Raw genomic sequence first — 142,874 nt, 5'->3', positions numbered from 1 at the left:
ACCTCGGACTTCAAACACGCCACTCCAAACTGCCACCTTCAGAAGTTCTCCGATAACTCTGCGATTGTTGGCCTCATTACAGAGGGCTACGATCGGGAGTACTGGGTACTGACGAAGGACTTTGTGGACTGGTGCCAGCAGAATCTCCTCCAGATCAACCCTAGGAAAACTAAGAAGTTGGTTATGGATTTCTGCAGGAAACAGTCCTCACCAGCACCGATGAACATCCAGGGTATGGACATAGAGAGGGTGACCTCCTACAAGTACCTTGGTGTTCTTCTGAACGACAAACTGGACTGGTCTACAAACACGGACACCCTGATTAGGAAAGGACAAAGCCGACTCCTCCTACTCAGGAAACTGAGGTCTTTTGGGGTTCAGGGTCGCTCCTTAAGACTTTCTATAACTCGGTGGTGGCCTCGGCCATCCATTATGGTATTGTCTGCAGGTCAGGCAGCGTCTCAGCCCGGGACAGAAAGAGACTGGAGCGACTGGTCAGGAAGTGGGCTGCTCCTGGGCTGCTCCCTTGACACTCAGAAGGATGCTAACTAAACTAAAAGCTATGATGGACTGTCCCTCCCACCCTCTCCAGCCCGCACTGACAGCACTAGGTAGCTCCTTCAGCCAGAGACTGTTACACCCGCACTGCAAGAAGGAGTGATACCCACGCTCGTTCCTACCGACTGCTGTCAGGCTGCTGAATAAAAATAACAACAATAATAATAATTAAATCATGTGAAAGACAATTGTAAATAGCAGAGTGATTTATCCATTTTGTATTTATATTGCACTTAATTGAACGGTGTTTGTTGTTTTTTTCTTCTTTTTTCTTTCTACCTACATTCTTGCTGCTGGAGGCTGTAAATTTCCCCAGTGTGGGACAAATAAAGGATATCTTATTTTATCTTAGTAGTGACTGTGTAGCTTGTTTTACAATCTTGTTAGTGATGATTATGTTGTTCGCATATTGATGTTCAGCTATAGTAGCAAAGACTGTGTTGGAGGTAGTTTGCTGTCCAGTAGTCTTAGTAGTGATTGTGCTGAAGTTAGATTAGTGTGTCAGATATATGTGATTGTATGGTGGAACTTTTGGAGGACCAAGTGGTAAATCTCCCGAAGTCTTACTGGACATGAACAAGAGTTGACTTGCCCTGTCGAGAATCATCGCTAAAGGCATCCGCTCCTAGCTTAAGCCGCGCTAGCTATGTTGTCGTCGTTAGCAGCATTGATGCTATCTGCGTCGGCGCTGACGGCTAAGGGACATTCGAGAGCGCATAAACACGTTTGTCCTTGGCGCTCAGGAATAAACAAACAATGCTTTTGTATTCAAGCAGACTCGCACACTCAGGCTACCACATGCTAATGCTGTGGGGCTAAGCTGTCAAAGGCTATTGGATACAATCTCTCTCTCTCTCTCTCTCTCTCTCTCTCTCTCTCTCTCTCTCTCTCTCTCTCTCTCTCTCTCTCTCTCTCTCTCTCTCTCTCTCTCTCTCTCTCTCTCTCTCTCTCTCTCTCTCTCTCTCTCTCTCTCTCTCTCTCTCTCTCTCTCTCTCTCGAGCAGTCTGTTAAGTGTATGCCAAAACCAGGTGGAGCTAAAGCCATTGAAAAATGGATTGAGCTGTATGGTATCATGCTCACAGCCGTGAAGTCACTTTCATACTATTTCATTCAAGACAGAAAAATGACACTTGTAACAATGTTTTTTTTTCAAATTTTTAAATTATATATTGTATATATTTTTTAAAACTTTTTTTACTTTTAAGAAGTGAATACACCACCGGTAAAATGGGTTTTGGTTCCCCCAATTCTTTAAAAATAAAATAAATAGTAATCATTTTTTTGTTATTGGCAATAAAAGGCATTGATGGACATGTCACGATCAATGGCTAGACCACCACTAGTAAAAACCATGCGAGATGCAAATTCTCCTTGTGTTAACCTTGAAACTCTAAATGATCCCAGGTACTCATTGATCCCATTACACTCTTGTCTTACTTTTATTATAACTGTAAATACATGGAGTTAGTGGTGCACTTATTGTTTGATGACTCGACAACTAATTTCGAGACCTTGTTTAGTTTAAAATTGTCCACAAACTCTGAATTTCAGCCTTTGGTGTATTGCATCATCAACATGAGGCTCCCTCCAGTGGCAACAACGCTCAAGATGGCTTGAGCGTCATTTGTAAAAGAAACAAAATAAAATCTCTGAAGACACTAACTTGCATTTTTTTGCATTTTTGCAATTGGAAAAAAATCATCCAAAATTTTCAGATCGCTAGAAAGCTGCCAATCACTCAAGTAATCACCTCAGGATGTCAATATGAATGGATTTTCAAAATCTAATTCTATAGGTTATGTCTTACTGACTGTTATTGATCAACTTGTGTGAAATTCATGATTTGATGTCGTTGCAAATAAACACAAATTACATTTGGTATGAGTATTTCTAAAATATGCTGCCATGTTTTCCTAAAAGCCACATGGGGACATATTAGCATGCTAACTTGGGATTGGTGTCAATGTTATGATGTCATGCTATATTAGCATGCCGACTTAAGAAGTAGCCTTAACAAACATATCAGCACCGTTTTGCTGGACCTGCGTGTGTGTAATTTTGTGTGTGCGTGTGATACACGCGGGTGGACGGACAGTCCGGGGTGCAGGGTCAGCACGGTGAGCCAGGAGCCATGATGGATGGATCCGGGTCTTGACAGGAAATTGAAAAAAGATCAGCATCCAGCTCACCTCCACACTCTCTGCACTTTGTCACGTGTGTGTATGTGTGTGTCCGCATTTGTGTGTGTGTGTGTGTGTGTGCGTGTGTGTGTTTGTGTGTGCTGATTTTAAGATTATCCCCGCCGGTAGACTATGATGGAATGTTCTATAATCAAGTGTGCATGTGTGTGTGTGTGTGTGTGTGTGTGTGTAAAGTCACATTCTTCCATTTTATTGAAGAGGTGTAAAAAAGTGAATGTATTCCCACTGCTTGACTTTTTCCACATTTCGTTGTTATTCCAAAGTACAATTTATGTCAAGGTCGAGATAAATGCGAACATTTCCATATTGCAGTAAGCTTTAGCACAAAATGGTAAAAATATGGCAGGAAAGCCTACTAGAAAAGCTGAACTTTACTCAGGGTTAATTCAAGGCACTTTAAATGGTGGCAAATGCATTTAACATGAATTTGAATGTTTTTGGTTCTTTTTGAACACAGCCACATGCCCAACAATAAAAGGGTGTTCACACATGCAACCTCTTTTATATTTTTACTTTACCTCTCCCAAAAATATTTTTCAACATTAATTTAGTTCAAAAGATCACGTAGATCAGGTCACACTAATAGTGGAAAGACTTTTGAAATTATTTAAAAAGGGCTGCATCTCAGGATTATTTTAAAGACTGATTAATTGATTTATCAGTTTAAAAACAAATAACTTCCGCTCGCGTGGGGGATGACAGAAATTGGGGAATATTTGTTATTGAGTGGGTAAAATTCAGAGGATTCGGGCAACTTCAATTTGAACAAGTTATCCAGAAATATAGACAAATTACTCATTTATCGTTGCACCTCTAGTTTTATCTTCGTCTTTGAGCAGGGGTGTGTGGGCTTTTGATATCCAGTGTATGCCAGGTACCTTGTATTTAGGTGTATTTAGTTTTGGTTTTAATACAAAGTTTTGAAGCTTGTTTGGTATCAAGAGAAATGAAAACCAAATGAAACACACTACTTGACAACAATCCTCCCTCACCACATTGATTCTATGAATATCGGATAGTTGCAACCCTTGATTGAACCCTTGAACTTCCAGATCCAGACTGACAAGATGGTAATGGCGAACCAACCAGATATCGTGATCATAGATAAAGGGCAGAGGAAAGCCGTTGTAGTGGATGTAGCGGTCCCAAATGATGGAAACATCAGAAAGAAGGAACACGAGAAACTCGAGAAATACCAAGGGCTCAGAGAGGAGCTGGAGAGAGCCTGGAAGGTAAAGGTGACAGTCGTGCCTGTGGTGGTCGGAGCACTCGGGGCAGTGACCCCCAAACTAGATGAGTGGTTGCAACAGATCCCGGGAACAACATCGGACATTTCAGTCCAGAAAAGCGCAGTGCTGGGAACAGCAAGGATACTGCGCAGAACCCTCAAGCTTCCTGGCCTCTGGTAGAGGACCCGAGCTGAATGAGGGACGGACACCACCCGAGGGGTGAGATGAGGATTTTTTAAATTATATATATATATATATATATATATATATATATATATATATAATTTTTTTAAGGCCATATCGCCCAGTCCAAGTCAAAGAACAAAGTTTAGTTTCAAGACAAACTTAAAAGTGGCTTAGAGCTAATACATGCAGGTATGCGCGCCCGCACACACACACACACACACACACACACACACACGCACACACACACACACACACACACACACACACCTACACACGTCCCCTCAAACCCTGCTGATGTGTTTCCTTCTGTCACTACAGTTTTATTTAGGTGATAAGTACTTAGTGAGAGTGTGTTTGTGTGTGTGTGTGTGTGTGCGCGCGCTTGTACCTGTAATGTGCAGTGACAGAGTGGCCTGGCAGCATGTTGGGTGTCACGTAAGCGAGGCGGAAGGAGGGAAGAGGCGCCAACTTGGCGTGCACGCGCATCACGTGCACACCCTTCGCCTCCTCCATTGTCACTTTGCTTTGGCGGCAAACGCGTCAGCCCCAAGGACACGCACTCTCACACACACACAGCCACCCACAGATGCACACATATGCACAAACACAGCGAAGCAGTGCGGAAGGTCATAAAAGTGACGAGTCCTGCAGGGCAGCAGCACCCATGTGTGACCTGCGGCAGCACGACGGAAAAGTCACATGATCGTGCTCACGTATCCAAGTGCTGCTATCCACGTTGAAATCAATGGAAAGGACATTAATCCGTTCCAGCTCCCATTCCTCAAGAAAAAGTACCACCATTTTTGTTGCATGTAGTTGGAGAAAAACAGCGCAATAATGTCAAACATCATGAAAAACATTTATTAATAAGAGAACGTAAAGAAATAAACACTTTGTAAAGTGTGGTTAATCCAAAAGTCATCTCCAGTCTATTTGATTTTAAATCCGTTTAGTCTCAAATTTAAAAATATATTTAAAAATAATTTAAATGAAGCAGCTATTTTTTTATTGATTTCTGTCTTTTCCCTTTTCAAATGTTACATGGAAGGTATATTTACTCAAAATATCTGATCAAAGTTACATCTCACCTTAAAAAAAAACTCTGTAAATGTTCCTTTTTTTTTGTTGGTATTGTTTTTTTTTATTCATTTCATTTCCTTTTAGCCTTAATCCACTTTTTTGTTTCAAAATGTAATGGCATAAGAAATACATTTGAATTCAAATTCATTTTGAATTTCTGAAATTCTGAAAAAAGGCAGCTCAGCGGGCAATGGGTTAGCATGCCGGCCTCACGGTGCAAAGGTGGGGGTTCGATTGCGGCGCCGGCTTTCCTATGTGTAGTTTGCATGATCTCCCCGTGCTTGCCTGGGTTTTCTCCGGGTACTCTGGTCTCCTCCCACATTCCAAAAACATGCACCGTAAGTTAATTAAACACTCCAAATTGTCCCTAGGTGTGATTGTGAGCATGGATAGTTGTTCGTCAATGTGTTCCTGTTAGGGTGGTTCTGTTTGTGACCAACAGGTGGCACTGTAGGTCTCCCCCTGCAGTGGCACACCTGTTGGCCATTGTTTCATTAGTGTGTGGTTAAAAGTTCTCCCTGCCCGAACAGTCAGTTTCGGATCATTGTGTGTCTCTGTGCACGTCATGTTTTGTTTTCAGTCTTATCAGCCAATGGGTCAATCCGTGGGTTCCCAAATCTGAGTATGTGGCGGTCCACTGTTCTTAATTTGAACATAGACATCAGTTTCACGTGACTAAAATGTTGTAAATTGCCATTATTTTTTGAGTCCAAGAAGGGAATATTAGAAAGACAAATGTCACTTGACCACAATTTAATGATGTGCAACCAATGCACAGAACAAATGGGAAAAAAAGCGATTGCTTTGTTGTCATCTCAAAGCTCATTTTTCTTTTAAAATGTGCCCTTATTAGTTTTGTCATCATCATCATTCTATATTTTAGAGAGGGCCTCACTAATGGCAACATTACTTCCATCCGCAAGACTAAAATTCCTTCAGGAATTGCTGTAAAATTGTGGCCCATATTTCACATTTACTCGCTGTCTGCAGGGCATGTTTGTCAGTTCCAAAAATCCGTCATCTTGTCCAATTTAATTTTGTCGTCTCCTTCTCGTGCTCTCCTGTTTATTTTGGAAAATTCCTACACTCCAAAAACGCTCCTTACATTGGAGAAGCATTTCATCCTTTTTTAGCGAAAAAAGCCTTCTTCCTGCGCGCATGTGTTATGATGCGTACGTGACGTGATTTATCTTAAAGCGGCGCCGGTGAGCATGCGGCGCACGTCCGAGCCCGTTGCGCTCGTCATTTCTTCTCCATATTTTGCAGATAAGCAAAGACAGAAAGAGAGATGGCGCTCGACCTCGCTCGGCACCGGCCGCTAACAAAACAAAGCAATTTCCCGCCACTGAGGCGGGGGAAGAACAATCTATCATGCCAACCCACCTCCCCTCACTCGTACTTACCCCCCGCTCTCAGGAGACCAAGGCGGGAGAATGAGCAAGAAGCTTCTGTTTACTGATGAAGCTGCGGACAGCCGGGAAATAACACAAACAGTTTGGCTAGCTCAAGTCCGTGCGAACGTCTCCTAGACTTCTCGTGGACTGTGATTGCGAATGATTGCATTCCAGCAATGTGATTGGCCGGCCGCTTGGTCAACGTTTTTAAGAGATCACTTGTGTTATCGACAGAAGATGCAGATGATGCCAATCGATGACTGACCTTGACCCAGCACTCTTTCTCTGTTAATCCACCCATGGAAACGTGTGACGCCATTAGCGTGTGCGCGAGTCCATCCGCGCACAAAGTCGAGAAACACTTCTTAGTTGTCTTGAACGACAAATGATGAAATGGTGTACCTCAAGGCACTGTACTGGCCCCTCTGATGTACAACGTTCCAACAGAAATGTCCAAACTATGGTCCATGGGCAATTAGCAGCCCATCAGCCATGTTTTAGTAGCCTGCAGAACTACTGTATAGCAAAAATTATCCTAAAAATATTTAACACAAAAAACAGGGGTGGGAAGAAGTAAAAAGGAGCGTGTTCACGAGATGTTTAACCAGGGTAATGTTAATAGGAATATGAAGTGGAGTGTTTGCCTGAGTGAGTTAAAGTACGGTGTTAGTGAAATAAAATGAACAAAAATATCAACGAGAGTATTAATAGGTCCCAAGAGCAAGCTTCTGCAGCCGAGGATCGGACCGCCAGGGTCCCCGCCTTTGGCTGCCGCCCAGCTCACATTGCACCCGACCCCTTTGGCCCCTCTCATGGGTGGTGAGCCCATGGGAAGGGGGACCCACGTTGCCTCTTCGGGCTGTGCCCGGCCGGGCCCCATGGGTGTAGGCCCGGCCACCAGGCGCTTGCCAACGAGCCCCACCTCCAGGCCTGCCTGCAGAGGGGGGCCCCGGTGACCCGCGTCCGGGCAAGGGAAACCTTGGTCCATATATTTTTCTCATCATAAGGGGTCTTTGAGCCATGCTTTGTCTGGCCCCTCACCTAGAACCTGTTTGCCATTGGTGACCCTGCCAGGGGCATAAAGCCCCAGACAACTTAGCTCCTAGGATCATTGGGACACACAAACCCCTCCACCACGGTAAACAGTTACAAGTGGCCAAAATGAGTTTTCTCCGCAGGGTGTCCGGGCTCTCCCTTAGAGATAAGGTGAGAAGCTCGGTCATCCGGGAGGGGCTAAGAGTCGAGCCGCTTCTCCTCCACATCGAGAGGAGCCAGATGAGGTGGCTTGGGCATCTGATTCGGATGCCTCCTGAGCGCCTCCCTGGTGAGGTGTTCCGGTCATGTCCCACCGGGAGGAGACCCAGAGGAAGACCCAGGACACGCTGGAGAGACTATGTCACCCAGGTTGCCTGGGAACGACTCGGGATCCCCGGGGGAGAGCTGGAAGAAGTAGCTAGGGAGAGGGAAGTCTGGGCTTCCCTGCTAAAGCTGTTGCCCCCGCGACCCGGCCCCGGATAAGCGGTAGATGATGGATGGATGGATGGAGTATTAATAGGGATGTTAATGAATATTTACCAGGACAGTACGAATAAAAGTATTAACAAGAGCATTTATGATTGTGATAAAGAACAAGAGTATGAACTGGAGTATCAACCACAGTATTGTATTCAGTTTGTTAAAGGAGTGTGTTAATGAGAGTATTAATCAAAATGCTAAAGAATGCCAAGCGCAGGCTGCTGTTGCTTCTGCGTGTAGCTTTGCTGTCATTAGCACACAAATGACAAGCGCATTAAAGGGTTATGAGAGGCTAGCAGGTGTGCGCAGGTCACAGGACAACGACCACAACACGGCCGAGCAGATGGAGGCCATGTAGTTTTTTTCCTGCTTACAAAATTTGGACAAGTTGGCGTGTCGTATCTGCCCAGCATAACCTGGTGGACATGCCCACCCAATTCTGTGTCGATCGGTTAAACTGATTTCTCAAACTTCGTGAAAAATTCTCAAAATCATCATCCAACTTTGGCGTCATGCAAATTTAGAGTGTTCAATCAGGCTGCCGTGCATGTTTTGGAAATGTGGGAGGAAACCGGAGCATCTAGAGAAAACCCATGCAGGCACAGGGGTGAACATGCAAACTCCATGCGGGAAGATGGAATCGAACCCACAACCTCCGCACTGTGAGGTCGACACGCTAACCACTGGCCCACCGGGCCGCCCGTCAGTAATTCAATTCAATTCAATTGGTTCTCTAAAATAAGGGTTTTAAAAAAAAACTTCAAATGAGCATGGTCTGAATTTAGAAGCTTGGCAGAGCGAATGAAGGACTTTGAGGGCTAGTTAATGTTCCTATGGTACACATAACGTCTGCCGGAGGTGAAAGAAAAAAAATCCTGAGATATCACAATTTTCTTATTTAAAAAAACAACAATTTTGGGGGGGAGTCCTGAAAGGATTAATGCTGTATCAGTGGACCAACATGATTTGAGACAGGATTGATTGAAATTAGTCGCATGGCCACAGAACAAAAAAAATGGTGTCCTGCAATTTTTCCATTTTCGTGAGTCTGTCGGTGCGCTAGGGTCAGCTGCCAACTCGAAATCATCCACCAGAATCACATTTGGTCGCGTCACCCCGGTGCACCCCGACGTCAAAATGGCGCCAATGCTGAAGTAGCGATGCCGACGCGGCCGTCTGGATGGTGCCGCAGTGTAACGGCGCTGAGATTTAAAAGCGGCTGCTGCCTGTGCAGGATTTTCTAATTAGAGTCGGCGACTTGGCTTCGGCTATAAATCACTGAGCCTCTCAGGTACAACCCCCTCGACCCCCCCCCCCACCTCCCTTCTCTCTCCCCTCCCCTTTCCACTATCAGCACGCCACTGGTGTTCCCCTGATGTTTCACTCCAGCAGGAAGCTAGTGAGAGTACAACGCACATTTACCGTCTTGACTCCCAACGCACTGACTTTGAAAGCATTTACATATTTTAATTCCGTCCAAGGATCCGTGTACCGACGTGCCCTCTTAACGTCAGTTTGGGTCCTCACGGGGGTGAATTGCATATGGCGATGAGTCAATCAATCCACTGTGCCGAGGATCATCGTGGATTACGAGGGATCATGTGGGATTACGTCGCATTGTTTTGGATCACAGCTACCTGAGTCATAAAGATGAGAGAATCACAGTAGAGCAAAGTGGATTACTTTGTATTATTTTGGATCGCAGGTCAAAGCACTTCTACCAAAAGATCTTCTGTCTCTCTGTTTATTTTTTTCTCATGTGCCCTGATATTGACAAGGTTACCGGTCCTGGGTTCAGCCCGCTGCCCGTCCAAAGTTAGCTACGATGGGCTCCATTTCACCCTCCTCCAAATAAGGGCTTCGCATCCACGGAATTTTCACGACGATACAATGCCGATGCGTCCATTGGTTGATGAAGTTGTTTAGCAGTTAGCATTATTAGTATTGAGATATGCAAAAGGGAACAAGTCTAATGGTAATGGAGAGTTTTCAATGATGCGTTGAATTGGGGGGAGCGTGAGGGAAGTCACCATGAGCGGGATCAAGTCTTGATTTTTTTGGGACCAGATCAATACCAAAGAGATTAGATTGATTGGCCACAACATTTGCATTCTGCTGACTGGTCGCTGTCTTCTTGGTATGGGCCATGCACTGCTGGACTCAACAGAAGTCAACTTTTTCTTTTTCACCTTCTTCTTCATCTTCCTTGTCTTCTACTCTACTTCTTCTTTGACTTCATCTTTTTGTCAAACTGTAGTTCCAGGGCCATTTATCATGGTCAAAACAAAGTTCTGTATTGTGGGTTCTGTATTATTGAATGGATATTATGACAACCTTGTCGTAGCATGTTTGAGGAAGTTGTGTATTTGGACTGCAGCACCTATTATTTGTCTACAAACTTGGAAACTTGTACTTTTGAGAGGTCCAGGAACCTTTAGTGGCTCAACACTCAACAAATTGAATTAGGAACTTTTAGTACCAGGAAGTACCACGAACTGAAAGGGGAGCTTCGGAGGGGATTCCTCTTCTGTTGGTTGCCAATGACAACGCCGTAGGATGCACTATTATGGCACCAGACCCGTCCCAACACTACCATATAGGATCTGTTTGATGTCGGCCCGGTGGGAGACATCACTTTTTGAACACAGACATCAAATATGCATTGACCCGCCTACAGCACTGAATCAATTTAATGACCATAGTAGAGCAGCAAAGTAGAAATGGTGTGAAGATGTTGAGATGTCTCGTTCATTTACTGCCTGGGGATCACAATCGGAGTCTCTTGGTCAAGTTATGTTAATAACACACAAGAAATGTGTCACTGGTGGTTGAAGCCACACGAGTTCTGCAGCAAACAACTTAAACCATTTGCAATCTCGGGTGCGTTCACTCTGGAGATCAGCTTTCATTTTCATTTCTTTACTTGCGCAAACCTTGAGGCCTTGAGTGTATCAGACCAATTTCTACAGTGTTGCTCTGTGCAAATGTGACACATCCAATATGGTGGACGCGCTGATGTATTGCAGCAATGCTAAAGCGGGATCTAAATTTGTTGCCTATGGTTTGGAATCCCTGAGAGCAGATGACTCTTCCTCCTCCTCCTTCTCCTTGCCAAGATGCCGCAGACCCGTTGAGAGTTTACCATCTGGTCCCTGCACACCCAGACACATCGCCAGCTAACAGGATTTTGGCCCCGCCCATCGCCCATCCATGTGACACACTTTCAGGGTTCCCGCAGGCGTCAGCTTTTTCCACGCCGCCGCCTCATTTGCATTTCAAAGCTTAGCGGCAGGGGGGACTCCCTTGAGCGGCCACGGCAACCAAATCGGGACAAACGAGGATGCTGTCAAGCTAATTAGCTAACATGTCGTTTATCAGCGTCACATTTGTCTCTTCGTACGTTTACGTCCTTGCCTTCCCAGCTGTCGTCCTCAGACTTGACTCAGCATCCTGGCTAGTTGGTTCGCTACGTGAATGGAACTTGACACTCGGGTGGGACGAAGATCACTACTCATATTAGGTCCAGATTTCAGACCAGGACTAAAACTGAGATCAGGACTGAAACTAGAATGAGACTAAGATTAGGACTAAAGATACAGCCACAGCCATATTAAGAACCAGGACCAGAATCGGTAACAAGACTAGAACCATACAAGGACAAGGACAGTGAGTCGTTGATTTGCTTTGTTAGCCTTTGCCGATTCCCATGTGGTCTGTTTTTATTGATGATGGTTCCTTCGGTATCAACTTTGTTGTTCTCTGTTGCACTCCACTGCAAGAACTTTGGTGGATTGATAAGATCATTTATCAAGTAGAGTGCATATTAGCAAGAAAAACAGGTCTCAGCAAGAAAAAAAAATCTGTTGCAATTATGCAAAAGGTCCCTTGAATAATTCACACATTTTAATGTTGTAAAAAGATGCCTTGTGGCTCTTTAACGGCAGGGCGCGAATGAACGCACTAACCGCCTAGCCAGACCCTAAGTGGGAAAAAGACATAAAAAGTTAACACATCAGTCAAAAACTTTTTTGTTTTAGTTATTTTTTTTACTGATTACAGGAATATTGTTCTTCAACATCTGAGTGGCCAGGCAGGAAGTAGAGCAAACAGGAAGCTTGAACTGTGAATGGCAAAACATGTGTTACAAGATTATAAAAATATATTTATCATTGTTATTCATGATTATTCATTATTCATTATTACATTACTTCACATAACACCACAGGATTTGTACTGTGGCGGACTGACTGATGGATTGTTAGACCGTAAAATTTACCAATGGAAGCGATGACGGAAGCGTGGTTATAATCACATGACTAACTGACTCTTTATCGATGACAGTTTGGTTCATCTTGAAAAAAAATAACAGACTGACGGTGAGGGATGGGTGCCCAGGCCAACGATGGATGACGAATGACAGACCGGCAAAATTTTGTAAAATGCCCGCCTCTGGTTATAATAAGATCATATGTTCCTTTATTTATACAAATACCAACAAGAACAAGGAAGTGGATTAACCAAGAGGTTGACTGTCCAATGGAACTAGTCAATAAAACAGCATCTGGTGAAAAGAAGCTGGCTGGGGAGTGTTTTCGGCTGCCTAATGAGGACTTCTTTGACTTCCAGCTAGGATGCACACCTGTCAATCAAGCGGAATGTGCGTACGTGGATGAAGACACATGTGTCAATCATACTAAATGTGCAGCTGTTAATGCACACGCGTGTCAGTTATTGGTCATGTTTTGTGCTAACAGGAAGGAAAAGTTGACATCGTATGACAGGGAGTCCTCGTTCGCTTGCCAGTACGTGAATGCAGAAGTGTGTGTGTGTGTGTGTGTGTGTGTGTTCGTGTGGCACAGACACACTGAAACGTCAGCTATTTACAAGTCCAATATTTTCCAGCACAGTCAACAGTTGCCTGGAGGCACATAGGAAGATCCCATTTGGCTCAGCGTGTACTCCTCTTTCATAGGCACACACTCTCACACAAAAGCACACAAACACACACACGCCCACATGCTCACACAACCACACGTGCACACACTGGGGTATGATGAACTATTTGAAGAAAGATTAAAATGGAGAAAACGCCTATTGACTTTTATCAAAGGATGATGAGTCTCTGGAGCGCCGTGTGAATTTAATTCTTGTAACACACACATGCACGCACACACACACACACGCACGCATGCACACACACACACACAAACATAGAAATAACTACACACACATACTTTGAGATTTATTGCTGAAAATGCTCCTAAAGTTGATTGAAGTCATTGTTTAATTGACGACAGAAGATATTCTTCACTTTCATTGTGCCTGAAGGCACACGCTAATGCGAACATATTAAACTGTACCGTTAAGCCACGAAACTGAATATTACGAGAACTTTAAAAACAATGTTTCATTTCTCAAGAGCTGAAGTATAATATATGGAATATAGTGTTGAGGATTACACTCCCGACATATTATGGATTTTTAAATGTGTTCTCTGCACCTTCATTGTAAGACAACTTGTGCCACAACATCCAGGGGGCAGTACTGAGCTCTACTTGAAGAGATGCAGAGTGATTAACAATAAGAAGAAACTGAGTAACCTATCATTTCAATTCTTCGCAGAGGCGATATATGACGGAGAGTATTTTTCTCTGCTCGCTTTGTATATTTTGGTGTTCTGTGTGATAAGCAGCACTTGGTTGAAGGTTTCTATTGCCAGTCCTCCTACTCGTCCAAGGACTTGCCCTGGTCTTGGTTTCAGGTGCTGTTACTAGTCTTAGACGTGTTTTTGGTTTTGTCCTTGTTCCAGTCTTAGTCAAAGTCATAATCCTCGTCATTGTCTTTTTCTTAGTTCTGCTCTGTGTCCCTGTCGTGGTGATAGCCCGAGTGTCAGTTTTTGTCCTGTTTTGGTTATTGTCTTGGCATTAGTCCTGGTTCTGGTTTTAGTGCTGTTTATAATGTTGCTTTGGTTCTGTTTTGGCACTGGTCATAGTCTTGTTGTTGTTCCAAATTTTGTTCATGGTCCTGGTCGTATTACTGGGTTTATTCTTAGCCTTAGTCATTGAAAGCATCCATGTCCTGGTCGTGGTCCTCATTGTACTCTTAGTGTTGGTCTTTCCCTTAGTCTTAAACCTTGACATTGTCGTAGTCTTGGTTCTAGTGTTAACTTTGTGCATGGTTATACCCCTCGTCATCATCCTAATTCTGGCATTAGAACTGGTCCTGGTCATAGTCCTGTCCTGGTTCTTGTCTTGGCCCGATAGTCCGAGTACTTGTCCTGGACCTGTTTAAAACTATCGCGCCTAAGAAAAGAAGAGCAATGAGATCAGGATGGATTTGGTTTAAATTTGGACGGGTTGTGGATTGAGTGTGTGAGGGGGTTCTATCGGCATCTTCTTATGTCACCGCACCAGCAAAATGATTTATTTCCTGTCCTGGTTGCTCCACTTCCTGCTTTGTTTCCACCCTCGCACCGCTCTCGTGAGACGACCCACGCTGCCTGGAAGATGACGACCACGAAGATGAATGTGACAGAGAAACGACACTTTGAGGATTTCCGGTGTGCAAGTTCTTTGTTGAGGTTGTGTGTAGTGGGGTTTGCGCAGAGGCTTAGTGTAGTAGTTGTGTGAAATGCTTTGTGTTTGGCGGTATGTGTGCGGAGATTTTGCAAAATGGTTTGTTCGGAGTGCTTGCGTTTGTGACTAGTATGTCGGTGTGTGTATTTGTTATCGTATTCGGGGCAAGGGGTTGTGTGTCAAGGTTGTTTGTAGTGCGTATTGACTTGATTGTAGTGACTGTGTGTGATGTTGGAGAGTAAAGATTATGTCATTCCGCAATATTTTTGATGAGGAAGCTGACAGGAAGTGATGTAGACAAACAGGAATTGGCGTCACGATCCTCACCTGTTAATCATCTTGGCATCACAAACACTGGCACACACGCACGCACACACACACACACACACACACACACACACACGTACACGCGGCCATTGAACTTTGCGGTGCAGAGTGAGCGTTGAGCGTAGCCCCCAAGTGCGGTGTCCTTAATGAGCCTGTGATTAATGAACGACGTGATCGTCGTAAGCGATGAAGACTTCACAGTCTGCATCGTCGTCATCGTCAGCGCAGTCTTTTGTCCTTCGGGTCATTTTGAGTTCAGCTCAGACGCTTTTTTTTTTTTGTTGCAGCTTGATGACATCACACGTCCTTCAGCCTCTCGGCTTGTCTTAGTGTGATAGCTCGGCCCACCACAGGCTCCGTCGTAGAGAGACCAATGTTGGCATAAATCTATAGTGTGGTTGTTCTTTGTAGTGGTTCCATTTCGTGCTGTGTGAAATGATTATAAATTCCGAACATTGAGGTTACGTTTGGTGATTCTTTGTAAATGTTCTGTGCAGAGGATGTGTGTAGCGGTTGTGTGCTCTGGTTCTGAGTAGTGGTTGTGTTTTCGTATTGAGGTTCTGAGTTGCAGTTCCACGCAAGCAGTTCTGGATAGAAGCTTGGTTGAGTGGTTGTCTGTAGTTTTTGCTCTGTCATGGTGGTTATGTTTCGTTGTGCTGTGTTGTGTTTGCCATTGACGCATATGTCGACAGTGACGGTGGGTCAGGTGTTTGTGTTGTGTAGTTCCGACCGGGCCCATTCAGGACTGCAGGCTTCATATATCACCGTAGCGCCGCCCAAGGTGAAGGGGTGGAGGTCATCATGGGTGTGTGTGGGGTCGGGGGCGGGGGGGGTTATTTCATTGGTTACGGGCGCGCTGGTCCGTTGAACCAATCAGTGCTCTCGGTTCAGCAGCTTCCCGCGGCCCGTGATGAAGCCATTAAAGATGGCTGACTGAGGCCAGATGGTCGTCAGTGAGCGGGGAAGATGGAGGGCGAGGGGGAGGGAGTACGAGGACGCCGCAGAGACAAGGTCAACGCGGGTAATTGGAACATGCACACTATAAATTACATTTACACACTGTACTGTTGGCCACTGTACATCCACACCGAATCCGCTCGCTGCGCAGTGGTACGTCGGATTACGAGTGCCATTAATTAACCCTTTCATGCACCAATAATGATAACCTGTAACTTGATAAGCTGTCCACTGTAGTAACCGCTGTCCCTGAAAGGGTTAAGGAATTTTTCCAATTCCGACATGTTGGTGGATTTATTTTTTCACCTTGTGTTGTGAGCTTTGTCACAGAATGAATGTTATATTTCAGTGGTTCTTAACCTTGTTAGAGGTACCGAACTCAACCGGTTCATTTGCACATTCACGAACCCTTCATTCATAAAAAAATAAATCAATAAATAAAAGAGGATTACTTTTTTTTTTACAAAATCAAGGCATAAAAAACCCCACATTCATTAAAAACAGAAACAATTTAAACACAATTGGAATAATTATAAAGTATAAGTTTTTTAATTGTGCCCAAATGAACCAGCCAGTGATGTCCAAGCGGGCGTGTCATGACTGACCTGACATTGCTGCTGGAGGCTGTAAATTTCCCCAGTGTGGGACGAATAAAGGATATCTTATCTTATCTTATCTTACTAATTGACATGTTGAGTTGGGTGTGGGGGGGGCTTGACCTCCATTGCAGAGGCTCTGTCGAACCCCTGAGACCGATTCACCGAACCCCAAGGGTTCGATCGAACCCAGGTTAAGAACCACTGTTATATTTATTTATTTGAATCGATCCATCCCTCCATCCATTTTCAACATCCTGAGGATTGCTGCTGCCTATTCCCGCTGACTTCGGGGCGGAAGGCAGACTACACCCTGAACTGGTCACCAGTCAGTTGCTGGGCACATAGAGAGACAAACTGAGTCCCATGCTGCCCGCACGCAAGTCCGGCGTGTTTACCACTACACCAGGGGTGTCAAACTCATTTTTCTCGTGGGCCACATTTTGTTACCGTAAAAAAGTCAGTGACAACAGTTTATTCAACTATTGTTTAAGTTATTGTAATGAGGGTTTGGTAACAAGAAAATGCTTACAACATGTCTCTTATTTATTACATATGAGAATTTTACAATTTTGGTCGAGATTTTAGCAAGCATCATGGAAGTTCGACATGTTTGATTTGCTTTGGTGGGGCACATAAAATGATGTGGCGGGCCAGATCTGGCCCCCAGGCCTTTACTTTGACACCAGTGCACCACACTATCGGCAATCTGTATTAGAAGTCCTGATACCGAAAAAGTCACTTTATTTCATGAATGACCTTTGTATAATCTACACAACCACTACAAGTGGGTGTTGTATTTACATTCACACACACACACACACACACACACACACACGCGCGCGCACAAACACAAGACAGCAGAGAGAGTTCCCCTGAATGGTTGAATGTCAAAAATAGAAACACTGTTGACATGTCGGCAATCACTTTATTGACGCGTGATGTCCCCTTTATGCACGCACGCTTTATTTACAGTCTTCTTGCAGCCATGCGGAAATGTGTGTGCGCATGTGTGTTTTAATGTGTTTCTTTGACTGTGTGCATCACTAAAACACATAGGAGGTTGGGGTGGTGGGTGGTTTCTCACCATGAATGGACACAAACTGTCACATCCAACTTCATGTTGTGTGCACACTCGGAAAAAGTCACAACACGACACGAAACGCCGCGTGCCAATGGCCGTGGGTGTGTGCGTACTCGCGTGTTTATTCAATATCACCAGCGTGAATCCGACATGCATTCCTAATCCTAATTTGTCGTGGAAATTACATTTCGCACGGGGGAAATGGCATTTCCGCGGTGTCGTCAAGGCTATTCATTCTTCATTAATGAATTAATTGTCCCCCCCCCGAGCCCCTCAACATCATGCCAGTCGCCACGGTGACATCCGTCACGGGAACGTGAGGTGCGAGCCAAACACGGGCAACAGCTTCACGCAGTCGAGGAGAAGGAAAAAGAGGAGCGGAATATACCTCATCGAGCGCCGGGAGAAAATGTCTGCTGGGAAAGAAAACCGTTTGAATTAAAATCAACAAGTACGCACACTGACGCACGCATACACACATTCATACACACAGAGAAACTGTAATGTCAATATAGCAGAGCAAGTTTCTTCATTTTGTTTGGGGGGGTTGGGGGGGAGTAGAGGGTGTGCTCCAACTATAGAGATTATAGACGACAGAGATCCTTGTTTTTTTTTTTTTTTTTGTCTCCGGGGGAATAATCCGGTTGGGCGACAATACATGAGACGGTTGCTATTCTACACCATTTTGAATTGGCATCATAGACTTCTCGATGTGTGGACACAAGAGTCCCTGCGCAGCTGAATCCACCAAATTTGTCCTCTGAGGTGGCAACGGCAGGGAAATCTCCTTTGACGCCCCCCCCCGGCCGCCCCAGGACGCGCCACTAGGATCGATGCCGCTTCACTGATGGAGCTAAATGACTCCGGCGGGACGCTAGCATTTGCCTGTATCGTATTTGATGGTCTTTTTAACGTGAATCTCATCTTGCTAATTTTCTTAACTTCTCTCCTTGTGATTTTCCGGGGCCTTTCAGTCAAATGTATAGTGCGCTACAGCAAAAGAAACCGAATTACGTCTACTGTAGAGTGATCAGGGAGTCGGGAAAGAGTGAACCATTCCCAACGCGGTCTTTGTCTTTTTCTTTTCACTTCCCTGCGGCGTCACATTCACCAGCGACGACACAACAGCAAACGTAATTTGTGTGTGTGTGTGTGTGCGTGTGTGTGTGTATCCTAACGCATCTCCATAAACTGTCAAGACGTCAAGCTGTGGCGTCCATTTGTTGTAATGTGATGAAGAGCCACCTATAGTGCTGTGTGTGTGTGTGTGTGTGTGTGAGTGTGTGTGTGTGTATTGGTCCATAGCCAGAAGGCCCATTTTGATATTGGCCTCCTTCATGTCCTCACCATGGGGGGGTTGAACATCAAAAACCTCACACCTTGTACAAGGTTATGTCTTCACTCTGAGGCGACCGGTGACAAGACGAGAGGCATGGCCAATGAATATGTGTGTGAATGTGTGTGTGTGTGAGCCTTTATCCATCGCCAAATGTCATATAGAAGCGAGCGACTACATTTGCAATTGCAACGAGCGGCGCGCTGGAGCTTTTATGAGCACTTAGCGCCGCTTGTTGATTATTAGCTTCACTCATTAAAATGTGAATGCCGTTTACAAAAAAAAAAAAAAAAAAGAAAGCGATGAGTCAGCCCCTTTTTCCGAAATCATCTGCATCGGGATGAGGAAGTAAAACAAAATGTCCGACTGCTTGGAGGCATGCGGCAGGGACGGGAGAGTGATGAGTGAGTTTTGTTTTGGCCGACCGGTTGGAACATGGAAACATTCAGTCAGGATAGGAAATGGAGATGACCAATGCAAGTGTTTCAAAGTCATTGGAAGCACATGGGATGGAACATTTGATATTTGATATGATGTAACTGATTATGTAGCGTTTCTGTACCTTTTCGTACATTGATCAATCACCAAAGGTGGAGGTGGGTGAGACGAAGGAAAATCATCCAGAATTTCCAGACATTTCAAGTGTTCAAGAGAGGGGTTTTTTTTTTCTGAAGCTACATTCCAAAAACATGCCTGGGACGCTAATGGGTGTGATTGCGAGCGTGAATGGTTGTTCTTCTCTGTGTGCCCTGCGATTGGCTGGCAGCCGGTTCAGGGTGTCCCCCTGCCTACTGCCTGAAAGACAGCCGGGTTCGGCTCCAGCACGCCCACGACCTTTGTCGCGACCTTTGTGAGGATAAACGGGTTAGAAAATGGTTTGCATGGTTCTTTTTGTCATTCCTGTCGGTGGTGTTGTTGTGCACGACGGTGAATCTGCAGCCCCCGTCCGTCTCCCAACAGCTCTGCTCACATTCTCCTTTATTCCCTCCTTCCGCCATTTGTTTTCCATCTCGCAAACAAACCGTCTGCAATGGTGCAGTGTTCAACCAGCGGCAACATCTTTTGTCAACGACGCGACAACCAACTGCCAGGAGCTTTAGCCCGATATGGAGCCAACCAGCATCCATCCACTTGGCAACAAATGTTTGCCGGAGGAGAGCAATAACAGGAACCGGCAATAAAGGAATGCAAAAGAGAGGCCGAAAAGAACCATTTTCTCAGCATGTGTGTTACTATCGAGTGTTGAATTAACAGTGGTTAAAAAGACTGTTTTGTTTTTTTTACATTCAAATTTTAGCTTGCGGGGAACATGAGTGACATCATCCTGGCGCACTCATTACAACAGACTTTTAGTCACGTTCCACTCTGGAGATGCGGCACAACATTTCATCGATAACTGATGATCAAATCAATCAATCACTATTTTTTTTTAGCAACAATTTAGACCTGTTTACCTTTGAATTGTCCAAATCCTTACAGACATCTTGCTTTTGTGTTGAAAATCACAATGATCAGCATTTTGACCCATTTTCTGACTGACGTAATGGATCAAAACAGTTCCCGAATTCAAGGTGGAATGTAATCGTTTATCACATAATTTGATAAATATAAATCAAATAAGATTCATCGTTTAGAGATCTTGTCGAACGGGAACTTGCCCAAATCCTCTGAATTTCATCCACTAAATAATTACTGTCCATGAAAGAGACAATCTACAAACATCTGCTTTCACTTTGGAAAAACACGATCAACAATGTTTTTGGTCAGTTTTCTTCCACATGACAGAACAAACCTCATTCTCATCAACAAACAGTTGTGTGGACTGTGCAACCAGAGCGAACAAAACTCTGCACTTCTTGCCTGCCAAATGACAAATGTCTCTTTTGTAGCAGATGTGTGCGTCAGACAGCCCCAAGGTATAAAATGACTCTCGTGGTAAAGATTGACCCTCATGCGCTGACCTCGCTCGCCTCTTCATCTCCTCCTCCTCCTCATTGTCCATCCACTCGCTTTCCGCATTCCGTCTTTCATTCCAACACGGTCGCTCTTGTCGGGGACGCGACCAGATGGACGTTAAACGAGCTCCTGACGTCACCGGGCCAAATGATGCTGTTGCCACGGCGACAAAGCACCGGGCTAATTGGCGCGCTTCGCTCAAGCGCCAAACGAGCCGTTTCTGCCACTCCGCCGCGGAAAGACAGCGACCAGACGGAAACGTCCCGACCCCCTCCGCCGACGCCCTTCATGCGGTGTTAACGAGCCCACACGTTTTGATGGACGCGCTCAACTGACGCCTCATCAAAGGCGCGCTAATGTCCTACCAAATCTTCATTAAGGTTGATCTGGCACAAAATGACACTATTTAGATTCAGGGGAGAGAAATATTCCTCCTCCTCCTGGGCAATCAGCCCCCGTCAGGGACTTGCCCCCACTACCCGGGTCCCACACCCGTTACGACTCTCGCTGGTGCCTCGCGAGATTCACACCCAGTGCGGGCCCCGGAAGGGCTCTCGCCTGATTATTGTTTAAGGAGGGTTGTGGGATGGCTACTCCCACTCCCCTCCGTTTCGGCGGGGCAAGCGCTGGGCGCCCCACCTTGCGGTGAGACCCCACCTCCTTCCCCGTCGGCTGGTGGGCAAGAGCCCCGGCTTTCCCCCCTTGCGCCACTCAGAGGCATCCCACCACGCGAGGAAGAGAAATACTGTATTCATTATCATCATCATCATACTAATAAATCTGTCAAATTTCCAGTTTGGAATTCACCCAAAATGGCTCCTTCAAATGAAATCACAAAATTCCTGTTCAAAATGGAGACTCTTTTTGTCCACCCTCACCCTGTGACGATCGACACCTTTCCTCAATTTTGCATTATTCTATTGAGTTGGTGTCTAAGGCTGATATTATTTCTAACTTTCTCACAAAATGTGAGACCTGGAATTCCACCAAAAAAAACCAAAAGGCTGCTTCCAAACAAAAATGGCCATCTTTTCGCTGAACTGCGAGCATGGGTCCTCGAGATTTCTTTTGGGGGGGTGGGGGTGCATCCTGTTGTGATCAACATGTCCACCCATGTTGATCGGTCAAACTGCTCTCAAGGGCTGATAGTGTATTGTATTGTTAGTGTATTGTTATGAAAATTTTCTGTTAATCATCATCCATCATGGCGAGCAAAGAGGGGAAAAAAATGCTACTCGGCTTTGGTCGACTAAGTAGACCACATCGTTTCCGACTGAGGGCCATTACGACTGAAGTTCACAATGCGAATTCAAATCAATGCATGGTTGTCTCATTCACACAACAATTCTGTGAATGATTCATTTTAAAATCGCATAACCAGTCATCTGTTTGTTCTAATTATTGCAGCTCCGAAAAAAGGAGAGCTGTAGAGTTGGTTTTTTAAAACATACACTTTATTAATGCTTTTTACAGTGTCAACAAACACAGGCGCATCTCTCTCGACGACGTGCCTGCTCTTCCGTTCGGCTCGAGAGGCGTTCAAAGACCGCCTCTGAAAAACGTAAATTAATGATAACTTCAGTGACACGAAGAAAATAGAAAAGAATCCACCAGAACGGAAAATCAAGTCAGGAAATTGCAAAATAAATTCTATGGGGGGTGTTTGTGAACACACAACAAAGGAATGAAGAACATAAACAATTCTGAGACAGTCCAATCTCCTGCATAATCCTACATTTATTTTAACAGTTTCATTCACTCTGTAACCTGATGACATGATGAGCTGTCCACTGGCGTAACCGCTGTCCCTGAAAGGGCTAAAAGAGGACTCGAAAACAAAGAAATGCTTGCAATATATCAATGGTTTTAAAAGTGGAGACGATTTGCATTTTCGGTATTTAGCAACAAACATTAACATTGATGCACATAATTTGCTTTTGGCGGGCCACGTAGAATGATGTGGCAGGCCGGATTTGGCCCCCGTGCCTTGAGTTTGACATCCGTGGTCTACTTGACTGTAAACTTGTTTTTGAATTAACCTCATGTCAAAGTACAGTACATGCCCTCGATTTTGCCTGAAATGTCTTGTAGGGGGCTCTTAAATCCAAAAAAAAAATCCAGGAGGCAATACTCAATGAGTTTTCGGGACTTGTGCGTGTGTGTGTGTGTGTGTGTGTGTGTGTAGGAGCCCTTGCATTTTCACCAGCATACAGTACATGTACATGTGCATAACATTTTAGCCCCCACAAGGTCCATTAATTTACTTGAATCCCAGTATTATGACAATTATATTACTTGGTCCATAATAATGAGTATAATCTTCAGAATAACAATCACAGTTAGCATAAATTTGCTTCTTGGTATATGACTCAAGAGGACCGCAGACGCTGGAGTGTAAGATAAAGTCAGGTCGGTCCCAGGACGTTTTCTCCAATGAAATCTAGCGCATCTTTTTATGTTGTGTGAAAATCACAACAGTGCCATCAAAAGCGATAATAAGGTAACAAAAACATGTTTTTACTACACGGCAGATGGCGCCGGCGCCGCCATTAGGCTCCCCCTTGAAAAGCTCCGCATGCATGCAGCATGTTGGTGAGCCAACTCGGATCAGACGACACTCAGCAATTCATCACTTTCAGGTACATTTGTGCTTGATGCGTCTTTGTTTTTATTCGCTTGCTCGCTGGGTCTTTGGTATGGATTTCCCTGACTTCATAATGCATGCCAGTACATAATATGCAGTCAATAAATAGAATAAAAGAAATAAATATCAAGATATAGATGGAATAATTAATATCTAGCACCACATAAAAGAAGATGGAAACAGGATTGTTATGATTTTGTTTTTGTTAAGGTTTGGTTTTGTTTCCTGGTTTTGTCTCCTCATGCGCGTGTGTCTTCCTCGTGTGGTTTTGGTTCCACCTGATCTCGTCATACGGGTGTCCCTTGTGTCAACCAATCAGCTCCCTCAAGGCCTTTTGCGTCCTTGTCCAGGTGGCCTTTGTCGTCTCGTGTAAGTTGGTTCCCTGGGTTCTGTCAGTATTTGTCGGATCGTTGCAGATGACGAGCGAAATGTTTAGCCAATCAGAGGACAGAAAAATGCCGACATCATCGAGGGCCAGCGCCTGCTCGGAACATTGATTGTTCCAGATATTAAAAAAAAAAAACATGAGTCATACAGCTCGACCCGAATCCCTTTCGACCCCAAAGCCAGTTTTACAACATGAAATTTGGTGGACGTGCATATGTTTCAACCCACAAAAAAAGTCTGAAGAAGCCATAACCCAAATCTTCTATTTTCGTTTGATGTTCCCATTTTTTAGGTCATTTCCAGGGATCGTGGTTCTCTGAATGATTCTGGTTCTCTGAATGATTTTTTAAATTTCTTTTTTAATACAGCCCATGAAACCTGTTTTATGGGCTGGATTTAAAAAAAAAAAGTTTGGAGACGCATATGATATTATTAGACCCACAAAAAAAAAAAAAAAAACATCCCTGAAAAAGACGTGAAGGTCTGAAGCAGACATTTTAAGGTGATTTAGGACATTTCGGGGTGTACTTCAAAGGCACATTACCCCCTTGAGGTTTTGTCTGATGGCTAACAAATTTGAAACTCATATTGTGATATTAAACTCCCACCTACTAGAATTTTAGTTTTTGAGAGTGGGCGGATCAGTGTCGTGAAATTATTTCACCATAAAATGCAACCATTATAAACACTCAGCGAGTTAAACTTAGCACCCTGAAATTTGGGAAACATGTCTACCATATGGAGACCCACCAAAAAAAAACTATCAAGAAACCACGACTGAAAAGACACAGAAAGTCTGCCATTTTGGTTTAAAACTGAATTTTTAGGCTCAATTGACTCAGCTGTGCCTAAATGAATAGCAAGGTGAAATTTGGTAGTCATGTCTATCATGAGTTGACCCACCTAAAAGTCTCAAAGAGGTATAACTTTAAAAAGAAACACAGGAATTATTCTATTTTAATTTGCAGCGGACATTCAGGGGTCATTTTGGCGATTTTCCAGACATCCCGAATCTTGTCTCGCTGTACACTCTTATCACGTCGTCCATCTTTCACGAGTGTGTCCTTCACCTTGTACGTTGGTATTTGCATCTGGCCAGCAGACGCGCCTGCGCAGCAGACTCGACGTCTTCATGATCTGGGATGTTTTCCGGTCTTGACGCCCGACTGGTCTCAGTGACCTCGTGTCACAACGTTTCACATCTGACGGGAGCCTCGCCGCGGCGCCTCCACACCGCGCACGCACCTGAGCTGCCGTTTTGTCCACGAGCGTCTCAGACATGTTGTTCCATAAGCTCGCTGCTATTTAGAGCGTGTATGAGGGTCAACCCCCCCCCCCCCCCCCCCACTTCCCTCACCAATGCCTTCGCTGAAGGGCTCATAACTCGGGAAGATTCCATCTTGACGTCTCTCTCTATGTTGGAGGAGGAGCCTACGCGCCATACGGACGCAGAGGGCTGCTCGGACAATGTTGCAGCAGCAGGCCAGCTTTCGCGCTGCTACTGTGCCGGGATGCGCAAAGGACAAAGAGGCAATCTGTCGAGTCTGATACATAACGTACATCTGGCGCATGTGTTGACAGCATTTTTGGAACACAACACAGACCTCTGCAGATCCATTCATCCATTTTCTGAGCCGCTTTATCTCCACAAGGGTTGCGGGGATTGCTGGAGCCTATCCCAGCTGATTTGGGGCAGTAGGCGGGGGACACCCTGAACCGGTTGCCACACACAGGGCACACAGAGACAAACAACCATCCGAGCTCACACTCACACGTAGGGACAATTTGGAGTGTTCAATCAGCCTGCGGCGCATGTTTATGGAATGTGGGAGGAAACCGGAGTACCCGAAGAAAACCCACACAGGCATGAGGAGAACATGCAAACTCCACACAGGAAGGCCGGAGCTGGAATCGAACCCGCTACCTCTGCTCTGCACTGCCCAATAAGATAAAATGTGGAAAAATTCATTCATTCATTCATTCATCTTCCGAACCGCTTGATCCTCACTAGGGTCGCGGGGGGTGCTGGAGCCTATCCCAGCTGTCTCCGGGCAGTAGGCGGGGGATACCCTGAACCGGTTGCCAGCCAATCACAGGGCACACAGAGACGAACAACCATCCACGCTCACACTCACACCTAGGGACAATTTAGAGTGTTCAATCAGCCTACCACGCATGTTTTTGGAACGTGGGAGGAAACCGGAGCACCCGGAGAAAACCCATGCAGGCCCAGGGAGAACATGCAAACTCCACACAGGGAGGCCTGAGCTGGAATCGAACCCGGTACCTCTGCACTGTGAACATGACGTGCTAACCACTGGACTACCTGGCCGCCCATGTGGAAAAATACTTTTCTTTTTTTTAACCATTGCATTGATTCTAAATATTGTTGCTGATTGATAATGCCACATTCAAAAGCTGTATATCAAATTGCTTTTAATTGTCGGACAAATTTTCATCTTCAATGACAACATAAACAACAACAACAAAAAAAATCATCCACTTCTTTGAGGAAAACATTTGATTTAGCATGTGCACCATATTGACTAATTTTAGGTGGTGGAAAGGCCTCGGACTTGTCAAAAGCTTTCAAGCTTGATTCCCGTTGGATGCTTGTGTTAAGTGATTCAACAACGTCGCTGATGGCTGGTTGAAAGCAAGCCATCATGGCTGCCACGACATGGACCTAGTGGAAGGCGCCCAAAGTGTGTTGTGTTGGATTACAAAGCGTCTTTGCATGTATCCTCAAGGTGGTTGTGAAGGCCGAGCATCATGCTACGGGGTACCCTTTTGAAAAGAAGTCCCCACTGTCATCAGTTGCTAGACAAATTGTTAATGCTCGGAGACCAATAGAAAGTGCCAGGCAGGGGGGCTTTTGACAAATTATGTCATGATGCTTTGCTGTCCCATCAAGGCACTCTCCGGCTTTGATGGGACCAGGGATGGATGTAATTAATTCAGACTAAATGAGCAGTGGGTGTGTCGACACACGTGTGTTGGAGAAAGCCAGAAAGTGCTGCGTGTGCAAATAAACTGCACGTTGATCCGAAACGGTGATGATGCCAGCAGTCAGGTGGAGAGCTCCCAATGCGGCGGCCACTCTTCAGCTTTTAAGCCGTGTCATGAGGACAAATCAACGTGATTAAATATGCACTCAACCCCTGTTTATCGCAGGTGATACGTTTCAGGCCCACCCACGATCAAAATCTGAGTATGTAGAGAAACCTGTACCTACACATATATTAAAAGAAAAAAAACCTCAGCTCGGGTCCTCTACCAGAGGCCAGGAAGCTTGAGGGTTCTGCGCAGTATCCTTGCTGTTCCCAGCACTGCACATTTCTGGACTGAGATGTCCGACGTTGTTCCCGGGATCTGTTGCAACCACTCATCTAGTTTGGGGGTCACTGCCCCGAGTGCTCCGACCACCACAGGCACGACTGTCACCTTTACCTTCCAGGCTCTCTCCAGCTCTTCTCTGAGCCCTTGGTATTTCTCGACTTTCTCATGTTCCTTCTTCCTGATGTTTCCATCACTTGGAACCGCAACATCCACTACAACGGCTTTCCTCTGCCCTTTATCTATGATCACGATATCTGGTTGGTTCGCCATTACCATCTTGTCAGTCTGGATCTGGAGGTCCCACAGGATCTTCGCTCTGTCATTCTCCACCACCTTCGAAGGTGTTTCCCATTTTGACCATGGGGTTTCCAGCCCATAATCCGCACAGATGTTTCGGTAGACTATGCCAGCCACTTGGTTATGGCGTTCCATGTAGGCTTTCCCTGCCAGCATCTTACACCCTGCAGTTATGTGTAGGATCGTCTCAGGTGCCTCTTTGCACAACCTACACCTTGGGTCTTGTCTGGTGGGGTATATCTGGGCCTCAATGGCTCTGGTGCTCAGGGCCTGCTCCCGAGCAGCCAGGATGAGTGCCTCTGTGCTGTCCTTCAGGCCAGCCCTCTCTAGCCACTGATAGGACTTCTTGAGATCAGCCACTTCAGTTATGGTCCGGTGGTACATCCCGTGTAGGGGCTTGTCCTCCCATGATGGTCCCTCTTCCAGCGCCTCATCCTCTGTTCCCCATTGTCTGAGACATTCTCTGTGTACGTCATCCGTTGGAGCCTTCTCCTTGATGTATTCATGGAGCTTGGATGTTTCATCCTGGACAGTGGCTCTCACACTCACTAGTCCCCGGCCTCCTTCCTTTCGGCTTGCGTACAGTCTCAGGGTGCTCGATTTGGGATGGCCCATCCACTTGGTTGAGGGAAAAATTTGATATATATATATATGTGTGTGTGTGTGTGTGTGTAAAATGTATGTATATATGTATGTGTGTGTGTGTTGTGTGTGTTATTATGTTATTATGACTTCAAGATGGCGCCGCGAGAATGGCTGCCTTTACAGCAGCTCCGATACTTTTCGTTCTTCTACTTTCTTCCTTTCATAACTTTGCTGCTGTAAATTGTGAATTTCTCCATTGTGAGACAAATAAAGTTTTTTTTTTTCGTATTCTTATACCTGATTACAGTTTATCATGTAATCAGGTTACAGGGTGCATGAAAGGGTTGAAGAAAACAAAAAATAAGAATGCCTGAATCTCTTGTTAGTGCGGATGTGAGTTGCCTATTTGCAGAAGGTATTTTAAAATAAATGCATGTAAAAACATATGAATGAATTCTTTGAAATGGTCATAATAACAATTGATGAATCTTTTTTTATTTTATTTTTTTGAAACAATGTCCAGTTTTTGAGTAAAGGATTTTTAAAATCCAATTTATCGATTAATCCCCCTAAATAATTGAAAAATTGATAAATGTATTAAAATAATTGTTAGTCGTAGCCTGATGTTTCTGACCCAGTCCAATTGTCAGTGTTATGTTTGACAATGTCCTCCTTTTTGTGTTTTCGATAACGTCCATGCGGCCGCGTCTGCCATCTTTGGCCCGTGGGGCGAGTTGACCTTTGCCCCACACAGTGGGCGCTGGCATGTCAACCGGCGCGGCTCTCGTACGACATGACTCATGTGAGAGGACGAAGCGTAACATCGTTTAGTGCCCCGTCGTCCTCGTCTCTGCCATGACGGCGGCGTTGTCGTGATGACGGCAAGACGGGAGCGCTTTTCCTGTGTTTGGCGAGTGCCCCCGGGGCGGCGCGTCCGCGTCTAATGAGTCCAACTCGTCCGGCTCGTCCGTCATCCGCCATCAGCGTCAGGGCCGGCCAGCGCACGCAGCTTTCCTTACCTTCAGCACACACGAGTGGAAATGACGCTCATCCTCGCAGCAGCGGCAGCATATGGCCGCCAGTGGCGGGCCCAGTCCGCTTTAGTCGAGTCGACAGCCGCAATTATGTAACTCCGTAAGCCCCGCCGTCCTCCGCATCCCCCCCGCGCGTGTTGTTTCGCTCCACAGCCAACGTGCGCGCAACTCGGCTTCCGCACGCCAGGCGAGGTGAGGACGCGTCGAAATGGAGAGCGCTGAAAAGGAAGTCGGATGGGCATCTTGAAACGCAAACTTCCCTCAGGATTGTTCGCCGGCCGCCAGCCAACTTCAAAAGCTGCGATCCGACATCCCAAAGTGCCGAGCTGAGCGCTCGCTTCCTGTGGCTTTTATCGGTGACACGAGCAGAGAACACGATGGGACAAATTTTGACACGATGCTTGATTATGTGGCGCAATCGGCGACATGATGCGGCACTGTAGTCTTAATCAAGGTTATCATAGTTCACGAAAACTCACGAGATGATGACACTTAAAAGTGAAACTACATGTTACATTTGTAGAACGCAAGCTAGCTATGAATTATATAGTTAGCTAAATATAGTTTCCGTTCGTTTTATAACTGTCAGATTTCGTTACAGTTCGTTTTCGCTTGTTTCGAAGCATTTTTGTTTTGACCTTATTTCGTTAACAAAAATGTGTTTTTCCAAAGTTAATTTTAGCCATTACGCTAGTTTTTGTTAACGGCAATAACCTTGAACTGTACACGTGTGTTGTTTCTAGAGGCGTGACAATTAATCAATAATGCTTATACAGTAAGTAATTCACAAATAGTTGTTTATCGTATTATTGACCTTATTTAACTTAAAGTAGTCCAAATCGTCTGACTCAGCAGCCTCTCAACTATTATTCACAGAATTTTGTCTCCCTCTCTGAAAGTGAACTAGTTCATTTTTGTTTCGTCTTTTTAAAGAAAACATTGTCCACACTGTTACATTTGAAATAAGCTGCTGTTTTTGAATAAGCATATCGCCATCTTGTTTTTATCCAATTCATTGATTCATTGAAAAAAAAAAACTACTGACAGATTTATCATTTGTTAAAATAAAGACTGAAATAAAAACAGCCCTAATTCTCTGTTTGTGGTGCTGTGCCATGTGTGTTAAATTAGCACTTGCTTGAAGGTTTTTAATTAGCAAAACATGTATACTCATTTCTATTACGCATTTTATGTTTGCGTTAAGCTCGCGGATATTTGTTTGAATGTTTAACTGTCTTTTCTTTTATGTGCTAATTTTACAGAAACTTTGAAGTGTGTGTGAGAAATAACTTGAAGCAAGCCCACCGGGCCTCTTGTTCGGAGACGTGAGCACGACAAAGTGAGAACAGGCCGCAAGGAATACTTGGTAAGTCGTGACACGTTCAAAGTTCCGCTTCGTGGATTTTCACCGTTGTGTAGATAATGTCGTGCTTTAAAAGCAGATGTCGAGGTGGGAATAGAACAAAGACTTATTTGGAATAAAGTGTGACTTGTTTGTCTTGATGAGCACGCGCTAGCCGCAGCGGGGTGGCGGCTTCGGCGCAATGAAGAATGACAACATGAATATGGATGCTTACGCTGCATCAACAAGTAAATATTTGCAATTAGCCCGCTGCGCTACATTAGCGCCAGCGCGTTCACTCATGCGTGCCGCCATCTTTTATGTATGAAGCCAAAGCGGTGCTAAAAGTTGCGCGTTGGGCCACGGGACACGTTCAAATCGGAACACGTCGCTGCAAATAATCATGGAATAAATAACCTCAATAAAGGCGTCTCCCGTCGAGCGTGAAGTCAAATGTGTGCGCTTGATGACTCAAAAGGAGCTTTTGTGTTGTTGTTATTGTTGCTGGGGGTTTTTTTTCCTCCCCTCTTTGGTGGTGGGTGTACGTGTATGAGGAAGAAAAAGTGAAGCTCCGGTTGGCGCCGCTGCATCTGTTGGTGCCGCCCGCGGGAGCACAGCTGGGCTTTAGGCCTTGGCGGGACAATGCAGACGAGCGCGGGACGACCCATCGCTTCTGCTTTCATAAGCCGCACGTGGAGGACGGTCGCTCGTGTTGTGCACCGTTGCGGATGTTTGCCGACTCCCTGATGCTACTCTTGCAATGCAATCAGCATTATTGATTTTATTTCAACCACAGCATGTTAGCGCTTTAGAAAAATCACACACACTTCATACATGTATGTAAGTGGTAAGTAGAGGTGCAACAATGAATTGATTAATTGATAACTCATCCATTGTCACATGAATCAACGACTATTGTAATTACCGTATTTTCCGCACTATAAGGCGCTTCGGAGTATAAGGCCTATTTAAAAACTGTTTTCATATAGAGGGCGCACCGCATTATAAGACGCATAGAATAGAAGCTACACTAGTGGCTGCGGTTGCGCTATGCATCCACTAGATGGAGCTAATCTAAAGGGAATACAATACAATACAACACAGCCTTATTTATATAGCGCTTTCAGAACCACTGCAGCTGTAACAAAACGCATTACCGACCAATGATTTTACGACCTCGGTACGACTTCATGACGGGATGATGTGGTAGCGTCTGGCGGTGACACGGTTAGCGTGTGATGTAAGGCTGAGCTATTTTGGATCAGCCTGCGGCCACAAACCTGCTGAGCTTGTTGAAGGAAATGCACGAGTCCGCGCTACGTTATGTAGTCCACGGCTACGTTGGGATCATTCCTCCATTAAAAAAAATAATTAAGCAGAGCAGTTCAGTTGTCTTGAACTTTTCATGCTACTTTTTATATCGTGGTTCCTGAACCCTTTCAGGGATCACTACAGTGGACAGCTTCTCATGTTATCAGGTTACAGGGTGCAGAAAAGGGTTGAAATGTCCACTGCGGTAAACTTAGTGATCAGGCAGTCGAGGAGGAATGAATGCAGTCGGAATCATTCATCATTCGCGGCTCCCTGAACACTATAAACACATTTTTTATAGAGTGGCTGAGTCATCAGTCAAATGAAAAATAGTTTTGGAACACTCCTGGGCTGCTGTTAATTGCGGCTTTAGTGTCACCTCACGTCCTGGATTGATGTAAAATGGTTTACCTTCCGTAATTAATATTGAACCAATAAATCAATTTTGAGCACACTATTGCTTTTTTACACAATGCAGCGGTTGTAAAGTTTAAGAACATAAAAGTCTTTGCCTTTGCTTCCACTTGTTCAAGAATAATGGTGAGAATAGCGTATCTGGACTTCTTAGATTAAAAACTGCATCATTCAATTACTCCAAAGAATCCGAATGCCAATTCAATTGGAATTCTTTGGAAATGACAATTGCCGTGACCAGGCTCCAACCTGCAAATGTCATCTGGCAAAAGCAAGTTGGAGCCAAATTGATGACGAGTACTGTTGATCACTCATTGAGTCCATTCTTCTGGTACTGCCAGCTGTTAGAAAAGTCAATACACTGGTGGTGTGGCAAACCCATGCCTGCGTGGGTTTTCTCCCGGTACTCCTGTTGCAGTGTTTTTTTTTTTTCTCCAGTGATTCCATAAATTTCCCTCTCTGCTTGGTCTAAACAAGTCACTGTTACAGACTACCACATTTTCCCCCTTGATTTCTTTGAGTGTTTCTAAAACGCCGAAAGTTGCCGTTAGAAATTAATTTTGTGTCATGTCTGCCATCTCGGCCCGGTTGTCCAGTGGTTAGCACGTCGGCTTCACAGTGCGGAGGTACCGGGTTCGATTCCAGCTCCGGCCTCCCTGTGTGGAGTTTGCATGTTCTCCCCGGGCCTGCGTGGGTTTTCTCCGGGTGCTCCGGTTTCCTCCCACATTCCAAAAACATGCGTGGCAGGCTGATTGGACACTCTAAATTGTCCCTAGGTGTGAGTGTGAGTGCGAATGGTTGTTTGTTTCTGTGTGCCCTGCGATTGGCTGGCAACCGATTCAGGGTGTCCCCCGCCTACTGCCCGCAGACGGCTGGGATGGGCTCCAGCACCCCCCGCGACCCTAGTGAGGATCAAGCGGTACGGAAGATGAATGAATGAATGCTTTTTTTTTTCCTACGAAATTAAATATCTGAAGGGCAGCCCGGTGATTGACTGGTTAGCACAGCCGCCTCACATGCAGAGGTCTCGGGTTTGATTCCGGGCTCCGGCCTTCCTGTGTGGTGTTTCCATGTTCTCCCCGTGCCAGCCTGGGTTTTCTCCGGGTACTCTGGTTTCCTCCCACATTCCAAAAAGGTAACCTGCCTACCTTTTGGCACACACAGACGAACACCCATCCATGCTCACACTTACACCTCGGGACAATTTTGATTGTTCAATTAACCTTTTGGAACATTCCAACAGCACTCCAAAACGGCCACGTCACTGTCTAATCGAGGCAGAAGGAAGTGATTCCCAACGCAGCCTATGACATCCACACGCTGCTCGCTCGCAGCTCTCCAGCTTCTCATTTCCTTTTTTTTTGTTCCCCATTTTTTTTGGGGGGGGGGGGGGGGGTTCGTGTGTGGCGTTTGCGCTCGCGAGCAGGTTAGCATGCGAGCCCCGGGCCGCCAGCGGAGCCGCTCTGACAAGGTCAAAGTTCCTTTCGAATTCTTTTGTCATTTACGCTTATTTCTTTTTTCCTTTCCCAGGGGCTGACCTTCACCGCCGCAACCACCTTGTTTCCAAATACCAACAAGACAAATTCATTGCTCTTCCTCCTCTTTCTCATCTTACATGAATTCCCATGTGCCCAGGCTGTCTTTTTACTTTTTGAAATTAGTGTGAAGGAAATCTTGAGGCCTTACTTTCAAATTAAGTCACTGAAGGTGCTGCTTGCTTCCTATTCTGGCCAATCAATTGGATCTTCTTACGTCTTGTTGATGTGGCTTTCAGATTTCTGTTTTTCATTGATTTTTATTTTTATTTTTTTGCTCACAGAAACCAATCGCCTTATTTTCACAATGTTACGTTTTCCTTTTGAGGGGATTTGCTTTATTTCTCCTGATATCAAAAAAGCGTAACCCCCCCCCCCCACTCCCCACCCAGTATTAACTTACACAGAACTAAAATAAATTAAAAATGTGATTTGTTCCATATTCAAATGTTTTCGGAAGAACAAAAACAAAGAAATGAACTGATTGAAACAATCAAGAGGGGTCCCATTGACTCCATCGAAACGTGGAGTTTTTAAAAATACTTGAATGATTTACAATTGACACACACATCAAGGGAAAAAAATTAGCAAGTCCAATTTTGTGTGTGTGTGTGTGGACAGTAAGAGGGAAGTCACAGTTTTTTCTTTGTGTCTTCAAATCATTTTACAATTGCCTCTAAACAGTGCGTTTATCAATTTAAATGTGTTTAAATTGATCAGCTAACATGTTTTATTGCTTGAATGTGCTACTTTGGTTGATTCGTTAACATTATAAAAAAGTATTGGTTTTTTTGTTTTTTTTCAAAACAAAATCCAAATCTCGTACAACCGTAAAAGTCCTTCTTTGTTTGGAAAATTAGTAGGTACTTCTCTGCTGCGCTACGCTTTGCGACACAACATCGGATTGAAAACAAAGATGATGTGATGTTAGCCATGCTAGTTGATTGGTTAGCTGGTTATCAGTGTCAAAAGCCAATTTTGTTGTATTTCTTCCGCAAACTGTAGACACGCTAACGGCAGCTTTATATTTACGCATTCAATCCCCAAGACGTATAAATACGTCTTGAATACCCACTATGGCCATCTTCCCAAGACGTATTTATATGTCGTTTTCCATTTTTATTGTTAATGATTTATTAATTTTTTTTGAGGATCAGGCTTATCTTGTAAATCGTTTAAAATCTCTCCTCCATCCTTATACCATTTTCCTATTAAACGGGGTATGGGCGCCATCTGTGGAATCTTCGGGCAGTTCAGTAAAACACAAATAGTTGAGTTTTTTTTTCTTTTTAATAGTAAATAACTGCTGCTAGGTTCCACAAAAAAATTTAAAAAAATAATCAATAACAACGGTGAATGGCCCATCCATACAATTTGGAGACAAGGTATTAAAAATTGAATTTTCCATCATGTTCCCTTTAATGAATAGGTTGATGGAATTTGTGAGCAAGTAGGCGGTCAGACAATCACAGAATCTTTCGCAGCTTGTTTTATTATAATTATTTTTTAACCTATATGCACTCCAAATACCCCCCCCCCCCCCCCGCCTCCCTCTTTGACAGAGGATGCATTGTAACGACCGGTGTTTTATTCATGAGTGCCATCATTGTACGGCTAGAGGTCGTCCGAGCCCTGCACCGGCGCGCTCCAACCAATTACCTGTGTGTGTGTGTGTGTGTGGGGGGGGGGGGGGGGGTGCGCGCGTGTGTGCGTGTGTGTGTGTGTGCGCGCGTGCGTGCTAATAGTTTTCCTTTACACCCATTCAAGTGAGCTGTTATCTGGGATTAAAAACTCTCTCCGGCATACAACTAATGACCTTGAGACCTGCCACAGTTTGACCTTCACACCTTAACCGTGTCGTTATGAGTCCGGCTCCCATGGATCCAATCCGGCCGGAACATATTTTTTATTTCTCATCTTATCGAGTAGCTTTGATTGACACCCGTTTCCAAGGTTGTTCGCAGATTGATTTTGCTTTTGTGAGTAAAAATTTGGACCTTGGTCGCCTTTTTCAATCTTCCATCGAACGATTCGGTCAAGGTGTCCACATGTTGAACTGCCATCCACATAGACAAGAAGGTCACACGGGACACTTCGTGTTTGTCGACCTGAACAGGACCTTGATCCTCATGCGTCTTTCACCCGCCTACAGTGCAGTCAGCTATGTGCCAGTGCGATAATACTGGGGAAGAATTTGAAAAAAAAAGGCAATTTTTTTAGTTTTTTTCTCGTTCATCAAATTTGTTCCCTACATCACCTGTAGGGAACAAATTGCAGAAGCAAATCAATCATATCAACTTACACGATCCTTGCTAAAATCTGTACCTAAATGTCAAAGTTCATGTGTAATAAAAAATACAGATAATTGGCAATAATTTTGTTTCCCTGTTTACACTCACTTGAACAATAATTGAACATACTATTGCAGTTCACTTTACTGATTTCAAAACTAGCAATCGATCAATTTGTTCTGTACAAGAAATAATACGATGATTTTTACATTACATTACATATTTACATTTATTTGTTTTCACTGTCATAACGGCCTTCCGAGGGAAGCCGTAACTCCAAAGTGGCCCGTAACAAAAAGTGAATTTGACACCGCCGCTCTACAGCTTCACAAATTTCCACTGATTAGCTGTAGTAAGACGTGCCGGTTTATCACGATTGGACTCATCTCCAGTTACGTGACAACTTGTTTGTGAAGTCACAATTGAGTCTGGTGAGAGGTGTGTGCAGCTCCCAGTAGGCCAGTGCTAGCAATATTAGCAAACAGAAAGCTAGCAAAGTAGCAAGGAAGAGGATTAGTTCTGGCTTGTCTCTTAACCTTTTCAATAAAGGCATACTATTGTAAATTGCATTTACATCCTGTAACTCTTGCATCTTTGTGTTTTATTAACATTCACTTTTCTTTCTTTTTTCAGATTTTTTTAAAAATGAAAACGAGGCTCATGTAGCTCAACTTCACGCGATGGAGCATAACAGAGACCAGTCCTAATGTTCTTATTGTCGTCTGCTTTCCTGATCGGGAGTTCTGTCATTGACTTGAATTCCATCGTGTCGCTAACGAAGTCTATGCTGAGTCATGACGTCAAACACAAAGTGTGTCTGTCACTACGGAAGCGTGACGGTGAATGTGTCCACACTTAGACATTTACGCGTGCGCACTCACACACACACACACACACACGCGCACTGTACTAAAGGTCAAATTTCTTTTTTTTTACAGCTTGAAGAAAATGAAAAGTGACAAAGCGCCTTTTGCTCAATTGCCCGCAAAGCTTCGTTTTTCTCTTTGTTCTACTTAGTGTAGGTAAGCTGAGCCCTCTAGCGCTGCTGCTCTGACACCAAAACGTCTTCTTTCATGCGTGCTGTGCAAATGAGGGCGGTGGAAATGGCGTCTCTCTCTCCTAGTGGAAAAAGCCGGGAGATTCATTAGTGAGGCTAAATGAAGAAAGGGAGCGTGTCTCCGTGTCACGGCCATCACGCTTTTGATCTAACTGCCGGCGTGAAGGAGACAGGTTAGCCATGCTAACATGTAGCGGCTAAACTTCCGGTGTCATTTATGCGTTGCACTCCCACCCGGCGTGGGTGGGTCAAAATATTGATTCATCCATGAATGTTGTGGTATGTTCTTGTTCTTTTTTGTCGCTTCAACCTGCTGGTAAGTGTGTGGCCCCGCCCCCTGGCTGCCTTCTTGACCTACTTGCGGGCGGGTCGACACGCTCTCCTTCCTGCCCTCTCGCCTCTCATCCTTCTCAGCAGACAGGAAAATGAATTTAAAATTATAGTGCGGACGACCAAACGTGAATGACCAAACTCTGCCGCTGCGGCATCAATTCAAATTGATTTCTCGAGCGCCGCTTTTCAACTTTTCAGCTTTTTCAGCATCAAATGTCCTTTTAAAAACAGTGAGCGCGCTAATTGCGATTTTATGATGACTTAGGATGCCCCCCCTCCCCCATTTATTATTATTATTTTAATTTATTTATTTTTAACAATACGATTTATTTGGATTCGTACGTAAGCACTATTTCCAGTTACAATGGAGCAATTAAGGTACTGCGATACCCTCACATGTGCAACATTGATTCAATTTGTCAAATTAATGAACAACTATTTTGATCAGGGGCAGCCCGGTGAGCCAGTGGTTAGCGTGTCGACCTCACAGTACAGAGGTACCGGGTTCAATTCCAGTTCTGGCCTCCCTGTGTGGAGTTTGCATGTTAACCCAGGGCCTGCGTGGGTTTTCTCCGGGTACTCCGGTTTCTTCCCACATTCGAAAAACATGCATGTTAGGCTGATTGAACACTCAAGATTGTCCCTAGGTGTGAGAGTGAGTACGAATGGTTATTTGTCATTGTGTGCCCTACGATTGGCTGGTTCAGGGTGTCCCCCGCCTACTGCCCTAAGACAGATATCAAATATGAGACCCTATTATCAAATAGGGTCCAGCACCCCCCGCAACCCTTGTGAGGATAAACCGGATCGGAAAATGGATGGATCTTTTGATCATTGTAGAGATCTTGTTTCACTTTCTGCATTCCTGCATGAAAGCAGACTGCTTGTTTTTCTTTCAATAAGATATTTTCTTCTGCTTTTACTTTGGAAAACAATGATCAACATTTTTTGCAGATTTTCTGAAATGCTATGTACCAAACCAGGAACTGAAAATTGTGGGGGGTTTTTCAATTCATTGAAAATAATCAATAGTTTAATCCATTACAAAAATGTCTCCAATTGATGAATCATAAAGACAATCTGTCAGTTTTTGTGAAGGACTGCAGACTTCGGAGATTACTTTGGCGGGGTTGGAATTGTGAGGATTCTGAAAATTGAACTTAAACTAGGTCTATCAAAGATACCTCCTAGATCAAAATTGTTGTCGATGAATTTGATTATTGTTAGTTGTCGATTAATTGCTGCACCTCGAGTGGCATCCCCTAACGGATTGTTTTTGACTTTTGATTAATTGCTGCACCTCCTGTGGCATCCCCTAACGGATTGTTTTTGACTTTGGAGGTATGGCTGGTCACAATCATGTACAGGAACCAGTCGGTGTAATTTTCTGTGCAGATGTCGGGATACGCTTTTGTGACTATAAATAGCAGCCGCATTTACATGAACAGCTTTAATGGCCACATTACACTTGAAATATTCAACACTGCGTGCTCTATGTTCATCTTAAGACTTCCTGCAAATTGTGTGGAGACGCCCGACCTGAGCGTCCCCCGTCCTCCTGACGACGCAACAACATTAATTCCATTACTCGCTAATTAGACTCTTGCGCGACAGCAGAAATCCGACTTTGTTGCATCGTAAGCACGCAGGACAATTAGGTTTGTAAAAAACACTTCACAAAGGCTGGAGAGAATATTGTTGTTGAGGCACGAGAATTCATTAACAACTACTGACGAATCGATGATCAAATTAATACACAACTATTGTGAAAAATGGATTCTTCATTCATTCACAATTTCTTTCTGTAAAAATGCTGAGTCAACATGTGTTTATTCATTCTTAAATCTATTTATCTAATTAAATAGTGCGTTCATTGTTATATTGTAAATTATCAAGAAAAAATGATTCATGTGTCGTGATCAAATATCCATTTATTTGAAATAATAAAATACAAACATGACATTTTAGTTTTTTTGAAAGCTGTTTTACAAAACTGTTTTGTCTTGTTTCATTTTTTTTAACCTTTATAAGTGGCACGCGTGTCCAGTTTTTCACCATGCACAATAGAATTAAATTGCAAAATATAATTGAAGACATTTAAATGAACAGAAATGGTCATTGAATTAACCTCAACCTGCATCTGAAAAAAGACATTTAAATAGTTAAATAATTGTTTTGTTTTGTTTAACCTGTAGCTGCTCACGGAAATTGACGTCGTCCCAACATGTCACCGTGCAAGCTCATGACGTCAACGCACTATGACGTCCTCCTAATAATGTCAACGGAGCGTTGCCCCCAAAATTGTTGAGTTGGTTGACAAACGTGAGCCTCAGCCAATCAGCACCGAGAATCCTCGGCCGGCGGGCCAACGGCGGCGGTGGTGGGCGTGTCTTTAGGAGGGGGCGGTTCCGGCGCTTAGTTTGCTAAATGACTGCAGCACGAGCAACACACGCGGCCGTGGCGTCCCTCCTGATGTGACGTGTGACGCGCACGGTGCCGCGCTTCTTTCCACTCAACTTCGTCTCGTTGGTGGCGGCGGCGCGAGTAGCGTCGCGAGCGGCGTCGGACCCGCACGGAGCGGCAGACGCGGCGCGCATGGAAGCGTCCGCCGGTGCGTCAACACACCATGGCTGACGACCGCGCGCGCCCCTGAGCGTGCACGGCGCCGAGGGCCAGCGGCATCCTCATCCTCACCGCGGTGGGGGGCGGGGGGAGGAAACATTCTCCCACTTGGATTAACACTTTGCGAGACCCCCCACCCCGCAAAGGAATATGGCTCGTTTTCGCGCCAGCTGTGAGGATCTGTAAGCAGGTGGAATTCCTTTACCTCCTCCTCTTCCTCCCATCCCACTCTGGAGCCCCAACCCGGACGCCCCCTTACCACCTCACCCCCCCACCCCATACCTCCCTTTTCCCAGAGAGGACACAGGTGTGATCGCATGGCCGCTGAGGTCTGACGGACAATCCCCTCACTCCCCCACCCCGACTCCCCCTGATTCCCAAGTCACCTTGGAGGTCCTCGACCCCACACCTGCGCCCCCAACCCCCTCCTCTTCCTGAAGGGGAGATTCCGGCTGGCACAGTGCGCCCCCCCCCTTACTTGACCCCCTCCCCCCAAATCAAAACGAGACTCTCCAAAATGTGCCGGCTGACCGCGCTCAGCATCTACTTATGGGAGACGCTCGTCTTCTTCAGGTAAGGACGACCGGTGTGCTCGCTTCAATGAAAATCATTGCAAACGAGAATGTTTGTCCCTTTGTTGGGGGGGGGGGGGGGGGCAAGTGATTGGGCGCAGGAGTGCAGCTGAGAGCGTCCGCTGTAGGGAGGCGTGCGCAGGTGGTTGGCTTGACCAGTCTGAGTCATGATAATAACCATTTTGCATTTCATGGAAGCAGCAAAAGTGGTTGGTGGGTCTGCATCGCAGTGTCATGGTTGGGTGTTCCAATCTCATGTCACGGCGTTCAATACAAAAAAATTGGTTTGTCGATGGGATGGACTGGCGACCAGTTTGATGTTTGGCCGTATGAGTGACCGCTCGGTTTGACTGATGACTTGTCCCCTTTCTGTCCATGTGCCTTGACATTGATTGACGACCAGTCCATCATTTGTCTCCAAGTAGCCTGACTGGCGACCAGTCGTTTATGCGGAGGAGGGGGGTGTCTCCTAATATTGTTTTGCCTGACGTTGAATGGTAACCGGTCCAGGGTGTTCCTCATCTTGCCTTTTCTTGTCCCGAGTAGTCCCAATTCTGGTCCTATCTATGGCTCGGTTTTGTCTTCGTCTTCGTGCAGTTCTTCGTCATAGTCCTTTTTCCTGTCCTCGTTTGAGCACTGGTCCTCTTGTTGATCCTGGTTCTGGTTTGGATCTTAGTCCCGGCCCTGGTCGCGTCTGTTTTTGAGGTCACAGTCTTCTCCCGTTCTGAAACGCGTTTCTTCATGCTTGCCACTGGCCGAGTCATCGTCCCGCGCTATCATCCACTGCGCCAATGGATGCCGGAGGGCCGCGAGAGTGAACGTTAAAAGACTGGATGAAAAAAACAGCCCGTTTTTTTGTTGTTGGTGAAGGAAAGATGGGAATCATCAATCATTACACTGTTTTTGTAATTAATTTGATTTTATGCCTTGAAAAAAGAATCACTGCCTCCTGCTTTTTATCACATTGAAAACAAAATGTGCTCCAGAGTAAAAACAAGATATATACTGAATATATTTGAAAAATATCGCACCAAAAAATTTAATGTGAAAAAGGATTTGAAAAAAATCTTAAAATTAACTCATTCACTACCAGCTCATTTAAAATGAATTTTTGACTTCTATACCTGTCAATGGCAGTCTTTTCAAAATTAATTCAATTTAATTGTTTTGAAAAAATGTAATAAAAATATTTCTTTAAAATATTGAAAAGATTTCACCTCACACTGATCGAAATCACTGGGGAAAAAAAAGTTGAATGAGAGAACGAGAATAATAACAGGAAAAAAATTACCCCCCTCCCGAAAAGATATGAACAAAGTAAAATTGTGGTTTTGACAGTTTATGGGATTTTATTGTTTAAAAACAAAAAGGGAAATCGACAATTTGAGAAAATTACTCCCTAAATTAGAAAACTAAATCAATATATTTGCCATGTTCACAAACGTTTTTAACATTGTAAAGCCCCCCCACCCCCCCGACCCACCCCAATCCCCCCAATTAAAAAGAAATGTAAGAAATTTCTCCCTAACACCTAAAATTGTCCTTCTTGTGATTGAAAGGGCTTCCTGGCTGATGTGCACTGCTTACACTAACACGGATGTGAATCGAGAGATGCCACAGTCAGACAAATTGTTGCATTTGCTGGTGACATTTGCCCAATTTTCTGCCTCTTTTAGCACCAAAACTTTTCTTGAAAAAGAGGCACATAAACGTTTTCTCTGTGCGTGTGTATGTATGTGTGTGTGTGTGTGTGTGTGTGTGTGTGTGTGTGTATGTATTGTCAAATATTGTCAGTTTTGTAGTACTTTGTTGTTTTTTCCAAATTAAACATTTGCTTTTACTTTGAAAATGAACAGTGAACGTTTTGACCGTTTTGACCCAACATTTCACACTCCAAACCAGGAAATGATTCTTCACTTGTTTGAATGTGTGCAATTTCTGCACATTTGAAATCTCCTGTTTTTGAAGACAGGGATGGAAATCAAAGCATGTTTTTTTTTATCCATTTAATCGATCAATCAATGATTCAAATTTTTGTTTGTTCCAGCCCTATTCACGGGGCTCCCACTTGTGATTTGAGGGTGGCCACTAAATGCCAAAACAGTGACAAACTTTCTCATGAGCTTGTTGCCGTCAAACCTTTAAATGTCAAACCTTTCGTGTACGTCAGCGGGGGTGAAGTGGGTGTCATGTTTCGTGCTGAAGGGTCGCATTTTGTTTCTGAAAGGTCCCTGATAAGTGCCGACAACCTTGACTGGGCGCCAACCAATGTCAGGCCACAAAAGAGACCAACACATACAGGTTCGCCAATCCATTTTCCCTTTGGCTTCTTCCTTGTATTCATGTGGCCACATTAATCAACACGTGATTGGTTGCCTGAGGGAGGGGAGGGGCCGGAGTGTTCTCGCCATGCTGAGTTGTTAGACGGGGACCAATCACATTGTGTTGATTGTTATGCGCTCTTATTGAATCCCGTGATGGAATGTAAATGCGTGTTTTTATTTTATGCAAATGTTGTCACGGGCCTGCCGGCTCCTTCCTATTTTATTGCGCCGCTCCAACATGATTAATACTGCCTGAATCCTCAACAGTACTCACTTGCACGTTCATCCGCAGCAAAATTGCTTCACCTTATTGTTCATATCACAATTATTATAATTTTTTTAACTCAAGCAATTCGAAACATTCCAACATAATATTCATAACATTCATGGTGATTCACTCAACACGCAGATAGGCTAACGGGTTAGCGACTTAGCCAGGCAATTCTACGGCCTCATTCACTGATGCCACCCACGTCACTCACGGGGCCTCAACTTTCAGTCAGGATTCGCACAGTTTCTTCCTTTTCTACTTCCTGTTCTGACCAGCTGGCAGCCTCTCGACAGTTTCATCGTATGGAAACTTGACGCACTGGCGCTACCTGACATCCCCTCCCCCGCCCCGCCGTCTGGGTGCCGCAGAGGACCTTGGCATTCGTAACGTGGCGTTTAGTTAATGAAGCGCTGTTGGGATATCGCCACCTCAGCTCCTCGACTTTGAATGTCGTTTCATTGATACCATCACGCATTGCACCAATGCACCCGCCTATTACTGAATATTGATTTGGTCCGCGGATGGTGGACCTGATGAATGCGCCTTTAATGATTGATGTTTAACCACTGCGAAGAAAGGTTTTGGTGAAAAAAAATAATGCTTGTGATATCTGTTACAATTTTTTGAAAAAAAAATACACTTTTGGTTTTCTGCCAAATGAAAAACAAAACTCTTTAGCAAAAGTGGACACACATAAATTTGCTTTGGTGTTGTCACCCAAGATGATCTGTCAGCCCACATCTGGACCCTTGATTTTGACACCGGTGATGGATACGATTTGGCGCAGGTCCTTTAATAGACGACGTAACTACAGAATAGCTCACCGCCCAAATGTATCTGGCACGCTGTTGTCGAATACCTTCACACCAATGTGTGTGTGTGTGGACCAGACATGAACAAATTCTCCTGCTAGCTTGCGCCTGAAAGCGGTTTTGCCACTGAGCTACCTCCAGAGGCGGAAACATGTTGATCAGTGTCCGCCGATTGATTGGGGATCGATGAATGCTTTGGACGCGGACAGTTGCGGCCATCATTAGCGCGCTTGCTAGCTTGATCGGGACTTAAAGTACGGCGCCTGACCTTTTAGCATGGATCTGAACATTCGCTAAAAAGAACGGCAGGATACCTGACGTCTATATATAGTTAGTTTTACAGGACGGTGAGATGAGCCGTGGTCCCGTCTTAAATTATTTTTCCCACACGGTGCGAGGAGATATTCGCGCTAACTTCATGTCACTAAGCGCGAGACATTTCCGTAGGAATTCATTGAGCTATTTTTAAAGGTTCATTAGAAGAGACAGTCAGGCAGGTGAAGTACGTGGGAAGTATTCTGGATGACAAGCTGGTGTTCGAGGCCAACACAAATAAATGCTTAAACCGGCTGTTGCTTTATTTGAGGAAGATGAGGACTTTTTTTCCCCTGGTTCTTATTGACAAGCGATTTCTGTTCATACTTTGTTGGTGCGCTTTTGTTTTTTGTAAATGAATTTTTTTGTTACAAAATATTGTTTGGTGTTCAACCTTTTTTTTTCAGCTAATCATATGCCATTGATCCGTTGCAGGATTATTTTCATACACACTGCTTGATCGAATGTTGGTCACGGAACTTTCTGTTTGACCAGTGGTGTATTCCTCTCAGTTATTTCCCTCAATAGTAGTGCAACTGTGTATTCATTTGCGTTTAGTGCACTTGATAAAATGGCCTCGTTTTTTCAAACAGTATGTTTTTTTTTAATTCTGCGTGTTTGGTTGTGCCGCATTGCTGTAAACCAAAGTGGCCCCTGGGCCCAGTAAAAAAAGCTGCTTCTTCAGGATCGCACTCGGTTGTGCCTTTTTCTCATTGTGTAATGAAACGCCATTCCTGCGACCGACATCACATTATTGGACTTGCTTACAAGGAATAAATGAATCATTTAACGACCAAAACATTGAATAAAGGCGTGCAAATGGGGTGCTCTCTCCGGGTAGGGAATGGGATCTTACCCCAAGAGGAGGAGTTGAAGTATCTTCGGGTTCTTGTTTACGAGGGAGGGCAGGATAGAGCGGGAGATCGACAGGCGGATCAGAGCAGCGTCGGCTGTGATGCAGACTTTTTATCGGCCTGTAGTGGTGAAGAATGAGCTGACCCAAAGGGGCGAAAGCTTTCGATTTACCGGCCGATCTATGTTTCCCCCCTCACCTATGGTCACAAGCGGCCGAAATGAGTTTCCGCCCCAGGGTGTGCGGGCTGTCCCTTAGAGATAAGGTGAGGAGCTCGGTCATGCGGGAGGGGATCAGAGTAGAGCCGCTTCTCCTTCACGTCGAGAGGAGCCAGATGAAGTGGCTCGGGCATCTGATTAGAATGCCTTCTGGACACCTCCCTGGTGATGAGGCGGGCCCAGTCGGAAGACCCGAGGACGACCCAGGACACGCTGGACAGACTATGTCCCCCAGCTGTCCTGGGAATGCTTTGGGGAGAGCTGGAAGAAGTGGCTGGGGAAAGGAAGTCTGGGCTTCTCTGCTAAAAGTTGTTGCCGCCGAGACGCAACCCCGGGTCACACAAGGCCTATAAGCGGTAGAAAATGAATGGATTGATGAAGTCAGCACATCAGCTGTCAAGAGTTATTATCATGTGGTGTGATGTGTGTTACGAATGGTTAGCCGGTGCTGTAGGGTGTGTTTAAAGTGATTTTCCAGTGGTAAGGGTGATTATCCTTTGGTGTAGGGTTTTCAGAACGATTTCCCTCTGGTGTGGAGTGCGCTAAAAGGGATTATCCAGTGATGAGAGTGATTATGATATGCTGTCTGGTGCAAGGAATGATTATTCAGTGGTGTGGGGTGCGTGAAATGTGATTTTCCTGTGGTGTGGTCATGTGTGTTCAGAGCGTTTATCTAATGGTGTGCAGTGAGTTAGGAATGATTATCCAGTGGTAAGAGCGTGTTGGGAATGATTTATTGAGTGGTTTGTGTTGTTTTAAGTGTGATGTGGTGTTTATGTGTGATTATTCATTTGGTGTGTTCAAAGTGATTATCTCGTGGTGTGAAGTGGGTCGAATGTGATTATCCAATGTGTTAATAGCGATCATCATGTGCTGGGCTGAGTGGTAAGAGTGATGGTTTTGTGGTGCTGTATTGTAAGAGTGTTTTTTCTAGTGGTGTTTGGTGTGTTAACCGTAATTATCCTTGGAAAAGGTGTCGATTGAAATTGATTATCTTGTTTTGAGAGCTGAGTTAAGAGTGATGATCCTGTGGTGTGTGTGGTGTGTTAAGATTGTCTTTCGGTTTGTTGTTTGTTTAGACTAATAATCCAGTTGTGCGCTGTATGTCATTGGTGATTATTCAGTGGCGTGGTGTGTCGTAAATGTGATTATCCAGGGCTTTTTTTTTTTAAAGAGTGATTGTTCTGTGGTGTGCAGTATGTCAAGAGTGATTACCGAGTAGTATTATGTGTAATTAAGAGTGTCTATTAAGAGTGATTCTCCCTTGGTATGCTGTGTGTTCACGATGATGATTATGTGTTGATCTTCAAATCGGCAACGATTATTTTTAAAATCCATTAATCATTCAGAGACCTTGTCGATCAAGATGTCTGTCAACATTTGCTTTTACTTTGGAAAATATTCATCAACATTTTTGCAGAATGGCTTTTACAGACCAGACTACTGTACCACTGACAATATGAAATCATTTTGTCCAGTGGAAAAATCTTTTTTTATCCGATACCCTCAATTGATTAAAAAAAAATCATTGGATTAATCGGCGATAAAAAGTTGCAGCCCTTTTTATGATACAGTACTGCGCTGCTTTGTCTGCAGTGTTGGCTGTGGTGTGCACACAGTTAAGTGTCATGTGGGACCTAGTGATGAATAAGTGTCTCTTGAGGGCGGCGGTGGGGTGGACGTGAGGGGAGCGGGGGTGTTTGGGGAGGGATACACGGGTGTAGTTTGGCGAGATGAGACCAATTAGGAGTTGAGGGGTCTTCAGAGGAACATAATGAGCAACATTTAGCGCTAATGATTGCAGGCGGCCTTAGTGCAGGCCTCCCACAAGCCACCCGCTGCCTGCACATTACACACACACACACACACACATGCGCGCACACACACACATTCACGCCAAGTTTCTTCTTGGAGCCATTGATCCGGAATAATCACAACAAGGCTAACTTTGATCATGAGAGCGAGAGAACAGGAAGCGACGCCTGCGGCCTAGGCTTACGAGGCTTCGCTTCTCCGAAACGTCAGAGGCCGGCTTCCATTCCGGCTGGCGGTGTGTTTACCGTCCGTTTCATGATGTTGCACAAAGCACCTCATCCCTCCAAAAATATTAAAAAATAAAATAAAAACATAGTTTTTCCACGCCCTTGAGGTGTTCGAGTTTTCCAACTAAATCTCTGAGTCGTTTTTTTCCGCCACAGTTGAGATTGCTGGAGCCTCTCGTCAATTGGTTGAAGCCGTCGGACAGTTGAAAGATGTTTTGGGTCATAAATGCGCTTCGACGGGCCGTCCTAAAATTCGTTCTACACTTTTTTTCCACCTTTTCGTTTCAGGTGTCAGATGTTAGGCCATCAATCAGCGTTTGACAGCTCACGCTTTTTTTTTTAACGCATATCTTTCAGTTGCTGTTGGCCACTTTTGCCTAGTTTTCTAAAAAACTACTAAACTAAGGACTTTGAAGGTGACTACTAAACAGTCACCTTCAAAGTCCTTCGTAGCAAATCAATTCATGGAAAAGCAATTGATGACTGAAGTAAATGACCTTTTCTACTGCTTCAACTGCCCTTGTCACAAATAATGTACTATTTAAGTTGAATTATTAGGACAAGCGACACTGTGTGAAATGTCACGGTAATTCCGACGCGGCAAATTGGAGAACCCCCTTCAGAGTTTATCGGTGGATATGTTGAACTGAAACTTGCCCGCCACTTGGAGAAGCGCTCGCCCAGGTTGGGGAGCAAATCCTCCAATCCAGGAGATATATTGTGAAATTATAAGAAGTGCGAGGGCGGCCCGGTAGTCCAGTGGTTAGCACGTCGGCTTCACAGTGCAGAGGTACCGGGTTCAATTCCAGCTCCGGCCTCCCTGTGTGGAGTTTGCATGTTCTCCCCGGGCCTGCGTGGGTTTTCTCCGGGTGCTCCGGTTTCCTCCCACATTTCAAAAACATGCGTGGCAGGCTGATTGAACACTCTAAATTGTCCCTAGGCGTGAGTGTGAGCGTGGATGGTTGTTCGTCTCTGTGTGCCCTGCGATTGGCTGGCAACCGATTCAGGGTGTCCCCCGCCTACTGCCCAGAGACTGCTGGGATGGGCTCCAGCACCCCCCGCGACCCTAGTGAGGATCAAGCGGTACGGAGGATGAATGAATAAGAAGTGCAACAAGTAATCACCAATTAATCTATTATCAAATTCACAGATATTCGCTTTGATCATCAATTGTTGAGAGACCTTGTTTTTAACTGCTTGTTGTTGGGAAGCAACGAGTGCGGTCACGCAGTTCCCAGCAAGCTAAAGAAATCATTCTGGTGGTCTATTTCAAGCGAGCTCTGATGTAATCAGCGTCGCCGCCCGGTTAGGCCTTCACGGGTCAGTCCCGACCTCGCTGGATGGGGCCGCGGCCAGCGCTCTTATTTAGCGGTCAGCCTCAGCCGGCATCCGTGACATCATCCGGCGCTTCCTTCCATCTCTGGAATGCTGGCGGCAAGCACAAGTGACAAGCAGCAAGCGCCCGAAAGTTCCCAATGGGAGACTTTAGGATCCAGTCATACATGTTGGACTGCTGATCTGAACTGGAGTGGGCGGGGTTACGCCCTGGACCATCACCACTCATTCACAAGGCCTATACTGAAGGCGGTAGAGCTTGCCGGGGACATGACCCAAATGCCTTTCCTGAAGCCGATGCCCATGTTTGGCAGGGGGGAAAAAAATCCCATTACTGATTAATTAGCCGATGCATTTAGAAAATCCATCATGAATAAAATACGCAAATACACATTCAATTTTTGAAGGGTGAAGGAATGGAGAACAGATTCAGATATTCATGTATTTTGTTGATTATTTTCAACTGTTTTCCCTCTTTTCCGCCCATTTTTCTTTCAACACCAAAATGTTTGTCTAACGACAGCCCAATAGCTTCATGCTAACATGGATTGTGAAATGCCACAGACAGGCTAACAGAAATATTCTATCTTCACCCTTTCAGGGACAATTGTTACTCCAGTGGACAGTTTATCATGTTATCAGGTTACAGGGTGCATGGAAGGGTTAATTAAGCTGTAGGTCTTCCAGCTCGGTCATGCGACCCGGCATAATGTAGTCGTGCACAGAAAGTGCGCAAAGCAATAATGGGACTTGCCTGTATAGTATGCAGACTACATTACTGTAAAAAAAAAATGTTTGATATGGTCCGGGGGGAGGGGGTAGCGCAAACAATGAACCACATTATCACGCCAGTGTTTCTTCTTGCTTCTTGTTCCAACAACTTTGACATTCAAGGTAAACGAGTCCAATGTTAATTAATTGCTAATGCTTGTTGTGTCCTGGGAGCCAATTAGCATCTTTTAATTATTGCTCTTCTTTTAATAACAAGCTCTTCTGGACACCCTCCCCAACACACGCGCACGCACACACACACACACACACACACATATATATATAAATGTGTGTGTGTGTGTGTGTCAGGGTGTGTGTGTTGACATATAATTGTGTGACGCATTTCTGTACCAGATTTTATTTCTTTACTCTGTCCACTTTTCTCAACCATTTCAAATGATTAAATTCACCATTATATAACGGTTAACAACCAATTTAAAAACAAAGAGTGAGCAACACATGTAGACAGACAAAATCAGACCACTCACTGTTATATATTCTTTATCCTCTGCCAAAAAAATGCTTTATTCAGTCATATGTCTGTATTATACCGCCCCCGGGTGGCCAAGGCCCACATGAAAGGGAGCAGAACTATAGCCATTGACTTGAAGCAAAAAGTGTGACAAAAGTATTTTAGTTCTGTTCAAACTTGTCAGGACAGTATGTTTTTTTTAAAATAAAGTACAATTTTATGGAGCAACATGATTAAAAAACACAAATACAAAAAAAATATTTCCATAATGAATCCATTTGAATTGTCTGTTGTGTTTGACAGCCTGGCAGCATCCAAGGAAGCGGCCGCCCGAAAAGCCGCCTCGCCGATGCCGCCGTCCGAGTTCCTGGACAAGCTGATGGGAAAAGTGTCGGGCTACGACGCCAGGATCAGACCCAACTTTAAAGGTAGGAGCGGTCGCCCAAAAGAAAGCTTTTGGTGACAGCCGCTGTTGGTTGTCACTGCGTTTGATGTGAGCTCCGGAAGTCCAAAACCACTTTTGGGAAATTTTAACAAAAGTGGTCGCCACCAAAGGTTTGTATGTATGACAATTGTGTTCGAAATCACTCCCAAATTGCTGGTCAGGTGTTTTTTGTGGACGCTTTTGTCAACTGAAAAGTCAACTTGGTCAAGTCGCATAAAAAGTTAAGTACAACTGAACTGTTCTTCTTAAAAATACATGAAAAATTGTTTTGTAACGATTCACTAGATGGGAATGAGTGAATGATGCTGAACACACTCGTTCATCATCTCCAACCTCCTAATCACTACACAGATTTTTCAGTTGACATTTTAAAAACACCTCCATCGACTGAGAAGGGAATGAGTGAATGATTCCGAACACAGCCTCTGACTTGAGACTATTCCATTTGACTTTAGCAGGGGCGTCGTCGCCGATTAAATTTTAATTTAAAAAAAAAAAATTGACACATATGAAGCCTTGGCGCTGCTCGACAAAGAAGCACCACGACATGGCACCAGATGCCGGACTCCCGCTAGCTCAGGCTTCACCCACATTGTGTTCTTCCACCTTAACTCAAATTGCCAGATAACGTGGTTCTTCATGTTATTCCATCTTTAGTCAACCACACACCTATCTCGTTGCTCCACCTTAAGTCAAGTTCCCGCACTGTTATTCCACTTTAACCCTTTCAGGTACAGCGGTTACCACAGTGGACTGCTTATCGTGTTATCAGGTTACAGGGTGGATGAAAGGGTTAAGTCAAGCTCACATAATGGTATTCCACATTACATCAAGTTCCCAGATAATGTTCCACCTTTGGTTAATTCGCAAGATACTTTTTTTTCCCACCTTAATTCAGGCTCCCGGACAATATTGTTTTACTGCAAGTTTCCATATAATATTATAAGTCATTTCCTAAATAATGTTGTACCTCTTGAAGTGAAGCTCCCAGATCTTGTAGCACCTTAAATCATCACAACAGATATGAGCCTTCCAAAGTTATGGTTGTGGGGCTAAAAGGAGCCAGCAGGACTCCATAAGGAGCCTGGTTGGATGGGAAATCCCGATTGGAGAACGGCGACACCCCTGACTGACTAATGCTAATGCTAACACTGTGTTTAATCATTTCATGTGCTTGTTCTCAACTTTCAGTGTGGAACAAAGGTAAATGAATGTCAAAATGTCTGATTTTTAGAGATCCTCCCCACTTTGCCCCTCCCTCCTTTCTCCCGTCCTCTTATGCACCCGGCTCGCAGGATGACACCCCCCCGCGCCCCCGCCTCTGATGCTAGCTGGCTATATCGCTTGTAGCCACATGCTATCCTGACTGCTTGTTGTTTTTTTATTTTGTTTTTTATTTTTTTACTCTGATGATGATGATGACGATGATGACAATGACAATCGTAGCGACCACCACTCCCTCCCCGATTGGATGCTCCCCTCTTGAAGACACATGTCACAGGTTTCTCTCTAGCAAAACAATTAGCAATGATGGGTAAGAATCAATTACAGGCAAATAGGTTTGCCACCGAACACGGTGAAAGCTCGTTTCATTTGACTTTACTTACTTGCCAACATCTGGCAGAAATTCTTTTCAAAATCATTTAATTTCATTTTTGGTCCCTTCATTTTACGATACGAATCTCAGGCAGAACATCGGACTGTTTTACAATAGAGTTTAAGCTACTTTTTTCAGACAATTCTTTTTTCCAGTGAAGATAAAAATGTCATGGGCTCTCACTGAAGCTTTCAAGATTTTTCTCTTTGCTGAACAGTTGCCTGAATAAAAGCAACATAAAATCCATCTAAAAAAGAAGATGAGATGAATGTCGATTAACAAGACTTTGTCCTTTTCGTGTTTGTTGAACTTTACAACAGAGAGAACTTTTCAAGCATAAAACATATATACATTAGTCAAAGTTACCCAGTGATGACTTCAAAATTCAAATGGCTTTCTTTGATGTCAAAGCATGTCAGAATTGCATTTCAAATAGTCAAAGCAACATCATGCCAAGGACCCTCTGTTGCACTGACACACCAAGCTAATCCGACATTGTTGTAATTGTTTATGAGAAGCACATCATCGCAAGAAAGGTTTTTGTTTTTATTGGATTGAATGATGTTAGCGCTCCATCTAGTGGACACTGACAGAAAGACACCATTCAGCGCGATTCCAATGCTAAACGGCATTTACTGTTTCAAATAAGAATATATTGGTGTTTGTATCTGCAACACTCCAGCCGATTTTGTTCATTTTGGTAAGCACTAATATCAGCCGACAAAACTGTCTGACCACTTAATCCAGGGGTGTCAAACTAATTTTTGTCACGGGCCACATTGTAGTTCCGGTTTGCCTTGGAGGGCCGTAATGAATTTTGGAAAACCATATAAAAATTTAATCACATCCACATATTACATACACAGCACGCAACAAATTGATGAATAACTACTTTTAAAATCAGAAGTCAAGAACAATGACTGTTATTGTGGATTACATGGCAATTTGAAATTTTGGTTCAGACTTTAGCAAGCATCATGGAACTTGACATGCTTAATTTGCTTTGACGGGCCACATAAAATGACGTGGCGGGCCAGATCTGGCCCCCGGGCCTTGACTTTGACACCTGTGACTTAATCAGTTGGGCACTTACTGCTAGTTTTGCTAAAACCATCCATTCATGTTGCTATTTTGCTGAAATAATTATTTTAACAAGCAATTTCATGCTAATTCTCCAAGCCGCTACAGACAAAACAACAAAACATTTGGTCCTGATGCAAACTTGCTTAGCATTAGCTAGCTAGTGGATGCTTTGGACAGATTTGTTTCCCTTATTGAATGCATCATCGCGAACATGCTGCCGAACTGGGCCAACTTTCAGCAATTCCGCATTGCCACCTCACTAATGAGTGTATGAATGAAAGTGTTTGATGTTTGCAACGCGTCTGAGGAAGAGCAGGATCTGATCTTCATCTCAGAGATCGTTTAAAAGATAATTGTGACGAGCTGACCTGGATGTCTGCGCTCTGTCACGGCTGTCGTGTCGTCAGCAGAGCGTGACAACTCACACTTGCTCCTTCATCGTGCACTTTATTGTGTGTGTGTGTGTGTGTGTGTGTGCCACTTAAAAAAGCCAAACTAGTACACCACGGCTCAATCTCTGACACGCAATCTTATGCTGACGACAACAGCCAGCACACACTCACACACATGCACACAAACCACACACAAAGATTTTTTTCTCTTGAACCAATTTCCTGATTTCCCGAATAGTAACATTTGCCAGTTGTAGAATCCCTGCATTGGCTCCATGTCTGTTTCAAAATTGATTTTTTTTTTCAATAACATTCATGGTCTCGGCCCCTCGTATCTCACTCATCTTCTTGTATTATTTCAACCCTTGCGGCAGCTCAGGTCCACTGGCCTTTTCGTAAGACCAAAGCCTTGGCTGTGGAACAGCTTGTCAGGGCTGCCAAGAGGGTTATGTTTGAGTTATTAGTTGACCTTATAACTCATTATGACTTTATCTGTTGGAACATGTAATTTCTTTCACACTTTATATTTGCTGTTTCATGTGCTTTTATACCGATGTGTTTATTTTTAGTGCTTCTATACCGATAAATTAGGTCTTATGCAGCGGTTAGAATGTTCACAATCCTTCAGTCATCTCCTCCTACCTAAGTGATACAAAGGGATTTTTAGTGGACATTTTGGTAACTATCGAGGTACAGAAGTAGGATTATCCAGTCCAACCAGCTGACATTTTGACAGACTCTCATCTTGGACAAATCTTGTCACGTTGCTCATGCTATAATGTACAAGAGTGTTGTGAAAACATGCTGTACTTGAGCTAAAACATGCTATACCAGTACACTAGCTAATTTTTTTTCTAAATAATGCAATTATGTTCGATGATGCTACACATGAGCTACTTCTGCTAAAACATACTCTGTGAGGAACTTATCCTTAAAATGCCTTTTTTGAGTTTCTTTGGCCAACACCAGGTGTTAACAAGAAGCAGTGGCGCCAAGGATTTATCGAATCAAAGAGTCAGCTAACACGCTAACTAAACGAGTTGTGCCTGAATGTGTCCAGGTGGGCTGTGCTTTATGATCTGTCAGCACTGACGTTGATTTGCTGCGATCAGCATTTGCTTAATGGCCGCTTAATGCCACGAATGGACAGGCAGTAATGAGCTCGGGGCTGGAGAAGGCGTTGTGAGTCGGGTAGGAGGGGTGACTGCGGGGAGTAAGCTAGCGTGCGAGTGTCGTGCTGACCAAGAACAAGTTCAGATGCTTTTAGCTTAGCACACGCTCTGAGTGTCACGTGGAAAATCCCAAATGTCAGTTTGGGACATGGCGGAAGACGGCAAGAACAGGGAGACGGGAAAGTGCACAGGGGAGTCGCCCGTTGGCCGATCCTTCGCATACAAGTTCTTTTTTTCTCTCTCTCTAAAAGGTGGAACAAATTCCCAACACCACCACTCTTTTTTTGTGTTCATTTTATCACAACACTATATGAATCGATTCAAGCCTCTGTAACCTTTAGATGTCCTCAGAGTGCTCGAGATAAATACAGACACAAGTACGGCAATATGCAAATGAGAGGCGGACAGTCACGCCCTCATGTAAAACGCTGACACAGAGACAAAAGACCGGTATGGTCTGGTGTGGCCCTAAATTTGGTCGTTGCGTGGAGGCAGACTAGTCCTTAGTCAGACCTCTTTGTGGCGCCACCCACATCCCTCACATGTGGGTGTAATCAAAAAGCAATAATCAAGGTATGAATCGTGGTATGGAGTGAATTCCTCTTCGGAAGACAGGAGGATGGGAGGAACTGGAAGACAAGCAAAGGGGAAGAGCGCAGATGGTAAAGACAGGAAGGCAGGATGAATGTAAAGAAGATAAGATGATGGGAAGAATGTGAACAAGTTGAAGGTGGGAATATAAGAAAAAAAATAAGAACGGGAAGGGAGGAACGGAAGAATGGAGGAGCAGGAAAAACAGGAAGAGACGAGGACGAGATCAACGAGAAGACATGAAGGACAGACTGACAGGACGAGGAGGACGGACAGTAAAAATAAGAACCTGGAGGAGGGAAGAAAATAAAAATCAAGTTGAACAGGGAGATAACGAGTACAGGAAGACATGAAAATAGTAAGATGAGAAAAAAGGAAGGTGATAACTGCAGGACGAGGAAATCGGGGATGGAAGAATGAGATAAGGAAGAAGACTAGAAGATGGGGCACGTCCTCATGAGCATTCTGCTAGCATTGTAGTATCTGATATGCAGACGTGTAACAGTCGTTACGACACAATCTAAAGATAAAACGATTCGCTGTCATTCAAGAAGAAATTCTGTCAATTGGATTTGCTCAAGAAAAACAAAGAGGATGCATTAGTACCCTCTTCATTTGAAAATAAGGCCAACGGAACATGTTAAATCCACCTTCTTTTTTTTTGTCAATTAGGTTACTGTGAGTGTGGACTTTCTATCATTAAAAAATACACGAAAATAATCGAATAAAAAGTAAAAATGAGTGTAAGAATGAATGAGTTTCTGCTGTGTGCATCCAGGAGCGTTTCAGTGTGCCTGTATCCGCGTGGCAGCTTGTGGAATCTCATCACACCTGTAGCGAATGTCTCCTTATCAGCGTCAACGCTAATGCTAACTCTTGCCGCGGTTATCCACGCCCAGCCGCTAATTACCCGAGCTGCGGTCTTAGCGGCGGCATAACGGCAGGAATAGCAGAGATGCGCGTGTATTGAATGTCAGCTAGCGTGATGCTGGGACAGCCCCGGGCTAAGCTCTGCCTCCGGCTCACTTTTAAGCCTCGACTTAAACCCGGGGTTTAGCGTGACACGAGCGCCAGGCCGTGCGCGGATGTAAAAGTCGACGGAGTGCGAAATACGGAGAACAATTCACCCTGTGTCCATCTTTCATGACAATGAACCATGACAATGCGGTTTCAAGCAGTCAAAAAAAAAACCTCATCTGTCCATACATCAATTTTCTTTATTAGCAAATTAATTGACAACTATGAAGCCGCGTTTCCCTTAAAATTGAACAAACACTGCAAATTTCAGTCATTTGCTTATCTTTGTTGTTGGGTTTTTTTTGTTCAAAATAAGACATTTCAAAGATCTGCTTTCACTTTTGATAGACGAAACAAGAATAATCCCTTGTTTATCTCAGGGTGGACCTCAGCCAGTGAGAGGCTAGCTAACCGTTAGCCAGTTTGCATGTTGAGTGACGGCGTCAGTCATGGCAGACGGCAAGTGGCATGTGAATACGTGTTTGTGTTTAATTTGTGCCTTTTGTTCAAGCAAGCGGCTAAAAATGCATATATTCATTTTTAAGAAGTGTTTGACAACATCCATGAGTGTTGTGAACACATTGTAGCCAAATTGAACACTCAGGCCTCCTACGCAACTATATTTTAATGTCGTTCATGATGCTGGTATTTGGAGGATTTGAAGTATTTCTTGAAGAGGTACTTTCGATCAACGTTGTTGCCATTTATGAATAAATCTGAAGAATGTGGCGCAATATTTTGCTGGTTGGCCGCAGATATGTGTACCGTGTGCTTTTGGTTCTCATGGCTTCCTGTGCGCAATGCCCGAGCGCTCTTGGCTAAAATGAAATGATGAACCCATTTTGACATGGAGTCTTGATACATTATGAGCCCTTCCCCCTTTGCATCATCACTCTCGATCAAGTAAGTCATGCATTTCACGAGATGCCAGCGCATTTTGCTTGTTTGACTTCCACACCTCCTCTTTGTCATCTTCTCCATGGCCGGCCGCCGCACCCTGGCAATTTCTTGTTTTCGACTTGTGCATTTCCCCGCCCGCCCTTGCCCTGCCCTGCTGCTACTGCCTTCACAATATGTGGCCCACCCCCCCTCCGACCCGCCGATCCTTGCTGCCAACGTGCCCTTCGTCCCAACCGCACCCCCTGGTCCCCCTCCCTTGATGGCAGCGTGCCATAGCGCCCCCCCCCCCCTCCCAAACCCCAGTAGTTGTGTTGTTTTCCTAAAGCGGGACAAACAACCAGTAGTTGCTAAGCTCTTGTTAGTCTCCGGTAGAAAAAGAAAACAATAAATCAGCAAACGATTTGTGTTGTGTTTAATTGTCTTTTTTTTTTATTAGACCCCAAAGGCTCCAAAAATGAAGCTACTCACAAGAAAGGTACTTTCGTTTTTCTTTTCTCCCCCACAAACACTTAAAAAAAATCTTCTTCCTCTTCTCCTTCCTCCATAGCAGTGATGCTGCGTGTGTGAGAAAACATTCCCAACCTTAATAATAACTGCAATCATGTGTGTTTTCCTTTCTTTAGTTGTGATTTTGATACTTGCGACCACAACCGCAGCGGCTTTATTTGCTGCAATATGATGCATCATTCCAAAAAAGATTTAATCTCAAAATGTTGAAAATGTTTTCCAAGTGAAGCATTGTGACGACTTTCCAAAAAATATTCACAAAGCTTGACTTTCGCAGGGTTCGACATTATGGGTGGCCCGACGGCCTTTGGCCAGGATGGCACCCGTGTCGGTCCCATAACGTACCTTACGGACACTGTCCGGAGATGGCCATTTCAAATGACATTAAAAGTAAATATGATTAAATCAACCCATTTTTGCTTTGCACCAAATTTTCTTATATTTGTATAGTATTTTCGTGTATTATAGTTAACAAACTGTAGTCTCAAAAAAACATGACATGCAATGAATTATAATTGGTAATATTTTCTTATCAGCTTAGATAAGTGGTACCTTGACATACGAGTGACTCGACGTTTTAGAGATATGAGCCATCATTCAGGTTTATTTTATAAATTTTTTTGGTTTTTCTTTGCCAGCAAAAAAGTTTAGTGACCACATATTTTTAATTATTCCCTTACATGGACTTAAGAATTCGAGTGTGTGTGTATAGTACTTTATATGCACATTATTTTTGAAGCCAAAAATACTTGAATAAAACACCAGCAATAGACATTTCCCATAAAGAACAGGGGTTCCCAAAAAATTACCAAAAAAGGTGTTTTTTCAATTAATAAAAAAACGGAAGCGATGAATTTTCAGGTCCACTGTATTTGTTATGAAAAAGCTGTCGCAGTTTTATTTTTGGGGGGGGGGATTTATACAGTACTGTGCTATTTTTCTCAAAAGATCGTGAAACAAACAAAACAAAAAAACGTGGGGTTTTTTGGCGGGAGGGATTGAAACAAATGAAACTCATCAGCCAAGGTATCACTGCATTTGTATGATACACGATATCGGAAAGTGAAATTGACACAATAGCAAAATTCACTTTTTAGTGTCTGACTGCACTTTTCACATTTGTACCATGAGATGACATCCGGTCATCCGGTTGCAGGCAACAAACAAAAACGTCAACAAGGAAATACGTAGGGCAGGGGTGCCCAAACTTTTTGGATCAAAGATCTACTTTTTGATCAACTAACCTCACGGGATCTTCTACCCTTACCAGCGCGCGCACGCACACACACACACACAAATTTAAGATTTACCTGCTTTATTTTATTTTTTAAATATTTTTTTTTTTGTGAAAATGAGACTGATTAGTGTGCAGTGTATATTAACACAAAAAATATATTACTAACATGTACAAAGACACACAAATGGTTGTTTGTTTTTTTTCTTCTCGACACTCCTCGGATCTACTTGGGACCTGTCTTAGATCTACCGGTAGATCAGGATCTACCTAATGGGCACCCCTGACGTAGGGGGTATATTAAAAAAAAAAAAAACGCAGTAAATGAAACATGTGAAACGGAAGTCTTGAGGAACCGGAGCCTGTCGTTGAAGTCAAGTGAGCCGGATTATGAACCGAGTCGTTGGCTTGGCTTTACGTTGCTTTGCTTTTCTTTGAGGCTGACGACATGTTTACAGCATCCTGCCCGCGGCAAAAACACGCAGCCTTACCTTCAGATGACATTTCAATATAGACCGTGACTGTGACTCAACCTGGATGTCTACTCGTGTGCGTTTGTGTGTGTGCGCGAGCGTGCCTGTGCGTGCGCACTCAGCTGTCATGATACATCTTCTTTGCTGTCAAGATGATTCAAAGCATCTAGCTAACAGCACAACATCAACCCACTTCATTAAATTAAACACACACACACACACACACATTTCCGTACACGTGCGCACACACGCACGCACACGGGAGATAAAATATCCGTCTGCACATAATTGAGCGACGGGCACAACAGCAACAAGTTTCATTGAGTTACGCATGCGTATAGACTCAAACACACGTACATACCTTCAAACGCTCTTATGTAAACACACACACACACACACACACACACACACACACACACACACATGCGCGCATGGGCACATTTTTGACGGACACGTTTCAACACAAACATATGGTAAAAGACTGAGGTGAGACATTTAGGTGCACAAAAAAACACGTATTTCAACACACACGTGCATACAAAGAAGATCGACCGAGGAGTGCAAAACTATCAAGCGTGCAAACAACACGCTCGCTCACTCCATCTTTGTAATCCAGTGGCGGCAGCAAAGCGGGAATCAATGGTCGTCCCTCTGGCGCCGCGTCGTGATTTGCGCCTGCGTCACAGGCGGACAACGCGTCTCAAAACGCTTTTCCTTTTGAGTCCTGTAGGTGTCGCCGACACGCTCTCAAACGGTTGCAAGCCGTCAAAAGAAAGCGTCGGGACGAAAACGTTTTGGAAAAACAACGAATGCGGCTGCGAGACGCAGGCGTGGGCGGGCTCAACTCTCCCCTTTGTGTCGCCGCTTTAAAAATATCTAAAATGTACATCCATCTCGCGAGAAGGTCCAAGTGGTCACACGACGACTGGAAGTGAGTTTGGGGTCCAAAATGCTGCCGGGAGATTACCGATTTTCAAATGACTCGCCCGAGTAAAGTCGACACTTCATGAAACAGCAGCGCGGCTGTTTTCCCTCACTCTTTGGTTTGTTTATTTGCGGCTTAGTGTGTTGACTCACAACTGTACACACACAGACACACACATCTCATACTCAGGAAATTTAAGAGGCGGGAGTGTGGAGCTGGCAGGAAGTGGAGCGATAGAATCGGATTGACAGCAACATGAAGGAAATCGTGCGAGAAGCCTCAAGCTCGGCCTTCAAATAGGAAGCCAGGAAGACGCGCGCTACTCCAAGACAACTGCGACAGCAATCAGCAAGTCCGCGTTATTTTTATCGCTGTGCTGCTTAGAAATATGAACCGCCCCTTGACCAATTTCGGCTCCTGCGAAAATTTTGAGATACGAAAGCCCTATGAGATGTTCAAGATACAACAAGCCTAACCACTTTTTTTTTCACAACAAGGTTAGGGGAGTTAACGAAATGAACGAAATAATCAAAACCATCCATCCATCCATTTTCCAAACCGCTTGATCCTCACTAGGGTCGCGGGGGGTGCCGGAGCCTATCTCAGCCGTCTTCGGGCAGTAGGCGGGGGACACCCTGAATCAGTTGCCAGCCAATCGCTTGGCACACAGAGACGAACAACCATTCGCACTCACACTCACACCTAGGGACGATTTAGAGTGTTCAATCAGTCTGCTCTCCATGCTTTTGGAATGTGCGAGGAACCCGGAGTACCCGGAGAAAACCCACTCAGGCACCGGCAAAACATGCAAACTCCACACAGGTAGGCCGGAGCCGCAATCGAACCCTGCACCTGTGCACCGTGAGGCCGACGCGCTAACCGGTCGACCATCGGGCCGCCCGAATCAACATCAAAATTGACATTTTCATTCAGGAAATTAACAATCAAAATGCTTTTATAAAATACAAACTAACTGAAACTAAATTTGCTTGATAGGTTCGTAAAATGTGTTAAGACTAACCCTGTCAATGTGAACAGTACAATTCAGATTTTTTTTTTCCAATGAAACTCCCTTTTGTATATGGATATAAATCAGAAACAACAGCATGGACACACAAGTTGCGCTCATATGATCCACACATTATGTAAAGGCAACAAATGTCAGTACGGTATTGTTCGGCAAAACAGACGGCGCCATAACCAGAGGTAGACGGAAGTTGCAGCGGCCAAAGAAGTTGACGTGACATGATTCAGCTAAAAATATATAAGTCGCATTTGATCCTGCAATGTGAACGTTTACGTCGGATTGAACAAAATAAAATTGTAGTTGGCCACCATACCCGGCAGTCATAAAACGCAGCCAAAGTAATGTGCTCCTCTGAACTGTCAACATTCGTTCCTAACATGACTTGAAACATTAATAAAAGAGACACGGGCAGACATGCGTAACTCCCTTTCTAACCACTTTCCCCTGGTGTGCACTGACTGCATGGCTAACGACGCCTGTCGAAGCTTGAAATTGAAATTGGGCCTGATTAAGAAAAAAAAAAAAGAGGAGCTGGCAAGCAGCTAAATTGTCAGTGTGTGCTGATCTTAAGTCAAATATTTGACCGCTTCGATTCTGTCAGCTTGCGGGTCGAGCCCTCCGGGACACTTGATGTTGTCGCACTGTTATTTGATTACCGAGCTTTCCGGCGGTGATTACATCTGACTGGGGATGAAAACTTGTCGCTTGTGGTGGAGCAAAACGTCACGGAGATCGACGTGCTCATCAAAGTTATCTGTAAGTTTAGAAAAATTCTTTGGCCGCCGGGTTTGAGAACGCATCACGATACCAGATGACGCTGACTGACAGATAAAAGGTTTCTGGAGTCTTTGGAATGCCATGAGAATTTGTGCTACGCCCACCTGCTGATGCAAAATGACAGACTTGATGCAAACCGTATTAAGGCACCGCATGGCAAAGTTTCTGGAAAAGTCTCGAGACCAAGTCATGATAAAGCACTTGACTTACTGATCAGATCAACTTTTAGTGTTTGGAGTGTCTCAAGGATCCATGCCTTGCCAACTTGTGTTTTAATGTACACATTACAGAGGCGTCACATCAGCAAGCCTCTAGAAAATTCTTTGGGATTGAGGATGAATCAAGATGTGGCACTAAATTAAGGGTCGGAATAAACTTGCTTGTCTTTGGAGTGCCACAGGGATAACTGCCACACCCACTCGTATTATTTGATTTGGATTATGAGGGTGTCATGATTAAGCTTCCAGAAAAGTCTCTGGGGTTGAGGATCAATCAAAAGTAAGGCATTAAATTGAGTGATGGAGTAAACTTGCTTGTCTTTGTTGTGCCACAGGGATAACTGCCACACCCACTCGTGTTATTTGATTTGAATTATGAGGGTATCGCATGATTAAGCTTCCAGAAAAGTCTCTGTGGTTGAGGATCAATCAAAAATAAGGCATTAAATTTCGTGATGGAATAAACTTGCGAGTCTTCGGAGTGCCACAGGGATAACTGCCACACCCACTCGTGTTATTTGATTTGGATTATGAGAGTGTCGCATCACTAAGCCTCCAGAAAAGTCTCCAGGGTTGAGGATCTGTCACAATATGGTGCTCTCTTTAGTCTTTGGAGCGCCACAAGGATTAGTGCCGCACCTTCCCGTGTTACATGATGTAAGCGGCCCCAACCGACTGACGATATAAAGTTCCTCGTTTCGTTTTCTTGACTTGACGATAAAATGTTAGCATTTCTGTATGCGTATGCTTGTGCATGAGCGTGTGCGCGCGCGTACGTGTGGTGCGGTGTGATAAAGTTTGAAGTAATAAAACAGCTTGAAGTGTTTCGTGTTAGCTGTCGCATAGAGTCAACAACAACAATAAAATGCGGCACGCAGCGGTTGCATTCCTCACACGTCAACGTCACAAATGCGACTTCATTAAAAGACTCACAGGAAGAAAAAGATTGTGTAAAGCTTCTCTGCACTTTTTTTATTGATTGGCTGCAACCGAGAATGTCTTTTTCTTTCTTGGACTCGGCGACTTGCTGAAATAGTTTCCAGAAGCAGGACAGAAAATGTGCCAGCCTTTCAATTTTGGATGATGCCTGACAATTTTTTTTCCTTTTTTTTTTTTTGCTTCTTATTTTTTCTCAACCTGAGAGCTGTTAGCATGCGCGGTAAATGTGGGTACTAGCTCAATAAAGGTAAATTCTCCCGCACGCCGCTGCCATGAATAATTAATGAAGCCGCAGAATCCTCATTAAGTCACAAATTCAGGGAGGGTGGGGGTTCTTCCTTACTTTAACGAGCTCAGCCTAAAGTCTCTGTGTTTGCTTGTTTGCATCCTCGGAAAGATCCGCAAGCGCTCCGCTCAGGATCATGAGGGTGGTGGTGTTTTTTGATTGTTCTATGAAGTTCAATGGGTTCTATATGGGTAATACAGGCACAAAAGCTATGTTCTTTCTGGCTTCGATAGGTTTTCTACCTGTCTTGGTTCTGTAGCACTCCTGGTCGTATCTGGATTCAGAAAAGCTTTATGTTCTGTGGATTTTTAGGTTCTGTCTGGGTCCGATAGGTGCCATCTTCTTTTTATGACATTCTATTTTTTAGAGGTCCCTGTCGATATGTGCTGGCCATCGAGTTGTTGTTATTCTTTAGGTTTACCTTCCCTACTTTAACAACAAAGGCACCAGCTCGCCGGCCTTCAGTCATGCCATCCACGGTCCAATCGCAACTGGCCACACTCGTGCCCTCTTGGCTCGCTTACACCATCCTTCCTCCTTTAAATGGACCACCATTGTGCTGCTCACACACACACGCACGCACTCAGAGGGAAAGCGCCTGCGGGGATGCGCACACGCTGACAGGGAGAGTAATTGGCCATCAAAGTAATCCAGACTCCTTCCTTCGGCCCGCCTGTGGAATTAGACACCGACTTGCAGCATGATATTAAAGCACCCGACCCAGTGTGTGAGCCTGCCTGCACCGGCGTGTGTGCGTGTATGAGTGTGTTTGCCCAAAACCTACTGTGACCCTGAAGGCAAATAAAGCCCATAAATAATAGAAGTCCAACAAACAAGTGCGGCGTGTTTAGAGGTTGGAGTCAACATGGCGGCGCAAGACTTTTGTTTGCCGCCATGTTTGTACAGGCCGATAATGCACTCGCCGATATTTACTGCCATTTACACACACCCGCTGTAATCACATTTGAAGTGGACTCATAGTTGATGTTTCTACTTGATATGTTAGAGACTAATAACGTTGGACTGGTGACCCAGAAGCTAAAAAAAAAAAAGAATCAACAATCATCACCAATGAACTACTATTTAGGAGAATGAAATAAAATTTTGTACACCCATTACATTCCCAGTGAAGACTGATTTTGATTTCACACACACACACACACACACACACACACACACACACATGCAGAGCAGAGTGATGTTTATGAAGGAGGAAGTTTGACTTTGAAACACATTTATGGACGCCGGTGTCCTCGCCGGTCTCATGACATGGATTTTTCATCTGTGTTAATATTTCAGCGAGATGGCGGCTGACGGCGGTGTCACATGAAGGGCAATAAAACACTTTGACTGGCGTGTGCGTGTGTGTGCATCATAGTAGACTCAAAGTTGAAGTTTCCATTTGGGATGTAACGGGTTTTCCGGTAAAACCTTCACCATGTTAATATTAAATAGGACCATATTTTCTGCACTATAAGGCTCTCTGGAGTATAAAACGCACCTTTGAAGAAGGGCCTATTTTAAAACTCTTATCACATATAGGGCACACCACATTATAAGCCTTATAGAATAGAAGCTACAATAGTGGCTGCAGTTGTGGTATGCATCCACTAGATGGAGCTATGCAGGGAATACAATATAATACAGCTTCATTAACTTTAGCAACCGCTGCAGCTGTAACAAAGTGCTTTACAGATCATTTACAATACCAAAAATGAGAATATTTATCCATATATAAGGCACATCGGATTATAAGGCACACTGACGGCTTTTGAGAAAATTGAATGCTTTGAGGTGCGCCTTATATAGTGCGGAAAATACGGCAATTGATATGCGCTTATCGGTCGGTCTGTTTTAGCATGTGGGACTTCAGTCGATTATTGTTAGACAAATGAAAGAGGTGAGTAAGTTTGATGTGCTGCGTCTGGTATTTGTCCACAACAAACTGATTGACGGTGTGCTCACTTCTGCTGTAACGGATTTTCAGGTAGAACGGTCACACTACATCTTTAGTCTTAAATAGCAGCTCAAATGTGATTCTTGTTGGTACCGTTTTTACAAATGGAGAGTTCAGTCGAATGTCGTTAGCCCAACATAACAGAGAAGTCTGATATGTTACGATCGTACGTCATGTATTTTTCGACAACAAAACTTGACAGCGGACAAATCAAGTGATGGCGATGCTGATATTTTTGAGCCTACATTGAAGACCCGTTGCATATGTCATGTTTTAGGGCGAAATATTTAAATCTCTGTTTATCAATATCATTCTATCCAATGAATAGCTTTTTGAGGGCCTCAACACGTCCCAAAAATGTTTGCAAAAATGTGTGTCCTGGCTGAAAATGTAGGAATTTGGGGGTTTGGAGAAAAAAAACCTTGCGAAAGTCACTCAGTAGTACTCCCTGGAAAGAATGAAAAAGCAAAGAGCCCCGAATATAAGTCTCATTTAAACGAAATGGGGTGCGGGTGGGGGGGTCTATGGTAAAGAGACACTCGAAAAAGTCGAAGGCCCTTGGACCATAATTGAGGTGAAAGTCAGCCATTTGGTTTGAAGCAGCCATTTTGTGCAAGTGCCAAGCCCAGTATAACGGTCAAAAGAATAAACGGTACAAAGTAGAATGAACTAATGGGAAGCCACAGCAGAAAAGTGGTCACTCTGACCCGGTTGTGTAACTGTACAAAAATATGTTTGCACTCTTGAGCTCTCCCTCGATGTTTTGGTTGCCTTCACGCTTCCAAGAATGGACGTGGACTCCCGAGGACTATTTGTGCCCTGGGCGCTTGGAAAAGTCTGTGTGTGCAGTCAAGAAGCAGCTCGTCAAATGCGCTTGTCTGTCTGCGTCTTATTTCAGCCATCTATTGATGTCGATGTTGTTGGCAGGATTTGAACCTGCGTGGGACAAAATTCAGACTGCCATTTTTTTCCCCGCCGGAAAATGTTACGTTTTTTTTTTTTTTTTAATATGTATTTATGAAATTGAAATGATTGTAGATACACGTGATGATTTTGAGCTCAAATTGGTGATTTTTGAAATGTTCTCTTGATTTGATGTGTCTTGTGTGCTCCCCTCCTCCCCCTCAGGTCCTCCTGTCAACGTCACCTGTAACATCTTCATCAACAGCTTTGGCTCCATCGCTGAGACTACCATGGTAAATAATTCCCTCTGTTTGATGAAATGTCACGCATAAAATAAATCCATCATGTTCTCTGCATGTACAAATATTAGCCATGTCAAACTTCATTTTCATCAGGGGCCAAAGTGTAGTTCTTCCTGCCCTCAGGGGGCTGGGGGGAGGGGGGCAAGGCCCATTGTAATGGTGAAACTACATCACAGTCAATTTATAATTGCTATGACAAAGGTCACGATTTTGTACGGATTTAGTTTTCAGTTTATAATTCCGTTCACTCCGAACAATAATTCATTCATTCATTCATTCATCTTCCGTACCGCTTGATCCTCACTAGGGTAGCGGGGGGTGCTGGAGCCCATCCCAGCCGTCTCCGGGCAGTAGGCGGGGGACACCCTGAATCGGTTGCCAGCCAATCGCAGGGCACACAGAGACGAACAACCATCCACGCCCACACTCACACCTAGGGACAATTTAGAGTGTCCAATCAGCCTGCCACGAATGTTTTTGGAATGTGGGAGGAAACCGGAGCACCCGGAGAAAACCCACGCAGGCCCGGGGAGAACACGCAAACTCCACACAGGGAGGCCGTAGCTGGAATCGAACCCGGTACCTCTGCACTGTGAAGCCAACGTGCTAACCACTGGACTACCGGGCCGCCCTGCCGAACAATAATGTTCTTTTTTTTTTTTTTTATTGAACCCCTAAAATTTAATTCTCATTTATTGTTGTATCGTTGAGATGCACCTGCAAATGAAGACAGAAATGTAGATAGTATGGATTTGTGTTGAAAAACAAAAAAATCAGTTTATAACAAGGATGCTGTTGCATCTCAAATTCGGTTCGATTCAAAAGTGAGATTCGTATCTAGATTCATTACACACCAAGTAAAGAAGTTCATGGTTGTATTTTATTTATTTACTTTTTTCGGTGTGGGAGTGGTGGGGCAGGATTTAGACGACTAATACCCCAGATTTACCGTTTCTTATTTGTTCATATACCCATGTGAATTGGTGCAAAACGTGTTTCACTTTTTAGTTGAGTGACTGAAATAAGGCGCCTTTTCAGAGAGAATCTGAATCAGAATCGCCTTTATTGTCCACAACAGACTGATTGCATTGTATTGCATCCAAAGAAATTTGGGTGCCACCCCTTAGTGCATTTTGTAAAAAACTAAAATTAAATAGAATAAAATTAAATAACGGTTTTGTACACCTTATGCGCCTGCATAAAAAATAATAATAATAACGACTTTCAGCCAAGAAATGCTCCAAACGGGAGAACACAGAACAATCCACTCTGTGTTCATTTTCACACTGGCGACAAGCTTCAAATTGTCCTCCTACAAGGTATTTGCGGAATTCCTAAATTAATTCCACTGCTGCTGCCGTGCGCCTCATTGAATCCGCCTCGCGCATCACCTGGCCGCCCACATTTGCACCCCCGTCCGCACCCCCCCACCCCAAGGAGTCAATTGAGCCGGCATCATTACACGGAAATTCCATTAGCGCCGATAAAAGGGAGCAGCAAGCGTGCACGTGTGGCGTGTTGCTCAAGCTGGGATGCCCAATTCATGTCATGCGCGGATCATATCTTTTCCCCACATGTATAGCAAACGTGTCTTCTGTTTTATTACCGCAGTCGAGCTCGTATCCTCGTTGACGAAATGTTAAATGCGTCTTGTTAATCACAAAAGCTACTTCCGTGTCTCACGCATTTACACGCCTGCCCTGATCGCATTTGTGGTTTGGTGTGGCTGGAAGTTCACATCAATGATGCTGAGTGACGAACGCTATTTTTCTTGAAAGAGATGTTAAAATTAAACCAATAGCCTCCATACTGGATATTGTTTTGCGTAAATAAAATGTTTTTCGGACTTTTCACCAGTCCAAAAAGGGGGGAAAAAAGGATCGACACGATCTCTATTAGTTTGTGATTGGATTGGATGTTCGAAAGGCGCGAAGGTGGAACTTCCGGTGCAAAGGCTGTCTGCTAACACAATACGCGACAAAACCAAAAACCAGATTCGTTTTCCGGCTCACATACCGAATACACTGTGGCGCTACAGAATGACCTTGAAGTGCATGAGATTGTTTTCTTCTTATAATTGACGTCATTAATAGGTTGCCTAAATTATGACCTGGCACTCGATGAGCAATTTGGCATAAAATGCAAAATATCCACCCATGTCAATCCAGTCAATCAGATCGGTGTAAAGTCTAGATGCAGCTTTCTGTAAATTAATACATGTACCTCTGAAATAGCATATTTAATTTCATAATCACCTATTGTGTATGTGCGTGCGCAAGAGAGAGAGAGAGAGAGAGAGAGAAGTGAACAATGACTAGCCACTAATCCATGCCAGCAGATTAGAAAGAAAAACAACAAAGTACGGAACTAATCGGATTTATCATCTTTTATCCCGGCGCTAAATCCATTAAGAAGATCCCGTGATAACAAGTGTGTGCACGCGTGTGTGTGTGTGTTTGCGTGCCCGCTTATCTCCCCTTGATTTGAATGCAACTCCACGAAGGCTACCACTTATAAAAATTCTTATTATCACATGAAAGATTAAATGATAATTATTTTCTTTCCCAAACAACTGGAACAGCGAGGGTTGGGGGGGGGGGGGGAACACCCCATTCATTGCAAAAAGTTAGTGGGGGCTACTTTACATGATACCTGCAACAGTTTTTTTTGTACCTCTTTTGAGCCTTGTGTTCATCATGTGCTATGATGTCACATCATGTATGACATTAAGGTGAAAGTCCATCGCATTGTACAGTGTGATGCTTTTATTTTAGATTTTTTTTTTTTTTTGCCTTTTGTTGCGCCGTTGTCTGCAGCCGCGTAAGCATCACAAATGACAATTGAAGGCAGGGTTGTTCAAATCCGGTCCTCAGGGGCCGTTATCCTCCATGTTTGAGATGTTTCCCTCCTTCAAGACACTTGATTCAAAAGATAAGGACCCGATTTGAATACCCGTCCGAGTTCTAAGGCTTGAATGAAGTTTTTTTTCTTTTTCTTTTTTTCGCTTCTTGGAAAAGGACTTTTTGCTCATCACCCAAGCACTTGTGTGAAACACAATTCTGGTGTTTCACAGTTACATGCCAGTCTTAGGTTAGCTTTGCAATTAGCACGGCTTTTTCATTTTATGTTAATTACTCCATGTCATCTCCCGGTGAGTCGGATACAAAATGCAAATTTTGACTCACAAACTGCAGTGCAAATCCGCTTATTAGGAGCCTTGCAATCTGTTCTCAATTGCATTAACTGGATGAATCAAGGCTAATTTATTAATTCCAGTCGTATTAATAAATTAGCGGCGGCGCAGGTGAAGCTAGCTCATATCGATTGTCGTCCGATTTGGGAAAAGTAGCTCACGTGTGTTGTATGTTGACAGGACTACAGAGTGAACATCTTCTTGAGGCAGCAGTGGAACGACCCACGCCTGGCGTACAGCGAATACCCAGACGACTCTCTGGACTTGGACCCGTCCATGTTGGACTCGATCTGGAAGCCTGACTTGTTCTTTGCCAACGAGAAAGGAGCCAACTTCCATGAGGTCACCACTGACAACAAGTTACTGCGCATCTCCAAAAACGGAAATGTGCTCTACAGCATACGGTGACTTACATTTTACAATTTGTGTTATTAGCGACATTATTCATCTAATTTGGGCCCAAGCGGAACATGGCTTGCTTTAGTTGTTGTTTTTATTCCTTGGCATATTTCAAAATGGCAGCAATTGCGCTCTGTGGAAGTTTTCTGAAATTTAGCCCCTGAAGCCAGTTTAACTTTTCAAGATGAAATTTGATAGGTTTGTCACTCATGAGAAGACCCACAAAAAAAAATCTCAAAAAGACGCACCTGAAAAGACAGAGGAAGTCCGCCCTCGTTTCAACATTCCATCTCGTGGGTCATTTCCAAGCATCTTCGCCACTGGAATTACTTTTGAAAATTCAGTCCAAATATAAACTTTGGTAGGTCTGTCCGTCTATCATAAGTAGACCCCAAAAAAGTTTCATCAAGCCATGCCCCAAAAGACATCGGAAGTCTGCCATTTTGATTAAAGGGGCCAAAACAAGGGTGCCTACCAGTGAAACAAAGCCCCAAAGCCAACTTGGTGTCACAGCACTAAATTTGGTAACCATGTCTATTTCAAGTAGACCCACAAAAAAATATCAAGATGTCATGCCTGTGAAAAGAAACAGGAAGTCTGCCATATTCATCTGAAGCAGCCATGTTGTGCTTATTTTTGGCCATTCCCAGAAATGAAGAAATTCTGCCCCCAAAGCCAGTTTGCATGTAGTTGGGTTGGCTTGTCTATCATGAGTAGGTCCACAAAAAAAGTCTAAAGAAGGCATGCCTGAAAAGACGCGGGAAGTCTGCTGTTTTGGTTTGACGTGGGTATTTTAGACACTTCCAGAGGGTCCTTCAAAGATGGTCTCCTCCTAGAGTTATTATCTGATTTTGGGGGAAAATTCAGGCCGCAAAGTGGGAATCTAGCAGGTATTTGGTAGGCTTGTCTATCATGAGTAGGCTCTCGAAAAGCCATGCCTGAAAAAGACAGCATGTTGGCTTGAAGCTGCCATTTTGATCTTTTAAGTGTCTTTTAAAAGACAAAACCTTAAAGATTTTTTTTGATAGCTACCAAATTTAATTTTGTAGATTAAACAGTTTAAAAATATTAAAAGGTTAAAAAAACTGAGCTATGCAGACTATTTCACGTTATGGCCCGTTGCAAATGAGTCAGCTTTAATTTTCGTTCCGGAAAAATGAGTCATGTTTTTGTGACTTGCTGTGTGTTTTATCGTTTGAACTTGCTGGCAGGAAGTGTATGAATGTTAATGAGCTTTGAGGAAAGACTTTTCGGGCACTTTGATGCAGTTTGAGGCCGTACTTGATGGCTTCCACTTTACAGCGCGGCAGAGACCTTGACGTCGTTCCTGCGGAACTATATCAATGCGTCAAGAGCGATACTAGCCGCTTTTCTTTTCATCACGTCCCGCTGACGTCCAATTCAAGGCTGCGGGAGTTATAGCCGACTCGTCGCACCTCCTCCTCTTCCTGCCGTTCCCTTTTATTGCCTCGCCTCGCCTCGCTGGTAATCTACGGAGCTTCTTAGTATTCCGGCGGCGTGCGGCGTCCATCATGGCGGCCACCGGCAGACGGCGAAGGAGAAGCTACGAAGGCCTTTCACAGCGGCACAATCGAGCCCCGTTTGCAAGCGTGATTAAACTGCGCTTGTCTTCTTCTTTAACGCACTCCTTCGCTAAACAAAGAGGGTCCCGAGAGGCGTACTTTGCGGGGCCCTACGACTGGATCATTCCGAATGCGCCCGCTGACTGTTGCGAGTCTGAAAGTCGAATTTGTGAAAGCTTTATGGGGGTGAAAAGAAACTCCTGAATTGGAAAAAAACAAACAAACAAACAAAACTCAACATTCAGAGTTTGTTCTTTCACGAACTAATTTTTACAAGTTTAATGGATTGAAATTATTCATTCATTCATTCATCTTCCTAACCGCTTGATCCTCACTAGGGTCGCGGGGGGTGCTGGAGCCTATCCCAGCTGCCTTCGGGCAGTAGGCGGGGGACACCCTGAATCGGTTGCCAGCCAATCGCAGGGCACACAGAGAGAAACAACCATGCACGCCCACACTCACACCTAGGGACAATTTAGAGTGTTCAATCAGCCTGCCATGCATATTTTTGGAATGTGGGAGGAAACCGGAGCACCCGGAGAAAACCCACGCAGGCCCGGGGAGAACATGCAAACTCCACACAGGGAGGCCGGAGCTGGAATCGAACCCGGTACCTCTGCACTGTGAAGCCGACGTGCTAACCACTGGACTACCGGGCCGCCCGGATTGAAATTAATTGAAATTAATTGAAATCAAAATGGGCAGCAGAATTCGCGACCAGCAGTCAGGCCATTCATGAAGAACAATCCCAAAATGAAAAGTCACGATGCAGTTATGCCTTAAGTACTCCACATTCAACAACAAACCAAAAAAGTGAAACAAAAATACGATTTACATTCTCCTATTTAAATCATTTAATATTATATTTCAATTATATTTGAACTTTCCATGATTGGAAGGACATTATTTCAATTGTCTCATTTCAAATCAATACAGAAGGCACATTTTAATAATCATTTTGGACTTTTATTTTGAAAACAAAATAAATGTACCAAAAAAAAAACTGTGAAGATTTGGGGGAACGGGAAAAGGCTGAACAGACTAGAGACCGAATCGTTTAAATCGGACAAAGAAATACAAAAAATGGTCGTGAAATGTGTCAACATGTGAAAAATATATTTATTTTCATCCAATTGTGACTTTTTATTCCGACAAAATACGTCTTTCTTCTTTGAAAGATTGAAACCTTGTGTGGGGAGGCATAACAACTTCATTTTCATAATATTACCCCCGCCCCCCACAAAAAAAGGCAACTTTTTGATTATTAGTATTCTACATGAGGAGTATGGTGTCATTCGTGGCCGATGTAAAACATGATGCAAAGCATTCAAAATGTCCTCTGCTGCTTCGACCGTTGAGCTTTGAGCAGAAACGGCAGTTTACGATTCTCCCTTTTCACTATCCCGATTTTATTGCCCCCTGCCACGGAAAAACCGCATTACAGGCGGAGCTACGGCGCATCGCCCGCTCGGTCGTGTCGCTCTTCGTACACTGACGCAAAGCCCGCAATGGAACCTGGAACCTCTCGTGTGGGAGGCAGACGCTGAGGCCTCTGGCACTGTGCTTCCCCTCATTTACGCAAGACGCACAAACTCTTTCATTTCAAACGGGGATCAGTCGAGGCAACTGCGGTTTGTTTTGAATTAATTGAACAACAACTCCTGTTGCGACGCAGTCATGATGTTTGATCGAGATCAACAGAATCTTCTGAGCAACGTGTGTGTGTGCGTGTGTGTGTGTGTGTGTGTCTCAGAATAACACTGGTGCTGGCCTGTCCCATGGATCTGAAGAACTTCCCGATGGATGTGCAAACGTGCATTATGCAGCTGGAAAGCTGTGAGTGTGCGCACACGCGTACACGCAAACACACACATACACACATTGATAATGTACATTCACATGATGATACAAACACACGCAAGTAGTACAAGCAAACTCGTTTATAGTATCCACACAGTACACACACACACGCACAGACGTTATACACACACACACACACACACACACACACACACACACACACACACACACACACACGCGCGCGAGAGAGAATATGCACGCACAGAGTGTAATATGGTATACAGATACGCCCACACATTTATTGTATATACACACACACACACAACTTTATGGTACACACTCACAGCACACAGACGCGCACACACACACAGTGCAAAGACACACTTTCATAGCACACAGAGTATTTATAATAGACACACACACACGTACATTTCCAATACTGTATAAGCATACGCACAGGATCCACGTGTGCATTTTACGCAGTACGCGCACGTACAAAGTATGCACAAAAATGTTATACGCTGACACTTATGCTTTTAATATGCACGTAGACGCACATTTTGTGTACACGCATGCATTTGTAACGTACTCTCTTCACACACAGACAGACACACACACACACACACATTCCTGTACATACATGATGCACACAGTTAAAATATCCGTACACGCGCATATGGTATGCGTGCGCACACACGCACGAACAGAGCGAGGCGTGTGCCGTAGATGTGTGCGCGCAAACGTGAGGCGACTGGGAAGGAGGAGCGCCGCAGCGGGCCGGCGGACGCGCCCTCGGCCCGGCGCCAACGTCGCAGAGACGTGACATCACTCCGTAACCATGGCGACCACATCCTTTGTCCCGCTTCCATCCTGTCACCTTTGCTCGTCGCATCTAAACAGCAACAAGAATAGAGCCGCGTTCGTCAAACTTAATAAGGAAACGGGGACATTTGACCCCATCGACGCCACATTAGGCAGCTACAAGTCGTCAAATATGATGAATACGTGCAAATGGCGCTCAGCTAACGTGTACGCGTGTGTTTGTGTGGGTGTTCAGTTGGCTACACGATGAACGACCTGATCTTCGAGTGGGACGAGAAAGGTGCCGTGCAGGTGGCGGACGGCCTGACGCTGCCTCAGTTCATCCTCAAGGAGGAAAAAGACCTCAGATACTGCACCAAACACTACAACACTGGTAAGTCAACGAAACGCAATTTAGCACCGCGACCACTACGACACAACAATCTACCTCCAACAATCACCCACACAGTAACGACGAGCACCACTGGACAGCAATAAATCTACAACACAATCACTTCCACCACTACTGGGCAACATTCTACCTTCAACACAGTCATTATGACCACAATTGGGCCATAATCTATTCACAACACAGTCAGTCACTACAACCACTACTGGACAACATTCTCCCTTCAACGCAATTACAACACAATCACTACAAGACAACAGTAAACCGACAACACAATCACTTCTTCCACTACCGCCGATAGCGTTGTCACTACTACTACGACTGGACAACAATCTACTTCACACAATCTGGACTGTCACTACTGGACAGCAATCAACCTTAAATACACTCACGACTATCACTGCTGGAGAACAATCTAGCGCCAACACAGTCACTTTTACCACGAGTGAACAACAACCCATGTACCACACTCTCACTGCTACCACTACTGGACAACAATCTACCATTAACACAGTCACTACGCCCATTATCGGGAATCAATCTACCTACAAAATCACAACTACTACGACTATAACTGGACATCTACACAAACCCTTAACAACAATCTAACTACTTACAGTCATTACTACCTCCACTGGACAGCAATCTACATTAAACACGATGCCTACTGTAGCGTGGTCATCCCCCTTTTGTGTTCCTCCACGTTCCTCTTTTCTCCTCCTTGATTGTCATGTGCCCATCGCCAAAGGGGCTTGTTGCTCCTTTTCGCGTTTGTGTCAGTGAGGACACAGTTCTCCATTTCCTTTACTTCTTATCTCCTCCCTCTCTCTCAATATGCACACGTGTGTGTGTTTTGCTGGCTGACTCCCATTGCTCGATAAAGCGGTATTGAAGGTGTGTTGTTGTTGTTGTTGTTTTGTTTTGTTCTTTTGGTGTAAGGGGCTGGGATTTATTAGCTGCAGTGTGAATGCGAGAGAAGAGATTCCGCCCGGCAACACAAAGAGTGGGCGACAAAAAGCCTCTTGAAATACTAATTAAGTCGCCGCCTGCTGCATTGCACAACTCGCCTGCCCTGCACACCGCCGCCGCAGGAACAATAACAACCACAACAACGACAACGGGAACAATCAGGAGCGATCGCTGGACCTCGCAATGCGTCTTTTGCACCTCGGGCCACAAATTCCTTGAGAATATTGTTGTCACTTCTTTACAAGATCTTCACAATATCACAATTTTACCACTCACTGATTCCCTTTGACTCAACAACAATGTCCTTTAACCACAGTCGCAACTACCACTGCTGGACAACTGTCTGCTTGCAAGACACATGATTACTGCACAGCAATCTACTGTACCCTCAACACAGTCAGAACTACCTTTACTGTACAACAGTCTACCGTCAGAACAGTCGCGACTCGGAAACAATCTACCTTCCGTCTGAGGTAAGAAAGGAAGTAAGGAAAAGGCAAAGGTGGGCAGGAAAGAGTTCAGAAAAGAAGGAAAGAACAAAGTAAAGCTAGAAGTACCGAAGAATGCAAGAATAAAATCCAATCCTGAGGAAAAAATGGAAAATATTCTAGGGGGAAAAAAAGCTGTAAATGTCATGAAAACTTGTTTGTATTTGTTGTTGTTGTTTTTTGGAATGTTGTGGTCTAAATTCCACTGGCCTCCTCAGCACAACTTGGAAAAGCTTATTAAGTAGCACACCTTATTCTGTCTCCACTGGACAGTATTGATTAAAGTTCACACACACACGGAGGAATCATTTCAATCTTGTCCTGGGATGGAAAATATGGACGTAACTTAAAAGCGTATCAAGTGTATCGTCCGCATAAATCCAGCTGCAGCACCCTCTTTTTCCACCTCCTCTACATCTTCCTCCCCGCTTGATATTTGAGGCATATGAAGGTTGTTGCGGATATTGACGGTGCTTATTAAATGGCCGGTCAGCCATCTTACGGGGCGCGTTTCTAAGGGTTTGTTGACGTAGCGAGTGGAGATGTGGCAGGGTTGTGAATTGTGAGGTGGTCATTTTGTAGCTCTGTCGGAATGCGTCGTGAGGATGGGCCGTCTTGGGAAAGGCCAATCTGCTCACCTGTAGGCCACATTTCCCACAAGGGGAACAATTGCGATTTCCTTTCTGTCATCATTTGACCAACCGCAGAGAAGAGGTGAGCTGTGATGCTCGCAATGCGAGCCGCCTGAAGGCACTTTGGACGTCGGTTTCAGTCGACAGCAGAGGGCGGTAAAATGATGGAAGAAAATCCTTCAATCTATCAACGCAATATTAATGAGAAGGCCATGTTTAGACTAAAAAAAAATGCCTGGAGTGCCCCTTTAACTTTTGCTTGTAAACATGGAGAGACTGAGATACTGGGATTTTTCACTGACATTTCCGTCAACTGTCAAGAGAATCGAGAGGCAGCCGCAATGAAAATTGTTGTGATTGTGCGACATGAACGTTTTCCAGTGTGGCGTCGGCCGTGTTTTTTTCCGTCGGCGGCCATTTGACTTCCTGTCGCTGTGGTTTACTTCCTGCTTTTTGATGTTGCCGGAGATGACAAAGATGGCAGACTGCTTTCTACACCGTCAACTTCTTTCTCCTCAACTCCACCTCACGCTTCAACCGGCACAGATGCCTCCTCACTCCTTCATCTCCTGACTGCCGACTTGAACCTTCTCCGACTCTTCGTCTGCTTCCTCCGCCGTCAACTTGAGTCTCCTCATGTCCTCCTTTCGCCGCAGTTGGTGCAGACCCAACTCAAGCCAACCTATTCATAGAGCACTTTAATCTGTCTGAAAGTTCATTTTACAGTGTACCGAATTTTCCGCACTATAAGGCGCTCCTAAATGCATTCAATTTTCCCCAAATCTGACAGTGTGCCCTTGTATATAGTGTTAGTTACAGTCTCTTTATAGCCCTGTTAGTGTTCCTCTGCCATCTCGCGGTGATTATTAGCAGGAACCGATTAAAACCTTATAAAGGGTTCTGCCCGACACTAATTGACATTTGCATTTGCCAACACACACTCAAAACACAACTACTTCGAGAGCTCTGCGCAGCCGTTATGAAATGAAGATAATACCAAAAGTATCGTTAATTACTGAATAAACGGAGGAAGAACGAGACAAGCAAGACTTCTAAGGATATTTAGCCCCTTGTGGATGTGAGCCCGCGAGGTTCGTGTGCCTTTTTTTTGCTGAATCAATTGTCTTCATTACTTTTGTCTTTCATTTATTGTTTTGTAATGCCATTTGTATTTGTATGTTTCATGTCCATGTTTGTGACCAGTTCTCATGGCTTTGTTACAGCTGCAGAGGTTGTGAAGGCTCTGTATAAATAAAGCCGCATTGTATTTTATTCACTTTAGTGTAGCTCCATCTAGTGGATGCATAGCTCAAGTGCAGCCACTGGTGTAGCTTCTATTCTATGCGCCTTATAATGCGGTGCGCCCCATGTATGGAAACAGTTTTAAAATTCATTTAAGGTGCGCCTTATAGTGAAGAAAATACGGGAAATTGAATCCTCTTACAATAACATTGCGATATAAACTGAGGTGTAAACATTTAAACCAGTACCAGAGAATCAATACCAGTATGCAACATTACCAATTTTTGTGTGGCTTTTGTGTTTGTTGTAATAAATCTCATTTCTTAAATCAAATCATCCATCCGAGGCGTCCGTTTATTTATTCAGGTAGTGTTGTAAGATGAGTTTGACATGACGGAATGGTCGTTTCTGGAGCGGTCAAGTGAAATTGGCGCACCTGATGAGCTTTGGATGTCCTTCTTTGGTGTTCTTTTTTTTCCTGATGTTGCTGCAATGTCGTTGTGATTCAGGCAAGTTCACGTGCATCGAGGCCCGCTTCCACCTGGAGCGTCAGATGGGTTACTACCTGATCCAGATGTACATCCCGTCCCTCCTTATCGTCATCCTGTCCTGGGTGTCTTTCTGGATCAACATGGACGCCGCCCCTGCCCGAGTGGGCCTGGGCATCACCACCGTGCTCACCATGACCACCCAGAGTTCGGGATCCAGGGCGTCCCTGCCCAAGGTCAGCCGCAATAAAACAAACAATAAAAAAACTGAGGCCTTTTCAGAGCTACTTGCTGGCGTCCCGTATTTGTAGTCAGTCGGTCATTTTACACTGCTTTTGAAATGTGTAGCGACTCAAGCTTATCCACTGGATAGCTCATTTTTAGTCAACAATATCGTCCACTATAGGAAATAAAACGGGTACAGCAACTGACTTTTTCAAGACACGAGCCGCCGGATCACCAAATTTTTCTTTGCTTTAAATTTGTAAGCGCAGATTTGAGGTACGAACACTTGTATGTAGGTAGGAGGCGAGTGACGAACAATTCCGAATCGCTGACTCATTTCTGACTCCCTCATAATCACGACAAAGGCATTTTTTTTTCGTGGAACTATCAGACTCACTGTAGAGTCCACGAAATAAAAAATCTTGAAATAGCGCTTCGTGAGTCGAGAATGAGTCATTGAATCCAAACACAGCCCATGTGCTCTTGCAAGGAAAAGATGAACAAAAAAAGAGAAGAAGTTTAAAAAAAAAAGACAACTAAATGTTTTCCTGTGAGGGATTTTCAGATTAAAGAAAGAAAAACAGTCATAGCTTGCGTGACCTAGTATAGGATTGTATAATTATGTCCAGGGAAGCTGTAATCCCCAACACACACTCACTAACAGAGTGTACGCGCGCGCACACACACACACACGCAAACGTGCGCCGGTTTGTGGACATTAGGTGCTTCATGCGCTCTAAAAATTGAACAAGTGAACCGTGATTCCGCTGCAGTTCAGCTGTCACAATAATGATCACACAGCACAGCTGAGCTTATGCACGCGCGCGGACACACACACACACCTGAGTGTAGCTCACTCACTCACACACACGCACAAACACACACGCGCAGACACACACTGCTGCACATCCAGTCGCTGCACGTCATGATGAAGGTGAGATTAGCAAAGGAAGGAAGTGCACAGGCAATGAGCAGAATGCCGTTAGCACAAGTAGCACAGTTAGCTTCCTGTGTACACGAACATGACGTTTTCTTGTACTACTCAGCATTTGTGTAAATACTTCAGAGTTTTTTTGTTGTTGTTGTAATTCGTCAACCTAATGAATCAACATTTTAAGGACTTTTTTTGAAACTCAGGAACTCCTTAATGGGCTCAGTAGCAGGTGTCAAAGTGCTTTGAAAATTCAGCCCCCAGTGAAAATTGGCAGACATGAGTAGACCCACAAAAAGGACTCAAGAAGCCAAGCCCCCAAAAGATACACAAAGTCAGCCATTTTGGTTAGAAACAATCATTTGAGGGCTCATTTTTGCCCCTTAAATTTCACAGTTTCACATAAGAGTGTGAAATTTGGTAGAAATGTCTCTTATGAGAGGGTTCACAAAACGAGAGTCCCAAAAGGCCACGCCATAAGAAAACAAGACTTACATTTCGATTTGAAGCAACCATTTTCGAGGTTGCATTTTGCCCCTGGAATTTCTTTTTAACATTCTGCCCCCAAAGCCAGTTTTCCGTAGCAACATCGACTTTTGTAGGCATCTCTATCATGTATGGCCCATAAAAAAATTAATTAACCACAAGATGCAAAAAGGCTGGTATTTTGTTCTGAAGCAGCCATTTTATGCTCATTTGTGGCCATTTCTGCAAATTTGAATAAATCAACCTCCACCCCCAAAAGCTCATTTCACCTAGTTACATGAAATTTGGTCATCATAATCTGTCGTGGTTGGACCCACAAAAAAGTCTAAAGAATTCATGGAAGTCTGCCCATATTCTATGAAGCGGGCATTGAGGCCCTATGAAAGATGACCTCCCCATTCAGATTTTGTCTAATGTTTTGAAAATTTAGCCCCAGCGGCCATCTTGACTTCTCCACATGAAATTTGGTCAACATGACTTTCATGTGTAGACCCTCAAAAAAAGTCTGAAGAAGCCATACCCTGAAAGACGCAGTAAGTCTGCCATTTTAATTTGAGGGGTCCCATTAAGGGGTCATTTCCAAACATCTTTTCCGTGGCATTTTTTCATGGAAATTCAACCCACAAAGTCAACTTTACATAACAACATAAAATTTGGTTCCCACGTTTATTGTGAAAATAATCTTTCAGTTGTAATTTCCAGGTCTTGAGATATTGTCAATTTAGCCACTGAAGCTAAATTGGGTGGACATTTCCATCATAAGTAGGCGCACAAAAATAAACAGTCAGTCTGCCATTTTCCTTTGAAGGAGACATTTTAGCCATTTTCATGGGGGGTCCTTCAAAGGAGTACTCATCTAGATTCTTTGAAAATTCGGCCCCTGAGTTTAAGGTCCATGTCAGAACCATGAAATTTAGTGAGACATGTCGATCATGAGCTGACCCCACAAAAAAAAGTCTCAAAAAGACGTGCCTGAGAAGAAACGGGAAGTCGATTATTTTTATGTGAACCAGATATTTTATGGTCATTTTGGCCTTTTCCAGGAGAAACAAATGACTCCTAGAGCAGGGGTGTCAAACTCATTTTTTGTCGTGGGCCATTTCGGAGTTATGGCTTCCCTCGGAGGGCCGGTGCAAAATCTCAACGTTATTTATTACCCATCATAATTTGACATTTCGGTACAGATTTCTGCAAGACTCATGAAAGTTGACATTCATAATTTGCTCCCGTGGGCTACATAAAATGATGTGGTGGGGCCAGATATGCCCCCCGGGCCTTGACTTTTACACCTGTGTCCCAGAAAGTTTTTTTAATGCATTTCTGGGCCGTCGTTGGCAGGTGTCATATGTGAAGGCCATCGACATCTGGATGGCTGTGTGTCTGCTCTTCGTCTTCTCGGCGCTGCTGGAGTACGCCGCCGTCAACTTCATCGCTCGGCAACACAAAGAACTCCTTCGCTTCCGCCGGCGGCGACGGCACATGAAGGTCATTTCTTTCATTTTCGCTGCAAATGTCTACTTTGTTCCAACAAACAGTCTCAATTGGGTTTCAAAAAGACGTTTTTGTCTGTCTGAAAGTCCGTAAATGTGGAGAAATGTGTCAAACGCGAAGAGCTCTTGCTGTGATGTCATACAGAGGAAACCAACAAAAAAATGTCTGGTTTGTCCATACAAACACTTTTGATCATGCTTCAGAAGACGTACACAAAAAGTCTATTTTTGTTCACCCAAATCTCCTGAAATCTGACCAAAGATACTATTTTAACAGGAAACCACTAAAAAGAATTTCACACAAATGCCCGGAATTGAAATCTCATGAGAAAAACATTTGGTTTTGGCTGCCTGATATGTTTATAATTTGACAAATGTTTTGTAAGGTGGTCATGTGAAACCAAACAAAATATTCAGGGTTCTTCAAACGGGACAAAATTTACCACTAGGTATGTTTTTGTCCAACTGAAAGACCTCAAATGTGACCGCTCTTAATGGTCTGAGTTGATTAGCATTTCAAGCGAAGACGATTAGGCGCCGATCGATAAAGAGATGACGCGACCGTGTCAGTTTCAATTAGGAGGCGGAGCCATTAGCGTGGCAGTGGAGGCGGCTTATTAGCCACCATCGATCCACCCGCTGGCGGTGGAGAAGCTCGGCGGCGGCGAGCGCGACGCCCTGCGGGACGCCGCTCAGCAACGCGCGGCTCCACGGGACATTTGATTGATGAGCATGCCGGAATACAGGGCAGCTCTCTGATTGGTCGTTGAGGATCACGCTTAACTTCCCGGAAAGAAAGAAAAAAAAAGAGGGCAAGCCAGAGCTAAAAGTCATACTTCCATTTCCTGTTTATCAACTTCCTGTGCTCTCTCGTATCTTTTCATTCCTCCTCTTTTTGCTTCACTCCTTTTATTCCACATTTGCTTGTTTTTTAATTCAACTTCCCATTTTCCGTTTTCTCTTATTCTTGCTCTTTATTCCACTTGCTGTCTGTCATTCACTCTTGCTTTCCATCCACTCGCTGTTGCTCTCTTCATATTTTCCTTCCACTTCCTGTTCTGTTCTCTTTGTTGATTCCATTACCTGTTCATGTTCCCAGGAAGTTACTTTGGATGCCATCAAGGCTTCTCCGACTCCCTTTCTTCCTCCCCATCCTCTTTTGGACCTTCCTTTTCCTCCTCCTTTTCTTTCTCTACCTCCCCTTTCCTCCAGTCTTTTGTCTCCCATTGATCCTGGCAAGGAGGAACGGCCAACATCTGTCATAGTTTAGCTCAAGGGCGCACGGAGGTCCGTGTGTGTGCGTGTGTGTGTGTGTGTGTGTGTGTGTGTGTGTGTGTGTGTGTGTGTGTGTGAGTGTGTGAGAGATACAACAATAGTGTAATACATCGTGTTGCCTGAAGTCAAGGACAGAATTGGGACACGAAGACTAAAAATGGAGCATGTTACCTGATGCGCGCGCACGCACAAAAACACACACAGGGTGTGCATCTCCATGTTATTTGTTGTGGTTTAAATATGAGTGATGGGGGGGGGCAAGAAAGGTGAGGTGGCTCATTCATGAGGTGCTTTTATTGGTGGACTGAAAAGTTCAAGCTTGTAATTGCATGGTAGGCTGCCCACTGGACTAACCGCTGTCCCTAAAAGGGTTAAAAAGAGGACTGTCCTCACTGTCCATGTGATGTTTCAGCAGTGTTTCAGCACCGTGACATCCAGAGCTTTTAGGATTTCCTGGCGCATCTCTCTCGCCCCCAGGGCTCTGCCACCGAGGAGCATTTTCACCACCTTGGTGACCTTAGTCGTAAGGGATACTGTCGGAGAGGCTACATGCTCCCTCAGTGGGGGATGGCCCGCCACAACAGGCACCGCCCACTTTTACGGCCACAGCTCCAGGCGTCCGCCTCAACAATGGATGCAGGCAACGTAGTCCACTCTGACTCAATGCCCCCTCCCCACCCTCCTAATGTACAGCTGCTGAGCTGGTACCTCTGATGGTGGGTAACTAACTCCAGAGTGGAAGAGTGGTGAACCCATCCGAAGTTGACTGGCCACTGAGCCAAAAAAAATTGGTTTTTAATCACCACGGGAAGTCTTTTGAGCTGTCCTTCACTGAGGACCTGTTTGCCATGGGTGACTCTTCCAATGGGCATCAAGTCCCAGACAACTCAGCTCCGAGGATCATTGGGACGTATGCGTGGATGGCTAACATGCGTGTGTATGTGTGTGTGTGTGTGTGTGTGTGTGTGCGTGTGTGTGTGTGTGTGTGTGTGTGTGTGTGTAATGTGGTTGCAGGAGGATGAGAGCGGCGGCGACGGCCGCTTCAGCTTCCCAGGTTCGGGTTACGGCGTGGGCCCAGCGTGCCTGCAGAAGGACGGCATGGCAGCCATCAAGGGCAACAACAACAATGCGCCGGGAGGAGGGGCGGGGCACGCGGTGGGGGCGGTGCCCGAGAAGAGCATCGAGGAAATGAAGAAACTTTTCATCAGCCGTGCCAAACGCATCGACACGGTGTCGCGCGTGGCCTTTCCCCTCGTCTTCCTCATCTTCAACATCTTCTACTGGATCACCTACAAGATCATTCGGAGCGAAGACATACACAAACAATAAACGCAACCGCGACCTTCTTCTCTTGCTCCTCTTCATCGTTATCGTTCTTCTCCACCTTCTTTGTCCTCTCATCCTTTTTTTCCTCCTCCCTCCTCTTCTTCAGCAGTTGCTCTTCCTTTTTCCCACCTCTTCATCCGCCTCTTCCTTCGACACATCCTTGTCATCTTCTCCGCCTCCCTCTTCATTTCTCCCTCCTTCAATATCTCCTCTTCAAGATGCACAACAGACATCGAGTCAACTCCTCCTCTTCGTCCTCCCTTTTCTCCTTCTCTTCCTCCAGACAGGAAGTGAACGGCTGCATGACAAAAACACTCGAAAAAAAAATCTATTGAGCAGAAGAGGCCACGCCTACTGAGTCTTGTAGGTGGAGTTACATGTGTAGAGGGGGTGGGGCTATCGTTCAAGCATCACAAACTCAAGCTCCTCCCCCTGATGGGAATGGGACACGACCAGTATATTTATGAACTTTTTGTTTTGTTGCGAATATGCTAGCACGCTAACACCTTCACAAAGCCCCCGCCCCCCACCCCTTTCCCCCCACCCCACCCCAGCAGCTATGACTCACAAAAAGCGCATACACTTACGTGCTGTGGTGAGAAGTCATCACTGAACAAATAAGATTTTTTTTTCCCTCAATGTTATTCTTATGATTTATGATTGATTATTCCAATTTTTTTTCTTTCTTGTTTTTGTGTTTCTAATGGTTGATTCTTTCTATTGTATATTTTTTCTTTACTTTTTGTTTATTTTAGTTTTTATCATGATTTATAATGATTAACATTCTCTTGTAATTTTATTTTTTTTATTTCTTTGTTTTTATACAGATTTTTTTCTCCCCTTTAATATATACATTGAAAGAGATTGATTATTTTTATTTATTTGTGTATGTATAAAATTATTTTATTCATATTTTTATTTTTCTAATATAAGGCTTGTTTTTGGAGGGTGCAGGGGAGGGGATGTGCCAAACCGACTGGTGTGATTCGTGCTTCCTGAACTTGATCCTTACTTGGCTTCTCTATGCAAAGCGCTCTGTATGCAAATGATATCGCCATCACCCGCCAATCATACACTGCTTATCCATCGTGTGACGCCAACCGAGAACGCTAATCATTTCATTTGGGCAAACGAACCAAACTTGGTGACAAAATGGAGAAATTGTCACATGATTTGCTTTTTTTCTCCTTTTATGAAACTCCAGACCAGCATGGGGGCAGCAGCAACTTGCAAAATGTCATCTTGAATATTTACGATAGTTGTGCTCGCGTTACTGGAAGGAATAAAAAGAATCAAACTTTTGAAAGTGGCAAGACTAACGCTAATCGTCCAACAAACAGCTAGCGTTTCAAAAAAGCTTGTGTGCTAGCCTCATCGGCAGCTGCTGTTTTTAACATTCAAGTCATTCTATGCGTTTTATGTGTTGTTCACAAGTTGGTATAGGTGGTTATGTTGAATTATGCTAGGTAGCTACGAGCATCTTTTCTTTTAGCTTCCATTCAAACTTTTCTTTGTTAACCTGCTATTGACAATTGTGTGTCAGTAGCAAATTGCTTATTTGCACACGATTTGGTGGTAAAACAATGAAAATAAATCTGGGATCGATGTCTTTGCTAATTGGCTAACAGCTAGCTTAGCTTCATCAGCAGCTGCTATTTATCATGTACAAATCATTCCCTGATTTTTACACATATTGAAGTCATTCCATAAACACGATTTTAAAAAACAAGGTTGAGCTGTTTAGCTTTTTATTTTCTCCATCCTAACATCATTGTTGACTCGTGAGCAAGTTAGGTTCACTTTGTGGCAAATGTCACGCGGGGTGTTAACAAATGTTTTGTTGTTTTGTTTATGATGCACAACAGCGCAATGTAGTACTACTCAACATTTTCCTCCAAAACAAACTTTTGTTTGTGTTTACATGACAATAATGCTGAAAATGTTTTTTTGTTGTTGTTTTCGTTCTTGTCAGCATCACAATTCCTGCTGCTTGTGTCCATACAAACAGCACATCAGTGCCACGTGGTTGTCATTTTTGATGCTGTTGAAATAATGTGTTAATTATGACAGTTTGTGCCATAGCTGCTGCTGCTGCTATCTAGTTAGCAGGCAGGAAAACAAACTAGGACCTGTGAATTGGGGGGGCAAACATTTGGTCCATCTTTAGTGTGCGCGCGCGCGTGTGTGTGTGTGTGTGTGTGGACAATTTCCATTTTTATGTTCAAAATATCGCATCATATAAAGTATGAACCAGTTCTTTAATAAAATACACATTTACTTTTTTGTATTTATGTAAAACGATTTATTTTGTACAGTTTTTCAAATTTTAACTTATAACAAATCCATTGACAAATTATTTACCGAGATGACTCAAACATTTATTTGAATAATTTATTCAAATGTTAGTTTTTTATATTTATTTCATTATTTTTGTATTTCTAAATTTTATCGTGTTTCTTCATCATGATCATTTATATTTTGTTAGAAATACTATATACAATAAAAAGAATTAACCAATCTAGTAAAATATGCATTTTTTTCTTTTTATGTAAAATGATTTATTTTTATTTTTTTATTATTATTATTTATAAAATATGAATTCAACTATTTAATTGGATGGATTTTGATTTGTTTATAATAAGTCAAACTATTTAATTAGATGAGTGAATTAATAAAATCACTCATTTTAATCCAGCCATTTTTTTTGTGAGGGGGGGGATAATTTCCCAATAATATCAACCTCAAACCACTAAACATTTTTGTGCTTCCAAAGGAGCGCTGCTTCAAAGCCGTATTGGCGTGAGGTCACAGTTAGGAGGAGTTCTGAGGTATTATATTTGGGGGAGGGGAGCTTGGGTCTTTTCAAGTAGCATGTTTGATTTGTTGCATTTGATGGAGGGCTGCGACAAATGATTCTGGATTCTTGTTGATTCTTTTTGCACACGTCGGAATGGCCTTACTCTTCTCTTTTACTTTCTTTGGCTTTTCCTGCTTCTGCGGTGGCACTTTTTTTTTTTGTGCAGCCCTTTTGCTTTCGCCAGCCAGCGCTGGCGTGCTTTGTCCGAGCAGAACGGGGGAAAAAAAGTTTGAAAAAAAAAGTGGTGCAAATCACTATAATTTTCCAAGATCTAAGAATATTTTGCATGAATATGAAGACAATGAGATTGGCAGATTTGTATTTATTTTTTGCTTGCACACAACAACAACAAAAAACTGTGAAGCAATTTGAAGGAAAAAAAAGAATGTAGCATTTCTGCTGTATCTGTATATATATACATATATATTCTATTTATTGAAATATGTCCTACTAATTATTCTATTAATGACCTTTTATCAACATAATTTTGAACAATGTCGGCGACCGGTCGCGAGAAAATATGTGTCATGTTAAAAACAAACAAACAAACAAACAAATTAAAAACTGCAAATAAAAATTTATGCTGTGATGTATGATTTCTTGATTGACATTTATCTCCTGGTGCTATTTGATAAGATGTGGCGATGATATGCATTCTCCATGGTGATGTACAAAAACAAAACAACAACAAAAAGAACTTTTCAGCAGTTGAAATGGTCCAATAGTTCTAAAGGAAAAGTTGGTAGCCAACGAGAGTCCCTTAACCATAATGCACCACGCGACCAGGAGCAAGTTGCGTTGTCTCCCGCAAATCATTGACAAGATGTACCCCACACCGGTTGGGGGCGATCACATACAAAAGTGTTGGCAGAGGGGCGCGCCCCCTGAAGAAGTATGGCACAAATGTTGAAATGTTTGGATGGAGCTGCTGGAAACAAATAAACAACAACAAAAAGTCTGGACTGCAACGCTGAACAACGGACGAATCGCAAGATGCAACTGGTAAGAAAACAACAACAACTGTGAATGTGGATGATAGCTTTTGGAAATATAAATGCAAATCAAGTTGGATTATTTGGTTGTACTGATTGAAATCGGTGTCTGGAAACAACATGGGGGTAAAGTTAAAAATCATGTTATCTCGTGAAATATTGAACTTTAATGTGATTAATTTCACACTGTAATGTAATAAGTTTCAGGATATCAATATGACGGCATTCTGCAAAACGAGGAAACAGTTACGATGACTGGCACTTGTGTGGATGACTGGCACCTGTGTGTACCCGCGTGCGCGTTATGAATCAAACTCAACTATACTGCTTCTCTGTAATATTGTTGAAAAATAAAAGTGTTACCCAAAAGAATAAAGATTTCAAAAGACGCACAAACGCACATCCCTACAATGGGCTCTGCCAGTGGCTCTGACATTTGAATGCAAAATGCATCACGTGGTTAAAAGCTGTCGCTTGTTCTGGTGCGGCAGCAAAACGCTCGCGTATTTAGGTACTACTATTGAAACTTTGTGCGTACTTAATAGTTAAGTATGATTCATTATTAGGGCTGCACCTGACTATTTTAATTAATGTTAAATGATCATTAATTGGTGAAAACATTGCTTTCGATTTTCATCTATTTATTACAAAACAGGACATAATTTCAAATTAACTGCAGAAAATGCACAAAGTTTATGATTCAGTTAGTGGTTTGGTCTGTAACAAGTCATGAAAATCGGCAAAAAGATAGAGCTGATGTTCATTGGGTGTCTTCATTGGGAAGAAAAAACAAAAGTTTTGGGATTATCCTTAGTGATGCTTAATGGTGACAAATACCTAATTTTACATTGATATGAGGTGGTGCTGTGTGATCATATGTGATAAAATGCAGTGATGCGACGTTGTAGTTTGCCCTCCGCGATGACGTCACACCTCATCGCCGATTTCACTTTCGGTGTTGTTTACCTTCTTTCAAGTGTAGCAGTGACGCAGGTGAAAAGCTTCAAATAGCAGTCGTGTGCCTGTCAGTCACGTAAAAGTCGAGCGACGTGTTTTAAGACGCCGTTCCGTCCGACGTCCGCGTTTATGACGTCGCAACTAAAGCGGTCTTTTTATTTGCGATGCCTCATCGCCCCCTGGTGGCGAGTTGCTGCGCTGCTTTTGTTGGAAAGGAGCAAATCTTGGTCAGTGTTGGGATTCATTCACCATGTCGCTGGCGGAATCTCAAATGTCCTTGACTTATTTCGTTAATAGTCAACAGTATTTATTATTGTAAATATTGAGGTCATGTAACATCGATTTGATATCACAGTCATGATGGCCTTCTTTCTTCTTTCTACATATTCTTGCTGCTGGAGGCTGTAAATTTCCCCAGTGTGGGACGAATAAAGGATATCTTATCTTCTGAGGAAAGCTATGACTTCTTTTAACAAGAGCAAAAAAAAATTGCTTTCCCTTTTCTGTTCTTCAGTAATCACCAGTAATAGACTTTTAGATAGTGGTCATAGAAGCATCTAGGTCCATTAAACACAAATTTGGGACTTCATGTAAGTGAATTAGCCTGAGTGAGGTGAGGGAGTGGTGATGATGATATGGAGAAAAGAAGAGAGCACAGACATGCAGGTTTTTAAAAGAGAAACTGACTTTAATTTAGTTGCGTGGTGGGCGGGCTTAGCTGGATGCGCCAAGCTCGCTAAAATGAGCGTTCCTTTAAGGAACAGAACAGGCGGGAGATTCAAGTCCACTTCCCACTTCCAGTCCGCTTTGGAGGGGAAAAGGGGGAGGAATAAACAAATACACACACAAGACAGGACACATCCGGGAGGGCGGGACAGTGACGCGACCAAAATCTGCAAACTAAACTGAAATCCAAAGACATGAAGGACGCTTCACTGTCAATTTGGTCAAGTCCAATCGTCAAGACGTCGCAGCCTCTCGCCTCATGGGCGCTGCGCTGAGTAGCGCCCCTCACTGGGGGGAGCGCCGCGGCCGGAACCGAAGCTGGGCTTCTGGGCGGCTCCCCCGCGGGCCATGCCGGGCGGGCCCCTGGGAGGGCCACCGCCGATGCGCTCACGTGGACCTCCGAGTCCTCCAGGCCCCCGAGGCCGCACGTCCCGCCGCTCGCCTTCCCGGGCCGAACGAGTCTTCTTCTCCTCCACGTTGAGACGCACTTCGCCGCGAAGCTTGATGGGCTGAAGACGAGACGAGCGACATCAACATGAAGAGATTTCAATAGAACATTTCAAATGTTTAACATTTTAACGTCAACATATTAACGCCAAAACCACAAAAGTGGATGAAGTGGGTCGTTGTGAGGGGACGGGGGGCGGGCAGGACTAACTCACCCGACTGCTCAGGATCTTCTGAACCGGATCAGAGTCGTCAAACACCACAAAGCCGAAGTTGGGAAGTTTGCCTCCGCTGTTGATCCGCAATTCCAGAACCGTGCCGTACTCTGCAGGCCGCCAACACACGCACCAAGACATCATTAGTCTCATGTGATGTCATTACTTACACAGTGTCTCACAGGTCTCACCATAATTGGATCCATATTCAGGTGCATTTAAACATTCTTTTGAACCCCCACCCCCAACAATGGTGCACTGTTGCCACTCCCCAAAATCGCAGACTGTGGGCTGTTGTATTTTTCTAAGTCGTGTATTCAAAAGTCCACGCAAGGTCAAATTTTAAAGTGGATCAGTCTAAATTAAAATGCATTTTCTATCCGCAACCTTTTGAAAGTCGTGCACGATGTGCGCCAACGCAGACGCGACGATGACTCGCTACGGACCGTGACGTGGTCGCATGACTTACGTTCAAAGAACTCCTTGAGTTCGCTCTTGTCTACGGCGTGCGGTACGTTCCCCACAAACAGCTGATGGGCGTCGGGGTAACGCACCATCCGCCGGACTTCCACCTCACCTTGCTCGCCCTCCCGAACTGAAAGCAAAAAAAACTAGTTGGCACAGTGCGGTCTGCTGTTGACAATATCAATTCCGGTTTGGGGCATACTCGGGCGTGGTCCTCTGTGCGCGGGGGGAGGGGCACCCGGTCGTTGCTCTCGCGGTCGGGGGTCCCGCTGTGGAGGTCTCTGTGACGCTGATTGAGTCTCTGACTTGACGTCGGCGCGCACCTGCGGCCAAGAAGAGAGTAGATTCTTCCTGATCATGATGTTGGCACCAACAATCTTATTAAATGTCCGAATTAATTGACGAGTCAAAAATCAATTAGAACATGATTCGGTCTGTTGTGTTTGCATGTTCCCTCCCCCGTGCCTGTGTGGGTTTTCCCCGGGTATTCCGGCTTCCTCCCACATTCTGAAAACATGTGGCAGGTTAATGGTGCGAGTGTGAGGGTGTGTGCCCTGCGATTGGCTGGCAACCGGTTCAGGGTGTCCCCCACCTGCTGCCCAAAGACGGCCAGGACGCCGCCCGACCCATGTGAGGATGAGCCAATCAGAAATATGGATGGATGGATGGTTTTGCTTAAAGCTTCCAAATAAACAACAGATAATGACCAGTAATAGCAAAAAAATAATTTTGTTCTCATCAATTGAATGCAAAAACGCATGACTGAATGTCACTTGCTAATTTTTAGCATTTGTGGTGAGCCGCTAAATCTAAATACGGGGATGCAGGGCATCAAATAGTTTGGGCAGCAGCGGTCTCAGGCGTGACTTACTGGGGCGGTGGGGGCGACTTTGACGACATGTGGCGGGATGCCCGACACGGGGACGGCCCCGCTGGGCGGCAGGTTCTTACTGGTCACCGACGCCCACGAGAAGGGCTGCAAGCAAAAACAGGTGTCACGTTAGCATCTTGTTAGCATTGAGCGAGTGTGGAGAAAGCAACCACGGACCCGGTTCTCCTCCGGCGCGGCGGGCGCCGTTTCGGCGGGTTCCGCCGTGGCATCGGCGCTCTTGTCTGCCTGCTCGTTGCCCGAGTGCGCGCGTGCTTCATTTTGCGTCTCGGGGGCGGCGCCCGCGACGTCCTTCAGCTCCGCCGTGTCAACGACCTCGGTTTCCTTCTCCGCTTGGGGTTCCGGCTCTGGGCTCACCGCTGCCGCCGCTTCCTCCTCATCGGCGGGGTGTGATGCTTCCGCACTAAACAAAAACCAAAGTGTCACGATGTGTTGCGTACCGGAGGCTGCGTAGGGAGTTCCTTGCTATTTTGCGAGTTGGGCTTTTTTTTTTTTTTTTTGATGCTGTTGAAATGTGTCGTGACTCATTCCGACAAATTTTAATGAAGCCATTATGTCAAATTGCTCAAATCCTGACTTGAGCCTCTCAGCAGAAATGATTCTCTGATTTCTGTCATCCTCCATGAAAGCAAACCGTTTTGTGGAGCTTGTGGGCAATTTCTTGTGGTAATTAAGATTGCCCATTCATGAAAATAAAGGATGCAACGACTAACTCATTCAGTACCAGCCAATTCTGGTCCAAGTCTGAAAAGACGTTTAAAAACATCTTTAGGAGTGAATGAGTTAAAATATAAGGTCGCGATTGGAATCAATTTGCTTCAAAAAGACGTTCAGCGGATATTTTAGGATTCTCAACACAGCCAGTGTGTCGTGTTGTGTTTTTTCGTGTATGCTTACATGGACGCAGGTTGGTAGAAAGCAGGGACGGACTCTTCGGCCAGGGCGTCCGGAGAGGGAACGCGCTCCTCGAGCTCCTCCACCTCGTCCTCGGACTCTAGATGTGCAGACAGACACACACACACACACACACACTTCAGCGCCTTTTTTGTTTTCAAATTTGCTATTATCAGAATAACGCCTTCCTAACCTTCAGGTGGTTCCGAGTCCGAATCCGCAAAGACTTCATCCTGGTAGCGAAAGACGTCGTTGTGCACGTAAAACTTGTTGGCCACTGTACCCTTTGGGAGGAACGCGACAACGTTAGCATCTTATTCTGGGCCACACAAGCCATCAAATGAACAAGTCAGAGCGCTGGTGCTGAAGATGTACAAGCCTGCAACTAACGATTGATGTAAGCATCCTTTTAATATGTACATTTTTTCCCAGATTAATTATATATATATATATATACATACTGTATATATATATATACACACACACACACACACACACGCGGCGGCCCGGTAGTCCAGTGGTTAGCGCGTCGGCTTCACAGTGCAGGGGTACCGGGTTCGATTCCAGCTCCGGCCTCCCTGTGTGGAGTTTGCATTTTCTCCCCGGGCTGCGTGGGTTTTCTCCGGGTGCTCCAGTTTCCTCCCACATTCCAAAAACATGTGTGGCAGGCTGATTGAACACTCTAAATTGTCCCGAGGTGTGAGTGTGAGCGTGGTTGGTTGTTCGTCTCTGTGTGCCCTGCGATTGGCTGGCAACCGGTTCAGGGTGTCCCCCGCCTACTGCCCGAAGACAGCTGGGATAGGCTCCAGCACCCCCCGCGACCCTAGTGAGGATCAAGCGGCTCGGAAGAAATTATATATATATATATATATATATATATATATATATCCATGGATATATATATATGGATCAATACATGAACGAAGCGCAGAAGGGCATTGGTAGGGATACCAGAGGAGCCAAACATCAGCTCCTGGTTGACAGAACAGTCGCACAAGACTGCAGGTCCCGACGTACCAACCTGTGCACAGCTTGGATTGATTACAAGAAAGCCTATGACTCGATGCCACATACATGGATCACTGAATGCTTGGAGTTGTATAAGGTGAACAGGACCCTAAGAGCCTTCGTTGCGAACTCGATGAGGATGTGGAAAACCACACTTGAAGCCAATGGCAAGCCACTTACCCAAGTGTCCATCAAATGTGGCATATACCAAGGTGATGCACTCTCCCCACTGCTGTTCTGCATAGGACTGAACCCCCTAAGCCAAGTAATCACCAAGACAGGCTATGGATACCGCCTCAGAAATGGAGCTACAATCAGTCACCTCCTCTACATGGATGACATAAAGCTGTATGCTAAGAGCGAAAGGGACATAGATTCCCTGATCCACACAACCAGGATCTACAGCAGCGACATCGGGATGTCATTCGGGCTTGAGAAATGTAGTCGGATGGTGACTAAGAGAGGAAGGTTAGTCCGCACTGAAGGGGTCTCACTCCCTGAAGGAACAATAGCAGACATTGAGGACAGCTACAAGTACCTTGGTATACCACAAGCCAATGGCAACCTCGAACTGGCAACAAGGAAAGCGGCTACGGCCAAATACCTCCAGCGAGTGAGGCAAGTCCTAAGAAGCCAGCTCAATGGCAAGAATAAGACCCGGGCAATAAACAGCTATGCCCTGCCAGTGATCAGATACCCTGCAGGAATAATAAGGTGGCCAAAGGAAGAGATTCAGACCACGGACGTTAAGACCCGAAAGCTCCTAACCATGCATGGAGGGTTCCATCCCAAATCCAACACCCTGAGACTGTACGCAAGCCGAAAGGAAGGAGGCCGGGGACTAGTGAGTGTGAGAGCCACTGTCCAGGATGAAACATCCAAGCTCCATGAATACATCAAGGAGAAGGCTCAAACGGATGACGTACTCAGAGAATGTCTCAGACAATGGGGAACAGAAGATGAGGCGCTGGAAGAGGGACCATCATGGGAGGACAAGCCCCTACACGGGATGTACCACCGGACCATAACTGAAGTGGCTGATCTCAAGAAGTCCTATCAGTGGCTAGAGAGGGCTGGCCTGAAGGACAGCACAGAGGCACTCATCCTGGCTGCTCAGGAGCAGGCCTTGAGAACCAGAGCCATCGAGGCCCAGATATACCACACCAGACAAGACCCAAGGTGTAGGTTGTGCAAAGAGGCACCTGAGACGATCCAACACATAACTGCAGGGTGTAAGGTGCTGGCAGGAAAAGCCTACATGGAACGCCATAACCAGGTGGCTGGCATAGTCTACCGAAACATCTGTGCGGAGTATGGATTGGAAACCCCAAGGTCAAAATGGGAAACACCTCCGAAGGTGGTGGAGAATGACAGAGCGAAGATCCTGTGGGACTTCCAGATCTAGATAGACAAAATGGTAATGGCGAACCAACCAGATATCGTGATCATAGATAAAGGGCAGAGGAAAGCCGTTGTAGTGGATGTAGCGGTCCCAAGTGATGGAAACATCAGGAAGAAGGAACATGAGAAACTTGAGAAATACCAAGGGCTCAGAGAGGAACTGGAGAGAGCCTGGAAGGTAACGGTGACAGTCGTGCCTGTGGTGGTCGGAGCACTCGGGGCAGTGACCCCCAAACTAGATGAGTGGTTGCAACAGATCCCGGGAACAACATCGGACATCTCAGTCCAGAAATGTGCAGTGCTGGGAACAGCAAGGATACTGCGCAGAACCCTCAAGCTTCTTGGCCTCTGGTAGAGGACCCGAGCTGAATGAGGGACGGACACCACCCGAGGGGTGAGATGAGGATTTTTATTTTTTTTATATATATATATATAAAATTATATATAATGTTTTTTTTTTTTAAAGATTGCCGGCCCGTTACTAATAAAATATTTCAAATTGACAGAGCAGAAAACGCACAAACAAAAATTGTTGATGATTCACTGACTTTTTGGAAGCAAGTCAACTCATTCAATGCCAAGAACAACTTTTGAAGTCCATTAGAATCCAAACATTCATTGCCACGGTCATGTTATGTCGCTTGATATGTTTTTGTTTCCTCAATGAGAGGATTTGATGGCGTTCTTTGCCGAGTACAATGAGCCAAACTGCCGGCAGAGGGGAGCAGTGCCCCATTTTAGATTGAAAATGGGCATCCGGTTGCCTTTGGGAGATGCGAGGGAGTCAAGACTTTTAGTGTCACACACATCTTTTGAGCAGGGAACATATGTATCTGTATCGCAGAGTATGTGTCGCGGTAGTTAGTTGGGAGTATGCGCGTGTCACAAAATGGAAAAAGTACAACAATGATCTTGGAAATCTGACGAGGTGGTCACGCGAGCAGCCACCAACGCCTCACAGAGCCGTCCGGTTGAGTTGGCACCTCCCTCCCCCCAGAGCTTGTATGTCACTAAATTAGTTTAGCTAAAAAAAAAAAAACTAAAAATGAGTTCACCAATTTTAGCGAATGAAACCACTGTTCAGAAGTTAGAAGTGTTATGGAAGAAAAAAATGGATAAGAATGAAGTCACCGTTTGGCTTGGTGTTTTTGTTCCCACAACAAGCTATTTTTTCTGAATTTTGGCCAAATGTTTTCTTCAAATGTATCAGTCTTTTCCTGCTGATGAGCATAATCCATCTTTATTGACGTAGCGCTTTCGCAGCAGCCGCAACAAAGCGCTTTCCACAACATTTAACGCAAAGAGAGGAGGAAAAAAAGGGGGAGCCTTTCGGCAGTGTCGGGCGGAGTTACCTCCGGAGCGAGCACGAAGGTCTGCATGAACTTCCTCATGGGCTGCATGTTGTTGGAGAGCTCCCCCATGACCTGGACCACGACTCCCTCATTCAGGGTGGCGTGCGCGTCCACGTGACGGATCTTGGTGTGGCAGTCGCGGAAGCTCAGCGCCATCACGCGCTTGTGGATGTCCTACAAACACACAAATACACGCCCCCCCGGGTGTTGACAAGCTTATCTGTGGCACATCAACTGCTGCGGGGGAAGACGAGCTATAGCTTGATTTCCGGGTTTAATTTGTTTTGGGACCAAGCTTGCAATGCAGTTTACTCGGACGGTGATCTCCTGTCATGCGGCGGTTACATACCAGATAACGCCCACAAAAAAGTGAAATACACAATATCGGAACGCCTTCTAGAAATACTCCCTCGATACATTTTTATAGCACCTTTTTTTTCAAACTATCAAATTTATAATCTGACAATGAACATCACGCCCCAAGACGCTCATAATAAAATGCAGTTACTTCCTATTTCCACCTTTCTTTTAAATTAGGTGTCCAACTAAATAAATGTGTTGCAATCAAGTGGAATTACACGCAAGGTAAATGAATGGCAGAAGAAAATAGTTGACGTGAACAGAAACGATCAGAAGATCACGGCTGCATTTGGTGTCACTTGAAATAACAGATACAATGATGGCGCGAACAGCTGAAGTTCTCTTCCCCTCCGATTCAAGAAGTCCACAAATGACATATTCCAACGTGAAATAAGTGGCACAAATCAATGTTTTTTTTCCCCCAATCTGGCTGCTGCAGTGGCTGCGTACCACACATCAAACTTTTGCTGATGTCGCTCATTAAAAACTGGATGAAATAAACGGTCGGAAATGTTCACCCGAAATCTATTAATGTGCCTTTTCTGATTCATAGTGCTGTCATAGTTGGCAGTGGTAGATCTGTTATTATGGGGTAATACAGACATTTAAGTGACAAATATTTGCAAAAATCAGTAAAATGAGAACACCTTATATGGCCTGCACATAATTTCAGGTTCTTCACTGACATACATTGCAAGAATGTCGCCGCACAAAGTTTTGCAATGTTTTGTGTGACACCATTTAAAATAAAAACAAGAGATGTCACTCACAAATGTTGTCAATCCATAATTGTGCTGGAAAGCAAGCAGTGTTTCGTACAATATCGTGAAATTATCGTGAACGGTTTTTTTTGGAGGGGGGGGGGATATTTTTAGAGCCCATATTGCCCCCCATATGGCACGTTTATACAAACAAGGCATACGTGTGTGACAATTGTGTCACGATAGTCGTGTAGCATGTGTGGTGTTACGTAGTGGCTGTTGTGTCGTAAGTGTTACGTGGCAATGCTACGTCGCAGGTGTTGTAACAATTGTTTGCGATGGTGTTATGTAGCAATTGTTGCGTGGTGAGCTTTGTGTGACAATTGTCGGGATCGTTGCATGGCAAGCATCCTGTAGAGTTTGCTGTGTAACGAGCATTGGGATCGCGTGACGACTGTTGCGCAGATATTGTTTCAGAGGCATTGTGGAGGAAGTGATACAGAGCAATTGACGTGCAAGCTTTGTGTAACAACCTGTTTGTAGAAAGTGCTGTCTGTTGCCTCGCTGTGTTGTGGAGCAAATGTGTAACAAGTTTGGTGAAGGAAGTGTTATGTAAAAATTGTTGTGCAGCGAAGGTTGTGCAAGGACGTGTAACAACAAGTCTATGATTCGTTCGTTGTGTGGGACATGTTGCATAGCAATTATGTGGGAAGTTTTGTGTAACATTATTGGCTAGGAAGATGATGTAGCTTTTCTTGGAGTGGATATATTGCATAGGGGTTGTCGCATATGAAATATTATGCAGCAATTATAGCGGAAAAGTGCTGCATAGGAATAGTGTTGAAATGGCTGCGTAGCAAATGTCGTGCAGCAGACGCGCGACCCACCGACTGCCCGTAGACGGCCTCCAGAGGCTTTCCACTCGTGTCCAGCCCGCCGTGGACGTACGAAGAGTTTTTGCCATAGAACCTATGCCCACACACACACAAAAGATGTGAGAATGCTGGCGGGTGGACGCACTTGCACATCTGAGGTGGGCGTACCTGTGCAGGTAGTCGGGCGCCTGGTTGAGGAGTGTGTAGTACTGTCGGACAAACTCTCGCCCGACCAGCTGGGCACTTGGCTTCTCCATCACCATTTCTTCTTCTTCGGTACTTGCTGAACGACACAAAATCAGATTGTTAAAGAGATGTAATTAATAATTTTGAATTTAGGACCTTGGTAGGTCCCTGTGTAATGATTACGGTATAAACAATGAATGAATGACTATGAACGCAGTCCTCATTCCTGACTCCACGTTCACTACTTTTATCCAGTGACCATCGCGCTTAAGATCAATCACCGTTATCAAGTGAAATGTAAGCGTCGACCAACGTTAATCGAGAGCACTTCGTAAAGGATTGTTAACACTCCTTGCACATTTCACTTAAACCGCACTACGACTTGGCCAACTCACTGGTTATACTGGCGAGGGAGGGCTTTGCGAAACCGACTTATGTGAAGATTGTCGAACTTTTCCGTGGGGCCTCGAGGCTCGGCGACGCCGGCTAGCACGTGCCAAGTAGTTTCGAGTCACACTTGCAATTTGAGGAACTGGTCAACGACAAGAGTCGAGAGCAGGAGAACTATTCGAGGAGGTAGGAGGAACATCAGGGGGTGTTTATTCCAAAATAAGTCAAGTTAATCAAAACCACGAGAAATACAGGCAGCGGCCTGGAGCGAAAACGAAAGCGCGCAGCATGGCGGGGAACAAGCACAAGGATGCTGGCTAATTCTCCGACAAAAAACATCTACAAAAAGCATGCTAATAGATCGTAAACGCACTTATTGTGGGAAGTGTCTCGTCGCTATTGGAAATGCCGCCATTTGTTGAAAACGACGCTTTTAAGCTATCCGTTGCTAACGTATAGCTTTCGCTTTCCAGGACATAGACGGCGCCCTCCTCAACGACCCAATTAACTAAACCGATGCGGAGGAATCCTCAATATGGCAACTTTAAGCATTTATCCGCGCCTCAATCCAAGTTGTGACTCACCAGAGGTCGATTGTCTCAGGCTTTAGGTGCTTTTGTACAAAAAGTATTCTTTTAGATGAGTGAAAGAGAAGCACTTTGACAACGTGCTCGCTCGCTCGCCGGGTTTCAGCCGCGCAGCGCTAACTCACATGCCCCCCACCCCTCACACCTCGCCGCACTTTTAGCCAATCACATCCTGCGTTTGGTTGATTTCGACCAATCACACGCGGGTCTCACCGTCCCCCCAGCTGTACACCAATCGCGACAGAATCTGTCTTCGCCGAAAGCCGACAGCATAGCCAATCGTAAAATGTTTCGCGGGTGAGTACGTCGGGGCTGCGCTGCTGCTGGTTGGCCGCTTCGGGGCGAGCTTTAAGTATACTTCGAGAGGTTTGAAGAATTTTATCCATGTACTTACTGTACAGTGTACACTGTACACAATACTGTACATGGCAAGAATTTCTTAGGTTTCTGAAACTCGGGCCTTCTTGTTTTCCCTTGGTGACGTTTTCCCGCATTCATTATGCGCTTCGGCGGTTCTTTGAGGAAATGTTTCCAACCTCAGTCATACAAAATGCAAACATTCTGGCTCAACTTCTCCATCAAAGTTACACAACGAATTGTAAATGAAGTACTTTCGACCGTCTGGCTGTTTATTAATGTCACAGGTAGAGACCAGCTTTGGGGAGGTGGGGAGGGTATGTGTTTGGCACACGAAATATGAGGAAATAAAATAGTTCAAAAGGAAAAGATGAAAGGGATTTTAAACAAGCTAGATGTATTTAAAGTAGGTAATACAGGCTAACCGGTATACAGGTCAAGTCAACCAGGCTCCTTAGCTGATTTTTATAGTCGATGTAAATGTATATCCATGAAGACAAAACAATTGAAATACACAAAAAGTCTTTCAAATGCATGTAGCGTTGATTAAAGTATGCAAGTAATCATAGGTAACCTGTAATAGCAGTCTTCATACTAGTGATTATGACACATTCAAATTAAATATACTGTATATAAGCTCAAATCTGTATGAAAGTCACTTCTGGTGGTGTATACTGTATGTTCTGTGAGGATTACCGAACGATAATGAGAATGGATTGTTTGGACATTTTGTTGAGCAGTTAAGGTTTGTGGATTTAAGAGTCACTCAGTGATTTCTTTTCCTTTTAAGGAGCTGAACTCTCTTGTCTGTGTTTCCCCTCTTCAGTCGAGTCGGGATGAGCGGGTGTGCATGGGGACTGGGCTCAGCCTGTAGGAAGCTCTTTGCCGCTATGCTAACGTTAGCATTCCGACGGCAGGTGATGGGTTGAGACACGCCTCACGTTGGAATATTTTAAGTGCAAACATCTAGTTCACTTTTATGTGGAATACTGTAATAGAAATGAACATTTCCCCTTCTAAAAATGTTTTTCGGTGTATTAACACCACCATGACACTTGTACAGGTCATATAAATATGTGTCATGTAAATATGTTTATCTTTCTTTCATCATTGTTCTTCATTGTTGTTCATATTAGTCATCTCGAAGGCTGTGCTTTGTTGTTTGAATGAAGACTGAAGTGTCCAAATTGGTTAGCACACAATGCTAATGCTAACATCAGGTTTCACATGGAATCTAATGTCAGTTTGGGGTGTGGCTAGTATCCAGACACAAGGTTTGCGTGTTGTTAGCCACGTAGTGATGGTGAAGATGAGAATGTCCAAAGTGTTTCCTGAGGTTGTGACGAAGACTCAGAAGTCATGTACACGTTTTGTAGTAGTAAATCTAAACTTATTATGTTCATCCAATAATTTTTGCTTCCAATATAAAGACTCCTAATGCATTAGCATACAATGCTCATGCTAACTGTGCGACGTGTCTAATATTTGGGGACAGTGCTCTCCTGAAGATGAGGATGTCCAAAGTGTGTGCTGAGGTTGCGATGAAGATACGAAAGCCATGCAGACATTTGATCGTTTGATTCTTTTTTTATTGTATTTCTTCGAGGAAGCTTTGCTCCTGTTGTCAGTAGAAACACTTTGGAGAGAAAAACTCAACCTGCGAGACTTTTCCCCTTGTTAAACATGCCCATGTTCATTTAGCACCATCACCATGGAAAACAAGTGTCGCCACGGAAACCAGGCAAAGGCGGATGAGCACAGTAGTGGAGCACAACAACTAAACAAAGTAAGCGTGCAGTAGAAAAGCAAGCGCAGGGAATGTTTATTTCCAAACTTTATTTTTGGACTTTTACACTTTAGTCTAATTAATGTCCAATGGAACCACGTAAAAAGAAATTTAAATATGATTTTAAAAAAAAACATTTACATCAGAAGTCTTTAGTTTGACGTTAGTTTGTGCATGTTTCGCTTTTGGAATTTTTGCTTGTTTAATAGTGGTATAAGGCAGAAAAGATTGTTACTTAAAAATAATAATAAAGCAATTAGCACCAAAACAGTTTCTTTTTCTTTAACATTTCTTTTTTCTTAAACTTAGCGATGAGCACCTCGTCCCGAAAGAAGCGACTAGTTGTGTGGCGCGTCTGCTTGTGGGGGACGGAGCTTAGATGAGGAGGTCGGTGTCCACATCCTCTGCAAAGACAAACCATTTACGAGCATGTCAATGTTAGCGGTGGTGAATTCACATAGAAAGAGCGGTTGTTGCTGTTCAAGTCCTTTCTAGGTCAGTAGTACTTTCTAATTGTCAAAACAAATGCACAAGAAGAAAATATTTGTGCCGTCTGTGGACCAGGAACGTTAACGTTGTCAACCGACTTTACACCAAACAAGTGCACAGTATCAACCTTCAATGATATCACAGAATTAGTGCTGCAAGAGTTAATGGATTTATTGATTATCAACTTAATTGACAACCCTTTTGATCATCAATTCATTGTTTCGACACCTCACTTAACTTAAAATTTTTCAAATCAGCAATTAAAAATTAGAGTCGTCCCGACCCGATTACATGACTGCAAATCCGGGCCGACACGTAATTTTCAGCAGATACATATCGAGAGGAACAATCAGCTTTTTAAAATTTTCCTAATTTTTAAAGTTCACAAACATTTTCAAATTTACATTTTGTTTTTTTTTTTTGGAGACAATAAAAAGACATCACTTTCGGTTATGAGTATACAACTTCGAATTCTGTTTTACTTTTACTTTTGTTATTTCGCCACTTCTTGTTATGTCACTTCCTATTTTGAATTAGCCAAAGCTATTGTAGAAACTTTGCTTGGAGCTATGCTACTGTATATAATGATCAATCTTTTCGCGGGACATTAAAGCATATAGTGCACGACATAACACTCAATCGTTCCGATTGTTGATTTGATGTGTGAGTTATCGGGTTAGTTGTTTCTACACTAATTTAGCAGCCGAGACGCTAACGCAGCAACAGTCGCTTCCCTGTGATGTCATCCTTGAGCCGCACAATTCAGGCACGACCAATCAACCCACGTTAGTTGGATATTTTTTTTCATTGGCAGATACACTTAATCAAGTGACTTGGACTAGGACTTTGGTGCCCAAATATGTGATGGGGATATCCCTAATTATTATTATTTTATTTTATTTATTTATTTATTTATTTATTCCCCTCCGTGAGTCGTCACCTTACCGTGGTGGAGGGGTTTGTGTGTCCCAATGATCCTAGAAGCTAAGTTGTCTGGGGCTTTATGCCCCTGGCAGGGTCACCCATGGCAAACAGGTTCTAGGTGAGGGGCCAGACAAAGCACGGCTCAAAAGACCCCAATGACGACAAAAATAAATGGATCTAGGTTTCCCTTGCCCGGACGCGGGTCACCGGGGCCCCCCTCTGGAGCCAGGCCTGGAGGTGGGGCTCGTTGGCAGGCGCCTGGTGGCCGGGCTTACACCCATGGGGCCCGGCCGGGCACAGCCCGAAGAGGCAACGTGGGTCCCCCTTCCCATGGGCTCACCACCCATGAGAGGGGCCAAAGGGGTCGGGTGCAATGCGAGCTGGGCGGCAGCCAAAGGCGGGGACCCTGGCGGTCCGATCCTCGGCTGCAGAAGCTAGCTCTTGGGACATGGAATGTCACCTCTCTGGCAGGGAAGGAGCCCGAGCTGGTGTGTGAGGCAGAGAATTTCCGACTGGATATAGTCGGACTTGCCTCCACACACAGCCTGGGTTCTGGTACCAGTTCTCTCGAGAGGGGTTGGACTCTCTTCCACTCTGGAGTTGCTCACGGTGAGAGGCGCAGAGCAGGTGTGGGCATACTCATTGCCCCCCGGCTCAGTGCCTGTACATTGGGGTTCACACCGGTAGACGAGAGGGTTGCCTCCCTCCGCCTTCGGGTGGGTGGACGGGTCCTGACTGTTGTTTGTGCATATGCACCAAACAGCAGCTCAGCATACCCACCCTTTTTGGAGTCCTTGGAGGGTGTGCTGGAGAGTACTCCTGCTGGGGACTCCATTGTTCTGCTGGGGGACTTCAATGCTCACGTGGGCAATGACAGTGATACCTGGAGGGGCGTGATTGGGAGGAACGGCCCCCCCGATCAAAACCCGAGTGGTGTTTTGTTATTGGACTTCTGTGCTCGCCACGGATTGTCCATAACGAACACCTTGTTCAAACATAAGGGTGTCCATATGTGCACTTGGCACCAGGACACCCTAGGCCGCAGTTCGATGATCGACTTTGTAGTTGTATCATCGGATTTGCGGCCGCATGTTCTGGACACTCGGGTGAAGAGAGGGGCGGAGCTGTCAACTGATCACCACCTGGTGGTGAGTAGGCTCCGATGGTGGGGGAAGATGCCGGTCCGTCCTGGCAGACCCAAACGTATAGTGAGGGTTTGTTGGGAGCGTCTGGCGGAATCCCCTGTCAGAAGGAGTTTCAACTCCCACCTCCGACAGAGCTTTTCCCATGTTCCGGGGGAGACGGGGGACATTGAGTCCGAGTGGACCATGTTCCGTGCCTCTATTGTTGAGGCGGCCAATCTGAGTTGTGGCCGTAAGGTGGTTGGTGCCTGTCGTGGCGGCAATCCTCGTACTCGCTGGTGGACACCAGCAGTAAGGGATGCCGTCAAGCTGAAGAAGGAGTCCTATCGAGCCTTTATGGCCTGTGGGACCCCAGAGGCAGCTGACGGGTATCGACTGGCCAAGCGGACCGCGGCTTCGGTGGTCGCCGAGGCAAAAACCCGAGCGTGGGAAGAGTTCGGTGAGGCCATGGAAGCCGACTTCCGGACGGCTTCGAGGAAATTCTGGTCCACCATCCGACGTCTCAGGAGGGGGAAGCAGTGCACCACTAACACTGTGTACAGTGGGGATGGGGCGCTGCTGACTTCGACTCGGGACGTTGTGAACCGGTGGGCAGAGTACTTCGAAGACCTCCTCAACTCCACCAACACGCCTTCCTTTGAGGAAGCAGAGCCTGGGGACTCTGAGGTGGGCTCTCCTATCTCTGTGGTTGAAGTCACCGATGTGGTTAAAAAGCTCCTCGGTGGCAAGGCCCCAGGGGTGGATGAGATCCGCCCGGAGTTCCTCAAGGCTCTGGATGTTGTGGGGCTGTCCTGGTTGACACGCCTCTACAACATCGCGTGGTCAACAGGGAGAGTGCCTCTGGATTGGCAGACCGGGGTGGTAGTCCCTCTTTTTAAAAAGGGGGACCGGAGGGTGTGTTCCAACTACAGAGGGATCACACTCCTCAGCCTCCCTGGTAAGGTCTATTCAGGGGTGCTGGAGAGGAGGGTCCGTCAGGAAGTCGAGCCTCAGATTGAGGAGGAGCAGTGTGGTTTTCGTCCCGGCCGTGGAACAGTGGACCAGCTCTACACCCTTAGCAGGGTCCTTGAGGGTATGTGGGAATTCGCCCAACCAGTCTACATGTGTTTTGTGGACTTGGAGAAGGCGTTTGACCGTGTCCCTCGGGGAGTTCTGTGGGGGGTGCTTCGTGGGTATGGCGTACCGAACCCCCTGATACGGGCTGTTCGGTCACTATACCACCGATGTCAGAGTTTGGTTCGCATTGCCGGCAGTAAGTCGGAACCGTTTCCAGTGGGGGTAGGACTCCGCCAAGGCTGCCCTTTGTCGCCGATTCTGTTCATAACCTTTATGGACAGAATTTCTAGGCGCAGCCGAAGCATTGAGGGAGTCTGTTTTGGGGGCCTCAGTATTACATCCCTGCTTTTTGCAGATGATGTGGTGCTGTTGGCTCCTTCAAACGGGGCTCTCCAACTCTCACTGGAGCGTTTCGCAGCCGAGTGTGAAGCGGTTGGGATGAAAATCAGCACCTCCAAATCTGAAACCATGGTCCTCAGTCGGAAAAGGGTGGATTGCCCCCTCCGGGTCGGGGAGGAGATATTACCCCAAGTGGAGGAGTTTAAGTATCTTGGGGTCTTGTTCACGAGTGAGGGCAGGAGGGAGCGAGAGATCGACAGGCGGATCGGTGCAGCGTCTGCTGTGATGCGGACGTTGTATCGGTCTGTCGTGGTAAAGAAGGAGCTGAGCCAAAGGGCGAAGCTCTCAATTTACCGGTCGATCTACGTCCTAACCCTCATCTATGGCCACGAGCTATGGGTCGTGACCGAAAGAACGAGATCCCGGATACAAGCGGCCGAAATGAGTTTTCTCCGCAGGGTGTCCGGGCTCTCCCTTAGAGATAAGGTGAGGAGCTCGGTCATCCGGGAGGGGCTCAGAGTCGAGCCGCTTCTCCTCCACATCGAGAGGAGCCAGATGAGGTGGCTTGGGCATCTGATTCGGATGCCTCCTGAGCGCCTCCCTGGTGAGGTGTTCCGGGCATGTCCCACCGGGAGGAGACCCCGAGGAAGACCCAGGACACGCTGGAGAGACTACGTCACCCAGCTGGCTTGGGAACGCCTCGGAATCCCCCGGGGAGAGCTGGAAGAAGTAGCTAGGGAGAGGGAAGTCTGGGCTTCCCTGCTAAAGCTGTTGCCCCCGCGACCCGGCCCCGGATAAGCGGTAGATGATGGATGGATGGATGGATATTTATTTATTTGCGTATTTTGCCACTTGCTCGAAGGTCTTGGTCTCCGTTTCCCACGGAGAGAGCAAACACTTTCCTGCAGTCCCAAAAATATCAATTCGTAGAAGGCATTTGCTCAGCGTGCAGATGAGGAATGTCGGGAGGTTGTGGGGTTGGATGTAAGAGGCTACTCACGCTCCTTGAGGCCGAAGCAGGCGGCCCACTCCTCCAGGGCGATGTACTTGTCATCGTCAGCGTCGCACTCCTCGAAGAAGCGCGTGGTGCAGTGCTCCATGGGAATGAGGGGGGCGCGCAGGGGCGCCAGCTCGCTGTGCGTCAGGTAGCTGTCAATCAAACAAGCGTAGTACAGTCAAGCACTGACGTATCCACGGTCAACAGTTGCTCACCCACTAAAAATGCCCATATCGCTTTTCTATGGGTTGTGCAAAGATTAATCTGCAATTAATCAATTATTAGTCCACAGCTATTTTGACAACTGATTCATAGTTTCTTTAACATTTCATGAAAGCAGATGTATTTCATTTTCCTCCAAAAAATACATGGAAAACAATGATCAACAATTTTGCCAATTTTCACACGTTACAGACTGAACCAGGAACGTTCTGCGATCCACAAACTGAGTTCCTGTCGCTGGTGGGTTTTGGAACATCCCCTTCCTGATAAACCTGTGACCACGGAGCGTCCGGGAGTAGGTGGAGATGTCTGAGCGCACGTACCCGTCGGCGGGGTGCTGGTCCAGTTGTTTGAACTGCCAGTGCACGGGGAAGATATACATGTTGTAGTTCTTGACGAAGTCGTGAGCCAGCAGGTCCAGGGTGTGTTCTCCCGCCTTCAGCCTCTTCTCATTCTCGTAGATCTTCTTCACCTGCAGAGCCCGAAGTCAAAAGGTCAACACACAACACCAAAGGTGCCATTTTGTTAACTTCACATTGTTGACATCATAGCCGGCCAACGACAGTTTAATCGATTATCTCATTCGGTACCAGCCAATTCTGGACCAAGTCTGAAAAGACGTTTAAAAACGTCTTTGGGAGTGAATGAGTTATCAAATTCATGGACAACTATTTTGAGAATGGGTTCATAATTTTGACTTCTTTTAACAGTAAACATTATCCAAATTCTTTCGTCCTCCTTTTTGAAATGCCCTGCTAAAAAAATGCATTCAGCAGCAGGGTTTTGTTTTTGTGCTGGTTTCACCAGCAAGACCAAAACGTCACCAGCAGCAAAAGAAGACAGCCCAGATTCAAACAGCTGAATCTTCAGTCACCGGGCAACCAGCACTATGAAATGAGCCACAGTCGCCCGACAGAGCTAGTATGTTGCTAGGAGCTGGTGACCAGCTGGAGTCAACAGCTACCAACAGGGCAACAACTGCATGTTCGTCTTGCTGGGTAGCTTTGGCTCAAGTGGTAAAGCAGGTTGCCCACTGACCAAAATTTTGAATCTTGGCTGTTTTGTTTTGCTTCCTCTTCTGCTGCTCCTGTTGCGCACCAGCAAGATCAGCATGAAAAAAACCCCAACGACATTTCAAATAGTCTATTGATTCCCAACCAAAACCTTATCCTGGCATTAGCCACTTTCCGCAGTCTGTGAAAATCAAAGCCGGCTTTTTCTAACATCGATCTGTACGAAAGGTAGCGATACAAAATGGCGGGTTATCAGCCATTCGCCAATTTCCTGGCTTCCGGGGTTATATCCGGGGCATGACTTTAGTGGTACAGTAGCTGTGTTAAGGGGAGTCGTGGAAAGTTGAGACTGCAGTGTGAAATTTAACACCTGATATTCACATTTCCCGTGTACTGTCGGTGTGAAAGGGGCCAGCGACGCCGACCGTAAAAGTGGTATTCCTGAGGAGCAGACTCACCCTGAGCTTCTGCTTCTCTGTAAGCAGGTTGTTGTCCTCGTCACGCTCGTACAGAGTCACGAGGACGTTCTTCAGCCAGTCCCTCATTCGCAGAGGAAATTGGTTCAGCTCGTTGTCCAAGCAGGGCTCAATTTCTGCACAGTCACAAAGACCCACCAGGATTTTAAAATGGAATTGCCGTGCTTTAGTGTCTTCGCGCCGGATAAAAGCCCCGCAGCAGAATTCTCAGGAGGGCTCAACTGTGCTCAACTTGAAGTGCATCGCAGCAGTTGAAACAATTTGGCATAAAAGCACAAATGAACAAAGTGATGTCGAGCAATGTCCATATTTCCCCACAAATCAACGACACATTACAACTCTTTACTCCCGATTCCCCTGGGTGATTTTCTAATTAGTGTGACTTTTGTAGGGAAAGAAATGCAGGTCCGTGATCCAAATCTGCGTAATTCTAGAGGAATGTCTGGCTCTTGGCTATGCCTCCGAATCGACTTGTTAGGACTGCGAGCGACAGAGTCCCTGATGCCATTTACATTCCCAGCCACCCTAACTCTCAAACCTCATCGTTTATTCCCTTTCAACATCTGAATATTTCCTTTGGTCTTGAAGTTTTTGATAATCTGTAAATCACACGTTTGGATGGATTGAAATTGACTTGAACTGAAATAAAAAAAGTTCTCAAACACAAAAAGTCCTGTGTTCAGCAATCATTTTGGGTCACCATATATCATCGTCCATCTGACTCGGATACTTTCTTCCAATTGGGTCTCATTAGGACCAAATTTGAAGTAGGAGTTTGTTAAAGGAAAACACCCTAGAATTTGCCCCAAATAGCTGCTTGGGACAGAAATATCTGACTGTCAGTTTTGTGCTTCGGTCTTTGAGATTTTTTTTCGTGTGTCTGATACTGAAAGACGTGTCTACGCAGTTTTGTGTTGATCGGTCAAAAAGGTACTAGTGGCTATATGTGGCATAGAGTGCTTCTGAGTGAGTTTTGGAAGAAGGACTTGTGTTTGGGCTCTATAAACGTGCTCGCAGCAATTGGTGATATGTTTATCTTTCATCAAATCAACAAACAAACAAAAAATGCAATGCACCGTCCAGTTCTTGGATCCTAGTCATGTTCCTGATAAAAGCTTGTGATGCTAATATTGACGTGCTAGCATGCTAGCATGTCATTTTCTAGACGAGTGGGAAGCATCTCTTTATCAATGCCGTCAGCCTGTTCTCCACTTGAACCTCGCACTCCCGCACTGCAGCCCGGTCTGAGTGTGTACACAAACGTGTTTGGGCACGTCTTGGGCGACAGAGCGGCTGCAGCTGCAGCCGCTCCCGCTTGGGATTATTTTCACATTTGGCAGTACACTGCAACCTTGATTTACAAGTTGAGTTCCGAGACGAAGATGTTGATGCAAATTACTCGGATACAATAAATATCATTAATCCGTTACAGTCCCTGAAATATCACTACTATATTTTTAAATAACAGGATGTGTGCCTTTAAGGGGTGTAGCCGAGTGAGTGACATCAGAAGCTGAAGTGAGTCAGAGTGGCTTCATGCTCCTTGCAAGTGTTGTCATTTTGTATTTGTCTTCCATTTTTGTCATAGTTCTTAAAGATCTTATGTCGCATTTATTTATCCCAGTAAGGCAATTGAGAACCGTTTCTTATTTGCAAATGTTTTCCTCGGATGATTTGTTGAAAGTCACATGACCTTGATTCAAATGGCTCAATATTTGCGGGGTTAAGGTTCACCTTTGCATGGCCCGATGTAGTCCAGGTGCAGTTTGTGACCCTTCTTGGTTCCCTCCAAGGCGCACTTGGCGGCAAAGAAGTGGCAGGAAGTGTCGTATGTCTTGTTGTCGGTGCCACAAACCTGAACACAACATGGGAACAGTGAGATGCAATGATTTGGGTCTTCTAAATTATTTCCTTCATTTACTTTTGGTTCCTTGTTTCATTGAACAGTGCGACGTTCAGTACTCAGCTTTGACCTTTTGTGTATTCAAACTGCGGTAACGAAGCCAATTCAGTTCCAAGGCCTAAAAAACCCCCGCTGGTGATAAACATTTGTTATGCTCTGTACGGTGCAATGCGGCCAAATGGACGACAGGTTTTTGAGATGCAATTCACTTTGCATTGACGTTGCGTGTGTGCGCGCCGGTAGCGCCTTCACTGATTCAAAGTGTAACCACGAGCATGTGCAGAGGATTTGAAACATGGAAATTTGAAGACCGTACGTGTTCAAACTGTCCCTCGGCGGGGGTGCAGGTGGAGGGGTCCTGACACACGCAGATGGGGGTGTTGCTGTCGTCCACTTCGCACACTTTGCCCTTCTTGCATTCGTGCTGCAGGCATGGGTCTGGACAGAAACACATCATCATCATCAGGAGTGAAAAGGGAACAATTTCGACGAAAAATACAAAACTACAAAATTATTGCATCAGAATTAAAAAAAAAGAACTTTAAAAAAGATATTAAAATGTTAGTCTTAAAATACACAAATATTGGAAATATAGAAAAAGAAATTGGGGCCGGTTGTTAAAAAAAACTTGGTCCTACTAGTTTAAAAAAAAAAGACTGATAGCTAAAACAACTGAGAAAAATAGACTACCAGTAATAAGTTCCATCCATACATCCATTTTATGATCCACTTATCCTCACAAGGCGTGCTGCAGCCTATCCCAACAGCTTCGGGCAATAGGCGGGGTACAGCAAGATTAATTTACAGGGTTCTATTTACCTGCCACACATGTTTTTGGAATGTGGGAGGCAACCGGAGTACCCAGAGAAAACCCACACAGGCACGGGGGAAAACATCCAAATTCCACACAGGAAGGAGCCGGAATCGGACCTTGCACCTCTGCACTTTGAGGCCGACGCGCTAACTAGTCGACCACTGGTACGCAAACTAATAAGTTAAACTACCTTAATGTTACTTGAAGAAAAATAAATAAACACTGACAATACAGTTGAATGACAGGTGATCGTGGGTTTTCCGACATGGGCGGTTGCAAGGTTAGCAACATACAGGTACGCTTACAAGAAGGCACACTCACCTACTACCCGACTCGCAATTTTTAAAAATTATTTTGGATTTATGACCTACAAGTACTTTACGACTGTGTTAGCCTAGCTTAGCGATTTCACCATCCCAACGGAACTCCGTCGTAAACTGTGGGACTGCCTCTATATTTCTGCGCAATTTGTTTTTGGGGAGAGCAAATATTTATAGCTAACATTTAGGTTATTTTTTTTAATCCCATGTGGGTATGCATGTTTGTATTTCTTGTGGCAGTGTGCCTGCTTCACGACCACACTGCGCAATTTACAACTGTTGTCCTAATTATATGCCATTTCAGTCCTGAACATTTAGCTCGAGGTTTTGGTTTTGAATCTGGAGTCCAGACGAGCATGTAGCGTGAGCGTGAAATACCCGCGGCGAACCGTGGACGTGTGTGTCGTGTGTCGTGCATGTGCTCCCGCTCACTCTCGGTAACATCGTCTTCCAGCTCGATGGCCTCGTCAAACTCGCCGATCTCCACCTGAACCGGGTTGGCACCAACCTCTGTCTCCTAGGGAAGCAGCAAAGGTCAAAAGGTCAGACTGGAAGTTGATTAAGCGGCGGCAGGAATGCGCGAGCCCACTTGGAAGAAATGGAAAACAATGGCCGCTTTTTAGAAACATTTGATCTTTTTTCAGATCGTTGCAACCTGTTGGTTTTAGGATGGTTCTAGTTCTTATAAAGACTTTTCCATGATTGATCAACAAATTGATGACAAATCAATTGAGATCAATAAATTTTTGAAATTAAAACAATGAGAAACTGTTTAGAAAATACTAGTCAGGGGCTGTTAATGATCTAATTGCTGTGGCCAATAAACATCAGCAGGAGTTTGCTGTTTTTGCGCTCGGGCCATAGCCGTGTCTAATTATAAAAAGTTTTGCTGAGGCATAACTGCTCAGGTCTCGGTGCCTAGGAACTATGTTCAAGTGAGGGCAGGAGATTCATTTACCATCTGTGGTGTTAATCATACAGCCCGTGCGCGCAATGAAGGGGTTCGATCCGGCGGCCCCCAAAATGAATTTGAAGTGGGGGAAAAAATACTCTTGCCATCCTGAAGTCAATTTAGATTTTGCGAATTCTGAGAAAACAAAATGCAAATAATTGATGAATTAATTTCATTTTAAAACTGGAATACTGTAGTATATTTTTCAGTTCCAAACACCTGTGACTTAGTTTTGTGCCTTTGTTTGCAATTACTCTTTGTTTCAATTGAATAGCAGACAGACTGTACACGGACACATGTACAGTATAGAGATCTCACATCGTCTCAGCTCTTCGCAGAGGATATAGAATAAATGACAGAGGGGTGCTGGTATACTGAATGTCTAAATGTGTTGCTGTACCATTTGTGTTCAAACGTCATTTGCTTCAAGGGTTATATGTGTCCCCGCGAACCTTGTGAGGTTAGGCCGATCAGAAAATGGACGGATGGATGGTTATATGTGTTTCATACTATTTGTTAAGGTTAGCAGTAAACGAGTGGGCTAAAGTCTAAGCGATGCGTTTGTTGTAAAAACACAACCTGTAATTCTCTGTTTCATATAAACTTGAGGAAATGGAGTGATTCCCAACACCGCCAAAGATTTATTTGTGACCATCGAGGCTTTGAAGTGGGCCTTGCCCCATTCCAGAAGGTTCCGCCCTGAAGGAACTAGGTCGTGAGCGGCGGGACCCAAATGGCTGATGGTAACGAGCAGCTGCATCTCCCATGCGGTGAAGTTGGGAAGACGTCAGCGCTTCCTGAGAGGTTGCATGAGGCTGCTTTTTCCAGCTGTGGCGTCTGTGGTCCTTCGGGAGCACAGTAGTAGCCAACGTTCACACGCTAAAGTTTCTCCCCCTAAGCCCTCCTTCGAAAACAACAAAGCACTTCCAGAACATTCTGTCTTGGCATTTGATTTCCTGCTGAATGACTTCCAAGATGTAAGCGTCCTGTTTGTTCACATAAAGTCCTCCAAAACGGAAATTTGGGATTTGAAAACGATGAAGATGATGATGCGGATGATCGGGACTAAAAGGAAACATGGTGACATCATCAGGACCAGATGGAGAATCAGTCCTGCGGTTTGTCACGCAACCGTCTCCTAGCTGGTCATCCACTGTCCCACCTGGTCATTTTTCTTCCCGCAGACAAAAACAAGCAGCGCCGTTTGGGGTTTTGTCTTCTTCTGTCTGGATGTGATCATCTAACTGGAACAGTTGCGGTTTTAAGAAAAGAAAATGGCAGCATTTGAACTAACTGTAGTCATGTTTTGAGTATCAAAGTTCCATCTCGCCTACTGGTTTCCTTTCAATATCGAGAATATTCTTGGTCACTCCAGCAGATGATCTTTTTTTGAATTTCAGGGTCTTGTAATTCTAAACATTGACTCAGACTGAGTGAGATCACATTCGACCTCAAAACTCGGTGATATGTGATCCTGATCCATGTAAAAACGTAGTCATCCGATCCTCGTCAAAATTTCAGTCAAATGCTCTTTCTTCCTGGGCAAATGGAAATTAGGATTAGCGCTCTCCATTAGCCATTTAACAGACACGTTTTTCCAAGGTACCGTACCTTGAATAGCTCTGACAGCAAATCGCACAAGCATATTTTGTATAATAGAAGTAACTAATGACATAATCTTGTGCTGGACGCAATCTAACCCCGTAAAGTTAGAACGGAATAAAATTGAACGGGCGAAGTGGAAAAAAATACAACTGGGATGAAACTATGAATCTTTCCAAAGACCTCAAATCTGCCTTCTCTGGATTACATTGCTCCTATCTGGAAACCCCAGAGTGAAAACTACAAGATCAATGTGATCTGGATTATCAGAAAAAGTTATTATAAAATCTGGATCAATTTGATCCAGATTACTTTTTTAGGCAAGTCTTTCTTTGGGCCAAAAAACAAGCAGGAGCATCTTTATTTTTGCTTGAAGTCAAAGTTGACAAACCGCAAAGACTGCGGAGGAACTCTTCAGGGGTCTGACTGTTCGTGACTCACCTCAACAACCGAATCCTCCGCCGCGGGCTCGTCCACCACCAACTCCTCGTCTGCCACCAGCTCCTCATCCATTGGCTGCTCCTCGACCGCCACCAGCTCCTCGTCCATTGGCTGCTCCTCGACCGGCACCAGCGCCTCGTCCATCGGCTGCTCCTCAGTCTGACAAACCCGAGTAAAAGCGCTTGAATTCAACGGGCAGTGCAGACGGTGCACTAGTGCGGTCTTTGAGAGCCCCTAGCCTCCATGTTTTGGATGTCTCCCTCCGCCAAGACACATTCAATTGTTCAGGATCATTGTCAAATTCCTGCAAAGTTTCGTAATGAGCTGATCTTTCCAATCAGGTATGTTGGACGAGGGAAACATCGGAAACAGGCTGGGTAAGGGTTCTCGAGGACTGGATTTGGGCATCCCTGTCTTAAGGCCAGAAGACTTTCTGTTTTTTCTGGTCTTTCTGAAGAAGTTGAAGACTTTACAGTGATTGGTTTTCAGAGATAGAGATAGAGCAGACTTACAGGAGCGGCCACAGCGTGTCCGGCCAGGCAAACCAGGAAGATGATCCACACCCTCATCTTCGGTGTCTGTGGACACAAAAATCAAAATGAGATTATTTTTTTTAATCATTTGGATTTCAACACAAATGCTTAAAACAAAAAGTGAGAATGAGCAAGGCCTCTCAGGTGTTCCCTGAGGAACTCCTTGTAGACTACTGTATGGATTTTTATGTCACAGTTCACTTAATTTGGTTTCACATCTGCTACATGGACTGCAGAAGGAAATTACAAAGTTATATTTACAAAGTTACAAAGGTGCAATCTGTCACGGAGGTTTTCTACTCTCATTTAATATTTTCTGAATATTGTTCCTGTCAAATGAACAACTACACTAAAGAATAAGTGCATTTTCCAAACATTGAGAAGGTCCCCCGAGGACTTCATGAAGTGTTTCGGAACGTTTTCGCCCTTTCTGCGGCAAACCAAAATGACTGAGACGTCAACATGATTGCATGTTTTGTTTTCCAGATGTTGAACAAGCGAGCGCTCTGTCTTGTCCGTCTGAGGCCGTGTGAGCTTTCATTGTTGGGGAATGCCGTCTGCCTCCATCTGCCATCAAATGAAGGATTCCATCAAAGCTCTTTTGTTTGGGTTTGCGTTTCTATCATGCAGACATCAGGAATGTACGAAGAACGCTTGCAGGCTGCTCAGTACCGGCGTCAAGGCACAAAAAAGCTCCCGTTGCTCTTCTGGCCTCCTTTCAACATCGGTATCCAGAATGTTTTCCTCCTCGCTCCACCGGAGGGTCTGATCATTTTTCTTTGAGTTCCTGCCCAGTTGAACGTAAAGGTGAATGCCGCTCGACATAACACAAAGAACACTGAAGTTGCCCTTTTCTTTGATCCACTTTTGTATATGTTGTCTCAATTTCACCACAGAAAGGTTCCGGTTTTCTGACAAAAGGAACTTCTGTTTTCCCACAAGACGAAAGCAAACACTTGTCCAAAATGTACTCAGACGACTTGTTTGGTTGTTTTGGTGGAAAGTTCCAGAGTGAGAACATTGTGCACAAGGCAGCATATCTTCTAAATTTAGCCAGGAGGCAACATTGAGAAGATGATGAAAAAAAAAGATCTCATCCGAGTGTGTTTGACTTGTAGGAAAACCGCCGTGCTCATTGAGCAAGGCGGGGAGAGGAGGAGGTGACGCAAGTACTAAACAAAGTGTTTTATTTGGAAAAGGCCCAGTCGCTCTCATAAAGTAGCTCTTTGCTACACACGCTTGTTTGATTTGCTGCCGGACTCAGCGGTGTCAGCATGCCAGGAAAACTGTCGGACACAGAATGAGTGCTTTGCTTTCAAGGAGAGACTGACGCAAATACGGTCGTCTCCTCGCCGTAAACATCCTGACGTGTGAATGCATGAAATGAGAAGTTCATCAAACGACACTACTACGACTCCTACTACTGCAATCAATCATACTTCATTTATCATGTAGGGACTAACAAAGAGCGTCCATAAAAAAACATTTTCTTTTAAATAGTGTGACCTTCTCCCACACGTTAAACTGTGAGAGTCCAAACTTTTTCCTCTGAGGTTGGGATAGAGAAAGATTGAAGGATGCTGCGTTGACGTTTTTCAGCTTTAATTTGAACATTAAAGAAATATGTACAGTCGGAATTCTTGAAAAACTCTTGATAATAGGCGAGAAGGTAAATGGATAAAAGTGACGGGTGATATCAGACAAGGATACGATACAGATTGTGTTTTTGGCTTCAACAGCAATGTTGCTAATGCTAAAACTGTTGCCAAAGCAAGCTAACAGTTGCCCATGACTGCTAACGTTTACATTTGATGGTTATCAAGCAGCACTTAACCTTCAACAAGTGAAAGTGGCAAAACGCATTTCAAATTTAACTGTGATGCTCCTGAGAGAGCATTGGAGAGTTTCCAAGGTGTGCTGGGGGTTTTTTCCCCTTCTTTTTTCAGGTGTGGAGACAAAGGTTCCACAGTCCAGAAAGAAAGGACAAGGGAAGGTAAGATGAGCTCAGCAGAGTGGAAAAGTAACCTGAGAACTTCTCTTCCCCTTTATTCCTCTTTTCTTTGAGTTTCAACTAAGATTCTCATCTACTTGCAACTTGTCTCAACACCAATTTTTCTCTCGCTATGTTAATAGACGTGATCATATATACACTGCAAATGGCTTAAGCTTCGATAGGCTTCAGCTCACTGACAACCAACATGAGAAGCACCACAGTTAATAGACTGAACATGTTGACATTAACAATGGGAATTTTAAAAAAAGGCCTTAAGAATCACAAAAATCTAGTTTCTGATTTTCTTGCGGTTTGTTCCCTTTCGCTAATAGAAAAATGTGTTTTTTAGCAAAGTTAGCAGCACGCTAGTGGTGGTGGTGAGAGAGGCTGGGGTGCGTGTCGGAATTGCAGCTCCGAGCATGCAGATCTGAGCATGCACCTGCTCGCGCAGCTTCAGTCGAACATAAATTTCCTGTCAGCAAGGTTTGGGAGACGCATTGCACACCTGCCCAAAGTACTCCTTCAGGGAAAGGCTCACCAGAAAAAAAAAAAAAAAAAAAAAAGGACAAGTGTCGATGAACGAACTTGTGAAGACGGCGCCAAGACAATAAATACAACAACTTTCTCTGGAAATCGGTTTTGATCCCATTTGGGAGTGGTTGAAACACAGAACTGGACATGAAATGTTGATTTCAAAACTCACATACACATACCCTATATTTGTACCAAACTTTATTGTTGTAACTCTTTCGGGTGCTGTACTTTCACAATTCGGCTAAATTAAAAAGACTCCTCAGTTCAAAAAAATATTTGGACTGGGTGAGTGTTAATGAACAAACTCTTTGACTTGATTTGAATTCTTTGGGCTCATTTTTTAGTAGTCAGTGCATTAGCAATGGAGCACAAATGTCGGCAGATCTTGATTTTTGGTACAAGCGCAAGACTCACTGTACTTTTTTTTCCAATTTATCTGTCCAGCTCCTGGCAGAGTAACAATTTGGTGGTAGAAAGTTGACCTAAATCCACGTCTGTTCCGACCTGATCAAATCCTGGCTCAATGCAGATTTTGCTGGATTTGATCGGGGCATAGGCAGACTGATACCAAGCGAGGCAGACATATCGTTGGTGGTTATCGTCAGATCATTCTGCATACCCGCTCACGTCGCTTTGCCTGACTGCACATTTCCAGGATCTTTGAAGTGTTAAAGTCTGTAAGCAAGTGAGCGGTTGCCATGGCAACCTGCATTCCTTCACGTGGGAGGGAACACCAGGCTGAGATGTTGTCGCCTCTTTTCTTGGCATTCCAAGTCAAATGTCTGACTCGGGACAAACACCGTCACTAACCCTCCCCCATACCCACCACCACCCTCACCACCCATGCCCCCCTGAACCCCCCCCCCCCACTCTTTTACCTCCCCCACTGCCGATGTAGCAAACAATTATCATCCCGCAGCAACTCCATTCTTTGTTGCTGCTTAGCTCCAAATGTTGAAACCATTTTTTCCCCAATTTTTCTTTTTTTTGGTCAAGTTACATGTTGTTAGTAAACATCTGAAGATCTACAAGCATGTCACTTTGACGTTTTGTGTGGTGAAGTATAGTTGAGTATTGAAGGTTGCTGTCAATCAAACAAAACAACCAAAAAATAAGCCGAGAGTGGAAGAATTTTTAGTCTTACCTTTGGGAGCAGAGAAGCAGCGGAACAGACAAGTCAAGATGAAGATGATCTTTGAGGGCTTCTGAACGCTTCCCACTGTGGTAGGACGCCACCCCCCTCCCCCTTCTTCCCCCGCTCCCGCTTTTCCCTCTTCTTACCCCGCCTGGTGGGAGAGGCCAAACTGCGACCACAAATTGAGCTGCTCTTGTTGATATTGCAGACCAAAGTGCTGCTAAAAGCACATCAAAATAACTTGTGTGCCTCCCAACGCCAAGCTGATGTTTATGTCATGCAGCTGAAAAACTTGATGGAATTCCAATTGTACGGTCAGTTTTTGCAGGGCAGAAACACAAACAACCAGGGCCGTAGCCAGATATTTTTCATTGGGGTCGCCAGGGTGACACTACACCTCAGTGAGGAATGGATAGGGGTCATTCTTTATCTATACCATCCACAGTCAGGATTTTCATGAAATAATATTCACAACTCTCCAGAACAATGCCCATCACAATCACAAACCAGCAGGAAGAAATCTAATTTAAAAGGGACTTTTTGCTGAGCTTAATTTACATGATAATATCATTTTCTTTGCAGCGACTTTGCTTTTGTGTACTATCGCATAGTCGACTGCAACGATTCGCTTGATAACAGTCGATTACAGTGATCAATTGTCCGAGACGGCCAACGCCATTTTCCACACTACGATCACTGGCTCATTCGCTCACATCATATCTCAAAAGCACAAATACAGCAAAGTCTTTTCATTCTTCACAATTACAAATGCTGCTTGTTACAGAGGTTTGCTCCTGATTATATTGGTATATGTATGCATTTTATTTCATGAAAAAACATGACTGTGCGTGGTAGGATAAACAATTACTATGGGCTTGCCTGCTTGCTGATTGCCTTTATTTGACAATAAGGTTGTATTCAATTCAATTCAATTCAATTGCTATGGTGTGACAGTAATGATTTTGATTGACATTAATGGTAGGGATTTCATCTTTTTGACTTAAAACGGATTATTTTACAGTTTGCATTGGGATCAATTATACATTTTTCATTCATTCATCTTCCAAGCCGCTTGATCCTCACTAGGGTCGCGGGGGTGCTGGAGCCTATCCCTGCTGTCTTCGGGCAGTAGGCGGGGGACACCCTGAATCGGTTGCCAGCCAATCGCAGGGCACACAGAAACGAACAACCATTCGCACTCACACTCACACCTAGGGACAATTTAGAGTGTTCAATCAGCCTGCTACGCATGTTTTTGGAATGTGGGAGGAAACCGGAGCACCCGAAGAAAACCCACGCAGGCCCGGGGAGAACATGCAAACTCCACACAGGGAGGCCGGAGCTGGAATCGAACCCGGTACCTCTGGACTACTGGGCTGCCCTCAATTATACATGTATGCTTGAAATACGTAGTTAATCTAAAAAAAAGTTGTGGCAGAGTAGCAAGGGGTCTCAAAAAATGCTGCATCCATCTGAAAATCTGAGGTATTAAAATGTTACCCTCGGTATGGGCGTTGCCCACAGAATGACAATGGGTCCCTTGGGCCACCCCTGGCCACCCTGTAGCTCCACCCCTGCAAACAACAGACTGGTCAACAGTCAATATCAGGGCTCATATATAGACCAAAAAAAGTATCAGTGGTGGTCAAGTAGCAAAATTTCGCATATAATTGATCCGGTCACGTTTTATTTATTTATTTATATATTTATTTGGGGTAAACTCCAAATTCTTGGAAAATGACAATAGACTGACAATAAGCAGAAACGGGGCGGCGTGTATGGGCGGCGGTTACCCCCCGCCGCCCATACACCCCCCCCCCCCCCAAAAAAGGAAAAAAAATCTGCAAATATTGAAATCTGTATTGGCATAGAGCAAGTATGCCGGTGTGCACTGGAGGTTCATTGTGGCTCTTTTTGGTGTGTGCATCTTGTCTGCTGGGGGGAGGGGGGGGGCAGCATTCTCATATTCATCTGTTGATCCGTTTGTAAATTGCTTGATGAATCATAAAAATATATATCTATACTGTATATTAATTTTCACAGGTAAATTCCTTACGATTGATTCACTGATTTGGTTCATAACATTCAGGCTTCACAAATATATTCTTTACTGGCAGTAATTCAATTCAATCCGGCTCAATTCCTTTCAATTAAATTCAAGTGAACGAGTTCATTGCCATCACACTTGAACTCTCTGGAGGAGGCCATTGACACGTTTGCATTTGTCCATCATGACACAACGCATCTTAATGTCTGATGTCAGACAGAGGCAATCGAGCGTGCCAGCTGTCTCTTCCCTGATGACAGTAACAGCTGGATTGGGCGAGGAGGTGGTGGGGACGCGCAACGTGGCGTTTTCCATCCTGCCTGGAAGCTTCTAGAAAGGCTTAGAAGAGGGAGGGAGGTGAGGCAGGAAGGGAGGGACTCACTCACCCACTCTTTTCCCCTGCCAGGTTGCTCTTTGTGTGTGTGTGTGTGTGTGTGTGTGTGTGTGTGTGTGTGTGCGCGTGTCCCTCCTTTATTTACCTCCTTACCTCCTCCTACCTTCTTCTTCCTCGTCGGTGTGCCGACGTGGCGTTGGGGCAGATTGGTGTGAGCCCCGGGGGCCGTCACGTGAACGAGCATTGAAAAGTCACGTGGTTGAAAATGGCCAGGTGTGGTGATTATCACAGCTGCAAGAGAGGAGAAGGTGTATTTTACCGCATTCTGCACCCACCAACCAGATCTAAAAAGTTGTGGGCAAGAGTTGTACTTCTAAAACACATTTCACCTTCTTAAAACAGACTTCAAGTCATTCAGATACTTTTAAAATGCTTCCTTAGGGCCTGTTCGCTTTCCTTCACTGTCAAAAAATTGGAGGCGGTCGAGATGACGAGAATGTATTTTTGAGATTCAAGTTATATTTTTATCGTATTTTTACAAGTGAAGGAATGATGTCTCAGGAGAACTTTTTGTGTTTTGACTGAAGTTTGTTACATCATTACTTTGTTCGTGTATCGTAGTTTCTGTAATATTCATTAGTTTGAAACTGTCCTGTAGTTTCGTTTGTCGCATTGTTCATTTGTTTATTCGTTATTTAGCAGAATTAGAATGTTACTGCATAGCCAGGTCAGGCGTGAATCGGGTTGTTTGTAATGTGCACTACTGCCACCTACTGGATGGGAGTGCAACATGTTATAATTCCTCAGTCAGTATTTTGATTTTTGTGCCTTGGTGGAGGTAATTTATTTTGACTTTTGCTGGTTGGAGTTTCATTCACTAGATGAGGCTGTAAAATAAATAAATAAATAAATAGAAAATGTCTGGAATGGATGAGTTCCGGGGCACCATGGCTCTGGTGGTGGGGTGGGTGGTCCCCCAACCGTTCGATCCTCAACCCTTGTGACCCTGTTCGAGTTTCCTGCAGGAAGATGCTGAACTGAGGCTGAGAGGGGATCGAGCCTTTTCTGTTGCTGGTCCCTCGCTCTGGAATGACCTCCCACTGAACATTCAGCAAGCCTCCTCGCTGCCCATCTTCAAAGCCCTCCTGTTTATTGTTCATGTTAAATTGCTCCATGTACAGCACTTTGTATGCAGCGATGGCTGTTTGGAAGTGCTCTATAAATTCTGTTGACTTGACTTGAACCCTCAGTTCCCGCTGATGGTAATCAAATGCCTTGAATACTTTGAATGTAGAAACTCATGAGAGTCAGGTTTTTTTTCCATAGGTTTAAAGTGAGTTCAATGTTGGAGTCAAATATTTTTCATGTTTTATGAACATGTTGGAACGTGCTGCGCATGCACGCACATGCTGACATGATCCCATCGGTGAGAGTGAAAGAGTTTGTGGATGCGAATGAAAGCTTACAGACAAAATCAAACGTGCCCCGCCGCCGTTGCAATCAGCATTTGGAGGCTTAAAGAGCGTTACCGTGACGACGGCATGCTTTCGCTTATCTGCGCATGCATCGAACAAAGATAAACAAGGTCCTCAGAATGCGGTAAAACAAGCTGGCGATAGTCTGCGCAAACTCTGACGGTCCTCGGAGGACATTTAAAGTTCAGCGCTTCTGACATATTGACTTCTGCTGTGACCTCTGACCCGTTTTCCTCAACTCCAGCCAAGTGTTCTGTCGCCACCTGCTGTCAGGCTCAGGAAAGAAGCGCAGCACCAACAGCTTTCCCTTGATGCCCTGGTGATGGTCTTCTGTGGGGTCTCGATGATCTGCTGACGTTTTGATTATGTCCTGTTCACCTTCTGTGATGATCTCGTGAGATTTGCTCTTCAGTGGACACTAGTAGGGACTTGTGGACATTTTTTTAGCTCTTCACAGAGAAAAAGTTTCCTGGTAGCTTCTGCTGTTATCTTTTGTGATGTTCTCCAGTGGAATATGTTTCTCAGTTAAGAGTGAGAAATATGTGAATGAGCAGACGATTTATCAGTAGAAATTCTGATGATCTCCTGTTGATCAATCAATCAAATGGTTGGAAATAGAGAGATGGAGGAAGTTGAAGTAGATGCCACACATACAGTTGTTATTGTTTTACTACCATTCAAAAGTAATTTGGAATCAATGAGCATGAGGGACTGGCGACCTGTTCAGAGTGTACCCTGCCTCTTGCCCAAAATTAGCTGATAGGCTGCAGAACATCCACAAACCTGTCAGGAGGAGAAGCTCTACAGAGAATGGATGAATGAGAGCAAGCTCCAGTGTATCAGCATCATAATTATGATACTGTTTTAGAAAGAGAAGTGGTCCTGAAATTGAACCTTGTGGGACCCCCTTTCCAAAAGGTGATTCGGTCAGAGACAATAATCGTTCCTGGTCTTCTGTGATGTGCTCCTTGGTGGATATTAGTGGCCAAGAGTCATTTTTTTTGTTTCCAGTTGAGTGGGGGAAAATGTCAAAAGGAAGACAAGAAAGATGTTGGTTATCCTAATAATATTTTGCAAATCAAGCTCTGTAGAAACGTTCTAAATTGTATTTCAAACATGTATAGATTAGCGAGTACAATATTATATTTTTAAGGAGAGTGACAAACAGAAGAAGCGAGACACAAAACGTTGTTGATAAAGACTATTTATTGATTTGATGTTCAGAGCTTTATTAGCTCTTTTTGTATAAAAGTAAAAATGTCAATATGTAGTATAAGTATCAAAATTATATACAAATGAAATCTGACATGTTTGATGTGATGCTTGGTGCTCATCAATAAACTTTGGACCTACAGGAAGAAAACATGAAGGAACATTTTAGTGGGATCACATGAGGCAATGCATGTTTTTTAGTGGGGGTGTGGTCTGCAATGGTGAGGGTGTGTGTAGTTCACCTGGCGAAGGCGGATAAGGCCAGGATGCTGAGCAGGAACTGGAGGCTATAGAAGCCGAGCAGGACCAAGCCCAGCAGGAACTCCAGACGCAGCACCAAACTTTGCAGAAACAGGAAGTAGGCAGACAGCGTGATGCACGGCAGAAGCAGGAACAGAGACACCGCCGTGGTCACCGCGTGCTCACACAGGTTGCCCTTCCATCCTGACACATACACAATATGGTTGTCACCGATATCAACAGTTTCAATCCACATCAAGAGGTTTGCCGGCCGCTTCAAACACAGATGCCAGACTTCCTGTGCTGTATCTGGGATGGCTTCTTCACACGTTTTTGTGGATCTACTCATGATAGGTGTGCCTAGCAAATTTCATGTTGCTATGTCAAACTGGGTTAAGGGATTGAATGTTCATTAAGAGTGATTACCGGTAGTTTTACATTCAAACCAAAACGACATTTCCAGCATGACTTCCTGAGACTTTTTTTGTAGGTCTTCTCATCATAGAATCTCATGTGGAAAAGTCAAACTGACTTCAGGGTATGAATTTTCTAAAGATTTATTTCACATTTTAAAGTGAATTATCACACTTTGGCCGATTTAAACGAATATGGCAGGGTTACTGGCTTCTTCAGACTTTTTTTGTGGGTGTACTCATACCATACAAGTCTACCAGATTGAAAGGTGTTAAATCAAATTGGTTGATTCTTCAAAGTGTTATTTAATTTAGGATTTATGGTGAATCATCATACTTTGACCACTTCAAAGTAAGATGGCAGACTTCCATTGGTGTTAAAGGCATAGCTTCTTGACTTTTTTGTGGGTCCTCTCATGATAGATAATTCTACGAAATTTAAGTCAAACTGGCTTCATGGGGCTAACATGATTTTGTTTTCTTTTTCAGGTAGTGTACCGTGTCCCTTTGAATGTCATTAAAAAAATGAAACGTCCCGAGTGCAGCGTCACCACCTACCGTAGAAGATACGCAGAATCTCCAGACCGAGGAAGAGAAACAGCAGCGCCACGTCCAGAATCAAATTACTAGCCGGATAGGGCAGTAGAAGTCCTGCCGGGAAGAAGCAGAAGATCTTCAAGAAACTTCTCGACGCGCACTGTAGTTGGAAGTTTGTCGTCAGACGACCTTTATAGATGAACATGAGGATGGTTGCCAGGAAAAAGGCGGCAAAGTACCAGCAGTTGAGGTACAGGAGCACCTGCAGAGGGGTCGATGACAGCTGAGGGTGCACGTCAAGGTCACGTGCACAAGGTCAAGCAGACACGCAAGCAAAATGAAATCACATGAAGGATACGATTGGCTGGCTGCCTGAAGCACAAACAAATGACATCAGAGTCAAAACACCAATACAAGTTGAATGCCATGCACCTCATAAAAACTATTAGCTTCTGCCCTTTAAAATGCCTTTATTTATTTGTTTTAGTTAGCTCATTATTTTGTTAGTAAATCCACATTAGCAAAGCTGTGGAAGCATGTTTTAATAGCATACATCTGAGGGAACAAAAGGATACAGATTTTTTTTTCAGATTATGTTGAGGGGTTTTTTTTTCGTACCGGGTTATCAAAGCTTTTTTTCCTTACATGTAACTGACTCATTTTTACTTTTTATTTGTATTAAGTACATCTCGAAGTCTGCACCTCTAAACGTTTATTTTGCGAAGGATTTGAATCCGAACTTGGGCTTTTACCGAATCATCAGTTACCTGCTCAAAAAAATGACGTAAAGCGGGCTGAATTTGCTTGACAACGGGACCATACGGACGGAAACTTTTAACATTTGGTAACTGGTGTTTTGAAAAGTTTATGATCGACGATCAGTGTTTCGCCTTTTTTCAAAATATTGCAGTTCAGTCTAAAGTACAGTACTCTTAGTAGGCAGACGCGGTGCTGGTCAAATTAATCACATTAAAATGCGTTAAAGCTCATCATGTGGTAGCACTAAGCATTAGTTGATGGCATGTAACTGTAACGTACAAAATATAAAGATAAACGCCGATTTTTTTGTAAATGACGATAAATGTAGTAGTTATGTTCAGAGACGGAACGACTTACCGGTCGCCATTTCTAGTTACCGTGGAAACAGCTTTGTGGAAGCGAAGCGACACTTCTTCGCTTGTCGACGTAACTGAACGGTAGTTGTTTTCCTGCCCTCCACTGGAAAAAAAGAGCACTATTAGGTGTTTTTTAATTCCGAACTTTTAACGTCATGTTTTCTTGTTTTATCTGAGCGTTAATATTATTTTTTTATCGGCGTCGGTTGTTTTTTTTATGTTTCAACTATTAATTTTTAAAAGTTAAATATTTCGAAGGTACTGATTAGTCAGGACGTAGTTATTGGTTGACGTGGCATTACTGCTTCTGCGCAGCTGCAGTATAGCGCTCTCTCCTGACAGTAAGATGGCGGCTGTCAGGATGTGGTCGGCTATGTTGTCGTTTTTCCTTCTCAACATTTTTTACGGCCTCGTCACGTCCTTGTACTTCCACATCGGAGAAACGGAGAAGAAATGTTTCGTAGAAGAAATTCCCGATGAGACGATGATCATCGGTAAGCGCCTAGGCGTCGGGAAGTGGAGTTGCTAATTGCTCGCTCGCAAACTTTGAGATTCAAATCATCGTTTTCTTAAAGTGTGATTTTGAAAACATTTTTTTCTGTACAACTTCCGTTCACTTAACGTAGTGATACTTGAGTTGTGAGACATTTAAATATGCAAATGTTCCCCTTCAAGTTGCATATGACCCTTTGAATCTTACTATGGCTCGGAACTGTTTGCCACAAGATGTATTAAAGCAGATATTAGTTGCCTGGTGGCGCTTTATTTTGTGTTTTTGACAGTAAAGAGAAAGGGCATTTTATATCGACTCGAATCCACTCTGTTGTGTTTGCAGGTAACTATCGGACTCAGCTGTACGACAAACACAAAGAGGAATTTCTGCCGGCCACTCAGGGTCTGGGCATGTTTGTGGAAGTCAAAGACCCAGATGAAAAGGTTCGTTATTCTTCATTAAAACTAGGGCCCGACAAATATAATTTGTTTTCAGGCTTATGCTGATATTTGCTTAATGACTTCAAAATGAAAACCAGCAGACTCTTTTCTCACATGTCAAAAAAATTAAACTGAAATGCGAGACGAGTTTTTTTTTCTAATCCGTTGTCAAACATTTCCCAGGACTAAATTGGGTGTGCATGTGTTTTTTCTCTTTGCAGATGATCCTCTCTCGACAGTACGGCTCCGAGGGAAGATTCACCTTCACGTCTCACACCCCCGGAGAACATCAGATCTGCTTGCACTCCAACTCGTCAAAGTTCTCCCTCTTCGCCGGAGGCATGCTGGTGAATATGCGCCGCACAACGCGACCGCACTTGTGCCACAATTTTCCTTGACCAGCGCTTGCCGCTTGCTCTCAGAGGGTCCACCTGGACATCCAGGTGGGCGAGCACGCCAACAACTACGCCGAGATCGCCGCTAAAGACAAGCTGTCGGAACTGCAAGTGCGAGTAAGGCAGCTGGTGGAGCAGGTGGACCAGATCCAGAAGGAGCAGAACTACCAGAGGGTCAGTGGGGGATGAGAAATCATGTTTATGAATATTGCAGTGTTTCCACAACATTTTATTGACCTATGGCACTTAATAAATGCCTCCCCAAAAGACCACACTGATGCCAGCTATTACAGATACCCTTTAATGTAGACCAAAGGCATAAAGTAATGGTGAGGAATATGCAAGTATGAAAAAGTAAAAAGCCATTTTGGATCATTCCTGCGGTAATTTCTGATGGGGAGTGATGTTCACGTGCGCCCCCTACTGTCCGCGTGTCTCCTGCAGTACCGGGAGGAGCGCTTCCGCCAGACCAGCGAGAGCACCAACCAGCGTGTCCTATGGTGGTCCATCGTGCAAACCCTCATCTTGGTGGCCATCGGCATCTGGCAGATGAGACACCTCAAGAGCTTCTTTGAAGCCAAGAAGCTGGTCTAAACACTCGCTCGCACACGCGGGTGCGCGCGTCTGTTCCAAGTCTATGAAGAGATGCAGTATGGAGCAGAAATGCGATGGACAAAAGTTACTAGAGACCATTACGAATATTTATGATTTCCATTTGGACGCAAATATTTGGATCATGCAGTGAAATGTGAAGCAGACCCATGGCGTTGTGTTGATGGATGATTATTTCAAAAGTCGCCGCTGACGGCTGGACGACGTGTACATTGCATTCATCATGGCGATATGTGTGCGTGTGTGTGTGTGAGTGTGAGAGACGCCGTCACGTGTTCACCGCACATGAGCTTGGCAATTTCAGTTTATTGGTTTGAATCTCCGCCCCCCCAAAAAAAAATTGGTTTGTAAAGTTTTGACAGCTGAAAAGTGAAAACGAATGAGTTACTGCGTCCAGTGTTAATGTTCACTTTTTTTGCAGATTTTAATGTGCTCAACATTTAATCTATGCAGGAGTTTGAATTAATCAGTAGTGTGACACTGTCGTTTGTTTTTTTTTCTTTCCCCTGGATGTTTGAGTCAACATTTGATTTTAGAAAATACTGAAAAGCATTTCCGTTGTTTTGGAAAAAAAAAGGGCTGGATATTTTTTCAATACAACACTTGTGATTAAGGTTTAGCCCGATTTGCTCAAAACAAGTTTTTAATGCTTTTGTTTTCATTGCAATTTGATACAAAATGTAATGATGTAAAAAAATATTGAAATAAAAGTATTTCACCCATTAGGTTGTCTTTTAAGATAAGATATCCTTTATTTGTCCCACAATGGGGAAATTTACGTTGTGTTTCTCATTCCAGAAACACAACGTGTCTTCCATAGGTGAACTGGTACAATTACTCTGCTAAAACAAAGCTGCCTTGTCTATTTGAATGTTAGTTATCGTATAGTATTTGGGGAGCTAAGTATTGTAATATCTGTTTCTTGTATTTGTGTGACGTCAGAGAGGGGAGGAGCCAGGTTGGGTGAATATTGGCTCCGGTAGTTAGTCTTGAGTGTGGAGCGCAATGAGTGTGTGTTACTAACTGTAACTCCTGAATGTGTGTAACTCCTGAATGTGTGTGTTATTGTTGTTTTAGTTATTTAAAAAAACGACAGATTATATCTTTCCGTATTGAAGGGCATTACAGTATTTTATTTAATTCCAATTTGCGTCAAGTGTTCGTGCCACCGTTGGAACCAATTTTTGTTTGTGATAATCTTGTTTCGTTACGTTTTCAGAAAGGCTAGGATCTTATCTGTGCTTTGTTTCCGCTCGAGCAGTAAATTAAGTTGAACCCAATCACGTTCGGCTCCAAATTGATCTTTTTCTCCCTTCTTTCGGCGAAAAAAAATGGAGAATACATTTTGACGAGTTATTTAAGCTTGCGTCGAGTCCATTTTAAACGGGCTCCTCACATGTCAGGACCCCGGCTACCGGTTCTCGCTCGGAGCATGTTAGCTTAGCTTGGCGCAGTTCAGCTATATGCTATTGCTACATGCTACGTGTCCAGACATTGGGCGAGATGCCGCCGACATGAGCGACTCTTGGCCGGAGGAAAAATGCTGATCGCTGGACGAGTTAAAATGAAGTCCGATTAAACGAGAGCGATCGTCAGCATGGCCGATATTAAGGACTCACGCAGGAGTTTGAATTGTGTTTTAAAAAAGTGAACGATTGAAGAAGCACGATGATGTTCTCATCGAGGAGGAAACCCGTGCTTTACTTTAAGGAGCAGAGAAGGTAATTTTGATGTCAAACCAACTTCATAATAACCAGCACTCATATTTTATGTTGTGACTATTTTGACATTATTCTAAATTCTGAAACTGCATTGTTTGAAGAAATGTCTCCTCAAAAGTTGTCGACCAGGAAGACAAGGAGTAAGTCAAATATTGAGTGGGATTGAATGCAAATGTGCTGCACACAGTAACTGAACTGAATTTAAAAATGTAATCTCGTAGAAAGTTGAAACTACTGTAGAATATTAAAAAAAAGTTGATCCGGCTGTATGCATTGCTCCAAATTCGGATTATTTAATTCAGCGATTCTTTTGCATATCACTTAAGAGACCTGCTTTACAAAACAATACAACATTTGATCTACATTACAAGTGTGTATTTGTTTCATAAGAGACCTCCTGAGGTGTGTGCGCCTGTGAATTAATTTGACTTTGTTGGCTTCATGCATGACACGCATTCTTTGTTTCAATGTTTTCAAAGATGATGATGATGACAGATGATAGGGGAGGTTTGTCCTTTACAGAAGAAGGTTAGATGATAGGGGAGGTTTGTCATTTAAAGAAGAAAGTTAATTTTATTTGCTTGAACATTGGAATATACGCTCATAGGATACTTCATCAAAAGACAGACGTAATGTGAGTGAAGTTCACTAAAAGCATGTCGCATTCAACTGTGTGACTTCTGATGCGTGTTAGTCGTCAGGTAACTTCTCAGATGTTAATTTTTTTGTTTGTTTAGTAGTGAAATCTAGTGCACTTTGTAATCATTTAAAGCAGTGCTTCTCAAACAACTTCCAAAAAATACTAAGAGCATACATATAGGGTGTTTCATAGTCTGTGTTACTTTATGAAATCTCCCAATTTTCAAAGCGTTTGGCACGAAACGGAATACCGTTTTGATGTATGCCATCTAACCACGGGCTAGTACATTGAACGTTTGGGATTTGTGTAAAATGTAATAAAATCTAAGTTTTGGATTTTTGTGTTCATTTTTTTCCTCCAAAAATGTAAGATAAAAAGATTTTAGAAAATATAAGTTGAATCTTCCTATCTTCATCGCTCATTGAGCTAAGGTAACACAGACTTGTTCTCTCTGTCTGTCTCTCTTTCTCTTTGCTGAAGTAGTAATGCTGCTTTTTTTGTACAGGTTAACGGGGGACCATTGTTCGCTGTACAAGCTGTTCGGCTTTTGTTTGCTGCTGCTGCTTGCGTCTCTGCTGTGGCTGCAGCTCAGCTGTTCGTCAGACATGGCCGCTGCCGCCTCCTCGCAGCGGGACGGACGCCTCCCGCAGCAACCGCCCCCAGCGTGCCGAGCCGAGAGCAGCCCGCGAGATGAGGAGTCGTGGGGTCCGCACAAGTTGTCGCTACTGGTGCCCTTCAGGGAGCGCTTTGAGGAGCTGCTGGTTTTCGTGCCTTTCATGCACTCCTTCCTCAATAAGAAGAAGATTGCGCACCAAATTCTCATCATCAACCAGGTGGACCATTACAGGTGAGACTGTGCCGGGGCTTCCAACATTGTGTGGAAAATTTCAGGAAGTCATTTTTGGAGCACGGACAGAAGCTTGATGTATTTGAGGCGACTGATGCAGTACGAAGAATTGGTTCACATGGTGGCATCAAAGTCAATTGACAGATTCGTTTGGGGAAAGCTTGAAATGTCCACAAGGTTTCATGTCGTCCAAGTTAGCATCGACAGTAATCCCTCATTTATCACGGTTAATGGGGACCAAAGCCACCCGCGATAAATGATAATCCACGAAGTAGCAACCAATTAAGCTTTTTTTTTTTTTAAGTCCGCAAACCGTCCGTTAGAAGCTGCAAAACAACAGCGAGTCACATAGAGCAACATATACAGTACTGTACTCCATGTATTTGAACCCCCCCCCCAATTTTTTATTTTTTTTTTTAGAAATGTTTTGAAAAATCTGCGATGTACCAAATCAGTGATAAACGAACCGCGAAATAGTGAGGGATCACTGTATTCTCACTTTCTGCCTCGCACCGGTATCCAAATAAAAGGCCCAGTGTGCTTGCCTCAAGCTTTTTTTTTTTTCACCCAGATGAATTTGAAACAAAAGACCAAGAAAACAAAGGACACATTGATGATTTAAACAACAAAATATTCAACCAAACTGTATAATATCTAATGAAAGTATGATAGCTTGATGCTAACATGTAATGGGGAAATCCCATGAGCATAAATGCTGCAGTTAGTCTAAACCTTCAAATTGCACAGAGCAGCAACTCATACAAACAGCGCTTACAACGGTCGTAATGGCTCTATTCTGCGGGAATGTCGACGACAGCTTAGTAGGGGGCCATCTCGGCCTCAGCAACTCTTCCAATCAAGCAAGCGCATCCTGATCTGTTGTGGCCCAACGCGGTACGACGCTGCAGGGTCTCGCTCGTGTGCTCAACGCAAAAGCACGCTTGCATGAACGCGTTCGCCGACTGCGGGAATTGTGCCGGCCGGCAGGTTCAACCGGGCGTCGCTGATCAACGTGGGCTACCTGGAAAGCGCCAACGACACGGACTACCTGGCCATGCACGATGTGGACCTGCTGCCCCTTAACGACGCGCTGGACTACGGCTTCCCAGCCAACGGGCCCTTCCATGTGGCCTCGCCGGACCTGCACCCACTCTACCATTACAAGACCTACGTGGGTGGCATCCTGCTGCTCACCAAGAAGCACTACCACATGGTAACGGCCGCCTTTTGCATGTCAGCAAGTTCCACCTGATCACGTCATCACGTTTTGCCATGATCAATTTCACATTATCGCATGACAAATTACATTTTGACCAGAAAGACCAATTTGAATTGTGTGCGTGTGTGTTTGCGCGCACAGTGTAACGGGATGTCCAATCGTTTCTGGGGGTGGGGCCGCGAGGACGACGAGTTTTACAGACGGCTGCGAAAGGCGGGCTTGCAGGTAAGCGGCACGTCTCTTCAGAATTAACGGGCGAGGTTTCTACACGTCCCAAGTTGTGGCGGCAATTTGCAGTTGTTCCGGCCGAGCGGCATCACCACGGGATACAAGACCTTCCTGCATGTGCACGACCCGGCTTGGCGCAAGCGGGACCAGAAGCGTGTGGCAGCCCAGAAGCAGGTTCGCCGAGACACACGCTCAAGGGAGAAAAAAAAATGCTCACGGCACTTTTGCTTACTTTTAGCATTCAAATAAAACAGTTGTTGAAGCCCCTCTCTCCTAAATTTGGGAAGTTAATGTGAACTTTTTTTAGGTGATTTTTAAAAAAAAATTCATTGATCTCATGAAATAATAGGTTAATTCATCCATTGTATATTATGGAATAAAAAGTTAAATGTATAATTTTTGAACATTTTTCAACCTTGCTAATTTGGTCAATTCTAGGTCCACGGCAAATTTTAGTCAAATGTTAATCAGTTCTTTTTCTGGAATCCGACGACTGATGAGAAATCGATTTCAAACAGAGTTATGGCCGTCTGATGTCATGACTGAGGCTTCAGCAATATCCCACCCACTATCTTTTGAAAAATGTTTTTAAAAAATGTTCTTAATGAATTGATGAATTACAAGTAATAGCACAACAAGTGTGAATTATTTAACAATTAAAAGGAACTAATTTTGTGTTGATAAAATTGTTTCCTCCACTGAAAGTGGTAAATTTAACTGTATGAAAGCAAGTGCAAAGCCAAATTGAAATTCTTCAACGTCTTAAGCGACCGAAATAGGGAACCCACGTGCGTCCTTTCACGGTAAAATATTTTGGTTGTATTTTTGGGCAGGAGCAGTTCAAAGTGGATCCAGAAGGGGGCCTCAGCAACCTGCGCTACCATGTCGAGTCCCGCCAGGAGATGACTATAGAGGGCGCCCCCTGCACCATCATCAACACAAGGCTGGATTGCGACCAAGACCAGACGCCCTGGTGCCTCCTCATGTAGGGCATGCACGCAAACACGCACGCAGGCTGCCACACAAGCTTTTTATTTTGGAAAGCTCCTGAACAGGAACCAGTTGAGGCACAACTAGGCAGTGTTGAAAATGCCTCCCTCCAGTGCCATGAAATCAGAGAGGTGGCCATTTTGTGGTCTGGTTCGAATGGAGCCTATCCCTGAAATCCGGTTTACCAACCTTTTATTTTTTAACGATAAAAGGAATGTTACCCCTAAATGTGTGTCCCGTGTAAATTACAAATCAAGGACACTAAACTCCTGCTCAGCAAAACAACATGAAGTGCAAAAACTCATTTTGTGCAATTTCTTTTCACTGAAATCAGTACCATGTCATTCCAAATGTACAAAACAATGAGTGCCACTCACCTTGAAATACTGTATAGTGCAGTATAAACCCATATATATATAGAGAGAGAGAAGAGAGGGAGAGGGGGGGGCAGTCAGAGTGTGAGCCCCTTGTCCTCTCTCTGTTGTTGTGCGACATAAAACTCTTGTACAATCTCGCGTTCCATTGTACCATTGTTGTTTTTACGTTGGGGGAATTGGGTTAGCTCTTTCTCTAAACTAATTCTGTGCCCAAGACACCAACATGTCAATCGTCACTTTTTTAGTTTTTTCTTGCATCCCTTTGTAGCTATTAGTGTGTGCAGATGTGATGAATGATTGATGAATCATTCGCTCATTTCCGAATCACGAGTCAGACATTTTTGGTGGCTATTTGAGGAAATATCCAGGTATGCTTAATACAAATAAAGTATACTGTCGGTATAATGATAGGGGAGTACAGAAAGACTCAGTGATTCCCAACATCTCTTGAATAGATTGTTAGAAGAGCAAACAGCAGGTGGCGCCGCCAACTGGACAAGATTCTCCAGTCTCTGCTGCTTCACATCATCTTTTGCATGGGCACAGGGTTTTATTTATTAGTTTTCTTTTCATTATCATTATTGGCAGGAATGGAAAGTCTAGTGTTAAAAGTCAAATTGGGGGAAAAAAATAGAAAAGGCATTACATTGAATGTTTTATTGTATCCATCTATCCATCCATACATTTTCAACACCACTTATCCTGAACAGAGTTGCTGAGAATTACTGGAGCCTATCCCAGCTGACTTTGGGTGGAAGGCGGACTACACCCCTGTCGCCAACCAGTCACAGGGCACACATTAAGAGACGAACAACCATTCACACACACATGGACAACATCAAAGAACAATGCCAATGTAGTTTAGAAAAGTCAAAAGTGGCCCCAGAATTCAAAAGTTTGCTCACCCCTCAACTGAGCTAGCATTGCTAACATGTAGCCTAGCTAGCGAGCAGCAGCAGAATGTTCTGTTTCCGAAAGTTTTTTTTTTTATTACGTCTTGATGTTAAGTCATGTCAAGTGGAAGAGATGCATCAATTATTTAAGTTATTTTTCCTATTTAAGTGTTTTGGTTTTTTTTTTAACTTTAGTTTTTCTTGAGGAGCGCCACAAATGGACATGATGTTACTTGTAAGATGATGACATCTTTGAACAAGAATAATGATGATCATGATAATCAACCTCAGACGGCTGTCATCCATTTTGTTGGCAATAAACGGTACGTTTTTATTTTTATGTTTTCCCTTTTGTGGTTCTTCCACGTTGTCTCCTGTCTCAAACTTCCAAATAGTCAAATTTGGGACATCCGGTTGTCCTTATACACTCAAGGAAAAAGTCTTCTCAGTGAAATGTATAACCCGGATTTCATATTTTTGTTGTCGTACCCTTCTCAGAGTAATTTTATTCATAATGTTTTTGTTTTTTTAATGAATCGACCAATTCATTGGTTATCGGAAATTTCTTCTGCCAAAAATCCATATCGGTTGGACCTTTTATATGGTTTGTGATGAGATGGAAAGGAAGATGTGCATTGTTTTCTTTTAGTATCAAAGCTTTATGAGTGTCGTCTCCTTTCTGAAGCTTAAACCATTCCAAGTCCAGCTCCTCCATGATAGATTACATATTATCTTTCACATTCATCAATTTCACTCAAAGATTCCCAATTCTCCATTTCAAAGAAAAAAGACAAACATAGCTACGTAGAAATCGGCCATTGACCTCAACTGTAAGAAATCGCGTCGTTTGGTTTTGCCCAATGCGGAAGTCAAACAGCACGTTTGCTTCTAAGTTGACTAGTCAAATTTAAGGTTGACTAGTAGTGTCTTACAGAAGGCAGGTACTCCTCAAAGTTGACTTGTAATGTCCCAACAGTGGCCCGAGACTCTTTACGCTTAACTCATTCACTCCCAAAGACGTATTTAAACGTCTTTTCAGACTTGGTCTAGAATTGGTTGGTACTGAATCGTTAACTAGTGATGTCTAATCGTGGCTCAGTCCTCTAAGTCCACGAGTCTTGTCTGATGGTTTCCCACTTCTCTTCTAAGTCAACGAGTAATGGCTGAGATTGGCTGAGTGTTCCTCGAAGTCGACTAGTAATGTTTGCTCTGAGTTATGGGCTTGTGACATTCTTGTCATAGTTGGAGTGCAGGTGATAACTTGTGTGTGTATGTGTATGTGTGTGTGTGTTCGTGCGTGCGTGGGTGTTGTTTATCAAATAACGAGCCTCCCGGTCCCGCCGCCACAATGTGACCGCCCCTCCGACGTCTGGTAATTTCTCGTGAATCTTTCTGGAAGCGGAGTGCCGATTGACATTTTGGTCCTCAGGGCTGAAAGGTTTGCTTTTTACGAGAATTCGTCACAATTACACACTTGGGCTGAGAGGAGCCCCGCGGCCATCTTAGTCACACAAGGCTCGTTCGCAAACTCACAAACCTGCACCGACAAAACATTGATCTGTTCGGCATTAGGTGTCATCTTTGGACTGCAACGTTGTTAAGTGGAATCTAGAGTTAGGCAGATGTGAAAGTCCCCAACACTTCAAGTCTCTTGAGACATTCATAGTAAATGCAATTCATATTGACTGAGTGTCACAGATGATGGCATATGATGAAATACACTTTTTTGCGGAAACACTTAAGACACGAACAGCTTGACTTTTTGTGTCGCCCTTCAACTTTGTGGATAGTAAATGCATAAATGCTATCAATTTTTAATAAAAGCCATTACATTCTCGTCTTGATACAATCGAAATAACGACACGTAATCGTTCCGACACATTCGCAAAGTCTCACACAGCGCGGCAATCACACCCATCTGTTTTGATGTCTGCTCATGGGTGAATGCAAAATGGGTGCCTGATCCCAGCGCTTTAGTAAGGATAGCACAAAAAAAAAATTGTGCAAACTTTGTACAGATCCCTCTTTGTGTTTACAGTTACACTTTCATCCAAATCACAAAATGAACTTGTCTGACAATGTCCATCATGAATCCTGCCCAAAGATTAACTGAGCCTACAGCCGTCTGTGTCTGTAGGCCTAAAAAGCAGGATTGTAGAGGATTTCACCTCGATTGGTGAGCACGTCCGCCTCGCAGTGCAGAGGTGCAGGGTTCGATTCTGGCTCTGACCTTCCTGTGTAGAATTTGCATGTTCTCCCCATGCCTGCGTGGGTTTTCTGCGGGTACTCACACATTCCACAAACATGCATGGCAGGCTAATGGAACACTCTAAATTGTCCCAAGGTGTGAGTGTGAGCACGAACGGTTGTTTGTCTGTGCATGCCCTGCGATTGGCTGGCAACCACTTGAGGGTGTCCCCCGTCTACTGCCCGAAGACAGCTGGGAGAGGCTCCAGCACCCCCGCGACCCATGTGAGGATAAGCGGTTCAGAAAATGGATGGATGGATGGACGGACTGTCAAACTAAGTGTGTCGCCATCTCGTTCCTGACAATGGAATTACACCGGAAATAGTGGGACTGCGAACTAGGAACTCACGACGGAGGCGGGATTACTTTACAGATCACATGGAAGCTTATCCACAAAGGCCCCACATATCAAAATCCAGCAGCGAGGACCAAATGAAGGAGTAAAAAGTACAGTCTGTCAAGGGAATATTTGCATAATTGATTGGAATGCGGCGTGTGTGAAGAGCTTTGTGATTGGCTCGCTGCAGTTTATGGGGCGTATCTGGGTGTGGGGTCCTACGGTCGCTGCCCGGACACCTGGTTATCTGGTTAACGTCCCACCTGGCTGAAAACGTCTATCTGTCTGTCGTCACTTTTGCGGGCCGTAAAGTTGTGAACGTTCATCATCGGCTGACAGGAAGTTTCGGGGGAGGCGTGAAAGACAAATGAACAGCAGACGAGCGGCGGCGTCCATTCGCGTGAAAAAAAAAACACCATACGCCACGTCAACAGACGCTTCATCTGTCTGCCGGATTCAGGCGCCATCTGCTCAATACGTTTCATTTCTTTTTGAATTCTGTTCTTTGCAACTCCCGTCAGACATTAACTTCATGACATTTACGCTGATGTACAGTAGGAGGCGCTGTATGGTTCATTTGATTCACTTTGGATAAACATGGTCATAAATAGAATACACCATGTTAGTCCTCGGTAAGATTTGATAGGAGCTTGATAACGATCCCGGCGAACCCACAAAATACAACACTGTTTCGGGCAAGTTTGTTTTTATTTATGGCTGCCGTTTTCTTGATTGGCTACGTTCCGTTTCACGTCACGGAGAGATGATTCGGGAGCACTCCACAAACACTCCATATATTAAAAAATAAATACCTGTAAATAAATCAGCAACACCCCCCCAAAAAAAATATTTATACTAAAACGAATAAAATTGAATCAAAACTGTTTTTGAAGAAATAAAAACTAATCAAAACCATCCGAATTCAAAAAGTCAAAGTCAAAACTATTTCTAACCCTGGTGTGTCATGATGGCGACACCTCCTAATTGGTGAGATTGTCACTCTTCTTCTTTTTGTTGTGGTGGTGTGCCACGAGACATTCACATCATTGGCCCAATAAGGTTTAGCAGCTAAGACTTGTCGTGTTCTGATTGGAACACCAGCACGGCGGCTGCAAATGAGTCAAGTCAAGACTTTTCCACCCCCTAAACTGAGCAAATCGACAAGTCCTCTTCTTAACATACATCACAAGAAAACTTCCCTTTTCCAAAACCTCAAGAGAAACGCAAATTTCCCAAATAAAAGCTCATTTACATCAGCAGACGCTTCTGAAGGCAACGTAAAACCGACTCCACCCCGTGAGCACCTCAACGTGGCGTCCGAAGGCACAACAACACCAATGTGGCATCTGAAGGTACTGGCGGCCAAAAACGTCACCTGAAGGCAACAAACACTTAATGACACCTGAAGCTAATGCTAATTCGGCACCCCAAGGAAACGCTAACGACGTACGCCCTGAAGGCAGCATTAACTCGGCACGTGGAGGCAGCACAGCATCAAATTGGTCCAGGCGGCGAGTAAACAAATGTGAGCGATGGGTGAGTGAGTGGTGGTGGTGGGGGGGGGGGGGGGGGCGTTTAGGCTCTAATTGTTCTCACCAGGGAACACTTAGGGACCCAAATACCTCTCATGGCCCCAAGAGAGGTGGGGGAAATGCGGCTACAGGAAGAGCCTGGGGACACACACATACACACACACAAACACACACACACCTGGAGACAAAAGGGGGTGTCACATGAGCGCACACACCCATCTGTCAAGGGGCCACTGGCGGGATTCAGTCCGGCAAGTCAGATCAGAACATCAAAAAGTGTTTTGATGGACAGGTGTGGCGAGTGACACACACCGCCCCCTCCTCTTCGTGCGATGACATCATCAAGAACACCTGCTCAGGTACAAACACAACTCAGCATTTTTGGGTGTCACTTTCTCTTTCATTGAGAGCCTCACTTCTTCTGTGGTTGGGGGAGGCACAATGTGGGGGGATGCTTTCTTTTTGTACTTCCTGCCCCCCGGCGCAGACGACGCTACCTGCTGATTGGTGGACATGGACATCAAGGTGTTGTGGTAAAGTGGATCAGATAAGAACACACAACACCGTGACAGCCTCACCTGTGTCCCAAGACTTTGTTGCAAAGTCCACTTTTGGCCTAGCAGTTAAGAATGACGAGCGTAGATTAGAATCTTAGATCAATATTGATGTGGCTAGTTTGAGCATTTCTCTATAGATCCAGTACAGATGTTTCCAGCCATCCACTTTATTTTTTAATTGCATGCTGAGTGAAGTTCAGACTTTCAGCAGAATCTGAGGTCCACTAAAACAGAATTAGGTGAAATCCAAAGCCGCAGATATGCGGTTAATAAGATAAGATAAGATATCCTTTATTTGTCCCACACTGGGGAAATTTACAGCCTGCAGCAGCAAGAATGTAGGTAGAAGGGAGAAAAAAAACAACAAACACCGTTCAATTAAGTGCAATATAAACACAAAATGGATCAATCGCAGTGCTATTTACAATTGTCTTTCACATTTAATTATTATTATTATTATTATTGTTGTTATTTTTATTCAGCAGCCTGACAGCAGCCGGTAGGAACGAGCGTCTGTATCTCCTTCTTGCAGCGCGGGTGTAACAGTCTCTGGCTGAAGGAGCTACTAAATTACTGCATTTTTGTTTTGCTTGTTTGATAGCGAAGCCGATTCTGTTTTCTTGATGTTGTAGTATTTTGTCAAAATCATTCAATGTATAATTAAAGCGTATTAAATAAATGATTAATTCTACAAAAATAGGAGACTAAAACGATACTAGAAGCTTTTGGAGTTTTTCGTGACTAAATCTGGACTAAAACTTTCACAAATAGAGATGACTAATAAGACTGATTTGTCCTAAAATGGCTGCCAAAAGGTACACTGCAATAGGAGTCATTTTAGAATAGTGTTGATGGGGAAGTAGCCTCGCTTCGCATGAGAAGAGTTGATTACATACGACGAGAATGCGTTGCTTTCGCACTCTGTGTTCACCCCCCCCAATTGATTTTTTTTGGGTGATTTCCACTCTTGATTTTCTGTTTAGCGCATTATACATTTGCTTTTCTGAGTGTCATTGAAGTCATCATTGATTTACGTTTTCATGGGTGGTCATTGAACGCCTCTCGAGCAGAAGGCACAGAAACCGAGAAGGACGTGCCTGTACAGTAGTTGCTTGAGTTGTTTATGTTTTAAAAAGAACCAACACGACAGCTCTTTTGTTTTCCATCGTTTTGCTCCGCTGCTGAAACTGCCGTGTGACCGCAAGTGGGGCTGCACAGGTGCTACGCCGGAGTTAACACGCTCAGCGGCTTTGTACCTGTGACCGCTCCACAAAATTTGCTCCGGGGTAAAATATATCACAACAAAATACATCGGTGCAGCACCGGAGCAAACGTGTGCCGTGTGAACACTTAAGTGTGCCCTGCAATTGGCTGAAAACCAGTTCAGGGTTGTACCACGCCTCCTGCCCGATGGCAGCTGGGATAGGCTCCAGCACGCCCGCAACCCTCCAAGATTAGCGGTTCAGATAATGGAGCGATGGTTCATTATGGACAGCTTGTTAGCCAAGGAGAAGAAATTCGATGGGTGTAGAAATGGATGCTGGAATAGCGCCACATAGTGGTCACATGGTGGTCATCATGCCAAAGTCTAATTGCTCCTTAATTTGTCTCCTTGTGCCTTACTCAGTCCCACACAAACACTGTGCTCGTGTGTGTGTGCGTGTGTGCGTGTGTGTGTGCGCCTGCGCGTGCATGCATGTGTCGCCTCCTTCCAAGCTGTTTCTTTGCTCACACACAAAAACTTAAATCGTCACTTCTTCTTTTCAACCTTCTGTTCTCCTCCTCTCATTTCCTCTCCTCATCCTCTGCCCCCCCCCCGTCCTTGTCTCCCCCCACCCCCTTCCACACCCTGCAGCAAGTGTGAGCGTTTTAATTGTGCTGAGCTGGAATCAATTAAATGCGGCATCAGCAGGGGGTGTTTACACCGCTTACACACGCACCATTGCAAAGTCGCTCATTAGCATGAGTGCTAGCATCACACGACACTTGTGGGTAATAATCACAATTAGCCACACGATCGTTCACTCTCGTTCGCTTTAATGATCAACAGATAGCATTACACACTGACCAAGTGTCCGAATGACTCACGAGCTGCCGCACTTGACCGCGTCGAGTCAAAACGCTGACGTTAGCTCATGGGCTAACAAAACGGTAGCATCACTTTTCATCCCAAAGATATGATTATTAGCTTGCTCCCTAGCATGACTTTCAATCAGGGCTTGATATGAATTGCATCAGAGGCGAGTGATGTCACCACTACCACAAACCACTCCTGCGGCTTGAAATTTAGATTTACAGTCATCCATCTTCGATGGCAGGGGTTACCTTTCAGATTGAGCACTCAATATAGATAGATGGATAATAAAAATCCTAATCCTCCTGTTGTTTTTATAGTGTATGTAAGGGTTTTTTTTTCGAAACAGAACAAACAGATTCAAGCGCAATGAGAGAGCAGTGGATAAGACAAAACTATTGCACAGCGGTACATTGTATGATTCTTTTACTATATGTGTAAACAAATCCATATTTTTTCAAACCAATAAACTGAATTTATCATCTTACGATATACATCAATAACCGGGCCCAACGGTGTACATGATCAAATAAACCCACAGTCCAAATTTCTGTAGATGTAAAAAGCAGGATTGAAGAGGATTTTCATGGCTTTTCTTTCATATTTACACCGTCGAATTAAAATGTGTGGCACCATCTAGCGGCTGACAGTGAAATTACACGCAAATTAATCAGGAGACAGGAGAAAATTGTTAAAAACTCGGCAAAAGAAAATCCACCAGCAAACCAGAAGCCACGATGGAGGGGAGTATACTGTTTATATTTTTAATTGTAGTTTTCTGAAACGCCATCCGTGATCACCAAAAGTGACTACAAAGTGAGACCTGTATTGTTTGGTGTTTTTTGTTTTTGTAAAGTGTCCTTGGGTGTTTTGAAAGGCGCTTATAATTAAAAGGTATTATTATTATTATTATTAT

General features: G+C 44.4%; 6 protein-coding genes across 14 annotated transcripts; 3 read left to right on the top strand and 3 right to left on the bottom strand.

Moving 5' to 3' along the window:
- The first annotated feature begins 39,766 nt into the window (after positions 1-39,766).
- glra1 (glycine receptor, alpha 1) lies at positions 39,767-88,098 on the top strand. 2 transcript variants are annotated; one of them, XM_052068765.1, is made up of 10 exons: positions 39,767-40,758; positions 50,474-50,598; positions 57,804-57,842; positions 66,839-66,906; positions 70,289-70,512; positions 73,844-73,926; positions 74,948-75,085; positions 78,941-79,155; positions 81,900-82,046; positions 84,341-88,098. In XM_052068765.1, exons 1-10 carry the CDS (start codon positions 40,703-40,705, stop codon positions 84,653-84,655), a joined length of 1,410 nt encoding a protein of 469 aa, XP_051924725.1. In that variant the 5' UTR covers positions 39,767-40,702; the 3' UTR covers positions 84,656-88,098. The 2 variants fall into 2 exon arrangements, with proteins under 2 accessions (XP_051924725.1, XP_051924799.1); XM_052068839.1 differs by lacking the exon at positions 57,804-57,842 and having other exon boundaries at positions 39,772-40,758.
- Positions 88,099-90,125: 2,027 nt separating this feature from the next.
- On the bottom strand, positions 90,126-100,116 carry g3bp1 (GTPase activating protein (SH3 domain) binding protein 1). The gene is made up of 12 exons (XM_052068646.1): positions 99,952-100,116; positions 98,960-99,074; positions 98,804-98,885; positions 96,856-97,029; positions 93,288-93,378; positions 93,098-93,194; positions 92,360-92,603; positions 92,183-92,287; positions 91,514-91,634; positions 91,316-91,441; positions 90,847-90,956; positions 90,126-90,693 (listed from the first exon to the last, which is right to left on the bottom strand). Exons 2-12 carry the CDS (start codon positions 99,052-99,054, stop codon positions 90,442-90,444), a joined length of 1,497 nt encoding a protein of 498 aa, XP_051924606.1. The 5' UTR covers positions 99,055-99,074; positions 99,952-100,116; the 3' UTR covers positions 90,126-90,441.
- A 1,762-nt stretch (positions 100,117-101,878) lies between these two features.
- On the bottom strand, positions 101,879-119,145 carry sparc (secreted protein, acidic, cysteine-rich (osteonectin)). 2 transcript variants are annotated; one of them, XM_052072191.1, is made up of 11 exons: positions 118,992-119,145; positions 115,300-115,365; positions 114,923-114,946; positions 114,788-114,886; positions 112,225-112,309; positions 110,975-111,096; positions 110,490-110,610; positions 108,738-108,871; positions 107,590-107,738; positions 107,048-107,196; positions 101,879-102,501 (listed from the first exon to the last, which is right to left on the bottom strand). In XM_052072191.1, the coding sequence occupies exons 2-11, from the start codon at positions 115,354-115,356 to the stop codon at positions 102,473-102,475; spliced, it is 969 nt and encodes a 322-aa protein (XP_051928151.1). In that variant the 5' UTR covers positions 115,357-115,365; positions 118,992-119,145; the 3' UTR covers positions 101,879-102,472. The 2 variants fall into 2 exon arrangements, with proteins under 2 accessions (XP_051928151.1, XP_051928072.1); XM_052072112.1 differs by having other exon boundaries at positions 114,788-114,946.
- Positions 119,146-124,026: 4,881 nt separating this feature from the next.
- Positions 124,027-126,430, bottom strand: tmem216 (transmembrane protein 216). Of its 5 annotated transcripts, XM_052085047.1 has the most exons (6): positions 126,357-126,382; positions 125,599-125,612; positions 125,430-125,523; positions 125,262-125,354; positions 124,293-124,494; positions 124,027-124,187 (listed from the first exon to the last, which is right to left on the bottom strand). In XM_052085047.1, the coding sequence occupies exons 1-6, from the start codon at positions 126,364-126,366 to the stop codon at positions 124,172-124,174; spliced, it is 429 nt and encodes a 142-aa protein (XP_051941007.1). In that variant the 5' UTR covers positions 126,367-126,382; the 3' UTR covers positions 124,027-124,171. The 5 variants fall into 5 exon arrangements, with proteins under 5 accessions (XP_051941007.1, XP_051940841.1, XP_051940928.1 ...); XM_052084881.1 differs by having other exon boundaries at positions 125,262-125,523; positions 126,357-126,380; XM_052084968.1 differs by lacking the exon at positions 126,357-126,382 and having other exon boundaries at positions 125,599-125,649.
- Positions 126,431-126,664: 234 nt separating this feature from the next.
- Positions 126,665-129,020, top strand: tmed9 (transmembrane p24 trafficking protein 9). Its single transcript, XM_052079676.1, has 5 exons — positions 126,665-126,849; positions 127,191-127,291; positions 127,510-127,635; positions 127,711-127,857; positions 128,128-129,020. The coding sequence occupies exons 1-5, from the start codon at positions 126,702-126,704 to the stop codon at positions 128,275-128,277; spliced, it is 672 nt and encodes a 223-aa protein (XP_051935636.1). The 5' UTR covers positions 126,665-126,701; the 3' UTR covers positions 128,278-129,020.
- A 365-nt stretch (positions 129,021-129,385) lies between these two features.
- On the top strand, positions 129,386-135,548 carry b4galt7 (xylosylprotein beta 1,4-galactosyltransferase, polypeptide 7 (galactosyltransferase I)). 3 transcript variants are annotated; one of them, XM_052077856.1, is made up of 6 exons: positions 129,386-130,016; positions 131,162-131,503; positions 132,491-132,716; positions 132,864-132,947; positions 133,020-133,124; positions 133,790-135,548. In XM_052077856.1, exons 1-6 carry the CDS (start codon positions 129,964-129,966, stop codon positions 133,937-133,939), a joined length of 960 nt encoding a protein of 319 aa, XP_051933816.1. In that variant the 5' UTR covers positions 129,386-129,963; the 3' UTR covers positions 133,940-135,548. The 3 variants fall into 3 exon arrangements, with proteins under 3 accessions (XP_051933816.1, XP_051933742.1, XP_051933897.1); XM_052077782.1 differs by having other exon boundaries at positions 129,389-130,016; positions 133,784-135,548; XM_052077937.1 differs by lacking the exon at positions 129,386-130,016 and adding an exon at positions 130,657-130,717 and having other exon boundaries at positions 133,784-135,548.
- Positions 135,549-142,874: the final 7,326 nt, after the last annotated feature.

This window comes from Hippocampus zosterae, chromosome 1 (assembly GCF_025434085.1).
Source record: "Hippocampus zosterae strain Florida chromosome 1, ASM2543408v3, whole genome shotgun sequence".
Lineage (NCBI taxonomy): Eukaryota > Metazoa > Chordata > Actinopteri > Syngnathiformes > Syngnathidae > Hippocampus > Hippocampus zosterae.
This window is presented reverse-complemented; position numbering and strand designations above follow the sequence as displayed.

Bases quoted from the DNA above. Each gene is read 5' to 3' on its own strand.
- tmed9 (XM_052079676.1), top strand. From the start codon at position 126,702: ATGGCGGCTGTCAGGATGTGGTCGGCTATGTTGTCGTTTTTCCTTCTC. The intron at 127,292-127,509 runs GTTCGTTATTCT...TTCTCTTTGCAG, and splicing joins TCAAAGACCCAGATGAAAAG to ATGATCCTCTCTCGACAGTA. The intron at 127,636-127,710 runs GTGAATATGCGC...GCTTGCTCTCAG, and splicing joins TCTTCGCCGGAGGCATGCTG to AGGGTCCACCTGGACATCCA.
- sparc (XM_052072112.1), bottom strand. From the start codon at position 115,356: ATGAGGGTGTGGATCATCTTCCTGGTTTGCCTGGCCGGACACGCTGTG. The intron at 107,739-108,737 runs GTGAGTCTGCTC...CGGGCTCTGCAG, and splicing joins CAGAGAAGCAGAAGCTCAGG to GTGAAGAAGATCTACGAGAA. The intron at 102,502-107,047 runs GTGAGTAGCCTC...TTGTCTTTGCAG, and splicing joins CTGCTTCGGCCTCAAGGAGC to AGGATGTGGACACCGACCTC.
- tmem216 (XM_052084796.1), bottom strand. From the start codon at position 125,634: ATGTCATTTGTTTGTGCTTCAGGCAGCCAGCCAATC. The intron at 125,524-125,598 runs GTATCCTTCATG...GTGCACCCTCAG, and splicing joins CTTCAGGCAGCCAGCCAATC to CTGTCATCGACCCCTCTGCA. The intron at 124,495-125,261 runs GTAGGTGGTGAC...TGTATGTGTCAG, and splicing joins GATTCTGCGTATCTTCTACG to GATGGAAGGGCAACCTGTGT.
- glra1 (XM_052068765.1), top strand. From the start codon at position 40,703: ATGTGCCGGCTGACCGCGCTCAGCATCTACTTATGGGAGACGCTCGTC. The intron at 40,759-50,473 runs GTAAGGACGACC...TGTGTTTGACAG, and splicing joins GAGACGCTCGTCTTCTTCAG to CCTGGCAGCATCCAAGGAAG. The intron at 73,927-74,947 runs GTGAGTGTGCGC...GTGGGTGTTCAG, and splicing joins CATTATGCAGCTGGAAAGCT to TTGGCTACACGATGAACGAC.
- b4galt7 (XM_052077782.1), top strand. From the start codon at position 129,964: ATGATGTTCTCATCGAGGAGGAAACCCGTGCTTTACTTTAAGGAGCAG. The intron at 131,504-132,490 runs GTGAGACTGTGC...GCCGGCCGGCAG, and splicing joins AACCAGGTGGACCATTACAG to GTTCAACCGGGCGTCGCTGA. The intron at 132,948-133,019 runs GTAAGCGGCACG...GGCAATTTGCAG, and splicing joins TGCGAAAGGCGGGCTTGCAG to TTGTTCCGGCCGAGCGGCAT.
- g3bp1 (XM_052068646.1), bottom strand. From the start codon at position 99,054: ATGGTGATGGAGAAGCCAAGTGCCCAGCTGGTCGGGCGAGAGTTTGTC. The intron at 92,288-92,359 runs GTCCGTGGTTGC...TTTTGCTTGCAG, and splicing joins CCGCGCCGGAGGAGAACCGG to CCCTTCTCGTGGGCGTCGGT. The intron at 90,957-91,315 runs GTAAGTCATGCG...GGCGGCCTGCAG, and splicing joins ACTCAAGGAGTTCTTTGAAC to AGTACGGCACGGTTCTGGAA.